The sequence below is a fragment of the Hyaena hyaena genome, unplaced genomic scaffold, assembly GCF_003009895.1.
Source record: "Hyaena hyaena isolate Hyena2069 unplaced genomic scaffold, ASM300989v1 scaffold_15, whole genome shotgun sequence".
In the NCBI taxonomy this organism is placed as follows: Eukaryota; Metazoa; Chordata; class Mammalia; order Carnivora; family Hyaenidae; genus Hyaena; species Hyaena hyaena.
In genome coordinates, this window is record NW_024080647.1 from 4,322,782 (window position 1) to 4,465,594 (window position 142,813).

Genomic DNA, 142,813 nt, shown 5'->3' on the forward strand with positions numbered 1-142,813 from the left:
GAGACCTGGGGTCAGGCCAAAGTGGAAGGAAATTGCCGTGTCCATCATGGTGCCATCACCCCTTCTTGCTCCAGCTACAGCCAGGCCAGCTGTGGCCCCTGATGGACAGCTCTGAATGGATGGTCAGCACCAAGAAGGCCCTGCATACAAGTAGGCCTGAGAACATTCTGCAGGAGCAGCCTTGAAGTCCTAGCACACCACCTAGTGGACAGGAAGGGTAGAGCGGCGACAGGTTTTTTGGGGGACAGAACCTGGCCCTCCTGTTGTCTTCTGACTTCACAGAAGGCCCAGGCAACAAACAGTTTACCCAAGTAAAATCTAGTTTATATAATCCTATGGGACATCCTGTGAGAAGCAAACTTCTCAGGAAGGGCTGTTTCCAGTACTCTGCCTCTCAGTGAGGATAGAAGGCTGGGGGCTCTGGGTTGCCCAGGGTAGTGAGCATCCAGTGTTTTAGTCGCCAGGAAGCAGGGCCCCCTTGTTTTCTCATCCAGGATCCAGAGAGCCTGTAACTGGCAGTGTCAGACATCCAGTGGGCACTGTCCCAGGCTTGTAGGCAGAAACACAGTAGAGCAGTTTTAGTCTGGTCCAACAGGACCCAGTACCTTTGGCAAAGGGCCTGAATGTTCAAAGTTCACTTTTGAAAGATAGAACCTAAAGCATTTTTGGTTTATGAAGGAATTTTTGTGTAAATTATTTGGGGTTGCCACCACAGCTTATACTGTAACACCATGGCTCAGATGCAGGATCAGGACAGGTTTCTTGGGATTCCATTGTTAGCACAGGGGGCCTCTATAGTTTTCTAACTCTGTTTACCTCAGGACTTCTGGCCCAAAGGAAGTCTCTCATGGACCCTCAGATAAGCAGGTAAAGGAAATGGCTCTGGTAGGAGGAAGGGGTGGGAAGGGGATTCTGAGCCCAGAATCCTGCTCTTGGCGATTCCAGGAGCTTGGATTAAGAACAACAGCTCTAGGGGCACCTGGGTGACATAGTCAGTTAAGCATCTGCTTTTGGCTCAGGTCATGATCTCATGGTTTGTGAGTTTGAGCCCCGCATTGGGCTCTGTGCTAACAGCTCTGCCTGGAGCCTGCTTCAGATTCTGTGTCTCCCTCTCTCTGCTCCTCCCCCACTTGTGCTCTGTCTCTCTCTCAAAAAGAATTTATATATTAAACAAAAAGAGCAACAGGGGCGCCCGGGTGGCTTAGTCGGTTAAATGTCCGACTTCAGCTCAGGTCATGATCTCACGGTTCGTGGATTCGAGCCCCACATCAGACTCTGCTGACGGCTCAGAGCCTGGAGCCTGCTTCTGATTCTGTGTCTCCCTCTTTCTCTGCCCCATCCCTGCTCACACTGTCTTTGTCTCTCTCAAAAATAAATAAACATTAAAAAAATTAAAAAAAAAAAAAAGAGCAACAACTCTAACCCAGCCTTAAGCCCCATTATGTGGATGGAGAGGCTGAGGTCAGAAAGAAGCTGTGAACTCCTCAAGACCAAGTGAGGAGTCGTAGCCCAGCTTCCTGACCCACTGGCTGGCTATGGATTTCACGATTTTGTTCCATGCTGCTTGTGTTGAACCACCTCCATTTGAACAAATTCTGCATTTCCAAATGCCTACTTCAGAAGCATTTTAATAAAAAGGGAGGGTTTTTTTTTTTATATAACAGAATATTAACTTGATTGCAGTTCATTCACTTTATCTGCTGACAACATGGGGCAGTGCTCTGGACCCCTACTAGCTCTCCGATTCTTGTGGGTCTGGAAGGAGAACCCATGGCATCTCTCTTTCTTTTAACTCAATTTCCACCTGGGCTGAATTTTGCTTTTCTGAGAGCAAAGTCTCTCTTAGCATGTTCACGTTGTTGTCCTCTCTGGCTCCGGCCTCAGCCAAGTCTTGGAGTTCTGTAGTTTGTATTTCCGGTTTGTTTTTCCTCAGTATCTTTTGATTTCTGAGAGGAGAGAAAACACTGTTGAATTAGGGTTCCTTGAGCTGGGGTACTGAGTGGCTGGGGCAAGATTAGGTCTCCCAAGTGGGTTAGCAGGGTGGAGGGGAAAATCCAGTGGGCAGCCAGTCTGGGAACTGTTGGGGGAGAAAACCAAGATAGTGTGACTTTCTTTTGGCAGAGAAACAGTTTATACTCACCAGTGCATTGTCTCCCCAGATCCTCACTGCCACCATGAGCTCAACTATTATTGCTACACAGTCCCCTTCAAGGTGAAATGTGGCTCAAAAAGGTCAAAGAAGCACATACCTTGGACCTGCATTTAAGTCTTCTGACTCTAGGTTCTGTGTTTTCTCCAACCCACACATTCTCTGTCCCAGGACTGCATCCTACTTAGTGCAGGTCTTGTTACCCCACACCCCATCCCCACCCTCATCCCATCCCATCCCCAGACAAACTACTTCAGGAAAATTCTTAACTGGTATTCCTGCTTCTAGGTTCTTGCTTTTCCAGACCAGCCCCCACACACCAGTCATGTTTCTAAAACCACAGGGTGCACACTTTAATGGCTCCTGACTGCCCATGTCCTTAACCTGGCATTCAAGATCCAGCCTTCCTTCCAGTAACTCCCCTAAATGTCATCTCCCCGAAGGTGGTTTTACTCAAGGTACCCCTAGACGTCCTGGCCATAGTAGAGAGACCGAGCTGTGGTGAGAGCTGACTGCCCACAGAATCTGCTTGGGCCACAGGCGGTGCAGCTCACTGTCTGCTGTTCCCCTGGATGGCCACTTTGCTCCTGAGTTGACCTTGCTGAGGGCAATGTCTCCTGACAGGATAAGGCAAGAAAGACAAGGCCACCTTTTTAGAAGCTACACCCCTTCAGTTCCTCTTAGGTTCTGCATCCAGACTAACCTTTCATGTCCCTATTCAAAGCTGTTCTCTGGCTCCCCAGTGCCCATGAGCTAGAACCTGAATTTCTTGGGTTGGCCCCCAGGACCCATACATTCTGGGCTCTGCCCCCCTCTTGTCCTCCCTCCACCCCCATCCCACTTCACATTCCAAAGCCACATGGCTGGGCCCTCCTCCTCCAGTACCTTAAGCTTGACGTCTGCCGTCCCTCAGTCTGGAAGGCTTCCTCAGCCCACCCTCCCTCTATCTCTTTGCGCTGAAGGCCCCAGATCCCAGCACTGCGCTCCCACTGCACCCTATATGTCCCACACTGAGCATCTGTCACTCTCAATTACACTTGTCCCCCAGCCAAACTGTAAATTCTATAAGGCAGGGACTGAATCCTTGCCTGTGACTGTGGCTCCCACTCACAGAACAGAGCTTGGCACAGAGCAGGGGCTCAGCTCTTACCTGCGGAATGACCAGTGAATGAGGCCACGATAGTTCATATGGACAAGTTCTCAATGTGAACAAAGGGCACTTGGCTTGTTTTTTTGTTTTTTGTTTTTTTTACTTTATAGCAGAAGTATGAAGAAAATTCATGCATGATATAAAATATAGCAAAGAAGGAAGAGCATACAAGTTAGGCCAACACCTCCTTGGATCCTCAATGACCTTATTCTGTACAATGGAAATAACTTGTGCCTGCCCTACCTTATAGGGCTGTCTTGAGGATCAAATGAGAGAATGTAAAGGTACTTTTTAAATTGTAAAACATGATATGGATATGAGGGAGGGATTCTCATTATTTTTGTTTGAAAGTTACTGATAGAGATGACTTGTGGGTATATAGTAATTGTTGAAAGAGAAATGAAGGAAGGAGGAAAGGAGGGAAGGAAGGAGGATAGATAAGTGAGCCAAGCATTTATTAAATCATTTCTAGAACCAGACACTGTGTCAGTCGCTTGGGGAAACGAGTCAGATGTGGCCTCTGTCCTCAGGGAGCTCTCAAAAGTCAGCCCTGGAAGTTTCTCATCCAGGGAATTTAGCAGAATTCCAGTGACTACCCCAGACCCTTTGTGTTAGAATCTCTCACTCACTTGTAGGAATGGCAGTGCTGGGATTTGAACCCAGGCCTATGTGACTCCAGAGCCAGAGATCCTGACCTATGATTGATGGCCAGGGACAGGGGCAGTAATCAGGGACAGTTGCTAACTTTTCAACAGCTCTGTGTTTTTAGTGGACCCCGAAAGCTGCATTTTGCTGTCCCAGAAGGTGGCTAGCCAAGTATGTGACCCCCTCCCTAGATTTCCCCACCCCGCAGAGACCACCCCCAGACCAGCTCCTCACCTGTTTGCCTGGATGCTCCTGCTCAGGAGGATGATGCTTATCACGACCACCACACCCACCAGGGCAAACATGGAATAATTCCAAGGAGACGCTAGGGAAGGACACACAGAACGGAGCCTTGAGGAGAGGCTGGGTGCCCCTCAGGCCCACCCACATTTGGGGCTTGGGCTCAGCCTCAGCCTCGGCTCACAGCACTAATCACGAACCCTGCTGTAGGCCAGGTGTTGTAGAGAGACCCCTCCCCTGCAGGGACTCAGTTGTTGGGGAGAGAGATTGGGAGGCACGATTTCTGCTTTACAGGAGCCCTAATCTAATGAGGGACAGCACTGCAGTTGGATAGTAGTGTGGAAAGGGGGGTGTGGGTGGAAATAAATTTCACACTCTTCAGAGTTGTGCCAGAGGGCTGTGCAAGGAGAGGAAGGAGAAGAGGCTGGGGGTGGGAAGGAAGGGGTGGCAGTGAAACTTTGTTCCACAAGTGCCCAAAGAGAGTACCTGAGGTGGCTAATCTGAATTTGGATAATAAGGTCTGTCCACATGGTGCCAAAAGAAGGCAGGGTCCAGCCTCAAAGCTATTGCATTAGCTGTTCCTCCTTCCTGGAATGTTCTTCCCACACATAATCTGCGTGGCTAATCATTTCATGTCCTGCAAGCCTTTATGCAAATGGCAGCATCTTAGTGAGGCCTTCCTTGACCATAGTACCTACGCTTCTATTCCCTTGCTGTGCTTAGTTTTTCTCCTTAGTATCACCAACATACTATGCATTTTAGTTGTGTGTCCGGTTTATTTTCTCTTTCATTAGAATGTATGCTCCATGAGGGCAGAGATGTTTGTGCTTTATTCACTGCTGTAACCCCAGTGCTGAGAGCAGTGCCTGCTGCACAGAAGGAACTTAATAAATACTTGTGAGTGATCAAATATATGAGTGAATGAATGACCGCACCCTGAGAAGAGGAGGGTGCAGTTGGGCCAAATCCCTCTGGGAATTAAGACCCCTCAGCCTCAGTCCCCACCTTGGAGGACATGTGCAGCCTGCAGGAGGAGGCTGTGTCAGCCAGAGTCCACTCTATGTTGAGGAGCAGACCCCCACCCCCCACCAGTCCCCTACCACTTACCATCTTCTACCCGAAAAAACCAAAGCATTTCTTCTAGCAGTTCCTGAGGCACCACGGTGCTAGCTTGGATGACCCCGTCACTGTGGTCCATGCCCTTGCTCACAGTTGGAATACGTTTCTGACAATGAAATAGGCCCCTTTGCTCCGCAGCTGCCTGCCTGGCCTTCTAGGTTCCAGCCCTTGAGCAAAGCCCTGAAGACCCCTGGAAACACAGCAGAGAGCATGACTGGATATCCAACCCCAGTTTGACCTCCCATACTGCCCTAACCCCGCTCTCCTCTGCGCAAAGTCAAGGGACTCGGGGCAGGCAGAGTCTGGAGAGGCAGAACCCAAAGAAGTGGGAGACACTCAAATCTTTATTAAGACTCATCAGGTGTGGAGAGGAGCCCTGACCTGGGAGTGAGGAGGATTGAGTCACTGGCAGGCTGTGGGATCCTTGTAGGGAACATTTTTCATCGTTGCCTGCCCAGTATCCTCATCCAACTTCTGTAGCCCAACACACTAGGTCACCCTGGTTCCTTCGCAAATGGTCCCACTTCTCACCATTGATGCCATGTGATAGTCTGTCACAGGCTCTTGTCTCCCCGCAAAGCCTGGGCCAATCAGTCTCTCTCCTGGAGACCTGAGACCCAGAGCTGAGAATAGGAGAAGGTGCCAGAGCAAGGTAGTCGCCAGCTCCTGCTACAGAGAGCTGGGCTCTCCTCTTCCTCCACCACCATTCCTAGGCCTGTCCGTCAGTCCTCCACAAACTTCTGATAACCTTTTTTTAATTTTTTGGGCGTGTTATCAGAATTGTTTTTCTGTCATTTGCAACAGAAGAACCTGAACTTATGCTCCCTGGATAAATCCCTTCCGCAATTTGAGCCTGTTTCCATCCTACAAAACAAAGCATATTAAGCTAACTGTTCACCAAACCTCAGTAGTCTCAAAACAGTCACACAACTGCACATATTCTTGTACTACCTGTGCTATTACAACTCATATAAAAATTTCTACTCTCCAGATTAAAATGAAAAGAAATAGGAGCAATTAACTTTGACAATATATTTTGTTTAATCCAACAAATCCCAAATAGTATCATTTCAATGTAATCAATATAAAAACGGCTGAGATATTTTACATTTTTTGTACCAGGTCTTTGCAACTGAGTGTCAATTTTACACTGATTGCATTTCTCAGTTCTGACTAGCCCCATTTCAAGTGCTCAGTGGCCACATGAGGCTACTGGATGACACAGCACAGGTCTGTGTCCAGGCCAGGGTTGGGCTGTGGCAGGTGACTCTCCCAGCTGTTCTGGGCTCCTGACAGGAGGACCTCAGGCCATGGGAAGTGAGCCTTGAGCTCAGAGCCAAGGAAATGGCCCTTCATCTGGCTCTGCCTCTGGTTACTTTACCCAGGCACATCCCTGGGTCCTCTGAAGAACCAAAAAGGAAATAACAAAAATAGAGGCAGAAATCAATGATATCAAGGGGGAAAATTGACAAGATGAACGAAACCAAAAACCTGTTTTTAAAATATATATTAATAAATAAATCTCTGGCAAGATTGATCCAGAAAAAGAGAAAAGATACAAATAGAACCAAAGCTAGACCCAAGATTTTAATATAGAAATGTGTTTTGAACAGGGGGCCACCTGGGTGACTCAGCTAGCTGGTTAAGCGTCCAACTCTTGATTTTGGCTCAGGTCATGATCTCACGGTTCGTGAGCTCAAGCCCTGTTTGGGAGTCTGCGCTGACAATGCAGAGCCTTCTTGGGATTCTCTCTCCTCCTTTCTTTGCCCCTCACCTGTTCTCTCACTCTCTCTCAAATAAAAATTTTTTAAAAATGTATTTGAACTAAATACTAATAAACTTGACAAAGTAGATGAAATGGATGAATTATGCATTATATTGCTATGGGTTATTTACTACTAGTTGCAAGTTTGTACCCTTAAATAATATAAAGCTTATCTCCATCCCCCCCACCCCCTGCCGCCCATATTCCCAGGCAACTACCATTTCACGTCATATTTTACAAGTTTGACTTTTAAAAAATTTTTTATTTTTATTTATTTTTAAAGTTATTTATTTTGAGAGGAAGAGAGAACATAAGCAAGTTGGGGCAGGGAGAGAAAGAGGGAGAGAGAAAATCCCAGGCAGAGTCCATGCCTAGCATGGAGTCCAACGCAGTACTCAATCTCATGAACTGTGAGATCATGACCTGAGCCAAAACCAAGAATCAGATGCTTAACTGATTGAGCCAGATAACTGACTGAGTCACCCAGGTGTCCCTGCCTTTTTTTTTTTTTTTTTTAATGATTCCACGTAAAAGTTATAGCATACAAGTTTCTAATGTCAAACTGTCCTTCCATTCCTGGTAGTAAGCTTCCTTGGTAATGATTTTCTTAATACATTGTTGAATTTGGGTAACTAATACTTTATTTAGGATTTTTGCATCTATTTTCATAAGTGAGTAGGCCTATCATCTTTTCTTCTTGCATGGTCCTTATCTAGTTTTGAAACCAGTGTTAAATGAACAGCTCCATTGGTGCTGTTTTCTTTGAGGGACAACTTATTTAAAATAAGTTTATTTTTCTCAGAGTTTCAAGTATCTTCCTTATCTAATTTTGACATTTTCTATTTTCGGTTAGAACTAATAGAAGCATTTAATAAAATTTCTGTATACGAGGTCAATAATATTTCACACAATATTAATGAAACTGGAAAAATTAAATAAAAATAAGATGTTATTCATAATAGCATCAAAGTCATAAAGCATCTGTATAAACTTTTCCAAGCATAGAAAAGAATTCTATGGAGAAAATTTTAAAAACTCTAAGACAAAAAAAGGATAGGTGGTCTGAATAAATGGAGAGACATCTATGATTTTGGATAGGATAAATATATTATAAAAAATGTCTATCAAAATGTGGGTGGCTCAGTCACTTGAGTGTCCACCTCTTGATTTTGGCTGAGGTCATGATCCAAGGGTCATGGGATGGATCCTGGCATCAAGCCCTGAGCTGAGTGTGGAGCCCATCTAAGATTCTCTTTCTCTCTCTCCCTCTGCCCCTCACCCCTGCTCATGTGCTCTGTCAATCTCTCTATAAAATAAAAAAAAAAAAATTTTAAATATGGTTTTGACACAAGACCCAATCACTGTACCAAGGAGTCAGAACAGAGATTTCATAGAGACCTATGTACACATGGGAACTGAATATACTAACCAGTAGGGAAAGGAGGAATTGTTTAGTGGATGGTGTCAGGGAAACTAGCTACTGTATGAAGAAAAGGAAGACTAGGTGCACATCTAACAAAGAGCAAACTGAAATAGACTCCAAAATTAAAGACCTAATTGAAAAGGAATACATATAAATTAATAGAAGCAAGGTAGGACTTCTTAAACAAAACCTTAAAAGCTCAAATCTTCAATAACAAAAAACTGATGAATTTGATTATATCAAAAATAAGATTATCTGTTCGATGAAGAATACCATCAATAAAGTAGCAAACACATTTCTAGTTGGGATAAGATACGATGCTTAAAATCAAGAAAAGACTGGTATCTAGAGTATACAAAGAATTCTTGCAAATTAACAAGAAAAAGATAGGAACCATAATAAAGGATATAAACAGGCAACTTACAAAATTGGAAACCCAAAAGGCTAGCAAGCATATGAAAAAAAATGATCAATCTGCTTGGTAAACAAAAGAATGAAAATTAAAACAAAAGTGAAATAGTACTTGATGTCTATTGGATGGACATAGTTTAAATGGTAGATAATGCTGTATGTTGGTAGAGTTCTGGGGCTATAGCCTTAGGCACGAACAGAGGGAGTGTAGACAGGCCGCCATCTAGAGAGCAAATCAGCCAAAGTAAGTGTACCTGACCCACGACACAGCAGTTCTGCTCCTGAGTATGTATGCATCCCAAAGAAGTTATCCCTAACAGGTAAGGGGGCATACCATACCATTTATGAAAATTCAAAATATATGCACACAAAACTACACATGTTTTATAAAAACACTTTTTAAAAAAGATACACATTACACATAATAGGATAGTTATCTCTGGGGGAAGAGGAAAAAGGAAGGAATGGAAATAAAGGTAACTGAAGAAGGAAAAGAGGAGAAGGGTTTTGAACAGGCCCACTGTGAAAACGTCATGGGGCTAAGAACAACAAACACAGAGAACAGGAGGTCTCCGAGGCAATCTCAAGCACCCCTTCTCCGATACGGTTTTCTGTAATAGCTCATAGACGCTCAGCCAGGAACATCCAAAAACAGCTGGATGGCAAACACCAAACAGAAAAAGCAAAGTACTAGTAAAAAGATTGACATCAGAGTTTTTTTTCCAACTCTAAATGCTCTGAGAAAAATAAAGAAGCATCTACAGATGTTGAGGGGAAATATTTTGACACAAATATAATACTGAGCTAAGTTTGGGGCACCTGCGTGGTTCAGTCAGTTCAGCTTCCAACTTTAGCTCAGGTCGTGAGCTCAAGGTTCATGGGTTCGAGTCCAGTGTCAGACTCTGTGCTGACAGCTCAGAACCTGGAGCCTGCTTCGGATTCTGTGTCTCCCTCTGTCTCTACCCCTCCCCTGCTTGTGCTCTGTCTCTCAAAAATAATAAACTTAAATATTTTTAAATACTGAGCTAAGTTTTTCATATATGAATGATCATTTGTGTGTTAAGATAGAGATGGAAGTCAAGGAGAAAGAAAGATCTTTTTTTTTTTTAATTAAAAAAATTTTTTTAAGTAGGCTCCATGCCCAGAGTGGAGCCCAACATGGGGCTCAAACTCACAACCCTAAGGTCAAGACCTGAGCTGAGATCAAGAGTCTGACACTTAACCAAGTGAGCCACCGAGGCACACCCAAGAAAGATCTTTTTCAGACTTTTCTGGACTTGGAGGCTTACTACCTACTTACTCATTACTTAGTGAATGTCCGTTGAATAAAGAAAAGACAAAGTTACAAGAATGGCTAATATATATGATTTGCTGTTCCAGCTCCAGCTGTCTGTCCAGAGCACTTACTAAGAAGGGGTGTGATTTTTCTATCCAGTCTCAGATGCAGGAGTGTCTGGATTAACTAGCAACATTGGCCATAGGCTCCTGTCACATATGCAGACCCCCCAGACCTACAGAGAAAAGAGTGTGAAGGTCAAGATAGCCAACACTTACTCTCTCTGGGGAAGTGGATGGGGCCTGGACACATGGGACATTCACTTTGAACATTTCTGTACTGTATACATTTCTCATGAGTACACACTACCTTCATGTAATTATATTTTTTTAATGTATGTATTTTTGTATGTATATTTTAAGTATGTTTTTGGTGTATTTGTGTGTATTTTTTTAGTGTTTATATATATTGTACGTTTTGAGACACCAGTTCCAATTTTGGATGTTTAATTAATGCAACTAATAAGATGTCAGTTCTTCCCAGCATGATCTATGGATTCAATGCAATACCAATCCAAGATCCCAGAAAGTTATTTTTATGAATACGGACAAACTGATTCTAAAGTTTATACAGAGGGGTAAGACCCAGAGTAGTCAACATAACATTGAAGGAGAAGAGCAACGTCAGAGGACTGATGTTACCCGACTTCAAGACTTACTGTAAAGCCACAGTGGACAAGACAGAGTGGTATTGGAACTAATCAGAGACGCGTACAAATCTGCACGTGGATGGATGTCCACAGTGGAATGTGTGTTTTAAATATGTACCATACTGTTACAATAAACGCATGCCAACAAACAAATGACACATATCACAAAAATGACAATGTGAATACAAGCCTAGAACTGAGAGCCAGCCCTCCCTGCTTGTGTTAGAAGCCACAGGAACACATTTCCTTCAGAGCGCTTTTCCAGTTTCCTTCTAGAGTAAGCATCATAATATACCTGCTTTTAAAAAATTATTAACTAAACTTCATGATTAATTTGGCTCTCATTTTTCTGTGAATGTCTTCTTTCCTATTCCAGGGTCCCATCCAGGATATCCCATTGCATTTAGTTGTCATGTCTCCTTAGGCCCCTCTGGGAGATTCCTGTCTTTTACACAGGGCTTAACTATCGGCCATGGGATGCTGATTCCCACCAAAGAGCCTGAGTCACCCATCCCCATGGGACGTTGAAGACACTCACCTGGGATCTGGCTTCCTGGGCCTGCCTCGATCTGCTGCTGGGAGCGGGGCTGCTGTGTGTGTCCTCCCCTTACCGGAGCCCTGGATGGTCTCTGCACCTGAGCTCCCTGCACAGCTGTCACCTGGGGGGCAGTGCTGCAGAGCCTGTGGCAGTGGGGCCCAGCTGGTAGCTCTGCCCTTAGCACACGCCCAGGCCTGGAACCTCCTTTGTCACTGCAAGGTGAATGACCTCTTGAATGAGTGGCCTTGGATGACAAACAGGCTCCACCCCGACTTTCATTATCTACAAGAGCAAGCAGCCCCATGCTTTCCTTCCTATATCTTGACCTCAAGTAAAGAGAAAACATCTGGACTGTCTTGCTAGCCCAGTCAATGGACTGGGGAAGACCCTCAGTCTGGGAATTCTGTCACTGCAGGGAGATATGTGGTATACCCACCCAAGGCCTCCATTTCCTGCTCTCATCAATATTTAACCACAGAGCAGGGAGCCAAGCCTGGCCTTTTATAGCCTGTGCTTTCTCACAGTGAAGGTCATGGCCTTGTGTAAATTCCCTACAAGAAGCTGTAAAATAAGACCTTTGGAGGGCTAGGGATTGGGGGAGACAAGGCAAGTGAGGCTGTGTGAGCGAACTCCACAGGCTAGGTTGAACACCATCAAGCAGGAAGGACTTGGTGAGGAAGCAGAGCAAGGCCAGATCCATTTGATTCTGATGGTCAGTGGGCTCTGGGCTTTCCTATCCACTGGCTCCTTACATCTCCAGCAATCTTTGGAGTTGGCTCAGCAAGGGGTTCTCATTTCACAAATGAGCAAACAAGCTGAGTAAGGTCAGGTGACAGGTCCAAGTTCCTTTCTGAGTTAATACTGGTAATGGTGTGGATGACGGCACAGTGCAGAGGAAAGGAGACCCACCAGGGAACCTAGTCCTACATGGAACTCCAGCTGCTCATCATTTTGTAACTCATTCATTCATTCAATAACTATTACTTGAGCACCTCCTGCATGGATACATGGTAAACGGGACAAGCAAAGACTCTGCTCTCCTGGAGCTCACTCTCCGGGGGGAGGGGGAGGGGGATGGATGGACAAGCAATAAAAAAGTAAGCAAAAACATTAGATAATTTCAGCTAGTGACAATTTATGTGAACAATTTAAACAACAAAGTGATATAGAGAGAAATGGGGTGGGGGATATGTGACTCCTGTATAACTATGCTAAAAACTGAATGCCAAGGACCATACAAAGATCTGGGACAGCAGGTACAAAAGCACTGAAGAAATAATAAATGTAACAAGTTTGAGAGGAAAAGGGGAGGAGGGAGTAAAGGAGCTGAGAGATAGTGATAAGGGGAAGTGACAGGAGATAAAGTTAGATAGAAGCAGATCACGCAGAGCCTTGTAAAACAGGATGGGTTTGGATGTGATGAGAAATCACTAGACAGGAAGTAACCTGGTCTGACTGACATTTATCTAAGATCACTTGGCCTGTTGGGTGGAGAATGGATTGTAAAAGAGCAAGAGAGAAGCTGGAAGGCCGTTGCATTCATCCAGGCAAGAGACAGTGGTGGTTTGGGTCAGGATGGTGACCACGGAAACAATAAGAAGTGCTCTGATTCAGGGTGCATTTTGAGGAGAAAGGCAGCTGACAGTTTTCATGAGAGAGGAGCTCAACACTAACTCTCTTAAGCGCTAAAGGAATTCAAAAGGAATTTATTGGCTCATATAACTGGGAAAGGCAGGGTGGAGCTGGCCTTAGGGAGAGCTGGAACCAAGAGCCTGAAGAGCCTTAGCTCTTTCTCTCTCCAGCTCTCTCCCTGCTTCTCTCTGGATATCAGGCTCATCATTCCCACAGGCTAGTCACCTCCAAGAACCTGGACTAGGCTGTAGGAAATCCAGGCTGTCATCCTTATATCTGGAGGGGAAGGGGTCCCTTTCCTCAGATCCTGTTTGAGAGTTCCTGGGAAAAGACTCTATTTGTCCTGGCCCGGATCACGTACCCATGTTTTGGATCAGTATTTATGGCCAGGAGGTGAGGTACCTTGGATGGCTCAAGTCTCATGCCCATCGCATAACCATGGCTGTAAGCTAGATAGCTACTCCGGTGTGGGTCCCTGGAGTGACTCCTTGACCCCGGTCTTCCACGATTCTCCCTGTCTGCCTTGGAGGAATGTCATGAGGGCCTTAGGAACTAGAGCATTGACAGAACTCAGAAGCCTTCTTGTGTCCGCTTCTAGTCACTCTCCTCCACCAAGGCAACCACTCTTCTGACTTCTAATACCATAGATTAGTTTGGTTTATTTTTACACTTTATATAAATTGAATCAATCAATATGCAATCTTTTGTGTTTGGCTTCTTTGGCTCAACATTATATTTGTGGTATTCATCCATGTTATTGTGTATAGTTGTGGTTCCTTCATTCTCATCTACATAGTATTCCGTTATGTGACTATGTCACAATATTTTTTATCTATGGATCTTGTTTTCATAAGAAAAACTCAACCCATCTACTTCTTTCCATCGTCTGGAACACAGATACAATGGTGAAAAGGACATCCAAGGACAGAAGTCATTATACTAAAACCCATGAGCCAAATTTGACCTGTGGCCTATTTCTGTAAATAAAATTTTATTGGAACATGGCCATGCCATTTGCTTACATAATGTCTATGGCTGCTTTCACACTACACTGGCACGATCAAGCCGTTGTGACAATGATTGTATGCCCTGCAAAGCCTAAATGTTTACTCTTTGGCCCCTTACACAGAGAAAGTTTGTGGACCCAGGCAACGAAATAAAGGAATATGGGTCCCTGAATGACCTCATGGAGCAGAGCAGCCTAACTGTCCTGGACCAACTGACTACCTTTGGAGTGTTCTATGCGAGAGAAGTAAACTTTGATATGATTCAAGGCACTGTGCTTGGGATCTTTCCATTACGAAAACCTAGCCAGTACTATAACTAATACATACATTATTTGTGGCTAATAACTGCTGAATACGTGAATACCATAGCCTCAGAAAAACTAAGTTCTAATCCTGTTCATCCTTGCTACAACCAGCCATGCACCCCTGAGCTAGTCGCGTGGACCTCTTTTTCTTATCAAACTATATAAGCTTCAAAATGAAGTAAAAAGGAAAGGTATTTTAGAAATTATTGTCAGGAAGAGCCAATTATGTGATGACAAAACCCAGGCACTTTAAACTCAGGAGATTTCCCCCTAGGCCCAACCAGTTAGCTTTTCTGTTTTAAAACAAAAACAAACAACAAAAAAGAGGGCCTCCTGGGTGGCTCAGTTGGTTGAGCATCTGACTCTTGATTTTGGCTCAGGTCATGATCTCACAGTTCATAGTTAGAGCCCCAAGTTCGGCTCTGCACTGAGTGTGGAGCCTGCCTGGAATTCTCTCTCTCTCTCTCTCTCTCTCTCTCTCTCTCTCTCTCTCTCTCTCTCTCAAATTAAAAAAAAGAGTTAAAAACACACCATGAAAAAGAACAATGGGTGGTGAAAATAGGAAAATACACACTGGACTGTCCAAGGTTTCGACCCCTCCACTCAGGGCATTTTAATCTCCGCCCAGAGTTAAGGTGCCATGTAGGGTTCTGCCCTGAACTCCAGGGTCTAAGGATAAGCATCTTCCTGCTCCTCAGCCTCCTGCCTCTCACACTGAAGATACAATGTCCACTAGGCTGACAGCCAGCAGAAGCATCATGGTGGTGGAGACTGCTCTGTATTTCCAGGTCAGCCTGTTCTGCTTCTGGAGTGGGCCATCTACCATCAGCTGATGCCAGGAAGGGCGAACAAGCCTTTGTTTTTACCTTCATTTTCACAAGCATCACTTATACTCAGAAGCCAATTGAATAATTAAGTTTGAACAACAATTCTGGAAAGTCCCCAGTAGCAGCACATTCTCTTATCAGTAAAGAAAACTTCATGGAAAATAAAATGAAATCTAGGGACGCCTGCGTGGTTCAGCTGGTTAAGCAACGGACTTCTGATTTTGGTTCAGGTCATGATCTCATAGTAGTGAGATTAAGCCCTGCTTTGGGCATTGAACCTACTTAGGATTCTCTATCCCTCTGACCCTCTCCCATTCACACACAAGCTCGCTCTCTCTCTCTCTCTCTCTCTCTCTCTCTCTCTCCCACTCTCTCTCTCTCTCAAAATAAAAATAAATAAGAAAGAAAGAAAGCAAAGGAAATCTCAAAGTAGTGATATAAGGAAATGACAACACACGGGAGCTGAGATAGATGGACAAGGATGAAATGTTCAAGAACTGGGAAAGAGGTTAAATTATGGTACCAACAGAACCACATATTTCTTCTAGGGGCCAATTTTTATATTAAACCTGGAGGAAGGAAACATAGTAGAATCAGTGGGGGCACTTTTTTTTTTGAAAAGGTAGGGCAATTAAGTCCAAAATTATTGGTGCTTAAGCACTGACATGATGCCTCCATCGGCAAGAAGGTGGTTGAGAAGAGAAATGGGTATCCAAAGGGAAGCCATCTTTATGCTGAAGTAAAATGATCTCAGAGAGCAAATCGTCTTTCAGCAGACCCATAACTTGCTGGAAGCATTTCAGGAACATTTGCAAAGTATTGGAAGTTTGGGCAGAGGCTGGTGTATAGCACTGGAACAAAGTATGTACTTTCTCCAAGAAAGGATTCTGCACCCACCACTTTCATCTTAGCTCAGCATTTGAAACTTTCTATGTCGCTGACCCTTCTTTATAATCCTCACTTCTCTGTCTTTGACCCTTTGCTCCTGGTTACAGTCTAACCGATTATCTCCTTCAGTTCCTGACTAAATCAAAGTCCAAGGGTAGAATAAAATCAGTCTCTCAGCCTTTCATTTTAATTATATGAGACATGTGAAGTTCCATTTGCAACTATGTGGATGGAACTAGAGGGTTTTATGCTAAGCGAAATTAATCAGAGAAAGACAAATATCATAGGACTTCGCTCATATGAGGACTTTAAGACACAGAACAGATGAACACAAGGGAAGGGAAGTAAAGATGGTATGGAAACAGGGAGGGGGACAAAACATAAAAAACTCTTAAAAATGGAGAACAAACAGAAGGTTCCTGGAGGGGTTGTGGGAGGGGGGATGGGCTACATGGGTAAGAGGCATTAAGGAATCTACTCCTGAAATCATTGTTGCACTATATGCTAACTAACGTGGATGTAAATTTAAAAAAAGAAGACATGTGAAGTTTAATCATTCATGTACACAGCCCTTTGAAGATGAATTGCTAAATAATGTGAGGAATGTCTAACCACTTGGTAAGAATAAATTGTGTATTAATCTGAATTTTGTTGCTATTAACTTTCACAAGCAAGTAGATATTCTTTCAGGGGAACTGCATAGCATACAGTTGACACCAGCATTAAAGGAAACACTGTTTTTTAATGCTTATTTATTTTTGAGAGAGAGAGAGAGAAAGAGTGAGTGCGTGCTCATGAGTAGGGGAGCAGCAGAAAGAGAAGCAGAGAGAATCCCAAGCAGGCTCTGCCTGTCGCAGTGCAGACCCAATGCAGGGCTCCAATTCATAAACCATGTATGAGATCATGACTTGAGCTGAGATCAAGAGTCAGGCGCTTAACTGACTGAGCCACCCACGTGCCCCAAAGAAAACACTTTTGACAATTTAGTTAGGACCATTTAAAGTTTTATTACAATTTTGCTATAAAGGAAAAGGCCTCTGGCACTACTAGTTTACAAATTCACCTTTGGTGAATGGTTAGATAATCATTGTTAGACTAGATTTTTTAAAAGAGAAGAAGAATGTTTGATAAAATGTCACTAAGATTCTTGACTGCTCTCAGTTGGGTGGGTGGGTGACTCATTTTCTAGAACAAGTCCTAACTGACTTAAATTTAGCAGAAAATTTTCTAGGCAATTTTTTTTAAACCAGGAATCATAATTTCTTTCCAGAAGGAAGTTGTGAATTAAATCATTAAAAAGAAAAAAGTTCTGTCCTCAACCAGGTTTGGGGCAATTTTTTTTTAATGCCTCTCGTTTTGGCTCAGATTATTTTTAATGGTCTGTCTTGGTCAAAAAAAGGGCTGTCTCTATGTTAATTATATTTCTTACCTAGTTGATCACTTTTTACATTTTTAAGAGTTTATTTATTTATTTTGAGAGAGAGAGAGCACAAGCAGGGGAGGGACAGAGAGAGGATCCTAAGCCGTTTCTGTGTTGTCAGGGCTGTGAGGTCATGACCTGAGCTGAAATCAAGAAGTCAGACATATAACTGACTGAGCCACCTGGGTACCCCTACATTTTTTAAAAATGGAGGCATATAGGCATGCAAAACATACACAATCATTGTTGCCAGAAGTATTCATGATTGCATTAATATTCCTTTCAACCAGCTTCCAAGAGTCGGACACTTAACCAACTGAGCCATCCAGGCAGCCCCTCTATGTGCCATGTTTTAATTTAGAGGTCCAGCAAGAGGCATCAATTAATGCACAAAGACCTTGCTGAATGGTGAGCCAAATTAGAGCCATAAGATTAGAAGAAGAAAAATAACTCTTCCCTGTAAATTTTATAAAGCCTTGGGGTAAGTTTCCATTCTTTCCATGGTGCCAGAAATGGTGTCTACTGACCTTATCAGTGTGCTTGCTCTGTGGCCAGAAACCAACCACCACCTAATTCACCTCACCAGGTTTGGTCATCAGTTTCCAAATCTCTTCTTCAGCTCCCTAAAGTTTGTCAGTGTTTCTGGCCTGCCCAGAAAAGGCCGCTTTTACTACCTGTAGGGTTATAATTCCATAAGCCATTTCCTTGGAGGGCTTTGTAGTGTCATTTGTATATTTGCAATGAAGAATCTCTTATCATTCTGCTTGCTTATCGTTGTTTGCAGATTTTATATTTCCAAAAGCTTCATGAAAGTTAATGAATTCTTTTAGTAGTCTATGTTTTGGAAAGTATGACAAAAAAATTTCTGTCATCTATGCAAAGGAAAAATAAAAAAGTATATTCACTACCTCACTGATCACTCATGGTCAGGTATGTGATCAGTGTACTAAGTTGTGTTATTAGTACTCAATTACATGTAAGTGTCCCAATTACTTAATTAATTGATATATGTATTACATGTGTATTTCAAACAAGTCTACTAAATATACCTCACTAAGTATACTAATATGCCTCATTACATATATATTTTAAATAAGTGTACTAAATAATGATAGGCACAATATTGTTTAGAGCTTTAAATTTTGGTTTAAAAAATAAAATTAGCCTTGTAAAGTATATCTTAAGACGCTTTTTACTGCATTAATTTTATTCTTGTAACTTGAATATGAGGGGAAAAGTACATTTCATACAGACAAGAGTACATGAAAACAACTTTTAAACAGTTTATTGATTTTTTTACATAGCGTAGCATGATTTTTTACATAGCATACAATTGATTGGTTACTTATATAACATACAATTCACTCACTTAAAGTGTACTTCAGGGGCACCTGCAGGGCTCAGTCAGTTAAGCTTCCACCTCTTTTAAAAAAATGTTTATTTATTAAAAAAATTTTTTAATGTTTTTATTCATTTTTGAGAGACAGAGTACTAGCAGGGGAGGAGCAGAGAGAGAGGGAGACACAATGTGAAGCAGGCCCCAGGCTGTGAGGTGTCAGCACAGAGCCCAAAGTGGGGTTGGAACTCGTGAACCATCAGATCGTGACCTGAGCTGAAGTTGGATGCTTAACCAGCTGAGCCAGCCAGGCGCCCCCAGCCTCTGGCTATTGATTTCAGCTCAGATCATGATCTCTGTTTGTGAGATCAAGCCCTGTGCTGTCAGCACGGAGCCTCCTTGGGGATTCTCTCTCTCTCTTTCTCATAATAAATAAACTTAAAAAAAAGAAAAGAAAGTGTACTTCGATGGCTTTTAGTATGTTCGTAGAGTCATGTAGCCATCACCAACAATAAATTTCAAAGCATTTTCATCCACCCCAAAAGGAACCTTGTGCTGAGTGGCAGGCACCCCTCATTTCTTTCTTTTTTTTTTTTTTTTAATGTTTTATTTATTTCTAGCAGAGAGAGAGACAGCGTGAGCAGGGGAGGGTCAGAGAGAGAGGGAGTCACAGACTGAAACAGGCTCCAGGCTCTGAGCTGGCAGTCAGCACAGAGCCCGACGCGGGGCTCGAACCCACGAACCGCGAGATCATGACCTAAGCGAAAGTCGGACGCTTAACCGACTAAGCCACCCAGGCGCCCCAGGCACCCCTCATTTCTACGAACACCTACCCCTGCCCTACTTTCTGTCTCTGTAGATTTCCCTGTTCTGGACATTTCACATAGATGGAATCTTACATTTATTGGGTCTTTGTGACTGGTTGTAAAATGCATTGTGCAGTCTCCAATTATTTGTATTGTCTCATGCTACTCCTTTTAATTAATTTTCTCCAGATAACCAAAAAATCATTTATTAATTATTTTAGATTAATATGCCTATGCTCTTAAAGTTAATTGATTATCTTGGAATTATTACTTAAATTGACATTAATAAATGAAGAGATGTTGGTATTAGATACACATGCAAAATATTACTCAGGTAATGCAAGTAAGGTAATTCTGTGGTTCCAGATGGTTTACAACATTGCCTGAGGTTTACATACTACACGAGTTACTATAATTAAATTTAATTGAGACCCCCATGGTTATATATACATAGTCTTATATTTTTAGGGTTAACAATTCTAATGGCCTGTAAAACAAGTATACAGTATAAGGAATTTGGAAATTTCAAATAATTAGGCTTATCAGAATATAAATCCAATCCTTACATGAGCTAAAATGGGTTTGGTTTTTTTTTGGCATTTTACTCATATTGTGACAAAATCAGAGTCTTTTTAAAAATTGGAGTCTACTGTACACACAGAATCCGGAAGTCTCAAAAGCATACCTTGATGAATTTTCACAACTGTGCAATCAGCCCCCAGACCAAGAAACGGAGTGTGACAAGCCACCTGGGAGCCCTCTTGTGTTCCCTTCCCGTCACTGCTACCAACCTCCCTACCAGGATAACAACTATCTTGATTCTAACACTGTGGATTCGTTTGTGTGTTTTGAACCTCATATAAGTGGAACCGCACAGAACAAAGCCTTTCGTGTCTGGCTTCTTTGCCTCAGTATTATGTTGGTGATATCTATCCACGTTGTTGCCCGTAGGGATAGCTGGCTCATCCTCAGGGCTGTACAGCATTCCAAATTTTGACAAGTCCATAAGTTATTTATCCATTTGACTGCTTCCAGTTTGGGGCTATTACGAAGAGTCAGCGATAGCATTTGTGAACTTGTCATTTGGTGAGCATGTGTACACGAGGAGTGGAATTGCTGGGTCACAGTATACACATATTTTCAACCTTAGTAGATACTGCCAAATGATCTCCCCGAGTTCTCCCACCAATAGTGTATGAGAATTCCAATTGTTCTACATAGGCGCCAAATTTTGGTATTATCTTTTTTGGGTTTTGGCCATTCTGACAGCCATGTGTTTATATCTCATTGTAGTTTTAATTTTCATTTCCTTGATGACTAATAGGCTTATTGGCCCTTTGGATATCCTCTTTTGTAGAATGTCTAGCTTTTTTCCCCACTGGGTTACCTGCCTTTTAAAATTGATTTATGGAAATTCTTTAATATTCTGAGTATAAGCCCTTTTCTAGATAGATGCAGTGGATTTCTTTTAAGCCATATTTAACACCTATTTAAAACACATTTAACTTGTCCAAGTACTTACCATAATCAAGAGTATTTTTTTTTAAGTAGAGCACAAGCGGGGGAAATGGACAGAGGGAAAGAGAGAGAATCTTAAGCAGGCTCCAGGCTCAGCACAGAGCCAAACATGAGGCTGGATCCTATAACCCTGAGATCATGACCTGAGCTGAAATCAAGAGTCAGATGCTTAACTGACTGAGCCATCCTGGTGCCTCACCATAATCAAGAGTATTAAGTGAAATTGTAATTTTACATAATCTGTTCTAATGTTTATCAGGTATTAATACAACTTTTAAAACGTTGGTTTAAAAGTCATATACAGAAAGATTTCTTTGGACTGGCCTAATATCTACTTGGGTATCTTTCATTTCCTATATTGTCTTAGTAATCAGACACCTTCTATTAACAAAAATTCCATTGTTCTCTTTTTCTTCCTTTTATTTTCCCAGCAGTTCCTGAGATCCTTATTTTAAATTTTTGTAAATGGTTACCAGTCTCTAGACCAGTCAAATTATGAATTCCATGAAATGTGAGAGGCATTACTATCTTGTCAATTCCTTACCGAGTGAGGCAAATGTACTTTATAAAAAAAGAAATACTCCTTCCTCTTGTTAATATTGTACAGCTCTTTACCTGGGGCAGGTGGTGGTGGGGGACCAAAGATTTTAAGATTTGATATCTTTGTGTCTATTTTGGTGTTTCCCTTGGTTTACTAGGTTATCTCTCCAGCAGCAAAGGAAAACTTCCTTATCCTTAGGCTGCTCCTTATTCCTGTAGTACCACATCTGTCTTCCTTTCCTGGGACTCTGATATTCATCAAATGTCATTTGACCTCTCCAATCCCTGTCCTCAAGGACACCCAGGCCTGTGGGCCCACGCTGCCTCTTAAGCTCTCCCCTGGGACGGAAAGACGCTCAGGCTCCTAGTGGGGGATAGTCTGTTGCATAGAACAGCCTCCTTACTATTTGTGTCATCATCTGTAAGAGGTGGGTGGGAAGGCCTATCCCTGTCTGTCCCCAGCAGGTGGCCCTGCAGCTCCAGTCCTGCTTTACCGAGCAGCTGGACAGCTTGAAGAGGGACATCTACTGAGACTAAAGAGGGCAGTAACAACACTGACAGCCAATCTAAGTGAAAAGCATGGGAGCTTGTGAATCAATTGTCCAAGTCTGAACTACAGGAAAGGTTGGTGAATTCCCCTCGTGGAATTCTAATGCAACCACAGGCAGGAAGTGGTAATGACGGAACTTCTCACTTAGGGGCTGGCATTACAAAAGGCTTCACCAGGCTGCACCCTGTGGTTGGGTTCCCAGATTCCTGTGTATGGTAGACCTTCTCCTGGTCACATGTGGCATGCTCCTCCCAGGCCACATTCAGGAATTCTTGTGGATTCAGGAATTGGCCATTTTACCAGAGTTCTGACCATTTTCCTCCTTATGCCCCTTCTCCATTTCTCCCAGAGCTATTGCTGTTCTGCTGTTCCTTCTTTTTGACTCTCAGTGCCAAATGGCTGATTACACACACACACACACACACAAAAAGAGAGAGAGAGAGAGAGAGAAATTTAATCTGTAACAGGCCTCCCTACTCCTCAGAAATCAGAAATCAGATATACATAGGGTGAAATGATGGGAAACAGGGAGAGGAGATGTTTCCTGCTTCCTCTCCAGATCCACTCTCTCACCCTCCAGACATTAAGGGCAATCCCACATTCTAGATTTCCACCAAACATCTCCACTTAATTGTCATCACTTCCATTCCAAAGCATTTGAAGCTGAACCGTCGTCACAGTTACCACTGGGCAGTCTTCCTGTTTGTCAATGACCCCGCTCTTGTCTTGTCACTCAGACTCAGAACATGTAGTAATTTCATTGATTCAGCATACATACATATTCTACTCATCAAGAGAGAGAACTTTCTGGAAACTGGAGCACCAGGGTAATATTATAGCCCAGTCCTCTTGGATGTGCTTTCTGGACATCTTAAGTTATTACCTAAAACTCCTTGCCAGTAGAGACTGGCATTCTCATCTTCTCTGTGTGCTTGATTGTAGCTCCAGCAATGGATTTTTTTCTGGGCTTGGAAGTGGACTTCCCCATACATTCCTAAGTTAGTACCATGAGTTTCAGAAATATTTCCATTTTTGCATCCTGGGAAAACTTCAGCCATTACAATCATATCATGTTCAGTTTTTTAAAAAGAAGTTTGCTGGAAGTCAAAAGACCATTCACTAAAGGGGCGCGTGGGTGGCTCATTCGGTTAAGAATCCAACTTCGGTTCAGGTCATGATCTGCTGGTTGATGGGTTTAAGCCCTACGTTGCACCAACAGCTCAGGGCCTGGAGCCTGCTTCTGATTCTGTGTCTCCCTCTCTCTCTCTGCCCTTCCCCAGCTCAAGCTCTCTCTCTCTCTCTCTCTTTTTTTCTCTCTCTCTCAAAAGTAAATAAATAAACTTAAAAAAAAAAAAAACCATCCACTAGAAAATAAGATGTCAATGGCAGGAGACAACCCTGTAGGGAAAAGAAACCAGACTGGCCTTAGCTCCGCAGACCGAGCAGTCTCTCTGTGGTCCGCAGAGGGCGCTGTGAGCAGCTCCTGCAACCCTAGAGAACAGGCCTAGCTGTGGAGACCGTGGACAGCAGAAAATTAATTGTAGCATAATGCAGGCTAGCTCAAGGAGAGAGACAACATAAACACAGAGTCACACATTAGAAGTGCCTCGGTGGCTCAGTCAGTTAAGCGCCCAACTCTTTATTTCAGCTCAGGTTACGATTTCACAGTTCATGGGTTTGAGCCCCACATCGGGCTCAGTGCTGACAGCATGGATCCTGCTTGGGATTCCCTCTCTCCCTCTCCCTCTCCCCCTCTCTCTCTCAAAATAAATAAATAAACTTTAAAAAAAAAAAGAGTCACATTTTAGGCAGCAGCCAGATTCTAGGGTGGAAACCCAAATGACTCTGTGGGTTGCATTTATAGGTCATGTTGTATGGAAAAAGACCATTTTTATATATTAGAATCATATTTTGCTTACTTGCAGAGGATACTGGAACAAAACTAGATTGAAGGAACAGAAGGTTTGGGGTCCCAGCTCACCCTCCTCATATATGATCAGGAGCAGAATCACTGGAAATACAGTCTCTCACTTCCTCTTTGCTTTTCTCTTTTCTATTCAACACACAGATGAATTTGTAAATGTTTAGTCATAATAAGACAACTTCCATCAATAATTTCAAACTGTGGTGAGAAGCAGTGGTTCCCTCAGAACATGAAGGAAGCACATGGAAAAGCACATTAAATCTGTGCAGGCAAGAGCTAGAGGCTTCTGGGAGGATATCTGAATGGTATTGAATAATGGATATCATTTAGAGAGGAAGTGATGTGAGGATGGCAGTCTAGAAAAAATAGCAATCCAAAGGTACCGAAGTAGAGATGTGCAGAACTCATAATTTAGGAAGAAGGACTGATACAGAGTCACTGGGTCTAAGACTGTGTGATGGGAAAAGGTGTTAAGAGTTAGATTAGGAAGGAATATAATCTCCATTCTATAGCCATATACAAGATGTGTGATCATACATGAGAAAGCCACTGTGTGGGCCTCCAGAATACCGAATCTAAGCATACAGAATACAGAATACAGGTCTTCTGGAGATAGCTTCCCTGCTTTTTTCCCCTGAGAATCTCCCCTATGGTATCCTTCTGTGTGGGAGGGAACTCAGGATAGGGGCAAGAGTGGGGCCTTGGATTGATTAGAATGTGAGCAAATAGCTGAGCCTCAGTTTCCTCAGATACAAAATGGGGACATTGACTTGCCTAGTACACAGGATTGTGATGAAGACCAAATGGTTAGGATCACAGGCTTTGACGAACTAGCTGTCAGGACCTTAGATAGGTAATTCTCTTAACTTCACTGAGCCTCGCCAGGCCTCAGCCATTGTCCTCCACTAGTGAGCCCCGCTCTCTATTCCCAGTTCCCCGAGAACAGCCGCCAGCGAGGACCACCAATGACAGAAAGAGGGAGAAGTGGGTCAGGCAGGTGACCAGGAATGGAGGCTGCAGATGGAGTGTTAAAACACACAGAGCCCACATTAAAAAAAAAAAGGGGGGGGGGCGCCTCGGTGGCTTAGTCGGTTAAGTGTCCGACTTTTCGCTTAGGTCATGATCTCGCGGTTCGTGGGTTCGAGCCCCGCGTCGGGCTCTGTGCTGACTGCCAGCTCAGAGCCTGGAGCCTGTTTCAGTCTGTGACTCCCTCTCTCTCTGACCCTCCCCTGCTCACGCTGTCACGCTGTCTCTCTCTCTCTCTCCTAGAAATAAATAAAAAACATTAAAAAAAAATTTTTTTAAACACACAGAGCCCGAAGAAGGGGAGTCATCAGCCATGCTGGGGACGGGAGCAGGGCATATTTACCTTGTATGCTTGATATGAAAATTTAACCGACAATATGGATATAAAGTGCTTAGCCAAAGCATGGCATACAATAAATACTCAGTAAATATTAATTATCATAATTACTTAATAAATGATATTGTAGTGTCTGAAAACACATGGTTTGTTCCCAAAAGCCGTCTTTTGGGAAGTTCCCAAAAGCCAGTCTTAAGACTAGCTAAATGGTGCAAACAAATGCAACAAAAATCACGGGGAAGTACCAGCCAGTAAATTCCTAGATGAGCTCCGACACAGGCAGGCCACGCCTCCAACCGTGCAGGCCACGCCCCCAGTCGCTAGCAAACCCCGCCCTTCAGCTCTCTTCCCCGGCCCCTCCCCTCTGGCCTAGCACGCGCCTTCTCTCCTTCCGTCGCGCCTGCGCAGGTTAGGCTGCCTCCGGAGGCTATGAGGGTTCTGGTGCGGCGCTGCTGGAGGTCACGGCCGGTGGGTGGAGGTCCGGACGTAAGGCCTACTCCCCAGTGCCGAGTGCTCGCCGGGCTCGGCGCGTCCTCTGGCGAGGAAGACGGCAGGGGCGTCCGAGTCCGCGAGAAGCCGCCCTGGCGGGTGCTCTTCTTCGGTACGGACCAGTTTGCCCGCGAGGCGCTGCGGGCGCTGCACGCCGCCAGGTACCGGGGCCGGGGCATGGGGGGCCCGGCTGCCGAAGCCGCTGCTGTCGAGCCACTGCGGCCGGTTTCGAGGGCTTGGACTCCTCGTCAGGGATAGCAGCGGCGCCGGAAGGCCGGGCCCAGACCTTGGTGTCTCAGGGAGCCCGGAAGGTGCACCGCTCCCGCCTGGTCCCTCCGGTCTACACTCCCGCTCCCGGCTCTGTCTATCCGTTCTCCTAGCGCAACCCGGCGTTCCACGGGGCCAAGCCCACGCTAGTCCTCAGCCACCTCACGGTCCACAGCCACCGCTCCCTTGCCCCATTTGTGTGTAGGGAAGCCGGAGCTCCGAGAGGTTAAGCGATTGCCCAGGATCATCAAATGAACTGGTCTGGCCTTGAAACGGGGTCTGACTTCCAAGTCCTCTCCTTTCCACTTCCTCCTTCTGCCTCCTATTCATCTAATTTGTACCCTCCAATCCTTTGGGCTTCTTTACCAGGCACAGGCATACCCGCGTCTCACTTCCCTGCGCCCCATCTCCTCCCTGTATACAACGGGACCCAGTTTTCTGGGGCCGAAATGAGGACAGAGTCCAAAACCGAACTATTTTCGACCGAATAAATTTATAAATCAGAACTCTTATACATTTAGTATTTCTAAAATTGAACAAATCTTATTTACTGGGGGAAAAAATTGAGGTCCATCCTGTTTTGAAAGTTCATGGTATATGTTTGCATGTATAGGAGGATTAGGAGGAAGTTAACGGAGGACCGTAGGGGAGAGAAGGGGAAAAATAGTTGGGGAGAGGGAGGGAGGCAAACCATGAGAAACTCTTGAATGCTGAGAACTGAGGGCTGATGGGAGTGGGGGGGGGGAGAGAAGTGATGGGCATGGAGGAGGGCACTTGTGGGGCACTCCTTTCTGTCTTCTCCACCAAATCTTCCCTGCAGATTTTTCACAGCAGCCCTCCTATGGACTCCCCCGTCAATCCCCTTGTATCATATCCCTCCCTCCAGCGCTCTGCCCTGGCACCCTGAAACACTCCCTTCACACATGTTCCCCTTGCACATCCTCCCTGATGTACTTTCTGCATGCTGCTTTCCCCAGATTGCCTCAGAATCTCACTGCTTTTGTGCTGACCTTTCTGCGATGTTTCACTTGGCCATTCCATTATCCCTGTGCTTTGTCACTATATACTCCTTTCCTTATTACTTCTCCATACCTGATGCAATACTTGCTAAATAATTAACCCCACCCCCAGGTACTGGAATACTATACAGCAGGTAAAAAGAAAGTAGTAAATGTATTGTTATGAAATGATGCCCATGTGTGTGTGTGTATAAAGTATTTATTGTTTGACTAACACATGGTTGTGGTACAAAATTCAAAAGGTTCAAAGGATATACAGTGAAAAGTCAGTTTCTTCTGCCTCTATCATTTCCCAGTTCCTCTCTTCAGAGACAGCTACTGTTTTCAGTTTTTTATTTTAGAAATGTTTGACAGATATACTAGCAAGTGTATATTTAACCCACTTTTTAAAAAGACTCGTATAATAGTATATATAGTGTTAGGAGGAAAAAACCAAAATGCAGAACAATAGGTATAATGTTCTAGCTGTGTAAAATGTACTGTATGTGTTTCTGTATGCACAGGAAATTTCTAGAACCAGGCTATCCAAACAGTAGCCACTAGCCACATGCAGCTCTTTAAAAATAATTTAAAATAAATACAAAATAAAACCTCAGTCTGTCAGTTGTACTAGCTTTAATCACTTACCCTTAAATGTTTTGTGAATTTAACCATAAAAATACTGTGGAGGTATGGGAGGTAGTTTAGCTTTGAGTCATTTTCTTAACATTTTCTTCCAATCTTTCTACTGTAGGGAAAACAAAGAGGAAGATTTAATCGAAAAATTGGAAGTGGTCACAGTGCCCTCCCCATCCCCAAAAGGACTGCCAGTGAAGCAATACGCTGTCCAGTCTCAGCTTCCCGTGTATGAGTGGCCAGATGTGGGATCTGGAGACTATGATGTTGGAGTGGTAGCTTCATTTGGCCGACTTTTGAGTGAGGCTCTTATTCTTAAATTTCCCTAGTAAGTTTTTTTAAGGAAATAAAGTATAGAGGCCTTGGTTTTTACATATGGGCCTGGTGTCTAAAGTGCAATGACTTGAATTCTAATTCTTCTGTCTTTAGTATTTTCTCTTAAGGTAAAAAAATTGTGTTTGTGTCACAAATAGCTGAAATATACGATGCTCTTGATCTGTGTGCTCTCATTCACCCTCATTTAAATTCCTAGTATATGGGGGCTCCTGGGTGGTTCAGTGGATTCAGCTTCTGACTTCAGCTGAGGTCATGATCTCACAGCTTATGAGTTTGAGCCCCCCATTGGGCTCTGCTCCTGTCAGCACACAGCCTGATTCCAGTCCTCTATCCCCCTCTCTGTGCCTCTTCTCTGCTTGCATCTCTCTCTCTCAAAAATAGATAAACATTAACAAGAATAATAAAATAAATTCCATGTATATGCTGACAGCTCCCAGATTTATCCCTCCAGTTCAGATTTCGCCTTGAACTCCAGGCCCCTGATGGACACTGCCTCCTCCCTAGTTCTGCTTGGTTGTCTGGTTGGCACCTTACACATAAGATGTCCTAAACTGCTTTCTTGAACTTGTGCCTCAAACCTGGTTCTCCCCAGATCTTCATCTCCGTAAATGGCAACTCCACTCTTCTAGTTGTTAAGACTCAAAACCTTTCTGTCATTCTTACTGCTTATCTCGCCCCACACATCCGGTCCATCCGGAAATGCTATTGGCTGTACCTTCAAATTCTATCTAGAATCTGACTGGCTCTCTCAACACTTTTACTGCTACTGATCTCATGGTCATTCTGCAGTAGCCCCCTAACTGGTGTCTATTCCTGTCCTTGGCCGTCTCAGTCTTTTACCAACCCAGCAGCTGAGCAGGGCAGAGGCAGAGGGAGAGAGAGAATCCTTAAGCAGTTTCCACATCTGTCGTAGAGCATGACCTGAGCCAAAATCAAGAGTTAGATGCTAACTGACTGAGCTACCCAGTCACCCCAAAGTGATCCTTTTAAAGCAGAAGTTGGATCATGTCACTCTACTCAAAATTCTCTGGTGTTTTCCCATCTCCGAAGAAGTCAAAGTCCTTATATGAGCCTGTATGGACCTACCTACTGGGTTTGGTCCCTTCCTGGCTGTTTTAGTGTTATTCCTCAGGTTTACTCCACTCCAGCCACACTGGCCTCTCTGCAATTTTTTAACTTGCCCAGCATTTACCTTCTTCAAGACCTCTATGCTTATGTTCCCTCTGCCTGGAATATGTTTGCATGTCTTATTCCCTCACCTCTTCATGTCTTACTGGTAAAATTTTCTGTGACTCCTATTAAAATTGTAGTCTCCCACCTAATACTCCTACCCCTTCTCTGCTTTATTTTTGCCCACAGCCCTTATAGAACCATCTGGCAACCTTTTTACACTTTTTTCTTTATTGCCTATCTCCCACCTTTGCATGTAAGCTCCCTGAGGGCAGAATTTTTTCTCCTTTGGTTCAATGTTGTTTATATCCCCAGCACTTAGAACCATGCCAGCACATGAACTGTGCTCAGTAAATATTTGTTGGATGAGTGAGACTGGTCTGAACAGAGCTTTGAATATAAGACTCTCGTCTCATAGACATACACTCCCAAGTGCATCTTCCTGCAGTGGAGACATCATTAAACTAAGACAACTTACTTAGTAGATGAGTTAAATTGCTCATCTATGGGTGATAGGTGTGTTAGTATAAAAAAATAGATCATTGGATGGGGATTCAAGAAGCTTGGTTTAGGCATTCTTTATGCACATTAAGTGAAACAAGGGTAATTATGAAACTAAACTATAAATATTCACATTGTCCATGAGATGCACAGTAGGGTTTGAGTGGTTCTTCTCATACAGTATAAAAGGTATTTTTTGCTCTTATTGAAAAGAAAAACTCCCAGGGGCACCTGGCTGGCTCAGTCGGTGGAGCATGTGATTCTTGGTCTTGGGGTTGTGAGTTCAAGCCCCAAGTTGAGTGTAGAGATGTCTTAAAAAATAAAATCTTTAAAAACTCCCAGACATCACAGACTGTTGTGGACCATCTTTGGAATAGTGAGTTTGTTCTTGTTCTGTTTTTAATTGAGTTTCATTGGCCTCTTATGGTAAGAGAGTAAACTTAATCTCTGGCTCCCTTTACCGATGGTATAAGACTAGATTTTTTTTTTTTTAATTTATTTATTGTTGAGAAAGAGGCACGAGAAGGGAAGGGGCAGAGAGAGAGAAGACAGAGAATCCCGAGCAGACTCTGCACTGTCAGTGGAGAGCCCAACACAGGGCTCAAACTCACAAATGGTGAGATCATGACCTGAGCTGAAATCAAGAGTCGGGCCCTTAACCAGCTGAGCCACCCAGGCATCCCAGGTGTAAGACTAGATCTAACTTAGTTTTTCAAGCTTTCTAGGGAAGTATAGTGATAAAAAGCAGCATATTTGTTTAGGGAGCAGGAACTAAATGGTAAAGCCCATTTGCACACTAATTTCTGCCTCTTTCTGACTCAGTGGCATTTTGAATGTCCATCCCAGTTGCCTCCCAAGGTGGCGTGGTCCAGCGCCTATAATCCATACCGTGCTTCATGGAGACACAGTTACTGGAGTGACAATTATGCAAATTAGACCTAAAAGGTAGAAGATATTTTCTTTTCTCTAGATTTTGTGATTTTGAATGTTGCTGTCAGTCTGTTTGGAGGGGACATGGAAGTGGATGAATGGATGGTGCTAATTCTTCTAACTCCAGATTGCCTTCCCTTTCTGTCTTTACCTGGTTTCTAACACAAACTATATGTGGTTTTGTATTACGAAGTATCTCTTTAAAGTCCTTGTGAAATGTTTGACTTATTAATTGAAAGAAATTATACCATTAACAAGTGAATTTCTTTAAAAGACGTTGTATAATTGAGAGGTGGATTTTTGTATATTAGTTGTTATGAATCTCGGTTCTCTTGGCCTGGGTTTCTGTGGTAAAAAATTTTTGGAACCTAGAGTAAGACTATATTGTATGCCAATGTGTAATATAATTGTCTTAAACATTTAATTTTTTAAAAATCATGCTATGGTTTAAGAAACAGGATTATATTAAGGTACTATCTGTTATCACCCAGTGTCCCCATAGAAAATAATTCAGAAGTTCACAAGAACAGCTGCATATCTGGGATTTGCTTTAACTAACTTCAGAAAAAGGGAGGGACAGATGAAACAAGTTGCAAAACTTTGATGATTCTAAAATCTGGGTGATGTTTTTTGGGGATTCAAGTGACTGTCCACTCTGGTTTTATGGATGTTTATAATTTTTTATAGTAAGAACTTTATTAAAGCTCTTAGAGTAGAAATTAGATTGAAATTAGAATTGAAATTAAATTGAAACTAGAATTAACAACCACAAAGTGAAATATTTAAAATCATATTTCTAATAAAGTTGGTAGCCAGTATTTACAGAGCTGGATGTAAAAATGTAAGACTATGGGAATGCAAATACACTTGTACCTACTTTTAATCACCAGTGATTATAATCCAGGCAAAATTCTTGTCCTTTGAGAAAGGAAATATAGGAAGAAATCATTATGAATTTAATTGTACTTACTTGGAAAATCAATTTTTTGTTCTATGCCTTCGTTGTATAAATAGAAACTTTTAAAATACTATTTATTACTAAAGGTGAAATTATTATTATAACTTTTAATGCTTTTATTATTTATTTTTGAGAGAGAGACAGAGTGTGAGCAGGGGAGGGGCAGAGAGAGAAGGAGTCACAGAATCCAAAGCAGGCTCCAGGCTCTGAGCTGTTAGCACAGAGCCCGAAGCAGGGTTCGAACCCACGAACAGTGAGATCACAACCTGAGCTGAGGGATGGACGCTTAACAGTGTCCTGAGCCACCCAGGAGCCCCAATGTGGAATTATTTGTAACTACAAATAAATCCCTCATGTGCACCTTCATACTTTTTGCCTTTGGGAAAACAGATTTAAAATCTAAGTACAGGTGAGATTTTGCTTCTTTCACACAGACATTTCTCTTTTGCTAATGGCTAACCATCAGATTCACAGCCATGGTTAAACTGTTCTTGTGGTGTGTAAATCATCATGTAGACAAACATACTGATCTTAAAAAGTAGTAATGTTATCATTTGCTTTTGCTTTTTGGTAGGTTTGATGTAGGCCCAATTCTCAAACAGGAAACCGTTCCTGTGCCACCTAAGAGCACCGCAAAGGAACTGGAGGCAGTGCTGTCAAGACTGGGTGCCAACATGGTATGGTTCTCCCACATCCCACTGCTTTCTGCTCTTTCAGCAGGTCTCCTGTTTATGATGAAAGAAACACTTCTGTGATGTGAAATTTTCAGCTTTTTTTCTTTTAATCGATTTCTATCCCTGGCTTCCTAAAATTTAGGTTGGCATTTCTCATGTAAGTCTTTGAGAAATTTATAGAGTAAGTGCTTAATAAAGGCTCTCAAATGAGACACATGCATTTCTGTGGTCCACCACACCACTTTTCAGTGAGGCCATTAGTCTTACCCTCATTCTTATCGACTCACCTGGCGCCCCCGTCAGGCTGGCCAGTGGACATTTCCTCAGTGACTGGGCCCTTCTGTGCCTGCGTGGCTGCCATCGCCTCTACGTACACTGGAGCCCTGCGGACCCATATATGAGCTCTTCAGCTTTGTATAGCTTGAGTCTGCATGTAGTAGGTCTGAGTGAATACTTAATGACCAAATTAATGATTTTCACCTGAACTAGTTAATTTTCTGTAGAGGATAGTTTTCCCCCATTTAGATGGTGCTTTCTAATCTAGGCGCTCGCCTCGGAAGTGTTTTTGTAATAGGGCTCTCATTTATTGAGCACTGGTTCATGTGCCAGGACTGTTCTAGAAACTCTGTGGAGCTTTTTTTTTTGAGGTAGCTGTTACTGTCACCTATTTTACAGATGATGATGTTGAAGGCCACACAAGTCCAAATAACTTTTCCACAATGACTCAGTAGTAGGTGGTGGAATCGGGATTTGAACCCAGAACTGTGTGACTCCAGAGTACATTCTCCTTCGTTGAGGCTCCACTGCCTTCCCTCCCTCAGGGTCAGAGTGTGAATTCTGGAGCACATGCTATCTTGACACCAGAGCGTGTAGAGCCAGGCAAAGCTCAGCGTTCTCTAAAAGCAAAACATTGCCCCGTACTGTGCTGAGAGCGACATCTACATTTGAACTCCACTGAGTAAACGTGTCATCACAGCTTAAGCCAGTTTATTGCCCTGCTACACAGCTCCTTCAAAACACCATGACCATGATAGTGTCATGGTACTAAATTATAATGTATTTCTGTTTTTTTCTTCTCATCTTGAATATGTTGCTCTCTCTCTTTTTTTTTTTTTTTAAGCTTATTTCAGTTTTGAAAAATTTGCCTGAGAGTTTGAGCAATGGAAGGCAGCAGCCAACTGAGGGAGTGACACATGGTGAGTGAGGGCTGCGGAGACCCTTCCACCCTCCCTGAGGTTTTGTCTGTCATGATAGCACCCAAACGCTCCAACTTCTTCACTTGCATTATTTCCCTTAATTTTGACTAACGGTTTAGTGCCCACTTGTATGTCCCTTTCCAAAAAATGGTTGGTATGGTTTCCCTTTCTCTCTTACCATGTAGCCTCCTGAAGGATTAGAAATTTTTTCCTACTTCTTCATATTGAAAAGTAGCAAACATAGAGAAGTTAAAAGATGGTGAATCCTGTTTTACCCAGCGTCAACAATTATTAATATTGTTAAAAATATTTCGCCATATTTTCTGTGTGCATGTGTGTGTGTGTGTGTATTTAGTACATATTTAAAATTTTTTTTAATGTTTATTTTGTTTTTGAGAGAGACAGTGTGAGTGGGGTAGGGGCAGAGAGAGGGAGACACAGGATCTGAAGCAGGTTCTAGGCTCTGAGCTGTCAGCACAGAGCCTAATGCAGGGCTTTGAAGTCGTGAACTGTGAGATCATGACCTGAGCTGAAGTCTGACTCTTAACTGACTGAGCCACCCATGTGTCCCTATTTAGTACATATTTTAAAATTTCCGCTTAATTCTGTTTGTGTGTATCTCTGTTTATTTAATATATATTTTTTTTATTTTTTTTAAGGTTTTATTTACTTCTGAGAGAGAGAGAGAGAGAGCAGGGGAGGGTCAAAGAGAGAGGGAGACACAGAATCCGAAGCAGGCTCCAGGCTCTGAGCTGGCTGTCAGCACAGAGCCTGACGTGGGGCTCAAACCCATGAACCATGAGATCATGACCTGAGCAGAAGTCAGACGCCCAACCGACTGAACCACCCAGGTGCCCCTATTTAGTATATATTTTTAAATTTCTGCTTAATCCTTTGGAAGTATGCATCATAACCTTTTAGCCCTAAATACTTTAGTATGCATCTCCTTTTTTTTTTTTTTTTTAATATTTTTATTTATTTCTAGGAGAGAGAGAGAGACAGCGTGAGCAGGGGAGGGTCAGAGAGAGANGAGCAGGGGAGGGTCAGAGAGAGAGGGAGACACAGACTCTGAAACAGGCTGCAGGCTCTGAGCCCAACGCGGGGCTCGAACCCACAAACCGCGAGATCATGACCTAAGCGAAAGTCGGACGCTTAACCGACTAAGCCACCCAGGCGCCCCAGTATGCATCTCTTAAGAGAAACGAACAGTTCCCTAAATAGCATCTAATACCCAATGCATATTTAAATGTTTCTAATTGTCTAAAAAGTTATTTTTTACATATATTTTTTCAAACTAATATCTGATTGTAATTAGTTGATATGTCTCTTTACTCTAGAGTAATTCCTCCACTATTTTTTTCCCTCCATGTCATTGACTTTTTGAAGAGACCAGGCTAGTCGTCTTTCCTTCCAGGGTTGCTTAATTTGTTTTTCTAGCCCTTAGATTTCTTGTGAATTGGAAGTTCTAAAGGCTTGAAGTTTTTGGAAAGAGTATTTCATAGATGATGTTGTTTTCCAATGATATTTGTTTCAGTTTAATTTTAATTTTAAGGATTCCCTTTTATTTTTATTTATGATATATTTCTTCAACATGTAAGACATTTACATGATTCAGAAGTCAAACTATTTAAAAGGATATACTCAGAGAAGTGTTGCCTCTGTCTACTCCAGTCTTTGGATGTCAGATCAGTGAGCCATAATACTAGGTTGTATCGAGGCTAGTGAGGTTATATTGGATCATTCGGTCGAATCCAGTACAAAGATTTGTTTCTCCCTTTGCAGTTGGCAGGTAATTTGTGGGGTAACGCTTTGGCACCAGCCAATATTCTGTTCTCTAACAACCTTTCATATAATAATTTTGGGATGGGTTGATGCTTCTTCGTTAAATGAATTATATCATTAGGGATTGCAAAGTGGTGATTTTCCAATTCCTTTTACTTTTAATATTTGGCATTATCCTATAAAGAAGAGCTTTTCCTCATTAACTCAAGATGAATTTTTATTCATCCAAAAATGGTAGGATCAGTGCTTGATTCTTTCTCTACCAATTTTTAGAGGAAGAAGTTGGTGCCATAATCACCTTTGATTATGGTAGCTAATCAGGTTGGGGTTTTTTTTTTGTTTTGTTTTTTATTTATTTCTGAGAGAGAGAGACACACACAGCATGAACAGGGGAGGGTGAGAGAGGGAGACACAGAATCCAAAACAGGCTCCAGGCTCTGAGTTAGCTGTCAGCACAGAGCCCGACGCAGCACAGGCCCGACCTGAGCCGAAGTCGGATGCTTAACCGACTGAGCCACACAGGCGCCCTGCAAATTAGTTTTTTAAATTATCATTTGATTTGTGGATTTTCACTTATTGTGTTTTATTATTAATTTATAATGTTTTGTGCTGCTCAAGTCATCCCAGATTTGGCCAGTGGGAGCCCCTTAAAGTTGGGTCCTGTATCCTTTATTTTATTTTTATTAAAAAAATTTTTTTAATGTTTATTTGTTTTTGAGAGAGAGAGAAAGGACAGAGCACAAGCGGGGGAGGGGCAGAGAGAGAGGCAGACACAGATTCCAAAGCAGGGTCCAGGCTCTGAGCTGTCAGCAGAGAGCCGGACACTAGGCTTGAACTTGCTAACTGTAAGATTATGACCTGAGCCGAAGTTAGATGCTTAACTGAAGTTAGATGCCTGAGCCATGCAAGCACCCCTGGTTCTGTATCCTTTTGACAACCCCAGCTAGTTTTTTAGTGGGACATTCCTTTTCTAGGATGTCCCAGGCTCACCTTGTGAATTCTGTGTCCCATGTTGGAATCAGCCAGCTCTCCCTTGTTCATTTTAGCAGGGGGTGATATTTAGAAACTGGTACAACTGCGGTTCGAGGTTAAGATGTCAGTAAACAAGGTGAGACATTATATATATATTTTTAATGTTTGTTTATTTTTGAAAGAGAGAGAGACAGACAGACAACATGAGCAGGGGAGGGGCAGAGAGAGACGGAAACACAGAATCTGAAATAGGCTCCAGGCTCTGAGCTGTCACCACTGTCACCACTGACGCAGGGCTCAAAGTCTCAACAGCTGGATCATGACCTGAGCTGAAGTCAGACACTTAACTGACTGAGCAACCCAGGGGCCCTCAGGAATTATGCTTTTTAAATAATTTTTGAGTTCATACTGTTACTGATTTAAATTTTAATTTCAGAATTTTTCTTATATTTTCTTTTAAACTGAGTATCTTTTCAAAAATTAACACTGACGTATTTATTTAATTGCTGGGCATAAAATAGTTTCAAAATTATAACACCAGTATGACTACAAACAGTGAAACTACTGAGTAATATTTCACATTTCTCTGCAGTTTTTTTTTGTCCATAAACTATATCGTGCTAAGAGCAGGCAATCAGAGTACTGTGTTCAAAACTTACAGAAGATAATTACTTTTTCCATTTGGTTTTGTTATCTAGTTTGATATATAGTTAAATTTATTTGCTTCAGTTTGTTTTCAATTTTCAGAGTTGCTTTTTTGCCTCTTTTTGATTAAATTTGATTTTTTGAATCATATAAAACATCTATAGGATTAAAAAATTTAAGCCATTTGAGAAATTAGAGAAGTTTCACTTCCATCCCTAGTTCCTCCTTCCGGTTTCCCTCCCTCTATGAGTAATTTTATGAGTTTCTGATTGAGCCTTCCAGTTGTTGCCTTTTATCAAAATAAGCAAAGCCATGTATTTTTTATTGATTTTTCCTCTTTTCTTTCACAAAAGGTGGCATAAAATATACACTCTTTTGTACCTCTGGGTTTTTGTTTTTGTTTTTTAACTTAGCAATGTACCCTGGAAACCCTTTCCTATCAGTAAGAAGAGATTTTCCTTGTTCCTTTTTATCTCACGTGTGTGGATAGATCATAATTTATTCAACAGATCCCCTATTGATGGACACTTTGGTTATTTCCAAACTTTTGCTATTTCAAATAATGCCATTATAGATAACTTGGGGCATATTTTACTTCCTAATCAAATAAATGAGAAGCATCTTGGAGTAGTTTTAGTTTACATTACTTAGGTTTAAGGACTAATTGCCTTTCTTTTTTCCGGGAAAGGACATTATATCTTTTGCCCTTTTTTCTATCACATTTTTGGTTTTTTTCTTCTTAGCTTTTAGGAGTACTTTACATAATAGATTTAAACAAATTTTTTAAATGTTTATTTAATTTTGAGAGAGAGACAGAGCACAGAGGAGGGGCAGAGAGAGCAAGAGACACAGAACCTGAAGCAGGCTCCAGGCTCCAAGCCGTCAGCACAGAGCCTGATGTGGGGCTTGAACTCAGGAACTGTGAGATCATGACTTAAGCCAAAGGTGGACTTCGCTTAACTGACTGAGTCACCCAGGTGCCCCTATAAAATAGATTTAAATAAATCTATATGATATATAGTACTCCTAGATATATTAACATTATAATATTGCATAGATATATATAAATTAGCATATAATTTATATTTGTTATAAATAGATCTAAAGTATTGTGATAAAAATTACAGATACTTTCAGTTTGTCATTTGTCTTTTGATTTATGACCTTTCTTTTTGTCCTACAAAAGGTTATTTTATTAAAAGCTTATTTTTATGTAGTCATATTTATCATTCTTTAATTGCTTCTGGATTTTGAGTCATTGTTAAAAGGGCTTTTTCTACTCCCATGTTATAAAGAGTTCCACCCATTTTTCTTCTAGTATTTGTATAATTGATTTATTTTTACTTTATATTATGAGAAGTTTCAAACATATTCAAAAATTGAGAAAATTATGTAAGTTTTCTTTATCTATCACTTAGCATCAATAGTTATCAATTCGTGGCCCTAGAACCTGATATTTATTCTTGCTGTTGGCTTTATCTTGTAGCCCCTAAGATTTCTGCTGGTACCAGCTGTATAAAATGGGAGGAACAAACTTCAGAGCAAATATTCAGACTGTATCGTGCCATTGGAAATATAGTAAGTTGGAAGTCAGGTTGCAGTTTTACTTAATTGTCTGTGTGTGTGTGTGTGTGTGTGTGTGTGCGCGCGCGCACACACACACACTGTAAATATTTTTATTTAGGGATGAATCTCAAACCAAAAAAACCTGAAATTCATTTTATTTTTAAAACTTTTTAAATTTTTGGTAAAATATACATAAATTTACCATTTGAACAATTTCTTTAAGTGTATAAATCAGTAGCATTTACATTCATATCATTGTGCAAACCATTGCCACTGTCAGTCCCCAGAACTTGTTCATCATTCCATACTGAAACTCGGTACCCACTGAACACTGATTCTGCCATCTCCCCTTCCCACAGTCTCTGGTAACCACTGTCCTACTTTCTGTGTCTTAGAACTTGCTTATTCTAGGTACCTCATATAAATGGAGTCATACAGTATTTGTCCTTTTGTGTCTGGCTTGTTTCACTTAGCATAATGTCTTCAAGGTTCATCCATGTTGTAGCATGTATCAGAATGTCATTCCTTTAAGTTTTTATATGGGCCTTAGAATTACAAAGCACTTTCGAGAATATATATATATATATACACACACATATATATATGTTGCAGTTTCCCATAACCAAACTTTATTACCAATTTCATGGATGAGGGGAATGATGACTGTCCTGTCACTAAATAATGAATCTAAATCTTCTCATTCCTAATCCAGTGCTTTTTCTAGTATGTCTTTCTGTCTGTAGCCAGCTTTTTACAACTGAATTCTTAAATCCTCAGTTTCTACAGATGGTACACAAGATGGAGTTATAACTTTAAATTGTTGACTTATTACATAACTCTTTATGTATATGTATAGTATTTATTAAATACTTATTAAAATACCTGGGGCGCCAGGATGCCTCAATTAGTGGTGTATTTGACTCTCATTCTTGGGGTTGTGAGTTCAAACCCCACATTGAGGGTGTAGAGATTACTTAAAATCTTTTTTAAAAAATAAAAATATTTATTAAAATACCTGAGTTAAATTCTCAGTTCTTTGAAAATTCACTGTTTTTCCCCCTCTTCATTTTGATAGCCTCTTGTGTTGTTTGAAATCTCGGCCTACCAAGTGTGGGATTTTTAATGGACTACCTGTTATTAATGTTGGTTCAAAAGGAGAGCTGTGTCACTGAATAGCTCTAGCATGCCAAGTTCTTCAGTGAGGATCACAACCTCACGTTGTGGGTATTTTCTGATTTTAAGTTGATGAAATTGAGGCTTGAAGTAGAGAATGGATGGTTATTTAATGTTGCACAAGGTCACATTTTTAGTTAGTGAGAGTCAGATTATGAACCGTATCTGTCTCACTGTAAACCTTGTACTTTCCCCATTGCAGCAGAATGGCATAGGGAAAGGACATGGACTTTAGAGCCAGACAGAGCTGACTTCCTTCTTGTCTCTGCCACTTCCTAGTTTGGTAGACTTGGGAAAGTAACTTAACCTCTGAGCTTTAGTTTGTTCATCTGAAAATTAGGGCTGATACAATGTATATGAAGCATCTAGTATAGTTTCTGGCAAAGAATAGGTACTCATTAAATGTTAACTGCTATTATTCATGCATTCATTAAACAAAATAGTTTTTGAAAGCCTACTATGTGTCAAGCATTGTTCTGGGTACTAGAGATACAGATGATGTGAGAAGATGGAAACAAATAAGAAAAATATCAGATGGTGTGATAAATTCTTTGATGAAAATTAAAACAAGATAATGTGATAGATTAACTGTAGGTTATTTTAGATTAGGTAGATGGAGAACGCATCTCTGAACTGACATTTAAGTTTCGATCTGAAAGACAGTAAGGAGCCAGTTATGCCAAAATCCGGAAAAGAGCATTCCAGGCAGAGGGAGCAGCTAGTATAAAACCTAAGGTAGCCTGACAAGATAAAGACCTCACAAGAAAAGAAAGCCACATGAATACAGTGGCTTCACAAAAAAAGACTTCACAAGAAAATAGGCTTCACAAGAATATAGACTTTATAAGAAAAGAAAACCACCTTATGAATATAGCAGCAAAGGTCCTCAGCAGAATTACCAAGCTAAATCAAACAACTTATAAAAAAGGATTATATTCCACGACCAAGTGGGATTTATCTGAGGAATGCAAGGTTGAATCAACATACAAAACTCAGTCCATTAATACACCATATTAATAGAATAAAGGGCATATAACTTACTCAATAGAGGCAGAAAAAGCATTTGACAAAATCCCACACCATTTCAGGATAAAAATATTCAACAAACTAAGAATAGAAGGGAACTTCCTCAACCTGACAAAAACCCACAGCTAACATATTTAATGGTGGAAGCCTGAAAGATTTCCCTCTAAGATCAGGAATGAAACAAAAATTTCCACTCTTACTACTTCTATTCAACATTGTACTGGAGGTTCTAACCAAGGCTATCAGGCAAGAAAAAAGAAAATATGGAATCAGACTGGAAAGGAATAACTAAAGCTCTATGTACAGATGACATGATGTTATATATAGAAAATCATAAAGAATCCACAAAAGAAACTTTTAGAGCTAATAAGCAGTAAAGAAGACCTAAGTAAATGGAGAGACCTTGTTGTTCATGGATTGGAAGACGTAATATTGTTAAGATGGCACTATTCCCCAATTGATCCACAGTTTCAACACAATTCCTATAAAAATCCCAGTTGATGTCTTTGCAGAAATTGACATGCTTATCCTAAAATTCATATGGGATCCCAAGAGACCCAGAATAGCCAAAAAAAATCTTGAACAAGAGGGACAGTGTTAAAGAACTCACCTTTCCTAATTTCATAACTTAGTACAAAGCTACAGTAATGAAGACAGTAGGGTACTGACATAAAAATAGACCTATTTCTCAATGGGACAGAATTGAGAGCCCAGAAATAAACCTTCACATTTATGGCTAATCGATTGTTGATAAGGGTACCACCATAATTTGGTAGGAAAAGAATAGTCTTTTTAAAAAAATTTTTTTAAATACTTATTTTGAGACAGAAAGTGCGAGCAGGGGAGGGGCAGAGAGAGAGAGGAAGAGAGCCCAGCAGGCTGTCTGCTGTCAGTGCAGAGCCTGATACGGCTCAAACTTGAGATCATGACCTGAGCTAAAACCAAGAGTCAGACACTTAACCAACTTATCCACCCAGGCATCCGGCAAAGAATAGTCTTTTTAACACATGGTACTCAGACAACTGGACATCCACATTCAAAAGAAATGAATTTGGATTCCTACCTCACACCATGTATAAAAATAAACTCCAAATGGATAAGAGACCTAAATATAAGAGCTGAAATTATAAGACTCTTAGAAGAAAACCTATGGGTAAATCTTCATGATCTCGAATTAGGCAATGGCTCTTAGATATGTTACCTAAAGCTTAAGTAACCAAACTAAAAATAGAGAAATTAGACTTTAAAATTAAAACCTATTGGGGCTTCAAAGAACACTATCAAGAATATGAAAAGACAGCTTATAGAGTGGAAGAAAATATTTGCAAATCACATATCTGATAATGGTCTAATATCAAGAATATATAAATATCTCTTACAACTCCACAACAAAAAGACAGACATCATGATTAGAAAATGGGCCAAGCATCTGAAAAGTTACTTCTTCCAAGAAGATCTGTAAATGGCCACTAAAACCATGAAAAGATGATCATTTTCATTAGTTGCTGTAAGAATGAAATCAAAACTGTACAGAGATTCCGCTTCATACCCACTAGTATTGCTATAATTAAAAAAACACAATAACAAGTGTTGACGTGAATAGGGAGAAATTGGGAACCTTCATAAATTATTCATAGGAATATAAATGGGTACGAATGCTATGGAAAATATTTGACGGTTCCTTAAAAAATTAAACACAGTTACATTACTATATAATGGCCCTTATCTTCTGTAATTCACCTTTCCTCTCTACTTAGAACAAGCTTGTGCTATAACAGAATGAGAACTTAGGAGCCAGGGGGTGAAATTTGATTCCTAGAGCTGCCATTTGCTAACCAGGAGCAAAACTCAAATATTTTCTGGATTTCTGCTTTTTTACCTCTAATATGGGGTTAATAACCATGTCCATAACTGCCAAGATCAAAGAAGATAAACCTTGTGAAGTAAATCCGAGCAAACATATGATTTTGACAGTAATGATGGTGGATACTGAAATGACTGTATTCTTACCATCCCTTTGCTTTCTGCAATCCTTTGATGATTAGGTGAAGATGACCTTAACCCTCCTCAAGAGGAAAAAGAATATCTTCTGAACAAGAACTATATGCCTAGCATGTTTATAACTCTCAGTAAACATATACCTTTTTTCAGTCAGCATGCTTCAAAAGTATTTTGAGTTCTTTGAAAGAAAAAAAGGTACACACATGAAAATTATTTCATAACTCTTACTGGAAGTGAGTGAAAGAAAAATAAGCCAGCAAATTTGAGAAGAGGATATTGTACCGGAGAGCCTCAGTCGGTTAAGTGTCTGACTGTTGATCTCAGCTTAGATATCGATCTCAGGGTTGTGAGATCAAGCCCCAAATTAGGCTCCACACTGGGCATGAAGCCTACTTAAAAAAAAATAAAATAAAAAATTGGGGCGCCTGGGTGGCTCAGTTGGTTGAGCGTCCAACTTTGGCTCGGGTCATGATCTCGCGCTTCGTGGGTTCAAGCCCTATGTTGGGCTCTGTGCTGACAGCTAGCTCAGAGCTTGGAGCCTGTTTCGGATTCTGTGTCTCCCTCTCTCTCTCTGACCCTCCCCCACTCATTTTCTGTCTCTCTCTGTCTCAAAAATAAATAAGCTATAAAAAAATTTTTTTTAATTAAAAAAAGAGGATATTGTACTAAGATATGTCACATTGAAGATCATGAACACCTATGAATCAAATGTATTTAATTCTTTGATGCAATGTTCAAATCTTTGCAACAACCTAATTCTTCAGAAAATTAAATGTCCTCTTTAGGGGATGTCATAAAAAAGAGCATTGAGCTGAGAATGAGAAAGCACAGATTCCGGTCCTTGGCTCTACTAACTGTGTCTAAACTTGGGAAAATAGCTGCATTTCTCTGGGCCTCACTTTCCTGATCTATGAAATGGAGTATTGAACTACAGTCTGAAAATCAATTTATTTACTTCAGAAATTTGAGAGAACTTATGTTCTGGTACGTGTTAATTTTTATGAGTCTAAAATCAAAATAAAACAAAAGTGGCATTTCACATTGTGGGGAAGGGTGAGATGGATTGTCCAGTAAATAGGTTTGGGACAATTGAACTAATTAGCCATTAGAGGAGGAAGCCCTCAAATCCTGCCTTTCAGAGTCAACATAAAATGTAGATGGATCAAGCATTTAAATGTAAAAGAGTAAAGCCACAAAGAACCGGGAAAAAAAGAACAGTTGAATAATTTTATAATATTAGTAATCTTAAAGTGTGGGTTAGCCCTTTTAAGTTTGACATGAACCACTGGAGTCATGAGAGAAAAGACTGGCTAATATTACTACATAAAGCTAAAAAATTTACACACAGAAAAAAAATTACTATACCCAAGATTAAATGTCCACACACTAGGAAAAAATTACAAAATCGTCGGGCTCTGTGCTGGCTGCCAGCTCAGAGCCTGGAGCCCGTTTCAGTCTGTGGCTCCCTCTCTCTCTGGCCCTACCCTGCTCACGCTGTCTCTCTCTCTCTCTGCTAAAAAAAAAAAAAAAGAGTAAGAAACTGAAAATAATTGAAATGTCCATCATAAAGGTTTTGGTTGCATAAATTATGGTATAATCATAAAATGTAATATTGTACAGCAGATAAAGAGTGAAATAGACATACATGCACTGATGAAAGTTGCCCAAGCTTATAGTTAAACAAAAAAGTCCCTTGTAAAACAGTACGTTTTTTAATTTATTGACTTTGAGAGAGAGAGCAAGCTGGGAAGGGGCAGGGAGAGAGAGAGAGAGAGAGAGAATCCAAAGCAGGCTCTACACTGCCAACATGGAGATCGTGACCGGAGCCGAAATCCAGAGTTGGACGCTTAACCAACTGAGCCACCCAGGCACCCCTAAACACTGATTTTTAAGAGTGTTTAAGGTCTTAAAATCTTGGAGACTGATGTGGAGGGACACACCTGGGTTCTGTTTTCTAAGGTTCAGAGACTTAGCTCCCAATTTCTCTGTAATTGGGAGAGAAGTCAGACCAAATTAATATAAAATAGTAGTTGAAAAGGGTTTGGGGTTGAGTGTATTCCTTTATCATACCTTCTTTAATTTTATTTGCAGATTCCGTTGCAGACACTCTGGATGGATAATACCATTAAACTTCTGGAACTGGTAGAAGTTAATAGTTCAATCCTCACTGGTACTAACTTTTGAATAGCTGATGTGGAAAATTTTCACATTTGAAAATATGTCTTTTACCACAGGTTACAGTTAGTAAAAATAAGGGTTCTTTTAGTTTGTGTCAGTTCCATAATGATTATAATTTATATTCATTTACTGTCTTACTCTTTGCAGTGTCCATTCACAAGTATTTTTTCCATTCAGTCATCATAAGAATGTGGGAAGTAGGCAAAGCAGTGTTACTATCCTATTTTAAGCTCTGATTCCTTATACTAAGGTTTTCAGGGAGTGCAAAATGCCTTGGTTAGTTTCATTCTGGTGAGTATCTTAATGAGAATCCTAGGCCAGGGTACAGCATTTTATGACACAGTCTGTTCGTTCTAAAGCCTATCAGTGCCCTCCAAATGTGGACTGAAGGAGTGTGAGTCACAGAGGGAGCTGGCCAAGCTCAGAAGGAGTCACAGTTCCCCAGGAATCTAAGAATTGGGACTTGTGTGGTCATGGTAGGAAGGGCCAGCTTAGATCCTAAGCTTCTTGTATACCTCTCCACTCGTAGCTAGTTATTTCCCCCAAATGGTCAAAACTTCTAAATTCAGCATTATGGCTCCATCATAAGTTTGGATTATAAAGTCAGGGCATCAGCAGGTATGCCCTCTCTAGTATTCGTACTGCCTCCTAGGATGCTCTTTTTTTTATTTTTCAGAAGCACCATGAAGTTACATAATTATTCTCTCCCCCCACCCCCATCTTTTAGATCCAAAATTAACAGGACAACCTGTTATTCCAGGATCAGTAATATATCACAAACAGTCACAAATACTGCTGGTTTGTTGCAAGGTACGTTTTCCTTTAGTTTTATATTGTACTTGTTTTACTGAGTTTAATCATTTTTAGTTAAGATTTCAATCAACTGTTAATCCATCAGATTGAGCAGTGGCTCAATCTGGGCAGTTTAATTTTTCTTAAGAAATAGTAGAGTCTTAGGGCGCCTGGGTGGCTCAGTTGGTTAAGCGTCTGACTTCGGCTCAGATCATGATCTCACGGTTCATGGATTTGAGCCCCGCATCGGGCTCTGTACTGACAGCTCAGAGCCTGGAGCCTATTTCGGAGTCTGTGTCTCCCTCTCTCTCTGACCCTCCCATGCTCATGTTGTCTCTCTCTCTCTCTCTCTCAGAAATAAATAAAAACATTTAAAAAAAATAGTCTCTAGTATAATTTTTTTTTAATGTTTTTATTTATTTCTAGGAGAGAGAGAGAGAGAGACAGCGTGAGCAGGGGAGGGTCAGAGAGAGAGGGAGTGACAGACTCTGAAACAGGCTCCAGGCTCTGAGCTGGCAGTCAGCACAGAGCCCGACGCAGGGTTCGAACCCACGAACCGTGAGATCATGACCTAAGCGAAAGTCGGACGGTTAACCTACTAAGCCACCCAGGCGCCCCTCTAGTATAATTTTTTTTAAGTGTTTTACCAAAGCACTATTACTCGAAGATTTAGTAACCTTAGTGCTTTCTTAAAAGAAATTTGTATATTCTCACTAATCCAATTTAATTAACAAGTTCTTGTTAATAACTAACAAGTCTTGGGGCACCTGGGTGGATCAGTTGGTTAAGTGACCAACTCTTGATTTCGGCTCAGGTCATGATCTCACAGCTTGTGAGTTTGAGCCCCACATTGGGCTCCGCATTGATGGTGCGGAGCCTACTTGGGACCCTCTCTCTGTCCCTCCTCTGTTCTCTCTCTCTCTCAAATAAATAAATAAACTTTAAAAAAAAAAAACAAAAATCAAGTCTTGTTTAACTAGCAAGTCATCTTGCTAATATGATTATCACAGAAGACAGACATACCAAAGTATGTAGTTAAACTACCACAGTGCTGGTATTCTACTTGTTTTTAGTGTTCAACAGTGGTTAAAGAGGAGATTTCTTAAGTATTTAAAATGACTTTAGGGGTACCTGGGTGGCTCAGTCAGTTGAGCATCTGACTTCAGCTCAGGTCATGATATCAGTGTTGGTGAGTTTGAGCCCCATGTCGGGGTGCGTCCAGACAGCTCACATCTCGGAGCCTGGAGCCTGCTTTGGATTCTGTGTATCCTTCTCTCTCTGCCCCTCCCCTGCTTGCTCTCTGTCTTTCTCTAAAAAATAAACAAACATTAAAAAATAAAATAAAATAAAATGACTTTAGAACCATTATTATTTAATGACAGTGGCCTGAGAGCTGTTGCACATTTCTTCCATTTCCTGGTATTTTCCTTCATATGGTGTTTATGTGCAATGCTTCATGCTCAAGAGGCTGTGTTTAAAATGTGTGATAAGAAAAAAAATAAAAAAATAAAATGTGTGATAAGGGTGCCTGAGTGGCTCAGTTGGTTGTGTCCAACTCTTGGTTTCTGTTCAGGTCATATTTCATGGTTTGTGAGTTCAAGACCCACATTGGGCTCTGCGCTGACAGCAGAGAACCTGCTTGGGATTCTCTCTCTCACCCTCTTTCTGCCCTCCGCCACTTGTGCTCTTTCTCTCTTTCTAAAAATAAACATACATACATACATAACTTATGAATGAAAGAGTGGTAGAATGATCTGACCTACACAGACTCTAGATACAGAGTTCCCACATCAGCCTCTTTTCATCTTTCTTCAACTTATTCTTGAACAATGTAGGGTGCATATGTTTGCTGTCCTGTCTGGGTCTTTATATATCTGTATTGCAAATCTCTAGTTTGCTCTCATAGAAGGTGGGGTTGTTTGAACATGTGAGTTTGAGTCCCACCAGTTATGTCACATTGGACAAATCACTCACCTCTGGGCATCAGTTTTCTCTTCTAAAATCAATTTCCTCTGAGGATGATATTGGATCTGCCTTTTAGAGAACTACTTTTAGAGCAGTTCTATTTTTATGACTAGTCATAATAAGATACATGGACAAACTCTAAAAACTGTAAAGTACTATGCAACTATAACATACTTCTTTATTCTGCTCCCTTTATGTTTAAATAGGTTTAATTTATATAGGTCTATACATTTGTTATCACTCAGCAATAAACTCAGAGTCAAAGAATCATGGTATGTTACTTAGTAAAGTGCTATCTGCAGCTAGGCATTTGGTAAGATTTGTAGGTTTGTCTGTTCTCATGATAAAAGTTCTATAAACTAAAATTTACTGTGAATTTTGCTACCGTGAATTTTGTCTAGTCACTGTCTTTTGCTCTTTAGGATGGCTGGATTGGTGTTCGATCGGTGATGCTCAAGAAAACACTAACAGCTACTGATTTCTACAATGGATACCTGCACCCCTGGTACCAGAAAGATTCCCAAGCTCACCCAAGCCAGTGCAGATTTCAGACTCTCAGACTGCCAACAAAGAAGCAGCAGGAAAACAAAATTGTTGCTATGCAACAGTGCATTAAGTAGTTAGGAAGTAGATGGACAAGAATCTACTACATATTTGTAATTTATTAAAAGCCTTCTTTACAGGGAATTATGTTGACTTTCAAAGATGATACTGTTAGAGGGAAAGAAGATTATTGTCAAAAGATGAATTACCTCACTTCCCATTTTTTGTTTAACAGTAATTAAAGACCCTTTTTTGAATAACCAAAAAAATCTTTAAATAAAATTTAATTAAAATAAAATTTTTATTTATAATGTGAAACTCAAGGAGATTTTATCTTTCCGTAAAAGCAAATGCAGCTGACGTGTGTGTGTGTGTGTGTGTATGCCCCCATTGATTATGCTATCATTTAAGCAGTATTTAATCTACATTTCTGATTTTCAACAAGCAGTAAAGTCAGCTCTTAAAAATTTATGTAACTTCTAGTTCCTACAACGTAGTAAACATATATAATATTTAATCATCTCTGTCACATGGTAGTATAAATTCATATTTAACATCTACGTTTTCTTAAAGTAGGAATATGCTAACATTTTTCAAGTTAATTGTGCAATAAAGGTTATTGAGCATCTAGTCTGTTGAAATTCATCTCTGTCTCCAAGAGAGTCAAGCACTTCTCGAATAGGAAAGCTACAGTAGCGAGCTGTTGAATTTTTAAAATCTTTACATATTTGCTTTTCCTGAAAATCTTCCATTCATTAACCCATCCATGTCACATTGACAGAGTGATCATATAATTGGTCATTTACATTAGACACATTCCTGAGTAAAGGAAGCACTTAGAATAATTACTTGTGGACAACAAGCATAAACCAGGACTCTCCCAGGCAAACCAGGTTGTATGGACGTATATTCTATTTACTGAACACTTACTGTGTTACCAGCCTTTATGCTGCTTGCTGGAGATTCAGAGATTAAATAATATTTGGAATCTTCAATCTACTGGGGGAGACAAACATGTAAGCAAATATAATACTGTTAGGAATGCCATAATGGAGGCATAATGGAAGCATTAAGTCTCTCTCGAGGGAGTCAGTGGAGGCTTTCTAGAAGAGGTAGAGCTGACCTGAGGTTCCAAATGATGATGAGTTCACCATACAGACTAAGGCATTCTAGCATGTGCGGAGGCACAGAGGCAGAAAAGAACATGATCTCATAGGGGGGTATGGAAATGTTCCTAACCGGATGGTGGGAACATGATAGCCTTTCATGATCATTCTCTAAACCATAAATTTATTATGCATGCTCTCCAGTGTATGAGTCAGTTATATATACTCACAGACATATATATCTAGTGGGGTATATGGAAGAGAAACAAATGACATGTTAAACATAGGATAAAGCACACTGTTTTGAAGAAACTGGAAGAACTGACATGAAAGGAAAAGGATGGATGGAGATGTGACTGGAAGAGTAAGTCAGGAGGGCCACTTCGCAGAGGGCTTTGAAAACCATGAGAATTTGGACCTCTGTCTTGCATGCAATAATCAAGGAGGTGACCAGATTTGCATTCTGGAAAGGTAACTTTGGTAGTGGGGTGGAAGGCAGAGTAGAGGTAAAACCTGTGGCAAGATCTCTTGGGAGGTTAGAAGTGTGAAGAACTGAGCTATAGCAGCAGTTACAAGGGAGAGGAAAAGGATTTACGAGATTTTTGCTTATAGAAGTGAGAATGTAGTTATAGTTCGGGTATTATATTGGGTGATGGAGAGTTTTGGCTCCAACACTGATTAGCTTTTTGGTCTCTAACAAGTCCCATAACATCACTTAACTTCAGTTTCCTCATATGTGAAATGAAGCTGAAGATTAAAAACAAAACAAAAAACCAAACCAAAACAGAAAAAAACACTACCCAAATAGTTTTGAGTCAAGGCCCAGCCCAGTCCAAAGATTTTACCTGCACAAAAAATACGGCCAAATGCTAAGTAGGGGGCTGTAGGTGAGGCTGTGTGAGCTGGAAAGGGAAGCTGGACATCATGATTGGCATAGTTGGTACACCATGAAATACCTTTCATACTAATGAAATCTTGAAGCGAGAGTGTAAGACACTTCTTACAGAGCCTATCCTAGGTCTGGAGGACAAACACCAAGTTTAGAAATGCCATCTGCAGTTGGCAGCCCATTTTGAAATGGTAAATGGTGAACATCCCAGATAGGCCTCAGGAAACTATATTTACAGTTTCATGCCCTCTATAAAAACCACAATCCAGTATGACTGAGTGGTGTTTCTCATCTAAGCCAGACTCACCTGGAGTGCCTGCTTAAAATGTAGATTCATGGGGCACCTGAGTGGCTCAGTACTTTAAGCGTCTGACTCTTGACCTTGACTCAGGTCATGATCTTATGGTTTGTGGGTTCAAGCCCCACATTGGGCTCTGTGATAACAACTCAGAATGCTTGGGATTTCCCCCCCGCCTTTCTCAAAAAAATAAAAATAAAATGTGGATTCCTGGGCCCAACTCCAGACCTTGAATCAGACTCTCTGGATATGGGGCTCTGCATTTTATCACACTCAACAAATAATTTTTATGCTAGAGTAGTAACAGCTTTAACTAGCTTATGAGGTGCACATGGAACTATGGGCTGACCCCTAGGTCCAGGGTCCTCCAGGGAAGGGTGGAACACAGCCTATTCTGTGCTCTGGCTGAAAGGATGGATTTGCGAAAACATTGCCTCCTTATGCAAGATGCTTTTGTTTTTGTTTTTTTTTTGACCTCTGAACTTTTTATTGGCCTCCTGCTCCCCCAAGTGTACCCCGCTTCTGCTGCTTCAGCGCCTCAGGACTTTGGTGTCATTGGTCTCAGACACCACTTTGCTATCCACGATCCTGTGGGTGGTGGTCTTCTGGATGGTTTGCAAGGAGTTGCTGGCATCCAGGGCGTCACCCAGACTGAAGTCCTCCCTGTCTTCCAGCAGGCGACGGTAGGTGGCGATCTCAGCCTCCAGCTTGACCTTGACATTGAGCAAAGCCTCGTACTCCTGGGCCTGCCGCTGCCCCTCTGTCCGGGTCTGGGCCAGCTCTGACTCTAGGTGCAGCAGGACCCCGTTAAGCTGCTCCATCTGCAACGCCTAGCGGGTCTCCACCTCCCTCAAGCTGTTCTCCAAGCTGGCCTTCAGGTTTCTCATGGAGTTCAGGTTGATCTCCAAGGACTGGGCCGTACATCTCAGCTCCGTGAGGGTCGTCTCAGCTGCTCCTATCTCAGCGGTCTGGGAGGTCACCACTGTGGTGCTTTCCTCAATCTTCTGGGACCAGTACTTGTCCAGCTCCTCTCGGTTCTTCGCCAGCTCGTCATACTGCGCCTGGGTGTCCGCCATGATCTTGCTGAGGTCCTGAGATTTGGGGGCATCCAACTCCACGGTCAACCCAGAGTTGGCGATTTGGTTTTGTAGACCCTTTACATCCTCCTCATGGTTCTTCTTCATGAAGAATAGCTCCTCCTTGAGAGCCTCGATCTCTGTCTCCAGCTGCAGCCGAGTGACATTGGTGTCATCAATGACCTTGCGGAGCCAGCCCATGGATGTCGCTCTCCACAGACTGGCGCATGGCCAACTCCGTCTCATACTTGACTCTGAAGTCGTCGGCAGCAAGACGGGGACTGTCAATCTGCAGAACGATGTGGGCATTGTCCACAGAATTTGCAAAGATCTGAGACCTCAGATCCTCGATGGTCTTGAAGTAATGCCCCCAGTCTCTGGCCTGGGGTCCCTTCTTCTCCAGGTGTTCCCGGATTTTGATCTCCAATCTCTGATTATCAGCCTCCAGGCTCCTCACCCTCTCCAGGTAGGAGGCCAGGCAGTCATTCAGGTCTTGCATGGTCTCCTTCTCGCCCTGGATGCCCCCTATGCCTGCCAGAGCCCCAGCCATCCCGGCAGCCATGCCCCTGAACCCCCAGCCTCCCTGGAAGCTAGAGGAGCGGGACACGGAGATCCGGGAGCCTGAGCCCCCAGCGCCTGCATAGACGCTGGCCATACTGCTGACCGGCTGGACCCGGTGGCTGGGCGACTGCACCGAGCCCATGGACCGGTAGTTGAGAAGGTGGAGTGGGTGGTGAAGCTCATGCTGTTCCAGGAGTAAGAGGAGAGGCCAGGACTCAGGCTCGGGCCACCTATGCAAGATGCTTCTGTTTGAGTTCTTGTCATTGCAGAAAAAAATCAGACTCAAAACAATTTACTTACTCATTACAAGTTGGGTGACCTTGGACAGTTACTTAAATTCTTTCAACTCTGATTTCTCAGTTTAAAACATGGGTAATACCTACCTTGCAGAATAGAAATACATATAGAATTTGCCCAGGGACGTGCCTGGCACATAGTAGGTACTCATTAAGTGCTAGCTATTACTGTCAGCACAGCCTAGTACTGCTATAATGCCTTCTTTGGGTCTGCAACAATATTTTCTCCTCTGGATGGCAGCAGTAGCTTGCTGAGATGCCTTTAGACCAACAGGAGGAAAAGAATTTTAGAGTGGGAAAGGTTCTATAATTTAGTAACTCAAAATTTCATTTAAGAGGGACACCTGGGTGGCTTAGGTGGTTGAGCATCCAGCTCTTAATTTCAGCTCGGGTCATGATCCCAGGGTCGTAGGATTGAGCCCCATGTCAGGCTCTGCACTGAGTGTGGAGCCTACTTAAAATTCTCTCTCTCTTCCTCTGCCCCTCTTCCCCACTCGCATGCTCTCTTTCTCTCTCTAAAACAAAACAAAGTAAAAATATTAAAAACATATAAAATAAAATCTCAGAATTGGAAAGAATTTAGAGATCAGTTCGTCTAACCTTGGGACTCATTTTACTGAGAAGGAAACCACACTAGAGAGAAGAAATGTCTTGCCCAAGAATAGAAATCAGGTTTCTTAACTCCCAGATGATAATGAATTATTAATTATAAGTAACTGTATATAACTTGTTTGCTATGACCTTTGTTCATTAGGGAGCAAGCTATAGAGAAGACATGTCAGCATTTTTCTTGGGCAGTTCCAGAATCCCCATCCTATGTCTGATCCCCATAATTCAGTGTGGTGTGTATCTGACACGGACTGGGTCTGGCGATAAGGAAACAGTATTCATTTTCAGTCTTGGATCTCAGCATAATTTGATATACAATGCTGACATATAATGTATCCCGGACAGCTTTAAAGGATGGTGTTCCAAGAACTGGTATTAGTATAAAAAACTAATTTGTTTCCTCTTTCACTTTTTCACACATCCATGGTTTCTGGGTAGAATAGAGGTAATTCACTCTGGTGGGTTAAGTGGATGAGGCATTCTAAGTGGAGGGAAAAGTATATAAACATCTAGAGGTTTGAGACCTCATTGGGTATTTGGGGCCCTTTGAGAGAGCCTGACCTTCTCTCGCCTGTGGACCTTGGACTTTAGTTTGAAGGCAGGAGGAAGCCATTAAAGGAAGAGCAGGGTTTAGGATATGAACATAGTTGCTTTTAATTATTATTCTTTTTTTCTTTGAGAGAGAGAGGGAGGAACAACATGAGTGGAGAAGGGGCAGAGAGAGAGAGGAAGAGAGAGGATTCCAAGCAGGCTCCAGGCTCCCCAACATGGGGCTCGATCTCACGATGTTGAGATCATGACCTGAGCCAAAATCAAGAGTCAGACACTTAACCAACTGAGTCACCCAGGTGCCCCTTAATTATTTTTAAATCACACAATAATATATGAATACATTCTTATATAATTTCAAACACTAAATCTAGGGATGCATGGGTGGCTCAGTCATTTAAGTGTCTAACTTGGGCTCAGGTCATGATCTCACGGTTCGTGGGTTCAAACCCCACATTGGGCTCTGCTGTCAATGCAGAGCCCACTTCAGATCCTCTGTCTCCCTCTATCTTTGCCCCCCCCCACTTGCTCTCTCTCTCTCTCTCTCTCTCAAAAATCAAAATGAAAATGAAAACAAATACTAAATCTAAAGCCAAAGTTCTTTCCCACCCTTCCATCCTCTGGTTTTCCTCAGAGGAAACATACACTATTCCATATGGTGTATATACATACATGCATAGGAAATACAGCTAGGATTATTTTGCACAAGTGTTTTAAAACAAATACTATCCTACCAAAAGATCAATTTGAAGGACAGAGCTTGGATTTGGACAATTCTGAGAACCAGCTGGCCATCTGTTTACTTTGCTGGTGTTCACAGAGTATTTTGTGAACATTCCAGTTTTTAAGTGAGATTCTCACACAGGAATTGGTGCTGTGGGAACCATCTGGAAGACCCCAACCATGACAGCTGCAAACGCTCAAAGCCATATCCACTGGGTCTGCCTACACTATGGCCTGCCCTGGGTCAAAAGTTTGCTCCCTGCAGTTGTGCAATTACAGGACAGCTGGAATTCACAGAGATTAAATGTTCTTTGTTCAGATTAGGGAATGGTTAATGTGCCTGCCATGTGTTATAGAACAACTGAATATCCAGACATGACCATGGGGTCCTTTTCTCAGGATAAAAAAACATTCATTACTTTGGGTTTGATATTTTACACTGTAACAAAAGTTCACAGGCAACAAAAAAATCTACATAACAAAATGGCCTTTCATTATCAACAGTCAAGTTAAAAATTATTATCAAACTAACAGAATAAACACCTCTAATTAGGCATATCCATAGCTTAAATCAATTAGGGCTTTACTAAAGTGAGGTCTGGGGGTGTGGGACATAAGGAATCCAGTGTTAGTGATACGTGTGGATAGATTTATTTATTCTCTCATTAACTCACTGGATATACATTTAGTACCTACTATGAGCCAAATCACGTACTAAGACACTGGTTAGTCTGTTCCTTTTGCCCTAAAGTTCACGGCCCACCTGGGGAGAAGTAAGTAATGTAATGAGTACTCATAGTGGTCTTTACATGCAACTGGTGGTTTGCCAATTATTACATTCATTAAACTATTCCAAAGTGTTGAAAAAGCCACAAGGTTAAAAATCTTCGATAGAAACATGCCCTATACACTTATGTGGTACTTATAATAAATGACCACTTGCTATGACTGACTAGAAATTCTGAAAATAGTGATGGGGTGGGGAGCCAGAGGCTAACAAGTTACCGGGCTCCTGGGGAATGCATCAAGATTTGTCGAAGTTCTAGACTAGGGCCCCAACACTCATGAGCAGGAAAGCAGAGGTCATGACTAAGGATGAAGTTTACTCAGATTCTCCCCTGACCTTAATCCCATAAATAGTTGCCTGGGTAAGGGCAAAAACCAAAGGCCTTTAAACAGGGTATAAGCTTTCCCTAAACAGATTAGGGCAGGCACTTTCAACAGGACCTTGTTGCAGGATCACAAAAAGACTTCAAACAAGATTTACATGTTATCCAACTTTATCATACATTCTTTCAGCAAACTGCAAACGTTTGTTTTACTGAGTAACCTCCGCCACATTTCGCTTAAGTAGAAAGTGTATAAATATATTAATATTCTCTATACTTTTAAAGGGAAGTGATGCAGGAGCTGGAGGCTTGATGGGAGAATGTCAGCACAAGTCTGCAAAGTGCTGTGAGGGGCGTCACAGCGGAGGACGACGGAGGGCGTCTATGGTTGTGCCAAGAGGAAAAAATCTTGCCAAGCAAAGAGAGTACACAGCGCTATTTACTAAAGCCAGTGACCCAGAGGGGGTCCCCTTAAAACTTCACGTGGCGGAGAGAAAATGGTCCGCACCTGCTTCACCTGCAGGCAGCAAACTGAAGGCAGGGCGAGATCCCAAGGGGGCAGGCGACCCCTTCTGCCACTCGCACAATCTCTCCCTCGGTGCCCACATCAAATGGGTGACTTAGAGCTGACCCAAAGGGAACTCGAACATCCTCCCCGCGCCCGCCACCACGTCCAGGGCGGACGCCGACTCCCAACCGGCAGGATGTACCGAGCCCGCTATGAGCCTCTCACCTCGGTCTCCATCCCGCCCTGTCGTCATGGTGACTGCCCGAGCCACGCAGCCCCGCCCCTTCCTCATGACGTGGCCCCGCCTCCTCCGAACCCGGAAGCGCGAGGCTCGCGCCCACTGTGCGAACCGTTCGGGAGGGGGGAGCGCGGCAGCTGAGGCTTGCCGGGCGGCGCGCCCCGCCTCTTGGAGGCCCGCCCTCCAGCTCGCCCCCACAACCCTGAGGGCCTGCGGGTACTGAGCGCTCCGGCAGTCGGTGACCCAGACTCAGCCGCCTCCCCGGCCCGTGCTCTACTGGAGGGAAGAGCCGCCTTGGAGAGGAGGCAAAGGGACGTGGGGGAGGCCACGGCAGGTGAGGGGTGGGAGAGGCCCTGGAAGCGGGGATGTGGGTGTGTGATGTGTATAGGTTTGCAGGTGGGTGTGTATGTACTGTGCGCGGCTGCCTCTGTCGGTATGACTTTGTTAGTGTGGCCCCTAGTGGGCCGGTCCATGTGATCATGCACGTGATCGCATGTCCATTTGTGTATGTGTGTCTGCCTATCTGTCTGAGGTCAAGTTTGACTTCCTGGGGTGGTCGCTATACCTGTGACCCTGCCTTTTTTGTGGCTTTCACCGGTGGGACTGGGAGAGGATGGGGTCTGTGTTTGGATCATCTGGGGGTGGGGGTGGGGGTGCGGGGCGCTTGACCTGGGCATACTGTTGTAATCTGGTCCTAGGGATACACTGCTGCAGCCCAGGAATATGTTTTTCGACTTTTAAGAACTCTGAGCAGAAGCTAGTTATTTTGGAGATTGCACCTCAGCCTGAAAGTGACAAATGTCTTTGTCATTGCTGAGTACCAGGTGTGAGACTTGTGAATGGGGGATGAGAAAAGTAGCAGGACTAGAGTGTTTTGCTTTTCCTCTTCTGGCTTTCCTGGGGAGTTACAAATTCTGCATTTATGCTGCTGCTTTGTCTCCTCGTACGATGTTCCAGCTCCAGTAATGATTCAAGAGACCGAGGAGTAACTTAATAGCTGTGTGCAAATTTCCAAGAGCTTTTATACCAAGACAGTGTAAGATGAGGTGTCACAGAAAAACTGTCAAGTAGGCAGCTTTTCCTCCCATGAGGTTTAGACAATAATGGAATAAATTCGTGAAGGAAAGAGGGATAAATGTTCCCCTAAAGAAATCTGAAGAAAGGATAGCTGTGTAGTGGTGTGGTGAGCTATTGAGACTTGCATTTAAAAAGCCAACTCCATCGCCTAGAGACTCTCAGGTTCTAATATTTAGTTACTGCTGGTCTGAATAATCACAGACCGTCCATATGTGGATCAACTACAGATTGAGATAAAGGATCCAAAAACCTCTTGACTAGTTAATCTGGTTATGTGGCTTAAACACTTTTAAAGATGATTTCATTGATTGTAAACTGGCAGCTTCTGTTGAATCCCTGAGGGGTAAGTGCATGTGATTGCTGATGCACACTCACAATTGGCAGTTTTATTGTCTAGCACCACAAAGGCCAGAGAGGACTGACTGTCCAAAGTACTCCCTGAGGAGGGATTTCTTTAGGCAAGATTAAGGCTGATCTCTGCAGCCCTTTTCCCACCAGCATGAACAGGTGCTTTTGTTTTTGTGAAGAATTGAATTGTGAGAGATCAAATCAGTCTTGAGCTCCTCCTCTGCATTCTTTCTTATTTAATACTGACCAGTCTGGTCACAATCTCAGTTAACCTTTTTTGCCATATATAGAATATTCCTCTTGTGACTTGGAAAATTATACCCCTTTAGTGAATGAAAGAGAGTCCGGAGAACAAACTTCTTTTCATACCACTCACAGCTGCTTTCTCTTTGCAGCAGTGAGCTTTTTCTTTTCTTTTAATCTTTTTTTTTTTTTTTAACTTAGTTGTCAGTTGGTCAGATGCAACATTTGGTATCTATCTTACCTTTCATGTACTGCCAAACTAGCACAAGTGTTAAAATCACTTGCCTCTACAGAAATTTCATCACAGTTGGGTGGAATCTCTCCATCCAGTGAGATTAGTTATAAAATGTTACACCGAGGTGGTTGTGAACAATACCGAGGACTGTGGTAAGGCACATCTTTTAACTTATTGCTGTGGGAAGAAGTGGATGTCAGTGAATGTGTGTGCCTGTGTATGATCTGTATGTCTGTGATAATTTGGTTTGTACTTTGCAGCCGATTCCAAAACTGAATTAATTTATCCCAAGTTTGGCAAATCAAGAAGCTAACTTTCTGACTTTAAGTAGCTTAGGTATTTTATAAACCTACAGAGTAGATTCCAATGGCTTAGATTTTTTTAAACATGTTAATATTCATTAAGGGAAAATGGATATGCAAAGAACAGTTTTCTTTATTCCAGGATGAATTATAACTACATCTGTGCACACCGGTTTCAGCATAAGACTGGCTAATGATATTCTTGGTACTTTTGAGAACAGCTTATGATTTTAACGAACTTTTCTAAAATTACCATCCTAGCCTTGAGAGAGCAGACCATTATTGCAATGTCAAGGTTGTAAATCAAGTTTAATAATGGATGTCTACATCTCTCATCTCCTTGGGGTTTAGGAGCCCCCCCAAGATTAGAGGTAACTGTTATGATTGCTGAGTTCCTGGTACTCCTGAGTCGGCAGATGTGGAGGGCCAAAAAGGAGTCCCCAGCTCCTGGCCAGTCCAGAGAACCCCACCCCATGACCAACCATTCAAAATAACAATTCAGAGTCAGCCCAGGAGTTAAGTCCAATGGTCTTGAATACATCCTAGCCCTATTAGGAAATCCAGACTTGCCCTGGTGGTAGAGGCCAGGATGTACAGCAAGTATTTGGATCCTTCCAAACCAGGGGGTGGAAGTTCCTCATTTGGCAATAAGAATCTGCAATAATTTCAGGTTCCTGTTATGACATAACACAGGAGGGGCAGCCTTTCCCTTGAAGATGCCCAGCCACTCCAAAGCTGTTCAATCCCTGGGTCAGAAGAGACTCTAGGATTGCCTGATCCAGTCTCCTTAGGACAGTCATCCATGTAGTCAACAGATAATGCCTGTTCTGTGCCAAGCACTGTTCTAGGCTTTGGAAATACAGTGGTGAAATAGTCATAGATGAGAAAACAAGCCCAAGGAAGGTCAGTGACTTTTCCAAGGTCACTATAAAAGCTTAAAATCACTAATCTCACAACAAAAGACTGCATATTTCTTCTAAAGACACATGTTTTGTTGCTTGCTGGTTATAGTGCCTGGCATTTAATCATAGATCTTTCAGAGAAGGGCGTATCACATTTAATCATATCGAGAACTGTATTAAGAATTAGATGTGAGGTTCTGAAGTTATGTTCCACTAGAGTTAGATTTATGGCATTTTGTGACTTGATCAGGAAGCAGGCTTCTGTTACCCCCTTTCTCTAGTATGGACTGTTCCCTGAAATTCTCTCATACATCTTTGTTAAAATGGATTCTTAAGCTAGTGTCAACACATAGGTGACGGTACTGCAGTTTGGAATCATTTACCTAGGACAGGCAGTCTGGTGTCAGAATACACTGTCCTGCCTCTGGTCCTAGCTCTGCAATAGCCATGAGATCGCTGGTAAGTCGTTTAAATTTTCTTGACCAGATTCTTCATCTGGAGGAACTAAGAAAGAGTAATTATCTCTCAGGGCCCCCTCCTGCTCTGTGACTATAGGATTTCACCAAATTGTTTTCTGTAGTTTAAGTATATACTGACAAGGTAAAATAGCCCATTTCCTTGGTTTTACTGTTTAAAGTATTGTTTTTATAGCTAGAGCAGACTCTACATTTGGTTCTAATGTAAACATGAATTCTTGACATGAAACATCACATGCTTTTATTTCAGGGTTAACCTCCATTTCAGCTAATCATGGGAGAGATTAAAGTCTCTCCTGATTATAACTGGTTTAGAAGTACAGTTCCCCTTAAAAAGGTATGTATGGTTTTACTACACCTCTTATTTGCAAAGTCTTGTATTGTTTTTGTTTGTGACTTAGATGTTATGCCTTAGCAGTGTTTGAGAGTAAAGGTTATTGCCAAATATCAGGAGTCTGGGTTGCAGGGCATAAAGTTCACCCCTTTTTTGTCAAGTGCAGTGAACTCTTGAGACACATTCGAGAGTAAAAGTGGGTATGATTATACTCATTTTATAATTGCTTTTGTGTATTCAAGCTAACAGGAAAATGTGTACTCCGTAGAGTTTAGTGGAAAGCTTGCAGCAAGAGCAACTATACACTAAGTGCAGTCAGATGCTATTATAAAGCCTTTTCCTGTTCCTCAGGTTTAAGATTTTCAGTGGGTCACATTATAGGTCCTCTGTAATGGTAGTCCTCTTCAGGAAACCTTATTTGCCCGGGATGTCCAAAAATCCTGAGAGTTCACAGTGAAGTTTGACTGTTGGCTTTGAGTCCCTAATTAATCCCAAATGTTTGGGGATCACACTGGACAAAAGCTAGTTAAGTCACAGAGTCACAGAGCAAGGTCTTTGCTGATCCCTTTGAAGGCGTATAAGATGAAAATCATCTATGTCTCTGTTACAGTCATTTTGTCAGGTAGGCATCTGTGGAAGTGCAGTGCAGGTTTGAATTAACAACAAAACTATGCTCCTTATAGAAATTTGAGATGCAGTCCTCCAGGTATAACCAGAGTATCTGCTAGACAATTGGCACTGTTGGAGGTCAGCAGATACCTTACTTAATTCTTCCAACAGTTTAACAAAGCTGGTAGTGATGTACCTCTTTCGCAGATGAGAAACCCAAGGTCCAGAGAAATTAACATGTTAAAGGTCCCTCAGCCTGGTAGAATCTGCATTAAAATCAAATTAATCTGGCTTCACAGTCAGAAGTACTTGACTGCTTACCAAAGAGAGCCACCCTTCCTTCTGCTCCCTGGGAAACTCCTGCCCATGCTAAATGTTAATTCATTCTTGCCGTCCCTCTACCTTGTCCCTTCCCCTCAGATAATTCATGTGCGCTCATCGTGATGGACTCACTTTCTTAGCAAGCTAATCACCAGACTCCAAACAACCCAAACTTCTGTAAATATTCTTAGAAGTAGTTATAGGGTCGTTTCATTGTGTGATTTTCTCCAGTTGTGAGATCAGTTTGGTCCACAAGTCATGATAAGTTTGCTTGAAATCTCATGGTGCTAGATTTTAAATTATCAAATAGATATTACATCTTCTGAGGGAATTCTGACAAAATTGCCATTCAGAGAACTCTGAGAAAATTGAAGTGATAAACAACTTTTAAGTATCTATGGCTTATATTCAGAACATACTATGTGAATTATATCTCAGTAAAGGGGGGAGAGAACATGCTATTTCTGTTATTTTTCTTCCAAATGAATTATTATTTCTAGAAAATTTCGGAGACCTAAATATTCTTATCTCATATGAATTCTGTTATTACAAGATTGGGATTTACTGTGTGCGCTGCCAAAAGCCATTAAGAGATTTTTACCACAACCATAGCCAATAAATAAAGAAAATAAAAAAAAATAAGAGCAAAATTGTGTGTGGCAAGATACAAAGGGCAGAACCATGAGTATGAGATATTACTGTCATCATCTGTGACCTGGGAAGTCTAAAAGGGAATTGTTAGGGTCCTCTGGATGTGCCTTGCCCCATTTGTCTGCTCCCAACGATGCCAATGATCCCAGTCAGTGTGTTACCATTTATAGTGACACCAGGGACCAGAAGATAGAGCCTGGAGGCCTTGAATTTTTTAGTGTAAAAGTAGGATAAATATTGATTTGCATTGGCAAAAGTTCAGGCAGTTTATGTACTCTTCCAAATACCACCAGAAAGTCAGCCACAGAAAACAAAAAGTAAACTATCATGCAGTGAATAATAGTAATATCTAACAGTCACTGTTTGCCAAACTCCGCCCCGAGCACATGATTGTCTCAGCTCACTTAATGCTCATCTTTTTTTCCTCTTGGGTTAAGAACCACTAATTCAAGAAGGTTTCTGATGCCCTTCCTCCTCCCAACCCGCTTTTCCCAAGAAAGCCAGTTTTTCCCTCTGCCCACTCCCTACACCTGACTGACTGGTTTGAAACATTCTTCCAGAACAGGGACACCTACAGCTTCTGTGTCCTTCCTCTTTTGCAAAAGTCCCCCCCTCAGAGATGTGGTGCAGATGAGGTTCCAGAACCATCTCCTGAGTAGTACCATCTCTCCCTAGTTTGTCCGTAGGGCCTGGAGTCTTTCCTCCCCTCTGGGCAGCGCTGGAGAATGACTCTGCAAATTGCCTCCTACCCACACACAAAGCCAGAAGTATGGGGAAGAAATAAGATGCTGATTACAGAGTTTACTGTTTAATGGTGAACAAAATAGGCTTTATATAATCATGGATAGGAAGGAAAATTAAAAACTGATTTTAAAAAGATCTTTATACTCTTTGGAAGAGTATAAGGCAATTCTGTACAGTATGTTAGCACCTAGAAGGAAAAAGAGACCCAAGCAGTTTATTATACATGCTGGTCTGGTGTGATTCCTAGGGTACCTTGTAACACCCAAGGCAGTGGCATTAAAAGTGTCACAGAAATTATAGTGTAAAGTAACAATATCAAACCAAGTCCATAAGGTTTTCCATTTTTTCTTACAACTTTCCCTCCAGATTATCGTGGATGATGATGATAGTAAAATATGGTCGCTGTATGATGCAGGCCCCAGAAATATCAGGTGTCCTCTGATATTTCTTCCCCCTGTCAGCGGAACTGCGGATGTATTTTTCCGGCAGATTTTGGCTTTGACTGGATGGGGTTACCGCGTTATAGCTGTAAGTATTATTGATTCAGTATTACAGTTCAAGTCCATATTTTGTGGGGTTTTTTGGTTTTGTTTTGTGTAGTTGGGTTTTTTTTTTGTATGTGGGTGCTTCTGTTCCTGATTATAGTAATGGGCATTTTTTTTTTTAGGTGAGCTAAGAGTGTTTTCCTTTTTTAAAATGTGAAATGAAGCCTTTGGAAGGAAGGCGATACAGTACATGGACATACAGAAATGCAGAGGGGACAGACTTCTGTTGAAACCTCTATGCCCAGCTTTTATATACATTCTCTTAAGTCTGAATGGTAGGAAGCATTGTCCTTGTTTATAGATGAGGAAACGGAGGTCTAGCCATTTTGGTGATTGTGGCGGGCCATGGCCACTAGGTGGTGGAAGTCTGAGTCTTCTGACTCCATTTCCACTTCTGGTTCATTACACCACTGCCTCCAGGGGAGCTGAATGTGCAGTATTATACGGCAGAGGGGTCTGTTGACATTCAGCTGACTGAAAGCTTGCTTTAATGTAAGTCTTTGACAGTTGGGATGGGGCTTATTAATTAGCCCATACTCTCAGTATTTACTTAAGTTTTTTGTTTCTGTTATTTTATCACTGAATTTAATCTAAATCTAGTTTCCCATTGATCATACTTGAATCTCTTCTGAAAGAACAGGGTAGGTGAGGAAGGCACTGTTGTTCACGATGCCTCGACTGTGTAACAACGGAGGCTGATCAGGGGCTCCTGGGTGGCTCAGTCGGTTGAGTGTACAATTCTTGATTTCTGCTCAGGTTTGTGAGATCGAGCCCCACACCAGGCTCTGCACTGACTGTGGAGCCTGGGTGGGATTCTCTCCCCCCCCTTCTCTCTTTGCCTCTCTCTTTCTCTCTCTCTCAATAATAAATAAATAAACTTTAAAAACAAAAAACAATGGAGGCTTCTTCTCAGGAAGGAGAAACTCTTGGGCTTTGGAGTTGGCACTGGTTTTAGGAGCTGGAATAGTAACATGTAAACGGGTCTCCCTGTGGGAGTATTATTTACTGTGTGAAAGAGAGAAAGTATGGACCAGAGCTCTTCTCTCGGAAGGTAACTAAAAATTCTACTAGGTTTACCACCCTTTAGGCCACGTGGAACAAATCCCGTTCTTCCTCCTGACAGCCCTTCTCGAGAAAACTAGTTTTTGTCAGCCTGCTGCCTTCCCCCAGGTCTTTTCTTCTCAGGAGAAATTCTCCACATTCTTTGGTCATTCCTCATATGACATGTTTTGAGTCTCTGCAACATAATCCTCCCTTGTTCTGGGTTTCCATAATTCCTCTTGGTGGACGGCATTTCAGGAAAGCGGGCTGGCAAGCACGCTTATCCCGGCCCTCCACAGCCTAAGACACCACAGTACCTTTCCTGGTGGCCACTGTCGATCAGTCAGAGAGAGGAAACTGAGCTGCCACAGGCATCTCTCCCAGTTCAGAGCAGTGTCTGAAGTGGACTGTGTGTTTTTTTGCTCCAAGCTGGCAGGTCACGATTGTTTTGCCTTCTGGTTAGATATTTCTTCTTGCCCCCAAGCTTCTTGATGTGGGGTTTCCTTATTTCATTAGCTAGATAATGAATCAAGAAAGGGCCAGGGGTGCCTGGCTGGCTCAGTTGATGGAGCATGCAACTCTTGATCTCAGGGTTGCAGGTTTGAGCCCCATATTGGGTATAGAGATTACTTAAAAATAAAAAAAGAAAAGAAAGAAAAGGCTAGTGGTGTCTTCAAAGTTTCTTTGTCCTTATGTGCCTAACCCCATGATGTTGTTTTATTTATGTATTTATTATTAAAACTTATTTATTTTTGAGAGAGAATCCCAAGCAGGCTCCACAGTCTCAGTGAGGAGCTGAACGAGGGGCTTGAACCCATGAACCATGAGATCATGACCATAGCCTGAACAGATGCTTAACAAACTGAGCCACTCAGGCAGCCCTACCTCATGAAGTTTTAAAACTTACCACATAATTGTTAGTATCTAGCAATTGAAAGGTACAGGTACTTTTGTCATTTATATTTTTATTGAGATAATTATAGGTTCGCCTGTAGTTGTCAGAAATGATACAGAGATATCCCTATTATAATTTGCCCAGTTCCTCTCAATGGTAACATTTTACAAAACTATAGTAGAATATCATAACCAGGGTATTGATATTAATACAATCCACCGATTTTATTCAGATTTCCAGTTTTACTTGTACTCAGTTATGTGTGTATATTGTATACAATTTTATCACTTGTCTTGGGTATAGATATTTTTTTGGGGGGTATAGATATTTTTAAATTAAAGGCTTCATAAAAGTATCTTTTTATAATATAATAGCTTTCTTTTCTTTTTGTGTGTGTGCGTGTTTGTTTATTTTTGAGAGAGAGAGACAGAGCACAAATGGGGGTGGGGGCAGAGAGAGAGGGAGACACAGAATCTAAAGAAGGCTCCAGGCTCCAACCTATCAGAGTAGAGCCTGACGCAGGGCTCTGTCCCCTGAACTGTGATATCATGCATGACCTGAGCCAAAGTCAGACACTTAACTGACTGAGCCATCCAGGCGCCCCATAATAGCTTTCTTTTCTATCATCTGACTCCAATTCTCAAATTATCTACTAGGGAGTGGCTGTTCTTCATTCTGTCAGAATAGTGAAATCTTACCCACAAATGAAATTTTTATTAGTAAAATAACAGAATTACATCAAATCTAAAATTATCCTGTTACATACATCATAGTATCAATTCCAGCAACTTGTTAATGACAAAATGAATCTAAGTACTTAAAACAACTAACTTGTCAGACAGGTTTTGCTTATTATGAAAGAGAGTGGAATTCTTTGGTGACAAGCTGGAGTCCCATAGAAAGGAGGTAGCGACTTGTATTTCTTTTTCTCCTCCACATCAGCTTTTATAGGCTACCTAAGGTCCAGCACCATACTTTTTCGGTCACAAATAAAAGTACAAGAAATCAGATATAATGCCTAAGTCAATTAAGAAAAGAGGAACAACTTATGTTTAATACTCCCTTCAAACAATGCTGCCAAGAAGAGAGGGAATTCTCCTTAGACAGGATTTTATTTCGAGTTCTCCAGAGCTATACTTTTAGAATTAAATTGGATTAAAGGGAAAACATTTTTTTACTTGGAAGGGTTCTGCTCTATTCACCCTTGAACCTTAGAGTTTCTTAGCTATTTGGAAAGGAAACAGGTGTGAACTGAAATTATTATTCACATAATATCTCTTATGTGCTATTCTTTTTTTAAATTGATCTGTTAGGGGGGCACCTGAGTGGCTCAGTTGGTTGAATGTCAGACTTCAGCTCGAGTCATGATCTGACGGTTCTGAATTCGAGCCCCACATCAGGCTTGCTGCTGTCAGTGTGGAGCCTGCTTCATATCCTCTGTCCCTCACTCTCTCTGCCCCTCCCCTGCTTACCCTCTCTCAAAAAATAAATAAAACATTGAAAAAAATAATAAAATAAATTGGTCTATTAGGTAAAGTGTGAATTTTACAGTTTAAGAGAAGGTGAGAGCTAATTTCACATAGTATGAATAAGGAGCAGAGCTTAAGCAAATAAATGCTATTATGCGAGTCCTAAATTTTGCATATATATATATATATATATATATTTAATTTTTAATGTTTATATATTTTTGAGAGAAGAGTGCAAGAGGGGTGGGACAGAAAGAGGGAGACACAGAATCTGAAGCAGATTCCAGGCTACGAGTTGTCAGCACAGTGCCTGACGTGGGGCTCAAACTCATAAGTCATGAGATCTTGACCTGAACTGAAGTCGAATGCTTAACTGACTGAGCCACCCAGGCACCCCTATATTTATTATTAATAATGTTATTATTTCAGTTGCAGTATCCAGTTTACTGGGACCATCTTGAATTCTGTGATGGATTCAGAAAACTTTTAGACCATTTACAACTGGATAAAGTGAGTACCCTAAAGCTGAATATGTACAGGTGATTTTAATGCAGCATTTACATTGTAAAGCCTGGTGTTATCTTTATTTTGTTCTTATGTGATACTTCTTTTGATATATAATTCACATACCATACAATTTGCCCTTTTAAAGTGTGTGAGTATGGTTTTTATTATATTCACAGATAGGTATGATATATATTTATATATAAACATAAATATATTTTGTATATAAATACATATGTAATATATCTAATATATTCACAGATAGGGTCAAGTTTAGGATATTTTATTTTCAACACAAAAAGAAACCCCATATTTATTAGCAGTGACTCCTCACCCTTTCTCCCCTAGCCCTGACAGCTTAATCTCCTTTCTGCCTGTGTAAATGTACCCATTCTGGGTATTTTAGATAACTGGAATCATGCAATATTCCTCTTTTCTAACTGACCTCTTTCACTTAGCATAACGTTTGCAAGGCCTGTCCATGTTGTAGCGTGTATCAGTACTCCATGCCTTTTTATTGTCAAATAACATCCCACCATATAGGTGTGCCCCATTTTATTTATCCATTCGTCCATTGATGCACATTTGGATTGTTGTCATTGTTTAGCTATTAGAAATAACACTGCTATGGGGCGCCTGGGTGGCTCAGTCGGTTAAACATGACTTCGGCTCAGGTCATGATCTCACAGTTTGTGAGTTTGAGCCCCACATCAGGCTCTGTGCTAACAGCTCAGAGCCTGGAACCTGCTTCAGATTCTGTGTCTTTGTCTCTCTGCCCCTCCTCCACTCACACTCTGTCTCTCTCTCTCTCTCAAAAATAAATAATGAAACATTAAAAAAAATAAATAACACTGCTGTGAACATTCGTGGATACATGAATGTGGACATGTGTTTCTGGTTCTCTTGAGTTTGTACCTGGAGGTAGAATTACCAAATCATAGTTTTCTTTTTTTTTTAATTTTTAAAAATATTTTTATTTATTTCTGAGAGAGAGAGAGAGACAGAGACAGCATGAGCAGGGGAGGGTCAGAGAGAGAGGGAGACACAGAATCTGAAACAGGCTCCCGGCTCTGAGCTGTCAGCACAGAGTCCAACACGGGGCTGGAACCCACTAACTGTGAGATCACGACCTGAGCCGAAGTCGGACGCTTGACCAACTGAGCCACCGAGGCGCACCCCAAATCATAGTTTTCTTAAACATAAATTACAAGTTGTTTCATTTTCTGGTATAATCTGTGGATAATATTTTCTTACCTTGTATTTGCATGCATGAATTGTTTTCTTGATGGGATGTGTAAGTTGTACTTATTAAATGCATTGTTTCCTAAATGTCTAACTGCTATTGATATTTTCATCTAAGGACTAGTGATGACATTTTATTCTGTGGTTGGTGAGAAGTAAAATAACTTTTTTTTGCGGGGGGTGGGGCAGATTTATGTTCCAGAGTGATCATTGTTGTAGTATCCTTCTTGTGTTTGTTTGCAATTAGGTTCACCTGTTTGGGGCTTCTTTGGGAGGCTTTCTGGCCCAGAAATTTGCTGAATACACACACACATCCCCCAGAGTCCATTCCCTCATCCTCTGCAATTCGTTCAGCGACACCTCCATCTTCAACCAAACTTGGACTGCAAACAGGTAAGAACGTGAACATTTGGCCAAAATTCTTAGGATTTTCATTCAGTGGAATCTCGAAAATGTTGGCTTTTGGGGTTTGTTGTTATTGTTGCGCTAAGCAAGTGGGGAGGGGTTGTATCTACCTCTGTCTTTTGAAACTGCCCTGGCTTTTAAAATTAGAAACAATCACCTTTGCCAAAGAAAAGAATGGAATGAGCTCTGAATTTAGCTATTTCTGTTACTCTGAATTATGAGTTAGCTTTGTTTAGTATACATTCCTGTGCTCCTAACAGTTCCTCTTCAGCTGCACATGTAACTAATATAGTGTCCTGTTTGTTCTTCTTACTATGTTGTTAAACAGTTCTATATATTGACTGACACCGTGTCTTTAGGCATCTGGCTTCCCCCAGTTTTTCATCATGTTCTACTGCAAATCTTTGTACAAATTGCTTTTTTCCTTCCCTTTCTGGGTTATCTCCTTGAAATGTCTTTCCAAAAACAGAGAGAATACATTTTGTCACATACCAGCACATGTTTTGCACATCATGACACTTTAGCATTAGTCTGCTTTGAGAAAGATGGAAATGGGGGCCTGCTTCGTGGGGCCACCCATGGGGCGCTTGTTTCCTCTGAGCCCTCCTTTTATTGAAGATTCCATTTTAGGGGCGCCTGGGTGCCTCAGTCGGTTGAGCATCTGACTCTTGATTTTGACTCAGGTCATGATCTCATAGTTCATAGGATTGAGTCCCATGTCAGGCTCCGCTCTGACAATGTGGATCCAGCTTGGGATTCTTTTTCTCTTCTTCTCCCTCTCCCCGCTGGGGAAAAAAAAGAAAAAGAAAGAAATGTTATTGAAGATAACATTTTATTTATTTATTTTTAATTTTTTTTCAATGTTCATTTTTTTGAGAGACAGAAAGAGACCGAGCACAAGCCTGGGAGGGGCAGAGAGAGGGAGACACAGAATCCAAGGCAGGCTCCAGGCTCTGAGCTGTCAGCACAGAGCCTGATTTGGGGCTCAAACCCACGAGCCTCAAGATGGTGACCTGAGCTGAAGTTGGACACTTAACCAACTGAGCCACCCAGGCACCCTGATAACATTTTAGGTAGTTTGATAAGTATCTAATAGTACCTTAAAGCTAACTTAATGTAATTTTTTTTTTCATTGCTAGCAAGACTAGACTCTACCCTAAAAGAAAAAGCCCTGTGAGTAAACATACCTGTATGATCAGGTTGATTTTCACAGAATGCTCTAGGTAAACATTGTTTTCATGATTTTCACATTTCTTTAAAATTACAGGTAGAGCATGAGACCCTTGATCTCTGGATCATGAGTTTGAGCCCCACATTGGGCAAATAGCTTACTTAAAAACAAACTGTACTCTGTTCTTCTTAAAAGCTTTTTCTGATGTTATCTCAGTAGTTTACTAAGCATTTGTACAAAAATTTCTTACATGCATTAGCTACAAATAGTTCACGTCCAGACAATGCACTAAAGCTCATTGATTATTTTTGATGATTTTTAATGTTGTTTTTACTGTCACAAGCCAAGACTGCCCCTACTTTGTTTGTGCCCGTGCATATGAGCTACATTTTGCCAAATATCTGAGTGCCTACTATGTGCCACCCGTTGAGGCTACAGGAGCAAGCAAAGCCAACAAGGTCTATGCCTGGCAGAGGGTACCTAGGCGACATCGCCTTGAGAAAATAAGGAAACCCTACGGGTGGGATGGAGAAAGGTAACAGAAAGAGGGCCAACTGGCCTTGTGAGGGAGGCTCAACTTCCAACAAGCCAGTCCACTGAGAACATGTGTCAGAAGGTGGTCTGCACCTTTTATAAGTTATTTTCACCATAGGTTTAGAGAAAGTAGTGTTTACTCTATAGAATGGCTCTCAACACTTCTAATTAATGGAATAAATATCAACTAAAAATCACATACAGAAATCCATAGATTGAATTGCCTTGAATTAGCCCAATTGGATCTACTAGTAACAAACTTTGGAGGTATAACAGCTCTTTCATTTTGCTATTTAGAAATATCAATCAATCAAAACATGATATAAACCTGAAGGTTGAAGTCTCAGTTTTTCCATTTTCTAAAGGAAATAGTTTAGCCATTGGAAATAAGGCCAAATAGTAAATAATAATAATAATGATGATAAATACACAGAATTATCAAAATGTCTACCTTGTGTAAAGATACTTGAAATACCACCTATAATTATTCTAAATCTTCAAATAAAACTTTAATCATATTAAACCATAACTCTTTGAGAGCTCAGGAGAATGTATATAAAAACAAGATTCTTTAAAACTAGTTCTTTGGAAGAAGAGACAGGTCTTTTTTTCTCAAGATCCCAAGAACCTGGCTAATAAAAAGTCTCAATATTGAATAAATATTTGCTACTTTTGTGTAATCTTGCAAACTTAAATTATCAGGTCCTTGTTTTACAGCTTTTGGCTGATGCCATCATTTATGCTCAAAAAAATAGTTCTTGGAAACTTTTCATCTGGCCCAGTGGACCCTATGATGGCTGATGCTATTGATTTCATGGTGGACAGGGTAAGGATCATGGTATTGGGGTGGGGACACCTTGTACTAGGAATTTTCGTGTCTCCTTGGTTCCTGACGACATATCTGTCACATTTAGTATTTATTAGAGATGTTTGCTAGACAGTCTTCCATGTTAACTTTAACTCACCCATACAGATATGAATGTTGGTAAGTAATTCATCAGAATCACTTGGGGGGAGCTTTTAAAAATACAGATTCCAGGGGCACCTGACTGGCTCAGTCAGGATAGCATGGAACTCTTGCTCTAGGGGTCATGAGTTCGAGCCCCACGTTGGGCATGGAGCCTACTTAAAAAAAAAAAAAATGCAGATTCTAAGGCCTCTCTGGCCCATTGAACTGGAATCCCTGGGTGTGGGATCTAGGAACCTATATTTTTACTCTGTTCCCCCTCTTTCTCCTTGAGGTGAGTCTAAAGTAGCAGGCTTGCATTTTAGGGACTACAGGGCTAGTGACATCTGTCTGTCACTTTTGAGTTCTAGGAAGTGGCTTGCTGCCCACAGGCGCCTGGTTGAAGAAGCAGTTCAGGTTGAGGGCTATGGATGCCAGGTTCCCAGAATAGAAAAATGCCACCACGTGGGAGGCCCAGTGGATGGTCTTGCAGATACATTGTATTTCCTCTTTGGTGATCTTTCTGGACACACGATACCACCTTTGTAAGCACAAAGATTATCTGTGGACTTAATAAAAATGTTAGAAACAAAATTAATTCAAAAACTGTGTGTGTTTTATCCTACAGCTGGAAAGTTTGGGTCAGAGTGAACTGGCTTCAAGATTAACCCTGAATTGTCAAAATTCTTATGTGGAACCTCATAAAATTCGGGACATCCCTGTAACCATTATGGATGTAAGCTTCCTTTTAAGTCAAATAGATGCTTTACCCTTTTAAATGTATATATATCAAAATCCTCATAAGTATTTTCTAATTGTTCAGTGTGCCTCTTCAAATGCTGCCTTGGATTTTTCTTTTATACCCTTCTCCCACCCACTTTTTCAGTTCTAAAACAATTAGTGTATTGTTTATCCTTTTTTTTCCCTGATAGGAAAAACACCATTAAAGTAGGAATAAACATAAGCAAACATGAGAGTCCTTACCCATTCTGATACAGTTTTACTATTTTCACCAACAGATACTGTACTTTAGATATTACACATCCATGAAGCAAAGAAAAGTTGCCTCGTGGGGGCAGAGAATCAAGAATTCCATAAAATCAAATTAGCACAAAAGCTTGCTGCTTTTGTGCTCTAGTTGTGATAAAATATATGTAACAAAATCTACCATTTTAACAATTTTTAAGTGTATAGTTCAGTGGCATTAAGTATATTTACAGTGTTGTGTGACTGTCACCATCGTCCACTTTCAGAACTTTCATCATCCCAAACTGAAGCTCTGAACCTATTAAACACTAGTTCACCATCCACCCCCCCCTTCCAGACCCTGGGACCCAACATTATGCTTTCTGTCTCTATGTATTTGACTATTCTATGTACCTCACATAAGGTACATAGACTATAAAGAATCACATAATATGGGTACTTCTGTGTCTGGCTGAATTTACTTAACAGAATGTCTTCAAGGTTTATTCATCTCGTAGGTGTATTAAATGCTGAATAATATTCTCTTGTACACATATACCACATTTTGTTTATCCAGCCATCTGTTGATGGACATTTGGGTTATTCTCCATCTTGGCTATTGTAAATAATGCTGCTGTGAGCATTGGTGTACAGATATCTGTTTGAGTACCTACTTTCACATCTTTTGGGTATAGACAGAAGTGGAATTGCTGAGCCATATGTAATTCTGTGTTCACCTTTTTGGGAAACCGTGATATCATCTTCCACAGTGGTTGTACCATTTTACATTCCCACCAGCAGCGCACAAGGGTTTGAATTGTTCCACATCCTCCCCAACACTCGTTATTTTCTGTTTTTTGATAATGGCGATTTTAATGGATGGGAAGTGGTATTTAATTGTGGTTTGGGCTTATTTTTTAAAATCATATAACTATTTTGCCTCACAAATTGATTTATTCCTAAATTCAGATGACATATTTTTAAGAATTGATTTTTGTCCAGAAATTATCCATTACAAGCATGTAAATAATAACTTTTCATTCTTCACTGTAATCTCTACATTCCAACATTGACCATGACACAGAGAGAACGTTTCAGTACTGTTGGTAAAATATTCAGTACTCACAGTACATTTGCTCCGTTTGCCCATCTTTCAAAGCTGAGCTCATGTACCCAAAGCTTGGGTCACTAAAAACCGTGTATAAGCTTTAGGCAAGTTGGAGATGTTTTGTGTGTGTGTGTGTGTGTGTGTGTGTGTGTGTGTACGCGTGTATACGCTTCATTAAAAAAATTACTTTTTGAAAACTTGTTTGAATGTGTGTGTGTAAACATAAGTTTATTTTGGCAGTAAAAGATGTCTAGAATCATACACTCCATATTGCATGGTGGTTCCCTCAGGAAAGGATCTGGACTTTTTCTTATACTCATAAACTTTTGGTGTGTGTGTGTGTGTTTTTTTCCCACTGAGCATATGCTACTTACGTAACTGTTTTTAAGTAGTAATAAAATGTAAAAGTTCTTTTGGGATTTCAGTGATCTTTTTGAAATTAACTGGCATTTTCAATAATGATTGTTCACTATTAATATTCTTTTAATTCAGTTAACTCTGTTTGAAAAAATTCATGGTAGACTTTTCCCCCAAAGAATGCAACGACAAAATCTGTAGCTTATGTTAGAGATAGAAGTCACCAGGGACCAGTAGGAGGAGATGGCCCAGGCTGGCCAGGGTTCAGCAGTGTCTCTTCACAAGAAAGAAGTGCTTTGGGAAGCACTTTCCATGATATGGAAAGAACATATTAAAATACCAGCAGGTTTCAGCCTTGTGTTTTTTTTTAAAAGGTATTTGACCAGAGTGCACTTTCAACCGAAGCTAAGGAAGAAATGTACAAACTGTATCCTAATGCCCGGAGGGCTCACCTTAAAACAGGAGGCAATTTCCCATACCTGTGCCGAAGTGCAGAGGTGAATCTTTATGTACAGGTAAGTCCCAGCTTGGAAGCCAGGGCACTTTGAACCCTCGGTGTACAGTTTGAAACACAAAACTGTTTTTTTTTTTTTTTGATGGTGGAATGAAAGAACTATAGAATTCTCTGTAGAAATGAGACATTTGTGGGGCATCTGGGTGGCTCAGTCGGTTTAAGCGTCTGACTTCAGCTCAGGTCATGATCTCACAGTTCGTGGGTTCGAGCCCCGCGTTGGGCTCTGTGCTGACAGCTCAGAGCCTGGACCCTGTTTCAGATTCTGTGTCTCCCTTTCTCTCTGCCCCTCCCCTGCTCACACTGTCTCTCTCTCTCTCTCTCTCTCTCTCTCTCTCTCTCTCTCAGAAATAAGTAAAACATTTAAAAAAAATCTTTTTAAAAGGAATGAGACATTTGCTGATAAAGTGGTTTACATTAATAATTTATAGCAGACTTCAAGCAGGTATATTAGAGACAGTCAGGTAACTCTCTACCTACCATCTCTTTTCTAAGAATAGCAGGACTATATCCACACACCCAGAAGTAGCCATTTGGTATGATGTGACCTTGCCTTCTGGGTACAATGAATTCAATCAGAACAGGATACCAGATTCATGAAGCAACTTCCTGATCCATTTTTAATGCATTAAAAAACACACACACAAAAACTAACAAAAATTGCCACTTTGCCCTCTACCTTAACTGGATATATATATTTTTTAATGTTTGATTTATTTCTGAGAGAGAGAGACACACACAGCATGAGCAAAAGAGGGTCAGAGAGAGAGGGAGATACAGAATCTGAAGCAGGCTCCAGGCTCTGAGCTAGCTGTCAGCACAGAACCCAACGCGGGGCTTGAACCCATGAACTGTGAGATCATGACCTGAGTCGAAGTCAGACACTTAACCAACTGAACCACCCACGTGCCCCATAAATGGATCTTGAAATAACAGTGAGAGGTGCGTGGGTGGCTCAGTTGGCTAATCTTCCAACTTGGGCTTAGGTCATGATCTCATGGTTTGTGGGTTCAAACCCTGCATCAGGCTCTGTGCTAACAGCTTGGAGCCTCGAGCCTGTTTCACATTCTGTGTCTCTCTCTCTCTCTGCCCCTCCCCAGCTTGTGCTCTGTCTCTCTCAAAAACAAATGTTTTATTTATTTATTTATTTTCATTTTTGTTTATTTTTGAGAGAGAGAGAGACAGAGCATGAGCTGGGGAGGACCAGAGAGAAAGGGAGACCCAGAATCTGAAGCAGGCTCCAGGCTCTGAGCTGCCAGCACAGAGCCTGACGTGGGGCTCCAACTCACAAACTGCGAGATCACGACCTGAGCTGAAGTCAGACACTGACTTGGACACTTAACTGACTGAGCCACCCAGGTGCCCCTAAATTAAGATTTTTTAAAAATTAAAAATAGCAGTGAGAAATTACTGCTTTGGCAATTTGGCAAGAAGTATCAAGAATTTCAAAGAACAGTCACATCCTTTGGTCCTGTCATCTACTTGTGGCAATGGATCCTAAGTAGAAGACCCTAAATTCAGAAAAACTCGATGCCTAGAACCCTTCATCATAATATTATTGCGAACAGCAGAGGACTCATAAACTTACTGAGTCACAGCAGCAAGACAGGAGGGTAAACAACTACTTACAGAGCAGTGTGCCACCATTTAAGATGTTGATGAAATTTATAGGAACTTGGGAGAGACCTGTTACATATTAAATAAGGAGCAAAGATCCCAAATTGTAGGTTTTTAAAAAAAATGTTTATTTCTTTTGAGAGACAGAGTGAGAGGAGGAGGGGCAGAGAGACAGGAAGAAAGAATCCCAGGCAGGCCTGCACTGTCAGAACAACCCAACGTGGAGCTTGAACTCAGAAACTGCGAGACCATGACTCAGGGCAAAATCGAGAGTCAGACGCCTAACTGACTGAGCCACCCAGGCGTCCCTCAAATTGTGGTTTTTAAAAATACTTCTTTGACTTTTCTGTGTTTTCCAGTTTTTCCCTTATTAGTACGTATTACTCTGTAATTTTAGAAGCATAAAATATTTATATGCCATAGTGACATTTAAAAGAATGATTCTGTGTTTCTACAGATACATTTGCTGCAATTCCATGGAACCAAATATGCGGCCATTGACCCTTCGATGGTCAGCGCTGAGGAACTCGAGGTGCAGAAAGGCAGCCTCAGCGTCAGTCAGGAGGAGCAGTAGTTGTGGTGTTGGCTGTTAATGCTGTGTGATCCAGAGAGTTCTCGTACAATCATGGCGTCAGTGCCCACCCGGTGGCCTCTCCATCTGGCTGTCAGGTTCACCGGTTATCACTGTGTTTGGAAGTAGGACTGATTGTCGTCTTTGTGACAGGCGGCAGCTCTTCTAAGCCAGTGTAACTGTTCCCTCTTCGGTTTTTTTAGCTTTCAAATTTGGGGAAGTACTTTTGAAGACTCCCATTTTAAGAATTGTGAAAATTTTGCTACCAAAAGTCATCACCACTGTGTTCTTAAGCGAATATTAATTTCTGAGGTTTGGGATTTTGTTTTTTTTTGTTTTTTTTCTTTTATTTCCTCCTTTCTTTCTTTTTATGTTATTTGCTGTAAATGCTGCACATACAGATTGTGTATCAGAAGGACTTCGGTTATTTTTATGCTTTCTTGGTTATCAAGTGCCAAGCTGTCACCCCACCGTGTGCTCTCCTGCAACATCAACTACTTCTAATTTCCAGTTACACAGAATCATTTTCAGTTTTATCTGTTGCCTTTCTAGCCATTATAGTTATTTGGAATAAAAATTCAATTTCACTGAATGGCTTTGGTGATTATTGTAGCTGCCCAGCTGGGCTACATAGGTGTAGGACTTTCTGAGAAACAGAGCGTGGTGGTGGTGGCCAATTCCATGTGACATTAGGTAAGTTACATAATCTCTCTAAAGTGCAGTTTGCTCATTGTAAAGTAACAGCAGGTCTCACTTACTGAGGTGTTACCATGTGCCAGGTACTTTTCATACCTTTTTTCCCCCTCAATGGGAATGTCTCTTAAATCTCTTTTAAATTTTTTTTTTAAGTAGGCTCCATGCCTAACATGGGGTTTGAACTCATGACCCCGAGATCAAGAGCTGCATGCGCTACCTACTGAGCCAGCCAGGTGCCCCAAATCTCTCTTAAACTGTATATTTTTCTTTCTTGCCATTAATTTATTGAAGAAACAGGCTCATTTGCTCTATAGAATCCCCACGATCTAGATTTGGCTGATTGCAGCCTCATGGTGTCCTTTAACTTGTTTCTGTGTCCCTGGTATTTCCCATAAACTTGTACATACATCTAGAATTCAGACTCAAATTCAGTCTTTTTGGCCGGAACGTTTCATAGGCAAGGCTGTGTGCTTCTCTTTATGTCACATCAGGAGGCACATAACATCCGATGGTTTCTCAGTGGTTAAGATTGCTGGGTGGGTTCAGACATTGTCAGCTGGATCCAGTCATTGGGAAATTCCACTGATGGTTTAGCTGCCCCAGCTGATCACAGCACAGATGCGTTTTCATTAGAGGGTGCAGAACAGTGAAGATAACTCTAAATTTTGTCATTCCATTTATTAACTAGAGTTCTCTGATTAAAAACAACAACAAAAATCTACCCCTCATCAACGATTTGGTTTCTCTGAGGTACAACTGAGACAAGAAAAGCATCATTGATGCTTCTTTCCCTTTAAGTTTTCAGAATATTGAGTTAGCCATCCTGTTTCTGACTTAATCCCCACCACCACCCTGATTAAACTGATTTTACACGTGAGGTCATGGGCACTGGGAAGAGCCAAGAGACTTGCTCAGCATCACACAGGAAAGGGCAGAGCGGGGATATTAACTTGGGTCTGACCATCCCTAAAACCAGCGATCTTTCCACATAGGCCAGTGTCTGCTCTGACTGTCTTGTGACTCGAGAACCGTCCTGAGTTATGGGAAGCACCTGGGAAACCATGAGGGTAGAGCTTAATGTTTTTAACTGTTAGCATCTGAGGCTACTTCCCAACCAACAGGAGCTCCTGTGGGCAGAGCCAGGCCACACATGGTCAGCAGCCCCTTCCTCTCCTGGCACAGCAATGAACTGTGAGACTGCCCTCTGCTTTCTTTTCACATTCTCCCCATGGGAGCCATTTTTCCCTAACAGCTTTAACTACTCCCTGGTTCTATGTCCTGAGGAATGCCATTTCCAGTCCCGACGGATTTTGAGCTGGCCTTGAATGCCTGTACAGCCCGGTCCATCAGGCCAGCCCTCTACAAGCACACCAGACTCTACCTGGCAAAAGCCACACCCATGACCCCCTGCCCAAATCTGCCCCTTTGCTCTAAACCCATCACGCCAACTCCCAGCATCACTGTTCCCCAGATGCCCCAGCTAGAAACAGCCATCTTGGACCCCAACTCCAACCCCATGTCTCAAGCTGAAGCAGATACCAAGATGAAACTTTGGGAGCAAGATAGTTATTTAGGGTCAAAGAGAAGAGGTTGTGAAGGGAAGTGGGTTGGGCAGAGAAGAAACTGAGCTGTGAATGAGGCCTCCCCAAGCACCGGCTGACCACATAGAGGGCTCTGGAGCTAGGAGTGCCCATTGGAATAGTCTCATCAGGGGCTAAAATAGCCGGGCCCTCCTGCCTTTCCAGCTCTTCTCTCCTCTTTCCATGCTTCCTGTGTTCCAACCACACCATCCCCCAGATAGATAACATCACACCTCCATGCCATTGTGCAGACTGTATTTTTTATTGGAATGTGCTTTCCCCACTTCTGCCATCTCTATGAGCTTCTCAGACCCTCCTCTCCTTTCCCTTCCCCTTCTCCTTCCTCTTTCCCTTTATCTTCCCCTTTCTCCTCCCCAAGGAAAAACAAATCCCATAGTTCTCTGTACACACCCGATACATGATAGTACATTATTGTTGTCCCAGCCCCTCCACCCCCCACATCACAAGCTTCCAGAAGGCAGGAATCATGGCTACTTGGCTCTGCAGCCTGGCTCCCAGCAGTCTGCCCGGCATGGAACACACTCAGTAAATACGGACTGGTGGTAGTGAGTTGAGTGGTGTGGTTACACAGAGCCAGTCCACAACAGCTTGTCTGACTTGAAATTTTGCCATACTTCTCCCAAACAAAAGAAACATATTGAACGTAAAAGATATATTTCAACATTTCAATTTTATTTTCTTGAAGAACTCGCTTTTTTGTCTCAAAAGAAAAAAATCCATTTCACAAAATTCATCCAGATAAATCGTCTAAGTCCTATGTGGTACAAAATACATTTCCTAAATGGAATAAATAGAAGAGAAGGTTTTTCCCCCTCCACACAGAACTTGAAAAGGAAGGGCATAGAGGCCACATGCTGCACTGGGGGTCCAAATCCAGCTGTGACTGTGTGGCCTCAGTCTTACAAGTGACTGTGTATAAAACAGGTTGGTGTCAAAGCCTCTTTTTCTTTCTTTTCATAAGTTCCAGGTATTTTTAAAAAATTGTTAATATGTTTTATTTTTAAAAATAGTTACAAATAAAACCTAAACAGGGGTGCCTGGGTGGCTCAGTCAGTTAAGTTTCCAACTTTGGCTCAGGTCTTGCTCTCATGGTTTGTGGGCTCGAGCCTCGCGTCAGGCTCCGTGCTGACAGCTGAGAGCCTGAAGCCTACTTCAGATTCTGTGTCGTCTTCTCTCTTTGCCCTCCCTCACTCACACTCTGTCTCTCAAAAATGAATAAATGTCAAAAATAAAAATAAAAACCTGAACATATAACAGATTTTCCATACACCCCCTTGCATGGCAGTGTCTGCCATATTAACTTGCATCGGTCTTGGTATAATGTTTGCAGGTTTATCTGTAGGATAAATCCCTCCACATGGGATCGCTGGGTCAAAGGGCAAGTGCATTTGTAATCTTGGTAGATGTAATGCTAGCTGCCTTTCACAGCATTGTTCCACGGTGTGCTCCCACTGGCCATGTGTGACAGTTGAAGCCCCTTTCAGCTCTAACAATTTTTATTCTATATCTCCCTCCTGAGACTTAGGCCCAGTGGATACCTCTGTGGGGAGTTTTTCTAAGATGTGGCCCCTGGGGCACCTGGGTGGCTCAGTCGATTAAGCATCCAACTCTTGATCTCAGCTCAGGTCTTGAAGTCACGAGTTCAGGCTCTGTGCTGAAGGTGTGGAGCCTGCTTGGAATCCTGTAACTCCCTCTCTTCTGCTCCTCCCGCCCTTGTGCATGAGCACCTCTCTGTTTCTCAAAATAAATAAAGTTAAAATTAAAAAAAAAAAAGAATGACAACTTAATGCAAGGTGTGATCCTGGATTGGATCCTGGTCCAGAAGAAGGACATGAGTGGCTCAACTAACAAAACTAGAATAGGTCTGAAGGTGAGTTAGTGGTATCAGTGTTAATTTCCTGGTTTTGAACATTATACTGTGATTATGTAAGATGATAATATTTGGGGAAGCTGTATTGTAAAGTGTATTCAGAAATTCTTTATACTGTTTCTGCAATGTTTTTGTAAGTCTGAAATGGTTTCAAAATAAAAATTTTAAATTATTTATTCTAGGGGTGCCTGGGTGGCTTAGTCCACTAAGCATCCAACTCTTGATTTCAGCTCAGATCATAATCCCACAGTCATAGAATTGAGTCCCGCATGGGGCTCTGCACTAAGTATGGAACCCGGTTGGGATTTTCTCTTTCCTTCTCTCTCTGCCTCTCTCCCATGTGTGCTCCCCCTCTCAAAAAAATAATTAAAAATTTTTAAATTAAATTTCTAAACAAAAGGGGAAAAAAGAATGTGCACCTCTTGGAACTGTCAAAGCACACAAATAAGCTTGTGAACAGAAACACTGTGGAGTAAGCACAGCATTCATTAAAAGCCAATGAATGAGTCAAAGGAAGTCAATTTTGTAAGTGACAGTTGGAGCCCTTCTGCCAGGCTGGGGAGACAGGGATGCTGGGTTTGGCACCTGACCTCAACTCTGAGCTTCAGTGTCCTCTCTGAAAAGATGGCCCTTGCATCTCAGGGGACTGCTGTGAAGCTCCAAGAGCTGCAAAGGACTGCACCTGTGGGAAGGGGTTACCTGCAAAACCTGAACTGGCCCCAAGCCTTGTGAAAGAGATTACAAACAGAGCCTGCTAGTCCGGCACGGCTGGGTGTTTTAGTACAAGCAGCTGGAGGTCTATTAACAGTGATTTTGTAAAAGCCCTTAAATGGTGGTCCTCTTCCGCTCAGTGGCGCCCCTTCTGAGTCTCCATGCCCCTGAAGGTCTGGTCCCTCCAGCTACATGGCCGTACACCTCCTGGGGGCAGCCGGGGCAGCATTTGCTTTCTTTCTGATGCTTTCTGCAAGACAGAAGAATCCTACTGCTTCATGTTGCCTAAGCTCTGCCTCACAGAGCTGCTTTTAAACATGTTTGAATTGCCTGCCAGAATTTGTGTTTAAAAAAATAGAGCAATAATATTTAAGACTGTTTTGGAAAAAGAAAAAAGTCATCCCTAGTTCCTCCACTCTAAAGTGACTGTTTCCCTACTTTGTCTGCAGCAGCTGTGAGATGCTACAAAGGGGGACTTTCCTTTTTGCTGTGAGATCCTTTTTCCTCTCAGTAACATGCTACCCATGTTTTTACTGTTGGTACGTGATGAACCTAGCCTTCATTACTATTGGTGACTGCCTACTACCCTGTCCTGTGGTGGCCCCGTAATGCACCATGCCAGGGACGTGTATTATAGTATTTAAGGTTCTTTCATCATGAGCTGATTTGGTTTTTAATGAGGGATTAGTACCGAACCTTTTATCTTGCTTGCCTGATGATTCCATGGGGTGCCCTGAGTCTCAAACTAGGCTTTTGGAACTGACAGACTCAAAAGGTTGTGATGGCCTCAGATGTTTTGTTTATTTGACCAGCTCTGACTGGTTCAACTCACATTAAGCTAGTTCTGTCCTACATATGTTACTGCTTGTGAAAAAAGAAGTCTATAGGCTGTTCCAGCCTTATTTCAAACTAGGAAAAAAAAAAGTACAGAGGGCCAGAGAATAGATCATAACATTAGTGGCTTTGGGGCTGTAAAGGTGCCAGCATCATCTGAGCCAACACCCTCATGGGCACAGATGGGGAAATGGGGGCCAGGAGGTACTGTGGTTTGTTCAGGGCTCTACCTGAATTCCAGCAGACAAGGCTAGGACCAGGAATCTGGAAGGTTCAGAACCAGCCCCACAGCATTATGGTCTGGGCAGAGCTTCGGGGGCCCTGTCACATTCCAGGGTGGGCCATGTAGCTCTGACTCTGGGGCCCAGTGTTGCCCTGAGCAGAGGACACTCTTACCAGCCAGGTCCCTCCTGCCAATGGTCACGAGGCCCTCAAACAGTGCTTTGCTGGGGTTCTCACCGGCTGTGGCCACACCATGCAGCCAGATAAGCAGCATCCGGTGGCCGTGCTCTTGGTAGCTCTTGATGCCTGAGGACCATAAGGAGAGAAAGAGAAGGAGCCAACCAAGCCTGTCTGAACAGGTATCTGTGGTGCACATGCCCAGATGGGAAAGAGCCAAGAGGCCCTTCTCCAAGCTCCGGTGGAGCTCAGCCCAGAGATGGGAGAGGAGGGAAGAGACAGCCTCAGATGGGGTGACGTTAGAGGTTTTGTGTCGGGGACTCTAGAACGTCCCCAGCCCCAGGCTTTCTCCTGAGCATCCACCATGCATCCTGTTGGTGTTGCTCTGAAAAGAGAAAGAATTGGCACTCATTGTTGTGATTCCATGATGCCCATGACTGTTCCCTTCATCTCTGGCTGCTCCTCCGTGCCTTGCACGCTAGCGGCCCTATTTTACAGATGACAAAGCCGGCTTAGTGAGAGACACAGGTGGCCGTGTTCTCTCCCCTGCACCAGTGGTTCTTGGCAAAACTGCTCATTGGAAACCCCTGGGAAGTCTTAGAAAACAGTGACACCTGGGTTCGATTAACCTCCCGAGAGTTTCCAACCTACTTGGGTCTGGGTGCAGTCTGGGCACTGAGCGGTGTTATGTCCAATGTATAGCCACATTTGAAAATAACTGCCTGTGCTCTTCAGTGCGGGAGGAGGGCATTCACTTGTTACTAAAGTCTGTGACTAGGTGTGCTCTCCCAGCTGGGGACACACGTGCTTGGGCACAGCCTTCGGGGCCAAGTTAGTCCATTCAGTCCATCCTCTAATTTTCTGCCCCCCTCTGGGCCCTTAGCAAGCACTTCCTCATGATGCCGTCTTGGTGTAGTTGTTTCATTTGACCCGTTTATTCACTCTTCCTTGCTCCGGCCCCATAATTTACAGTGCTCCTTTATCATCTATGAAAGTTCTTTCTTACCTGTCATAGAGATTGCTTTTGGACTCCCGGCTCTATTTCACTAATTGGTGTGAGTATTTTTATGTCAGGTATCACTCTATGCTAATTATTTGAGCTTTATGAAAGGTTGAGTCTGGTTGGATTAAACCTTCTTCACTTCCCCCCCAAAATATTTATTTAAATATTCCCTCTTTATTCTCTCAAGTGAACTCTAGACTCCTTTAGTAAAGTTTCAAAAACTTCCTATTTTGATTTGATTAAAAGTGAATCAAATTTGGGGGCACCTGGGTGGCTCAGTCAGTTAAGCGTCTGATTTTGGCTCAGGTCATGATCTCACAGTTCGTGAGTTTGAAACCTGCTCTCTGCTGTCAGAGCAGAGTCTGCTTTGGATATTGTCTCCCTCTCTCACTCTCTGCCCCTCCTTCACTCACACTTGCTCTCTCTACTCTCCTCTCTCAAAAATAAACAAGCATAGGGGGGCCTGGGTGGTTCTGTTGGTTAAGCGTCTGACTCTTGATTTAGGCTCAGGTCATGATATCACGGTTTGTGAGTTCAAGCCCCGTATCAGGCTCTGTGCTGATAGTGCAGAGCCTGTTGGGATTTCCTCTCCCTTCTCTCTCTCTTCCCCTACCCGGCTTGCTATCTCTCTCAAAATAAATAAACCTAATATAAAACTTTTTTAATAAAAAATAAACAAAAATACTTAATCAAATTTTTAATCAAGTTTGGGAAAATTAATGTCTTCATGATACTTTTTCTAGCCAAGAATACAGAATGTCATTCCATTTACCCAAATCTTTTTAATAGTTGAACTATCCTGTGTGTGAATGATGGGTATCAGCTAATTCACAATGAATGTAAAGTTTTATTGTTTTACTCCTATGCCATTCATATTTCTTTTTAGAAATCCTATTGTAAATGGAGTATCTTTTCAAAAATACTGCTATATATTTTCCCACTTACTGATGGTACATAGGAATACCATGGTGTTTGTATATTTTATATAGTTAGCTACTTCACTGAATTTTAAGCTTTTCAGTTGATTCTTCTGGAATTCTTATGTATAGGATTATAGCACCTGAAGTTAGGAAATCTCTCTTCCTTTATAATATTTTCAGTCCTTATTTCTGTTTCTGTTTTCTCCCTTAGTACCAGGACCAACATTTCCAAGTAGAAGTTAATTAATAGTGGCAAGAGCTGATCCTCTCCTTTCTATAGGGAGTGCCGTTAGTTTGTGTGAATGATGGGTATCAGCTAATTCACGAAGACTGTGAAGTTCACAGGTCAATGGGGAGGGATAGGCAGAGGGCCCAGCCTGAGCAAAGGCCTGGAAGGATGGAGGAGCACACAGGATGTGGCAATGGCACGTGGCTTCCGCGGCTGGGATGCAGGTAGCACAGGCTTCCACCTCCCCCTCCACCCTATGCGCCCCCCCCATGCAGAAAACTGAACACACCAGTGCCCCCACCCTTCCACCCACTGGTTGCTCTGGGGTGGGGAGAGGCAGGGTGGTACCTGTCCACTGCTGCTCAATGGCATGGACATGGGCCTCGGTGAACTCCCAGCAATAGGCGAGCTTCTTCCACTCTTGAGGCCGCAGGTGCCTGGAAGCCAGTCGCCATAGCATAGAGTGGAATTGCTGTGTTTCCTGCCGATGGTCCTGCTTAAAGGTCAAGCTCCTCCCAGAGGGATCTCTGGGGTCCCTGCACAAGACGTGATCCTGTGGGGCAAATCCCAAAAGTACAGCTGCCACCTTGGGGGGAAATCCCTGCCAGGCTCTCCCTCCGGAGCCTGGAGAGGGTACTGGCATCATCACAGGCCTGGGTTTTCTGGTTTCTCACTCTATGCCTTGCTTTGACCTCTGGAACCCCAGCTGTTCACATTGTTCCTCTATCCAGAACTCCTTTTCTCACCTCCCTGTCCCTCAACCCCATTGTCACAGTCAAGAGACCATTTACATGCTACCTCTTCCAGGAAGCCTTCCCAGTTCCTCTCTTTTCCCTGTGTTCTCACAGCACAAGTGCCAGCAGAAGGACTCAGCAGCTGTGCCTAACACCAGTCAAGCCAAGGAGCAGGCACTAACTAGATTTGCGGAATTCCAACAAGTAGTGAAGGGCGGGGTTACAGAATTCTTTCTGTGCAAAGGAGGTGATAAAATGAGAAATTATAAAAATTATGTGATGGCATCAGTTAAACCCACAAAAGCCTAAGTAAGCCCCTCTAAAGTATGTAAATACAGAGTTCCAGTTGTTAAAAAGCTCAGGTGAGTTCTGGCGTCTGCAGCTACAAATCTTACATCCTGGTCAACAATGTCTGACCAGTCACCTGTGACACGGCGACCGGGGAGACTAACTCTCACGTGAGGTAGTTCCTCAGAGCAGTGTTCTCAGCCACATCTGTACATTGGGATCATCTGGGAGCTCTACCAACTACTGATGCTTGGTCCCCACACCAGAGATTCTGATTAAATGGGCCTGAGGGTGAGGGGGGGAGGGGGGTTGTGATTCTAACTGCCCCGCCACTTTAGTGTTGAAAACTTTTAAAGTCTGAGGTTTTAGAATTAAGCACAGAGATGAATCAGTTCATCACATCCTTGGTATCAATATTCTAGGGTTACACTGAGACATGACCTGTGGTACGTAAAGGGGCTGTAATGTTTCTGAGAATCTAGCATGTCCATGAAAGAGAATATCGTATGATTCCTATTGAAATATATCATTAACTAATTGATTTTGGAATAGTGTTTTTTTTTTAATTTGAGTGGTATAAGTTTACTCAGTTTGCAAACCATATGGAAATGTTTAAGATATTTGAGACTATTTATAGGTTGAATTTACTGGATATACTAGGACAATTTAAGAATTTAGGAAGCATTAAAGATACTTTTTAAAATCTACTAAACTTATTCACTCAGCTTAAAATGTTTAAGATAATTTAATTAACTAAGTTTAAACATGGGTCCAAACATTAATCAAAAGGCTTCCCTGAAAGTGGAAATTCCTAAAATTCATAAAATATAGTATTGTATAAGTGGAATAAGATTTATAAAATGACTTCAAAAGTTAAAAGAAAACTAGGTTTTAAAATTTGTAGTAAATTTAGTATTAATTCTTAAAACTGAAGTAAATGCAAAATTTATCTTCTGTATACAAAAACAACTTTCAAAGACATCAAAAAACTCCCCACTCCAGCCCCATTTGCTGAGGACTGGAACAGCATGGCCTTACACTTGATACTCTTCTTCCCCAATTTTTCAGCAGATATCACTAATCAATCCCAGCACACTCTCCTCCTGGGCTCAGAAAGTTGCCTGAATAGAACACACCAAATTCCAATCACCTGAAGATGGCAGTTAGCTGAAACCAACTTGCCGTCTCTTTATTCACGCATGCCGGCATGCACACATGCCAGCGTGCACACATGCATCCATCACCCAGGAGCTGTAACATTGTCCAGTAATATCTCCACACTGGCATGGACCTCGGTCTGCCTTGTTTCAGTGTGGTTTTGGTGCTCACTCATCTCCAGATGCTCACAAACAACCCCAGTGTTAGGTAAGGTAGGGATTATCACCTCCTCGGAAACTGAGGCTGGCCCTGAATTGCTCAGGGCTGGAGTTCAAAGCCAGCGCCGCCTAGAACCAAGCCCACACACTCCCTTTGGAACATGGAGAGACCAAGCACAGGGTCTCAGTACCTTCTCCCATTTGTAGAGGCGATCAGCTTTTATGATCATGTCCACCAGGTTAATGTGGTTGCTGCGGGCGGCCACTGCCAGGGCAGTTTTCCCTTGCTGCAAGTAAGAAGTAAGAATGGAAGCCAGAGTTGCTATAGGTGGGGTGTAGGGTACCCTCTAGAACTGACTGCAAACATCCCTGCCCAAAGAAAGCAGTTTCCAGGAGTCTACATGGGAGAGCAGAAAAGTTTTCTGGGCACAAGGAGGGATTGAATGAGGCAATAATAATAATTCCAGCAACCACCTCTTGTTTCTTTAGAATTTAGTGAGTCTTAGAGCTTATGAAACTCAGCCTGCACAACTCCTCAACATTATCTTTGAAACAGCAATTACCTGCCCCACTTCTCAGATGAAACCAGAGCCTAGAGAAGGGGACAGGGTTCATTAGGTCACGCTTGCCCTCCCCACCTCATGCTCCCGACCTCCCACACAGGGCTGGCCTCCATCATTCTGGGAACCTGCAGGGAGATGGCCAGCTGCCCTAGGTCCCAGCTCAAAGCAGGGAGCCCCTCCCAGATCCAGCCTCAGGGCCCATTTCTGCCCCCAACTCTTCCCCACACCATACTGGGCCACAGGTGCAAGCCCTGTCTCGTCATGAGCCCGTGACATTCTCGGCCTCAGACCAAATCTTCAGCTGGTCTGAAACCTCCAGCCACCTGAGGAAGTAGCCAGCCCAGAGGCACGAAGAGCCAGGTAGCTTTCTCACCCCTGTCCTACATGTAGGGGGCTGTGGGACCGTGCTCCTCTACTCCCTCTCCCCCTCCCCACCAGGCGACTCAAGGAGCTCAGAGTCTGAAGGGCCATGAAACAGAAGAAGACCGCATCACAGTTCTAGACCAGGAGAAGGGCAGGCCGAGTCCTGAGGGACCTCAGAGGAGGAAGGGGAATGTGATGGAGCGGCAGGAAGGCTTCCCAGAGGAGGCTGCATTTGAGCCAATATATAAAGGATGGAAAGCCTCGAATAGTCTGAGAGCAGGAGGCATTTTTAACAGGGTCTCTGGCAAAGAGGGAGCCCTGAAAGCTTGAAAGGGAGGCTGGTTGGGAGTAGAGGTACCTTATCTCTCAGGTTTAAGTTAACCCCCGCGACGAGGAGCATCTCTGCTATGTCCGGCCTGGCGTGTTCAGCAGCAAGGTGGAGGGGTGTCTGCTGCCTCTGGAGAAGCCAAAGGAACAGGGGAGTAGAAAAGCATGTCCGAGTGGCCCAAGGCTCCAAGACAGGACAGTTACAAGGTTAGTACACTCTTATCTGGGCCTTAAAAAGTTTCTCTAAGAAGCTATGGGAGAGGGTAAGCTGGGTTTAGTCATAAACCTAATACCAGAGAAAACTTGATAAAAACAAAAAAGCAGAAAGAACAAAGGAAAAACTACCACCTGTTGGCTCACTGAGTCCATCTCTGTAGTGATCCTAATTCATTTCATCTAGTCTTTAATGCAGAATGCTCTTGGTTTACTGATTTTACATGAGATCATCCCATATATACATTTTGCATCCATTTTTCTACCTAACATAACATTTCCACATATTATAAACTCTGACAACACTGTTTTTAACAGCTCCACAGTCGTCTACATCTATACCGTGACCTACCTGACCACTTCTCTTTCTCTTTTATTAAATATTTGGGCCATTTTCATGTTGAAGATTGATAAGCAATGCTGCAATAAATATCTTTGAGTATGAGCTTTTATTATATTTTTTGAAGCTCAATTCAGTGAAGTGCAAATACTAATTTTGAAGGTATATGATCTATCCTGCAAAGCTGCTTTCCACCACTAGGGGCTGTACTTGCTGGCACTGAGGACTAGATGGTCAGGGCGAGGGTTGTGGGGATAGGGAATCAAAAGGGTTCCTGACTGAGCACAACTTCAGGACTCAGGGGCTTCTTGTTACACAAGACTGCCCCACTCATCCCCATCCTGGGAATCTTCCTGAAGGGAAAAGAAAATTATTGAAAGTAAATGGTTGAATCTAAGAAGATGTTTACTGCGGTGTTACACAGACCATGGCAATAGCCTAGAAACCACCGAAATGTTCAAAGTAGAGGAATGGTTGATAAAATGGTGTTCCCTTCAACAAATATTCAAACATATTTTTACAAGCTCGAAAAGTTGGGGTGTCTGGGTGGCTCAGTCGGTTGAGCAGCCGGCTTCAGTTCAAGTCATGATCTCACAGTTTGTGGGTTGGAGCCCTGCGTCAGGCTCTGTGCTGGAGCCTGCTTCAGATTCTGTATCTCCCTCTCTCTCTCTGACCCTCCCCTGCTCACGCTGCCTCTCTCTCTCAGAAATAAATAAAAACATTTTAAAAAGTTGGAAAAGTTAATCCCTCAACTCTGGGCCATGCTAGGAGATTATAGCCAAGCCCTGCCGACCTGGGAGGGTGCCCAAAGGCTTCCTGGGGCTCAGATGGTTTCTGCAACCACTTACATTGTCAGTGGCATCCAGGTCACTGCCCGCATCAATGAGGAGCTGGACCAAGGCAGGGAAGTTGTGCCTCACAGCGAGGTGCATAGGTGAGGCGCCCTGCTGGGGGAGGAGACACATGAATCAATTGATGGGTCCTTCCCAAGACTGTCCAGCATAGCTTGGTGCTGAGGGATGGAAGAAGGGAGGGGTTTATAGATATATAGTGTTTCTAGGTTTGTCCCTTCTTGTTCCTCAGAGGACATGTGTGGCTCGAGGAATCTATAACCCTCAAGGCTGAATCCCTGGAGCCCAAAACTGCTCCTCAAAGAGGGTGGGAACCTGAAGACCCAAGTTTGAGACCTTGCTATGCCAGGAACTCACTATGGAACTGTGGGCAAGTCATTTCCCTTCTCTGCTCCTCTTCATCTAGCAAGTAATGCTTGCTGAGTTCCCCTCTAGCAACAACACTTAAAATTCTCTAATATCTCATTGAATCCACACACGAACCTGGGAAGTTTATATAGGAATGGTGTTATTAGTATTTTCCACTTACAGGTGGGAACACCAACGTTCAGAAGATGTAAATGACGTGCTGAATCACTAATAGGAACCTTGTGTTCCTGGAGTTTCTCCCCTCAACACCCAGGTAGGTGCCTGATTACTGTTTATGCACAGAAGGAAGGAAGGAATGAGAGAGCCAGCCAAGACTAGAATAGAGACCTCACTCAAAAGCAACACACATCCAAGGCCTCACTCAAGGCTGGAAGACTCCATCAGTGGTCCCCTCTGCTGCCTGACCACATGACAAAGTGGAGATACTGCAACAGCATCCTTCCCTCTAGGTGATTATAGCGACACATAGTGGATGAGTACAAAGCCACAAAATCGATGGTGAAAAAACAGGCTCACATTTTAAGTATAAGAAGATTACAGAATAGAGTACACACACACACACACACACACACACACACACACACAAAATGTCCACTACCAATGTCTATTAGTAGTTTAGGCCAGAAAATTTTAAAAAGGTTTACTGGTATTGGAAAAGAATATATAAACTATACAATTATTTATGCGCAGTGTGATTGTATATATAGACAGGTAAAAAAAAAAAAAAAGCTATTACCCCCTAAAAAAGCCCCTAGTAAAATTAAAAGTCATAGAGCATTCCTGTATTGAATGCCTACAAGAAATGACATAATTTAAAAAAAATATTCACAACAGTCAGAAAATATCAAGTATTTACGTCGCGTATAATTGGAAATGGACATATCAAAGGCAAACTAAAATCTATATAACATCACGGAAGGATAGAAAAGAAGGCCTAAAGAAATGGCAAGGCTTCATGCTCCTAGTGAAAAAATATTACAGAGGCTCCTGGGCGGCTCAGTCAGTTAAATGTCTAACTTCAGCTCAGGCCATGATCTCACAGTTTGTGAGTTTGAGCCCCGCATTGGGCTCTGTGCTGACAGCTCAGAGCCTGGAGCCTGCTTTGGATTCTGTTTCTCCCCTCTTTCTGCCCCTCCCCTGCTCATGCTCTGTCTCTCGAAAATAACATTGAAAACAAATTCTAAAAAATATATAAAGATGACCTTTTTCTCTTATATTATTTATAAGCTTAATGTAATCCCAAACCCAAATTTCAATAAGTACCAAAAGGTATCCTGAAACACACCTAGAAAAATATTTAAACCCAGGTAAAAACTACCATAAGAATTTCAACAATGTCCTCAGATCACTGCCAGATAACAGAAATTAAAATGAGGCCCAAAAAGGGTCTGCTGTGACAGTGAATGGGCAGAGACTAGAAACGGGCTTAAATGCACAACTCAGGTGAGCATGAAAATTTGTCAGAACTACAGGCTTTCCAGGAAGCAGGAGGCTATGGAGATAAAATAACCAAATACACTGGATATAGCCTCGGTTGTCCTGGAAACCCATCTGAGGCAATGTGGTCAGAAAGGGGAGTAGAAAGAGAGTAAGTATGGCTTTTGGTTGTTTTACATTTTGTTTCTAAAAACCAAAAGAACCAAAAAGTACACAGATATCTAGTGAAAAGCTTTCTTCTACCCTCATTCACTTACCTGCTCATACTCCCTTCTCCTAAACCCCATCTGTAACCTTGATCCCTGCTTTTATGTGTATCTTTCCAGAGATTTTTTTTTTAAAGAAGCAGAACTTTCTGTTTTTATTTTGAAATAATTATAGATTTTCATGCAGTTAAGAAATAATACAGAGAGCTCTAGGGTATCCTTCATCCACGTGCCCCCAGTGGGAAAACACTTTGGCTATTCAGGGTCTTTTGTGGTCCCACACAAATTTTGGGATTATTTGTTCTGGTTCTGTAAAAAATACTGTCAGTATTTTGATAGGGATTGCATTAAATCTGTAGATTGCTTTGGGTAATATGGACATCTTAACAATATTTGTTCTTCCAACCCATGAGCATGGAATTCCATTTCTTTGCATTGTCTTGAATTTCTTTCATCAGTGTTTTATACCTTTCAGAGTACAGATCTTTCATCTCCTTGATTAAGTTGGTTTCTAGATATTTTACTGTTTTTAGTGCAATTGTAGATGGGATTTTTTTCTTAGTTTCACTTTCTGATGTTTCATTATTAGTGTGTAGGAATGCAAAGGATTTCTGCACGTTGATTTTATATCTTGTGACTTTAACGAATTCATTTATCAACTCTAGTAGTTTTTTTTGCTGGAGTCTTTTGGGTTTTCTATATGTAGTATCATGTCATCTGCAGATAATGAGGGTTTTACTTCTTCCTCACCAATTTGGATGCCTTTTATTTCTTTATGTTGCCTAATTGCTAGGGCTAGGACTTCAGTACTAAGTTGAATAAAAGTGAGAACGGATATCCTTGTCTTGTTCCTGACCTTAGTGGAAAAGCTCTATTTTTCACCATTCAGTATGATGTTGGCTGTGGGTTCTTTATATAAAGCCTTTTATTATGTTGAGATATGTTCCCTCTAGACCTACTTGGCAGAGGGTTTTTATCATGAATGGATCTTGTACTTTGTCAAATGCTTTTTCTGCGTCTACTGAAATGATCATATGGTTTTTATCCTTTCTCTTATTGATGTGATATGGGATTGTTTTCCTAATTTCACCCTGCTGTTTCATTATGAGTGTACAGGCATGCAACAGACTTCTGTACATTGATTTTGTATCCTTAAGTTGAATTTTTTAATTGAAAAAAAAATACTTTAAATTTCAGCTGGGGAAAAAAACTTTTGAGAATTAAAAGGATAAAAAATTATACTAAGAGACAAGGATAATTAAGGGAGACTAGCTTTATATGGCTTTAAAATATAAGGCAATAATAATTAAAATACGGTACCAGCTCAAGACTAAATATACACCTTGCCGAAAGAGAATCACTTGCCCAGATACAAAGCCTATCATATATCAAAATGCAAATATGTGATAAAGGAAAGAATGAAAAAGCACTAAGAATGTTAGAATTATTTAATAAATTCACTTGACACAGAAGGATTAAAAAATTGGAGGGGAAATCTATAGAGTACCACACCATATAAAAAATACATTTTAGGAGAATTAAAGAGTTAAACACCAAAAATCAAATCATAACTAGAAGGTGCTGAGTCCTGCTTCTTAAGCTGGTGAGCTCAAGCCCCGATTTGGGTGAGCCCCACTTCTTTCTCTCTCTCTACCACTCACGGAATTCTCTCTCTCTCCAGCCTTGCTCACTTGCACCCTCTCTCTCAAAAAAAAATTTTTTTTCATAAAATCATTATTTACCCTGAAAAAGTTAGAAACAACTTAAATACCAAACAGGAGGAACTGTTAAGTGTGCTGTGATCACTGAACTACACTTAGCATTAAAAATGGTTGCTAGAAAAACTAGTAACATTTGATACCTGAGCTGGATAGTCTCCACTGGACTGGAATCAAAATTCTGATATCTTAATGGGTAGAAACAAATAAGCATCCCCATTTCCAGAATTCTCCCTTAGCCCAGCTTATTTCTAGATGGAGGTGCTACCACACATATGAGGAAAACTGGAAGGGAATAAGGAAAAGTCATTGCTTCACTAGGGTGCTGGGATTAGGGATCTCTATATTCTGAAGAATTGTGTTATATTGCTTTTATAGTAATTTTAAACATCGTGTTCTTTCAACTAGAAGATGACCTCTTTCTAATCTAAACAACAGATAGTTCCTCATTTATATAATGGGAATAATAAGATAGATAAAGAAACAAAGGCCCAGGGAGATCAAAGCAACTTGTCTAAGGTCATTCAGTGAATGGCAGTGGCAGGCCTCAAAGCCAGGTTGTCTAAAAAAGTCCATGTCTTACCCACAAGGATATCCTGTCCCCTGTGAGTATAGCACATGACATAACTGGAAAAAATGAACAGCCAATAGGCTACATCTGTACTCTGAAAGATCATCACTAAATTCCAATGGATAAATGAGTGGAGAACTCAAGCAGATATTTCACTTGGGAGGAAATGCAGCTTGGTCCTAACCGTGTTCTAGCTAGGAGCTTATCTGGCCTACCCTGTGCGTCCAGGCCCCCCAGTCCTGGCCTCCATCCCAACCCCAAGGGCCTAAAGTGCCCATCTCTGCCTGCTGTGCTTCACCAGTGAGATCATGGAGACTTTGCAGCGGGGACCCCTCCTCAACCCAAGCCCCCACACTTACACAATCAGCTATGTTGGTGTGGACTCCTGCACAGATGAGGGCCCGGGCCACATCCTCAGAGCCACCAAGGGCTGCGTAGTGGAGGCAGCTCTGCTTTTTCTAGAGGGAAACAAGCATCAGTGCAATGTCCAGTGCAATGTCTAGTGGGGCCTTGGGATCCATTATTGTATTTGTGTCTCACCACCGTGGGACTATTACCCCATTAAACCCAGAAGCTGGAGAAATCAATGCCTTGCCCAGGCCTGGTGACTAGTAAGAGGAGCTCACTGTGGTCTGAGCTTTTCCATGCCTCCTTTCACAAACTTCAGAATGTACATCAAAGAGGAGAACAAGTAAGATTTGCCAGTGCAGAGTAAACCCCAGCTGGTGCGCACTGCCCTGCTGGAGCCGGCCTCAGCATGCCCAGTGCTAGGGCTTCACCTTGATGGGCCTTCTAAGTGCTCTTCAATCAGAGCGCAACCCTGACCAAACGATGCGAGATACCCCTCTACTCCACCGGGCAGACACCTCTAGGTGGTCAACTGTTGCAGACTGTCCAGACTGTTCCCCAGGATTTTTCCTTTCAAAGACCGGACAATATGGGGCAAAGTGGGATGAGCTGGTCACCCTGCCAAAGTCCTGTAGGAGCTGAGTGCACAGGGTGAATGGGAACCAGTCCACTTCCCAATGGGAAATATCACTTTGGGTTATCCCCCTCCTCAGAGAGCCTGCGAGGGCTGGAGGTGACCAAATAGAATGTGCCCTCTGCCATGCTGGAGAATGGCCAAGGCTGGAGTACAAGGCCCAGTGCAGTGGGAAGAGCCAGCCCTGCCAATGACCACCGGCTGGACACGACCTCTCCAGTCTCTCAGCTCCTACACTGCTACTGCTGAGGAAATAGCCTTGATATTTCACTTCTTTTGCTCCCTCCTAGTACTGAGCACTGTGCTGGGCACAGAGAAGGGGAAACTGACCAAAGAGCATCAGGCAGATGGAAGGACATAGTTGGGTGCCCTGGGGCAGCTATTTTCCCTCTCTGGGTGGGCCTTGGTGTTACCCCAACACCCTGGGGCAGAGGGTGCTACCTGTTAGGGAAGTTCTGCAAATTAAGTGTTTTGTGACTTTTAAGCATTATTCACATTCAGGGGAGTTTAACATTGATATCATTATTAAATTTACATTTGCCACTTTGCTACTTATTTTCTATATGTCTCCTGTCTTCTTTGTTCTTCTGTTTCTCCTTCACTGCCTTCTTTTGTATTCAACAGTTTTAGAATATTAATTCTTCTGCTTTTTAAACTATTTTTGCTATTCTATTTTATTATTATTATTATTATTATTGCCTTATTATTGAAATTTAGAACAAATAGAGAATTCCAGATCCTGAAGCCATTCAGTCAGCCAAGAAAGATTATTTGTCATTGATCTAAAAATAAAAAGCAAAAACAACACAAAACAAAAACGCCAACTCCCTACCTAAAGAAAGACCACAGCCCCCCTTTCCAGGGCACAGAGGAGAAATTCCAATGGCTGACTTAAGAAGGACAGTAGTGAGAGAAGAGGCCTCTCCCAGGCTCCAGCTCTGCGGGCTGGTGTGGCCTCTGCACACACAGGGCAAATCTTCCAGGCCATGAGCTCTGGAGTGAGGGGAATAGGCTTTTCAGACTCAGCTTTGTTTCTTACCAGCCTGTGACCTGCAAAAGTCACTGAATCTCTCTAAAGCGTCAGTTTCTTCATAGGTAAACCAGAGAAAATTTTTCCCAAGTAACAGTTATAAAGGGGACTCGTGAACTACCAAATACCCAGCAATAAGAAGACACCAACAGGTGTTGGGCTTCTAAGACATGGCAGGCACCATGAGGGGTATTTACTCCTCAGTAGCAATGTAGAAAAGTAACTACCTAGCATCCCCATTTTACTGTTGGGAAATGAGGCTCAGAGAATGTAAGTAACTTGCGCACTGTCACAGAGCTCAGTAGTGGAGAAGCCACACTACACCCTGTGCCTGGCACCTCAGGGCTTCTATTCACACATGGTTAGGATTAGGGCCCAGGCTCAGTAGCCAAGGACAGACATCAGTCCTGGGGTCTGAGTCCTCACCAACCTGGGTGAGGGCGTTGACGCTGCTCCCAGCCTCAAGGAGCAGCTGCACACAGTCGGGGTGGATGCCTTCAACCGCTGCATGTAGGGCAGTCAGACCTTCCTGAAACACATGGTCAGAGGTATGAGGATGGCAGGGAGGCTGAGGCCAGACCCTGAGATGAGAAGGCCCCACTTGCACCACAGCTCCAGGGCTCCTGAAGCTCTCCAGCGCCGTGCTACTGAGGACAATAACCTGGCTTATTGCTTGTGGTTCCCTGAGCCCCATACCTGATTTTCTCACCTTGAGGAGCATGTGATATATTCACTCCTACCTCCACACCCCTGCTCATGTTCTTATCCTCCAGGCTGCCTTACCCCCTGCCCTCTGTCTATTCCCTCTTACTCCAGGAAGCCTCTAGTGGGGGAAAATCAGGCTGCACCACAGGCTGTGGTTTCCTCGAAAGCAGGGAGCAGGCAAGCGTCATGCATCTCTGCATCTTCTGGGTGGTGACTCACTGCATTCTGCTCCTCCAGGTCCAGCCTGATGTCCACGAGTCGCCGCAACACAGTCAGGTGGCCATGGCTAGCAGCCAGGTGAAGAGCTGTATTCCCCTCCTGCAGGCAGAAGGGCTCCTGAGGGACCAGTAGAATCAGAGGCCCTTGAAGGCCCTGGGGACCTGCTGGAACCACCCTCATTTTATAGATATGGAAGCTGAGTTCCAAAGAGGGAAGTGACTTATCTAGGGTCACAGAGCAAGTCTATAACAAACTGCAGCCCTGAACACTGGGCCAGTATCTCCCTGCCCCTGAGATGTGTGCCTCCAACTACAACCAGGGGCACTTACAAGGCCAAGTCCTGGTTTTTCCTTACATGTACGTCAAGGCAGACACATTACTTGGAAAAAAAAAAAAACCCAACAACCCTACTTTCCATGCTCCTGTCTAAAGCCCCTCCCTCCTAGGTCCATCTCCTCCCCTGCTCAAGGCCAAGGCTCTCCTCTGCACTCAAGCTGTGCTCAAGCAGCCAGCCACATGGTCCAGTTCAAGATGCGAGCTTCTCACCGAATAGTGTGGCCACACTGACCACACTATTTAAAACCGTAGCTCCCACCCCCTGTCCTCCTGATCCCCTGATCCTGCTCGACTCTTCTTTCCCTCTTCTCTCAGAGCACTGATAACATAACACACTCTATAATTTTCTTCTATACATTGTTTATTGTTTATTGTCTGACTCTTCCTGCTAGAACATAAATACCTCAAAGGCAGGGATTTCTGCCTACTTTGTTCCCCAGTGTTTGGGGCCTGGGGCAGGTGGCAGACGTTCAGTAAAATATTTGTTCAGTGAGTAATTACTGTGATGGAAAGAATGACATGTATCTCCCGGAACTTGAGAGCCACAGAGCTGGTACTTGTCTCACACTTGAGAAGTCTAAAGGTGACAGCAACAGAGCCAAGCAAGGTGGTGCCATTGGGTGGGGCAAAGGACCCCCAACTTCTTTGTATCAGAATTGGCTCCTGTCAAGGGTAGTTGGGTGGGGTTGTCCTTTTTAAAAAAAGTTTTAAAAATATTTGTTTATTTTTGAGGGAGAGAGAGCAAGTGAACGGGGGAGTGGGGGAGGGGCAGAGAGAGAGAAAGAAAGAGACACAGAATCCAAAGCAGGCTCTAGGCTGTCAGCACAGAGTCCAACACGGGTCATCAACCCACCGACTGTGAGATCATGATCTGAGCCAAACTCAGATGCTTAACCAACTAAGCCACTCAGGTGCCCCTGGTGGAGTTGTCCTTAAAAGGATCTTTCTGCGCAGGGCAAGTGGATGGCAAAAGGGCCCCAGCAAGGAGAAGAGCTGGAAGGGGTCAGCCAGAGAAGAAGTATGTCCTTAAGGAAGAACCACAGATGGAGGACCAGAGCAGTGGCCCCTGAGGGAACCCATAATGGCATCAGAAGGGACAATCCAGCTTTAGCCATTCATCACACCTATAAGGGCTCTGGGACATATCTAGCTCTACCAGTCCTGGGGGCTTCTAGCTCAAGGTCTTCTCCTCAGCCCTGACCTGCCTCAGCACCTTCCTGAGGAAGGAATCAAGATATTCACGTTAGGCACAGAACTCTTTTTGAAAAATAAACTTTTTTTTTTTAATGTTTTATTTATTTTTGAGAGAGAGAGAGACAGAGTGCGAGCTGACAGGGGCAGAGAGAGAGAGAGGGCCTCCGAAGTAGGCTCGAGGCTCTGAGCTATCAGCACAGAGCCCAATGGTGGGCTTGAACTCAAGAACCATAAGATCATGACCTGAGCTGAAGTCAGACGCTTGACCAACTTAGCCACCCTGGAGCCCAGAGGCACAGGACTCTTAAGGGCCCAATGAGGGTGTGAACATATACCGATGCCAGAGGGGTACTTAAAACAGATATAGATATGCTTTCCCTCATGATAAGTCCACACATACATAAAACAACTATCACTATCCTGTGGACTGCAAGATGAAACATTTAAATTTCTTCTATGATCATTACCATATTGTATTAATAATAAAAGTTAAGTTTAAGACACCCTCTCAACAACAACGAAATATCCCCTGGACGGCTCGGTTTGCTCCTTTCTCACTTTCTCCACAGAGGTGCGCACAGCTGCCTGGCTGCCACAAGCAAGGACCAGGCTGTGGGAAGGCGGCTGCGAAGTCTGTGTTCAAAGCGACACTAAGGAAGCGGTGAACTGTGGGGGGCCAACATGTGTTCCCCCCCACACACACCCGTAGCAGGACTGTGGAGAGTTTTGTCCTCCTTCTGGGTTATAAATACCCACCTCTTTGAAGGTGCAGGTGGCACAGACCCCTAACAGAGCACTCAGCACTCTATCTGAGCAGGGCAGGGGGCTCAGAGGCAGGGGAGCTGGGCAGAAGGAGGCCATGGCTTCGGGCCCAGTCCTCTCCTGTCCTCCTGTGAGGATGCCCAGCCTCTCCATCTCTGGCAAGTCTTGTCAGCAGCTCTTCCATGATCACAGTGGAACTAATCGCTCTCTCTGGGCTCTCAAAGCCTCCCTATCACAATGCTTGTGGTGTGCCCTGTGTTGCTGGCGAGGGGGGAGGGGGGCGGGGGGGGGGCAGAGCCGTTTTCTCACAGATCTACCGTTAGCAGGCCCTGGGGTCCTAGCAGGAGTCAGACATTCAGTGGCCCAGAGCCTTGAAAAGCTTACTATGCCTCCTCATGAAAAAAAATTCAAAATAAAAACACTTTTCGGCTGAAAATACAAAACATAACAGGGGTATGCAATTTTAAAGCTTTCTAGAATTTTCTATGGCGAGATTTCCATGGTAAGCTCACCAAAGCTGGGCTTTGCTTGGTTTCCAGTTTTGGTGCTCCTGTCTTCCTGGCACCTTGAGCACAATCATGTTTTTGCCTCCTGGGCAGATGAGTCCTGCAGGGGCTGTTCTTTACTCCCATCTGTACTCCCAGTTCCTGGCCCACAGCCTAGTCCAGAGCATGACCTGCTCAGCCCATGTTTCCAGAATGAAGGAAATCAGCCTGATCTGATTCTCAGGACCAAAAGGATGAGTGTGGACAGCTGGATTTGGCGCAGACCCCAAGGGCTTAGTGCCCCGTGAGGCAACTTGAAGAGAGGGAGCAGCCCAGGGTTGGGCATCAGGTTACTAATTCCAAACCCAGCTCAACCTTTGTCTTGCTGTGTGACCTTGGCTAAAGCATCCCCTTCTCTGGACCTTAGTTCCCACATCTATAAAATGAGAATGTTGAATTGGGGTTTAATGAAGAATGCTTCCAGTTCTAAGACCCTGTGGTGAATTTGTCTGTGAGCTCTCCATCACTAACTTATAAACAGAACTCCTTTATCCTGGCCAAGCACATTAATCAGAAGATTAATAATGAAGTCTGTCCTAGGGCACCTGGGTGGCTCAGTCAGTTAAGCATCCAACTCTTGATTTCAGTTCAGGTCATGATCTCATGGTTCATGTGTTGAAGCCCTGTGTTGACAGTGAGGGGCCTGCTTGGGATTGTCTCTCTCCCTCTCTCTCTCCCCCTCCCCAGCTTGCACACATTCACGTGCGTGATCTCTCACGCTCTCTCTCAAATAAATAAACTGAAAAAAAAAAAAAAAAAGAAGAAGTGGGCACAGGTAAGTGGCCAGTGCCACATTGGTCAGGAGTCCAGAGCCTGGACCTCCCTGGGACCCAGTTACGGTACCTTGTCTTTCACGCTGTGCTCACAGCCAGAGCCCACTAGGAAGTCCAGAGCGTCCAGCTGCCCATGTTCAGCAGCCCGGTGAAACGCAGTCCTTCCCAGCTGACGGGGGAGGGTAAGAAAGTGACCCTTCTGCACCCTGCAGTGGGCACACCCACCCTGGCCACCTAGCCAACCACTCTGGGCTTTCAGGGGCCTCTCCTGACCCAGAAACTCTCCCCTCCCCTCACCCTACATGTTTTCCAGGGAAAGCCCAGACTGAACTTTCCATTAAGATCCCACTGTGTGGGGTTCCTCTCCCACTGAAATCCTTCTGTGGCTCCCTGCTGTCTACTGAATAAAGGACAGATTTCCTAGGCTTGAAGTCAGTGGAGATTTCCATGAGGGGCTCCCAACAAGCCCCCTGGCTCTCCTTCCCCAAATCCCAAACCATCTGAACTCACACGCAAAGGGCCCTTCTCCACTTTTAAAGCTTTAGCAATGCTTTCCTCTCTCTTTATAAAACCTCCCTGCTTTCCAATCTTACCAACAAAATCCAGTTCATTCACCAAATGACACCTCCTCCAGGAAGCAGAAAGCAGTGGCTCCCGTATCTAATCTACCTAATTAGTCCTTATCAGAACCTCTCTGAGGGAACTGACCATGTTTCCCCTGTATCTGACTCATTTGTGTCCTAATGCCCCTGCTAGACCCACAGTTCCCTGAGGCAGGGTCCAGTCTACAATACCCATAGCTCAAAGGATGTACTCAAGGAATGGGCAGGATTGGTACCAGGAGCCCCAAACTCAACAGGAAGGACAAACAAGACCTTGAGGCCACTCTCACCTTGTCAACTTGGTCCAGAGGCACATCCTCCAGGTCTTCCAATATGAACTCCAGCACTGGCACGTGGCCTTTTTGGGCTGCACAGTGTAGTAAGGTCAGGCCGTCCTGGAAACAAGCCCAGGGTGGTCCCTCCAGTCTATGGAGGGGCCCTTGCTCACCCACTGGCTGTCTCCCAAATGGTGAATGTTTGCAACCTAGAACACAGCCTTACCATGGAAACAACACAATATGTAAATGGGGAAAACCACAAGTGCCCACTCAGCCTCACAAGGCCTGGTAGGAATTGGGATGCCAGAGTTCAAATCCCAGCTCCAGCATTTATCAGCAATGCAGCCTGGTCTTGACCAGGTTATCTGTACCTCTAAGAGCCTCCATTTTCTCATAGGTCAAATCAGGATAATAACCCCTGACTGCCTCAGTGGGTGGCTGAGGGAGTTGGACAGCATCCTCAACAGCAAGTTTTTTTAGATGCTGAAAAATAATTCAGGATATAAGGTGAGGTTTTTAGCACTAACAGCCCCCACAATACTACCCCCCACAGGACGTTGTTATAAGGTTCTAGCATCTGCTTACCTTGATACAGCCCCAGATGAAGAAGGAGGTGACTAAGTGCTCAGTGTCTGTCTCTAGGTGGTAACTTCCTAACCTTCTGGGAAGGAGTGAGAGCTGATAGGGTCTGCAAGGACTAGGAGGTGTTAAAAAGGAGAAAATAAACCCAAAATGGAGTTACCTGTCCTAAGGGCCACCCATCACCAAACCCAGACTTAATACCTAACCTAACTGCAGTTTCAGCATCTCGCAGATAAGTCATCTTAGCCAGTCAGTCTGGATCTTCCTGGTCAACAATAGGGAGGAAATCTACCTGACAGGGGCACCTGGGTGGCTCAGTCAGGTAACTGTCTCATAGTTCATGAGTTGGAGCCCCTGCATTGGGCTCTGCACTGACAATGCAGAGCCTGCTTGGGACTCTCTCCTTCCCTCTCTCTGTCACTCCTCCACTTTCCAAGTAAATAAATAAACTCAAAAAAAAACAAAAAACCACCTGATAGACCACCCCCACTGTCCCCTAAAGGAAGGTGATCTTGCCTAAAAGAATCCACTCTTTGCTAGAATAACTTCCTTGCCCCACTTCCTTTTGCCTATAGAAGTCTTTCATTTTATACAGCTCCCTGGAGCTCCTTTCTCTTTGCTAGATGGGATGTTGCCCAATTCATGAATCATTGAATAAAGCCAATTAGATCTTTAAATTTACTCACTTGAATTTTTTTCTTTAATAGAGAGTAGTGGCCACGGTGGGAAAAGGTGTAAGCAGAAAGATGGTCTCTTGGCTCCAGAAGCAATATTTAAGTGAGGGAGGTTTGCAAATATTGTTTATAGCCCAGAGCTTCTACCAAGGCTTTGCATTATAGCTAGATTGTTTGGAGGACTGTTTTTCAAATAGATTGCAACCATCGATGGATCGTAAAAATCAATAGAATGATGTTGTACATCTTGACAGTAATTTGGATTACACTGAAGTGAAATTTGTCAAATCCCAGTGAAAATAAACTTAAGATTTATGTATTTCGTTTTAAGTAAAGAAAGTGAATTCTAGTGAATGTTATGCATACGGAAGTATTTAGAGGGAAGTACAGTGATGTCTGTAATTGATTTTGGAATGCTTCCAAAATTTATAAAGAAGTCTAAAAACTTATCGATGAGATATTAAACAACCCAATTAAAAAGTCATTTGGACACAAAGAAGATATATAGTGCAAAGAAGCACATGAAAAAATATCTAACATCATTAGTCATCATTGATATGCAAATTAAAACCACAAAGCATTTCTGACAATAGAGTTTGGAAAGGAAAAAATGCTAATATTCCAGTGGAGAAACCCGGTTGACACCACTTTAACCACGTGATCAAGAGTGAAATTATGGTTTATAATAAGAAATATATATTTGGGCTTCCTCCTGCTTCTGGCATAGAGCCCCTAAAACCTTTGGAATTTTCTAAGTGTACAGAGAGGTTAAAATGTCTATTGCTATGTTTGGTGACACAGAGAAGCCTCAAGATAACCTGAAGATTGAAGAGTTGGGGGCCTGATTGCCTGGAGAACCAACTTGATTAGAGGGTTAGATCTTTCAGCCCTACCCCCTGACCCCCAGGGATGGGAGAGAGGCTGGAGGTTGAGTCAATAACCAATGGCCAAGGATTTAATCTATCCTGTCTATGAAATGAAGCCTCCATAAAAACAGGAAAGGACAGGGTTTAGAGAACTTCCAGGTTGGTGAACTCAAGAACACATCCACGTACCAGGTCCCACACGCCACAAGGACAAAAGTTCCTTTGTTCAGGACCTCACCCTATGTATCTCTTCATCTGGCTATTGATTTGTATCCTTTAATATCCTTTGCAATAAATTTACGATCTAGTGAGTAAACTAGTTTCCTAGTTCTGTGAGTGGCTCTAGCAAATTAATCAAACCTAAGGAGTGGGTGGTAGGAACCTCTGATTTATAGCTAATCGGTCAGAAACCCAGATAACAGTGGACTTGGGATTGGCTTCTGAAATGGGAGTCGTCTTGGGGGTCTAAGCCCTTAACTAGTGGAATCTGACACTATCTTTAGGCAGATAGTATTGGAATTGAGTTAAGTTTGTGGGATGCCCAGTCAGTGTCCATGGAGAATTGACTTAATTGCTTGGTGGTGTAGAAAAAAGCACACACATTGGAATTGGTGTCAGATTTGGATCAAGGTAACATCACTAGTGACAGACCACGTTGGTATTGATAAAGTTAATTCTTATATTGAGGCCTACAAAACGGAGGCTGCCCCAGTGACCTGGCCCGGGTCACAAATCTAAATCTACCTCAGCCTGCACTTACAGGAAACCTAACGTACACCAACGACAACCTAACATACACTCAGCTATACTAGCTCCCCTGACCCTTGAAAGCAGGACCCACTAGTCTCACAAGGAAATCCCCTAGCAGCCAATCCTGCCATTTCTGTGTTGCTGCTCCTGGGGCTCTATAACATTTGCTCTTGCCCAAAATCTCTCCAGAAGAGTGTTCAATTGCTGTGAAGAGCTGTACTCCCCCAATCCAGGGACTGTTTTCTTTTGAATAAAGGACATCAAACTCACTACCAACCTGTCTTTTGGGGGCACCTGGCTCGCTCAGTTTATAGACCATGTGAGTCTTGATCTTGGGGTTAGGAGTTCGAGCCCCACACTTGGCAGAGAGTTTATTTAAATGAATTGTTTTTGTTTTGTCACTGGATGGTATCATATGCCCCCGATAGGAGGCAATGAAGGGCATGTAACCTCTGTGATTTTCTTCCCCAAATTCCATAGCCCAAATCTAATCATGAGGAAAATATCAGACAAACCCAAATTAAAGGATATGCTACATAATACCTAACCAGTGCTATTCTAAAGTGTCAAGGTCATGAAAAACAAGGAAAGACTGAGAAATTGTCACAAGATTGGAGGAGACTAAGGAGACGAGATGATTAAATACTTTGTAGGACATTAGCAGAAAAACTGCTGACATTTTACTATAGCCTATAGTTTAGTAAAGGTCTAGAGATCGCCAGTGCCTGGCAAAGTAGAGCCAGGTAAACAGAAGGGGGAAAGAAAACTCCAGGGCCAAACGGAGTGTGGAGCAGTCATAGCCTGGCAAAGGCTCCTCTACAGGTGAGCTAAGTACCTCCAGGGAGGTCCTTGAACAAGGAATAGAAAGGTAGTCGGTGGGACTGCTTGCGAAGATGGACACAACTATTCCTCACACCTTTGGAAACACCCAAAGCAATGGGATTGTGTACTTTTCTCATTAAGGGGGAGAATCCAATATTCTCTATCCTCTGGATCCAGGCTGGTCTTGCAATGGGCTTTGAGCAATAGAATATGGTGGAAGTGGTATCATGTGACTTCCCAGCCTTGGCCTCAAAAGACCATGCCACTTCCACTCTTGCATTCACTCCTCATTGCAACAAATGCTAAACCTTTAAATAGAAGTCTGTGAAAAAAAAAGTCCCCTTTTTTTCCCACCCTGAGTTCTAAGAATCCCCAGATTGAGAACCTCTGGCTGACAACATTTGGTCCAGAAGTGTTTGTATTTTCATAAGATCCACTGACCCCCTAAAAGGTGAGATGCCAGTGCAGAGACCCCTGGCCCTCTGACTCGCTGGGGCCCTGCTCCCTCATACCACAGAGCACACCAATGAGCAGCGAGGGACTGCCAGATTCCCTAATGTGCCAGGCACTGAGCCAGGTACTTTACACATAGCACTGAGCTTCTCCCTCAGCTCAGAGGTGGGTACTAGCATCCCCATTTCTGCAGTGTGAAAACTGAGGCTCAGGATGCTGAAGTCATTTGCCCAAGATCCAGGGTTTGGTAACTGGAACTTGGCTCCTTCCACCCCATCATGCCACAAGGGAGGCAGGGCCCAGCGGAAGAGGGGAGGAGGCCCCTACCTCTCTCTCATTAAATCTTCCTAACCACCCTCTGAGGGTGTTACTTTGACTCCTCTTGTGTGAATAAAGAGGCTGCCCAGAGGGCTAGGGACTGTTCCAACATGGCAGAGTGGTAAAGAGTCAGGGGGCACTAGAGGAAAGAGGCTTTTGATGCTGATAGAAGAGCCACCCCAGCAACTTGTCCCAGCCCCAGTGGAAACAGCAAGCATCCCAGCTTCACAGGGCTGAGCTCAGCTGGGATTTCCGGAAGGTTCTCAGAAGGCAAAGGCAAGCTGGGGTGGCAGAGCCACCGGGGGAGGAGGAGGGGGCAGAGGTGGGGGCAGACCTGGGCAGCAGAGGCAGGGGCACAGAGGCGGCAGAGACTCTGGGAGCAAGGGGGCTGCCATGTGAGGCCTTACCTTGTTCTTGCAGTGGATCTTAGCCCCAGAGTTGACCAAGATCTGCAGGATCTGTAAGTGGCCGAACCAGGCAGACAGGAGAAGCGAGTTCATACCAAACTGGGGGAGAGGACATGGGGAGGCGGTAAGAAGAATGTGAGCAGGTGTGGCTGTGCCACCTGGGCCCATGTCTGCACTGAAAATCATACAACCATAAGGGACTATAAACCCAGAATGGGGAGCACCAAGCTTTAGGAATATAAAAACCATGGCATTTTTTTAAAAAAACAGAGGCTGAGACACTACTGAAACTTGTGTTTTTGCTAAATAAAATTTAAAAATAAAGCAGCTACCATCTATTCTTCCCATCAAGTAACAAAGAAGGAACATTTTAGGGGCGCCTGGGTGGCTCGGTCAGGTGAGCATCCAACTTGAGATCAGGTTATGATCTCACAATTCATGAGTTCGGGGCCCACACTGGGCTTGCTGCTGTCAGCACGGAGCCTGGTTTGGATCCTCTGTTCTCCTATCTGCCCTTCCTCCCCCACCTCAAAAATGAATAAACATTTTTAAAAGTTCTTTTAAAAAAAAGCAGGAACATTTTAATGCAAAAAATTGGGGAGAAACTAATTAGAGAATATGCTCTTTCTAAATACAGCTTCATGAAAAACACACTACATTGTTCTTCTTTTCTGATTTGCTAGGACTAATAAAGACCTCACCCTGGACTGGTGTTTGAGAACCAACTGTTGGAATCTCCTACAGGATGTCCTCCAGGCAGATAGCTTAAGCCAGCAGGCACCTCACTGCCTCACAAAGACATCCACTGCACCGACAAACACTGCTCACTGTTGGAAAGTCCCTCTCTCCACTGTACTAAAGTCTGAATCCCTGTGCCTTCCACCCAACCAGCTCTTTGGAGCAACTGAGACTATGTCTGGGTCCTTTTTTGATGGCGGCTCAGCACCTGTTGGCAGGATGTTCTTCCCCAACATCTGTGAAGTGCTCCAGGATCATTGGAGCCCCTTCACTGACCTCTGCCCTATGGGGTTATGCACAAGACCCAGCACAGGTAGAATATCAGTAATTGTGGGCTGGCTGGCTGAGAGAGAGAATGTATACTCACAGGGCAGAGTCCTTGGGGGGGGGGGCGCATAGGAACCTGGGAATTGAAAGGATCAAGCCTCAGACCTGGGGGAAGAAAGTCATGAGAGCCAGAGCCTCCCGTCACTGGGAACCCCAGAGATACTTCTGGGTCCTAGTTGCAAGAACTGTTCAGGACAGAGCCCTATGGCATATCCCTAGAGACCTTCCCCCCAACAGCAGGATTTCCCTTTCTCATCTCCTCCACCCTTCTGTTACTAAATTAGGCATACCCATCAGCTTTCTTAGTTTTCAAAATATATTTATTACTATTTGCAAAGAAAGTAGAGAAGATTTATAAAAGCACTCTCTCTTACTCTTCTTCCCCATACCTTCTTTTCTCACTCATTCCCTCTAGGAAGAAATAACAGAGCACAGTGGTGATAGTTGGGGGGGACTTTGCAGGCAAAGGCCTGTTGCATGACATTCCAGTATTTTATTGGGAAACTCAAACTAAGATATTCTCCTTTTAGAGTCGGCTCTAAAATGAGGCCTAAGCAAATGCAGAGAGGAGATGGGGCAGGAGCAGGGAAGTAGGTGTTGCTGCCCCACCCCCCTGCCCCAGTTTGAAATCAAGCACCCCCTCGTGCTGGGGCCTGGGAGCAGAGAGAGGCCAGGGCAAAGAAAAGTATTTCTGTAAAAGATAAATCTCTGCAGGGAGGTTTATAATGCCTTAAAATTTATGTATGTATTTATTGGGGCGCCTGGGTGGCTTAGTCGGCTAAGCGTCTGACTTTCTCTAAGGTCATGATCTCGCAGTTCGTGGGTTTGAGCCCCGTGTCGGGCTCTGTGCTGACTGCCAGCTCAGAGCCTGGAGCCTATTTCAGAGTCTGTATCTCCCTCTCTCTCTGACCCTCCCCTGCTCACGCTGTCTCTCTCTCTCTCTCTCTCTCCCCTAGAAATAAATAAAAATATTTTTAAAAAATTTATGTATGTATTTATTTACTACATTTATTTATTTATTTTGTGAGAGACAAGGAGAATGTGAGTGGAGGAGGGGCAAAGAGAGAGGGAGAGAATCTCAAGCAAGCTCTAACATCGTAAGCACGGAACCCAACACAGGGCTCAAACTCACAAACTGTGAGATCATAACCTGAGCTGAAATCAAGAGTCAGAGGCTGAGACTAAGGTACCCAAGCACCCCTAATTCTTTTTTATTTTAGAGTGTGAGAGAGAGAGTAAGCGGGGGAGAGGGGCACAGGGAGAGAAAGTGAGAATCTTAAGCAGTCTCCACACTCAGCTTGGAGCCCGACATGGGGCTTGATCCCACAGCCCTGGGATTATGACCTGAGCCTAAATCAAGAGCTGGATGCTCAGGGGTACCTGGTGGCTCAGTTGGTTGAGCGTCCGACTTCGGCTCAAGTCACGATCTCTTCGTTCCTGAGTTCAAGCCCTGCATTGGGCTCTGTGCTGACAGCTCAGAGCCTGGAACCTGCTTCAGATTCTATGTCTCCCTCTCTCTCTTCCCATCCCCCACTCACACTCTGACTCTGTCTCTCTGTCTCAAAAAAAAAATTAAAAAAATTTTTTAAAAATGCATTAAGAATTGGACATTCAACCCACTAAGCTACCCAGATTCCCCTAAGTTTAGATTCTTAAATGTATCCCTGCCAAATGTCATTGTCAGACCCAGCCCCTTCCTCAAACCTATAGACATGATTTAGGAGAGCCTGTTCTCCAGTGCTCTCTCTCAGCAATGTGCTGCCTGTCAACTTGTTAGGGACACTGTTAGTCTTCATTCCAGTCTCTGGTTAAAGTGTTGGCCAGAGCAGAGTCCTGTGGCAAATCAGGAGAGACCTACCTCCTGATTATTTTGCTAACAAGTCCTTTATCAATCCACCCAATTATTTGTTCTACAGCCCTATCTCTCCCTGTTCACATGGTATCATGAGGGATGGAAAAGGCTCTCTGAGAACTAAAAAGCTCTTAAAAATGGAGAGGTCTTTATGGCTGTCGAGGGGAAAACTGGGTTCAGTGTGGTGTCACTGGCCCCTGAAGACTGAGTCCCTGTCCACCTTGCACCTGTGGATTTGTGAATCAGAGGCAACTTCCACAGTGACTGCTGGCTCACAGATCTAGAGAGAGCTCTGGTGCTCCTTCCTCCTATTCCCCCCAAGACAGGCAAACAGACAGACGCGTGCACACAGAGGCGCCTATAGGAGGGGTCCCCTACCGCATCCTCATCGTCCACAGCAACCTCGTGTTCCAGGAGCAGCCGCACAGCTTGCTCGTGCCCCGCACCCGCAGCCCAGTGCAGGGGTACCCTGCCCACCTGCCCAGAGGGAGAGAAGAGCTGTGAGGCACCGGCTGCCTGCCTGGCCTACCTCCCACCCCCTCCCCACCTCCTTAGCTGCAGTTCAGCTGGTCTGCGGGGTGCAAGGGCCTTTGCTGGCTCTGGTGACAAGTGGGCAGGACCCCAGCCCCACTCGGGCCCCCTCCTCCTCCTCCACATGGTAGCAGCTGAAATGAACATAGTCAAACACAAGGACTAGACCCATCTGTCCCCCACCTAAAACTGCACAGCTTCCCAGTGCTTTGGGGACAAACTCCTAACCCTGGGCCCCGTGAGGCCCTGCCTGCCACGGCTTAGAAATGCCACACTAGGGGGGGCACCTGGGTGGCTCAGTCAGTTAAGCGTCTGACTTCAGCTCAGGTCATGATCTCACAGTTTGTGGGTTCGAGACCTACAACGGGCTCTGTGCTGACAGCTAGCTCAGAGCCTGGGGCCTGTTTCGGATTCTGTATCTCTCTCTCTCTGACCCTCCCCTGCTTGCACTGTCTCTCTCTGACTCTCAAAAAAATAAAATGCCAAACTACTCCCCATGGCCTGTCTTCGTTCCTGCTGCTCCCTCTGCTGGACAGCCACCGGTCAGAGGATTATTGTCCTAGTCCCTGAGGGCCCCTGACTACCTGGATTCTGTCCCCTCCTTCCTTCAGAACTGGCTGAAGGGGCGTGGTCTCCCACCCCTTTGTCAGACTACCTGGAAGTTCATCATGGTCTTTGGCCTCAGCACATCTGAGCAGGACTGGGGGAATCGCCCTTCCTCTAGCTCATGACCTGCAGTTTTTAGCTTATAAAGGGACAACAAACGGAAACACTAATTTACTGTGTGGTTTTCCCTCCTCAGGGCTTCTGCCCACACTGTCCCTTCTTCCTGTTTTCACCCTGGCTCCTGCAAAAATGCCACTTCCTCAAGAAGCCTTCCCTGATTGCTACAGGTAGGATGGGCCCCCTCAGACCCCCACATCTCTCAACTTATCACAGCAGGAATGAACTGTTCATGAGACACACTGTTTAATGTCTGTTCTCCCCACCCAGACTATCAGCTCTGAAAGGACAGGGACCCCATCCGCACAGGTTCTGCTCTGTCCCCAGCACCTAGCACAATGCCGGCACAGAGTAAGCCCTTCAGAAACACTGATGGATTGAATGAATAAATGAGCAAATGAATGAATCTGGCATTAGCGTCCTAGCATTCTACAAGTCCATGCTTCCTTGTGTTTATCTAGGAGTTAAGACTGAGGCTCCAATTATCAATAAAATGTTGTGTGACCTGAGGTGACTTGCTACCCGTCTATGCCTGCCTTGATCTAAAAATAGGACTAATCCTTCCTGCTCTCCTCACCTCTCCAGGGGTGAGTGATGACCACCAGGAAATAGGTGGATGAGTCCACCAGACATCCCTGAGAATTCCTGTTACTATTACTGAGCCCCAGGCAGGCCCTGAAGACTCAGGTCACACCCATATCCTGTCACCCCAGACAAAGCAGCCTCTGCTGCAGGCAGCAGTCCTACATCCAACCCTTTCAGACTCTGCTGACCTCCCACCCAGGCTGGCATCCCCTTAAGACAAGCCCGGCAGCCAGAAGCCCCAAGGTAAGGAGAAGCTATCCTGAGTGGCATCCAGGCCTATCCCCAGTGCTCCCCATCAGAAGGAATGGCTTTTCTCTGTCTCCTCCCTGAGCAGGGCTATAGATGACCCCATCGGCAGCATTCCCTAAGGACTGATCAGTGGGCTAGGTCTGCCTCCCTGTCTGGTCTTTGAGCCCCAGAGGGCCTGCCTGGACCCACAGCAGTTTTACACACTCAGTGGGCGTTCAGAGATCTCAACTAAATTGCTTCCTCACACATGCTCAGCCTCTCTCGGTCTGGCCTTTCATGGTCTTGAATTCCTGGACTTCTGACTATAGACATCATTCCATCTTTCTCCCTCCAGGCTTCTGGGGCTATCTGTCTGTCTGTCAGTCTCTGACTCCTGACTGTCAACCCCTGCCCTCCTGACTCTAACCTTTGTTCCTTGTGTGTGCCTTTCAGATGGGGGTAGAGATTGAGCGCGTGAGCTCTCAAATTGCCCAAGCCTGGCTAGGAAATCCAACCCTGACTTTAGAGAGGCCTCCGGGACCTTGAGACAAGGTAGACACTCAGCTTCCCCCACGTTCACATATGCAAAGGCTCCTCCTGCCTCAGGCTCCTGGAACTGTCTCTCCGTGTGGAGGTGTCCCACGGCAGGCACTACCCCCATCCAGCCACCCCGATTTGGAAGAGCCCCTTTACGAACATGGTTTCTGGCCCTGACGTTGACTTTTCTCTCGATCAGTTCCTTCATCCTCCCGATGTTGTTTCGACGCGCGGCTTCATGGAGCTGCCTCTCCAGAGGAAGCACTAGGGGCAGAAAAGGGGATGTAGAATGAGGGGAAGAGCGCCCCTCCCCCATACGAAGGAGAGGTAAACAGCTCCTCCCTGGCCCTGAACGTGTCCCAGACAGAGGGTCTTCCAGCTGGGAATGGTGGCAGGGATGCCTTTGCCCCCCTTTCAAGGGACTTCCCCAGAAAAACTGCTTTTCTTCACTAACTCACCCCATGTCCATGTGACCAGGACTCAGCCAAACCCTAAAGATGGGACAGCACAGCAAGACCATCCACAGGAGCCGGGTGTGTGCCTGTCATGGCTCAGAGGTGTCCCATCATCCAGTTTTGACAACCCTAAGAGCAGCTTTTGAGGAAGGGAATGGAATACATTCCCACTGGAGTTGATGACTACCTTTCCCTGGCTTTATCCAGTGAAGCAGGCAGCCAGGATTTACTGAGCCACCTACTTCATCAGGCTGGGGCAAGGCCAGAGGCCTATCACCTGGCTTCTCTGTCCTTGTCCCTCCATCTCTTCTCTCTTCATCCCCAGTCCGAACCAGCTGTCGCCTCCCCATTGTGGGGCCCACTCTGATTTGCCTTCTTTCAGGGCTCCTCTTGCCTCAATGCTGCACCATTATCTCAGACTGGAGGCAGCCTCAGAGCTCCCCCTGCTGGCCTCCTGCCATTGGCAGCAGTGGGCTGGGCTCAGAGGGGTGGTGGCCAAGCCAGGAGCACCGGTCCAGGGCTCATCTGGACCCCACACTGCTGTCATCCTGACTGGTCTTGTTCTGTGAGGATATCTGGTGTCCCTGGCTGGACGGCAAGCTCCTTGGCGGCCCTGGCCACATCTGACCCTTGCTGATACACCTCCAGCTTACGGCAGGCCCAAAGCTGGGCATAAGGAAGAACTCATGAGATTCTGCTTCTATGAGTGACACAAAAATCCTCAGACTACTAGATGCCTGTCTCACCTCCAGAAAGGTTTAGACACTCTAGCACAAGGCACAAATACTTGCTGGGCCTTTTGCACAATCATAACAGGGCAGGTAATCTGTGGTTTGACTGCTACCAAACGCACATCCTACATGTTTGATCCAATGTGAATGTCCAGATGCAGCCCATTGGTGTATCCAGGGACAGGTGGCCAGTGACTTGTCAGAGAAAGCTGGGATGCACTGAGGTGACAGACAGGCCTGCCATCAATTTGCTTTCCAGATAGGGGTCTTGTGCTTCCCGGGGCCTCATAGATACAACCTAGGGACCTCGGAGCTGCTGCCCTAGGGCAATCACATGGCCCTAGGTTCAGCTTTGGCTGAGTCACTTCCCAGCCATGTGACTGGCTGTGCCTCAATTATCCTGTGCCTCAGTTTCCCTCATTTGCAAAATGGGGAATGTGTGCCACCCTGTAGGGTTATTGTAATGATTAGATATAAGATATGAAAAGCCCCTAGCATGGTATCTGGCAAATAGTGCCATCATCATCATCATCACTATTATCCCTCCAAGGCAAAGGGTCAGAGAATAAATTCTGGTGGCCAAAGACATGGAGGTGGTAGTGCCTCCTTCACTCAGGGCCCTCTAAGCCTGTGAAATCCCAACCAAAGAGAGCACCTTCCCTACCCATTTCCCTGCATTTTTTTTTCTCGATAACACCCCTCACCACAGATATATGCCATACTTACATATTGATGAGGTCTATTGTCTGATGAGGTCTAATGTTCCCCCATTATAAGCCCATGGCAGGGGAGATTATTGTCTGATTTGTTAACTGCTGAATCCCCAAATTCAGGCCCTGGAACATTTGTTGAATGAATGAGTGACATACAAATCATGAAATCTCTTCAGAGGCATTAGAACCATAAGATGCTGTTGCAATTAAGACTCATTATGGGGCACCTGGGTGGCTCAGTCGGTTAAGCATCTGACTTGGGCTCAGGTCATGATCTCACAGTTTGTGGGTTCAAGCCCCACATCGGGCTCTGTGCTGACAGCTAGTTCAGAGCCTGGAGCCTGTTTCGGATTCTGTGTCTCCTCTCTCTGATCCTCCCTTGCTCATGCTGTCTCTCTCTCCCTCAGAAATAAATAAAACATTAAAAAAAAAAAAAAAAGACTCATCAGTCCCCTAGAAAGTCAAACCACAAGCTCAAGTAAATGGCAGGAAAGAGGCTTTGAGGGGGAGTCAGCTTCAGGTCAATATTGCAGGGGAGTGGGGAAAACACCATCTTCCCAGTGCGGTCTCCACTGCTAGCTCCACCCTTTCCCACCCCAAAGGGGATGCCTTTCTTACAGGTGAGGAGAGGGCTCTTCTGGAAGAACCCTTCTCAGATATCAAACACCTCCAAAAGCACTGAGTCCCGAGCTTTTGTTTCCTTAACCTCTTGGCTGAACAATACCACGATCCAGGTTCAGGCAAAGAGCTGGCACTTCAAGTGAGAGTTTATGGAAACTGGACCATAGTACCTACTCTGCTACTTTCTAGTAGCAGGTTCCTCAGGCTAGCCATGTGCCCCTCTGAGGCCTCAGTTTCTCCAGTTGTAAAACTGCAGGAGGGTGAAGAAAGTTATCTGTAGAAATCCCTTCCAGCTCCGACTCCCTTTCTCTTAGTGAAAGCCTACAGGTGGCTTTTAGTGGCCTGTTTGTATCAGCAAACAGCGAAGAGTCCTAATGGGAGCAAGCAGACCCTGCATGGCGCCAGTGAAATCAAGCCTTATCTCTTCTCTTCCATCCGCTCCAACCCATGTATCCTCTTTCTGGCCACATCAACTGTACCCTGGCCTAGGAGACCTTCCCCATGATGTATCCTCTGCCCAGAATTCCCTCCCACACTCCCTAATGCTCCATTGCTGCATATTCTTTAACGGCTGGCTCAAGGGATCTTCTGACCCAGGCAGAACCCTGCACCCTTTGAAACAGCACCTTTACAGAGCCTCTTAACCCAGTGTGAGAACATTGGCACAATCTTTCTCTCCCCCTCCCCGTCCCAGGGAGTGCCGCCAAAGCCTCCCAGGCTGGCTGATGCCCACATGAATGCTGCTGCCCGGGCCAGAGACCCGGGCACATTCCTTGAGGAAGACTCTCAGGAGCCCTCATCCCACCCGCCGCACACCACGGCTCCCCTCCCGTGGGTTTCAGTTTCCCTGTCTGCTATGGTCTTCATTCCGCAACCAATCTCAACATTCTGGCACAGCTGGGGCCTTCGGCATTTCTGCCACTTAAAGGCTGTGTGACCTTGGGTAACTTATTTAATCACCCTGGGCCTCAGCTTCTCTTCTGCAAAATGGCAATAACAATATGCCTTACCCACAGGGCCTCTGTGAAGATCAAATGGCATGCCTGTCCTGGCTTCTCCCGGCACACAAAGTAAGTACTCGATAAAGGATCACATAACCATCTTCTTTCTAGCTAATGTCTCCGCCGCAGCAGCTCCCTGCTCTCAAGACCGATGGCGCCGCCACGTCCCAGACGCGCAAAGTCCCCCCACCCCCCACCCTCTCACGCCCCGGTGCGCGTTCCTCCGGGCGCCACAAAGAAGCCCACGACCGAGGTGGCCACGAGGACAGCGCCAATCGCAGGCTTGGTCGCTCCCCGCGGGGGCTCGGGGATCCTTTGGGCTCTGCCCGCCCCCGGACCCTGCGGCGCAGCGGGACTCACGGCCGTCGCTCTCCCACGCCGGGGGCTCCTCCATGCCGCCGCCCGGCAGCTTGGCTGCGCGCTTCTGCCCCACCGCCCGCCGCGCGTTCTCATGCGCGCGGCGCCGCGAGCCGAGGGGAGGGGGCGCTGTGTTGGGGTCCAAGGGCAGGGGTTCCCAGAAGCGCCAGGGTGCCCGTGGCAGCCGCTTCTCCAGACCCCTCGGTCTCGCCGGGGCCCTTAAGCATGATGTGGGCGCAGCTGCACATCACCTACCCCCACCCCCATCCCCGACCAGGCTGCAGGTGCCTCCTGGAGCTTCTTCGACTTGCTCGTGGCTCCGCGCCTTTCACCTCCAAGACTGGGGGGCCGGGGCCACTCTGGGCTCTGCAGGTCCCCGTGGACCGGGCTCCTACAGGAGCTGTCCCAGCCACCGGGCCCGGACATTCGCGCAAGGCCTCCAGGCAGCCCCATCCTCAAGACTCCGGAGCCTGCTCAGCCACCCCGAGAAGCTAAAAGACTCCAAGAGCTTAGGTAGGCATTTAAGGAACAGACACCCCAGCAAACCTGTAACCATATGAAGAGACGGTCAGATTTATTTGTGATCAGAAAAATACAAGTTAAAATGACAACGAAATAGAACACCGATTAGACTGGCAAAATTAGAAAGGTAGAAAATGCCTTATGTTGGTAGGGAATGAGGAGCTGTGACAGCCAGGTGGACTGCTGGTGGGAGTAGTCTGGGGCAGCCATTCTGGAAAACAGTCTGACGGTAATGAGGGAAACTAAACACAGAGAACTTTGACCCTAAAGTGCAGCTTTTTCTCTTACAGTCTCAGAAAAGGACATGTAAAAGGGTGTACTTTGCTGCGTTACTGTTTTGGGGTTGCTGGGAGTTGGAAGTGACCTGAGGGTCAGTGCCGAGGGAGTGGATGGGTAAAATGTGGTAGTGTGCAACCAGAGGGGCCAGTGTGGGGCCTCCGGATTGGGTGGGGGCTGGAGGCACAGGCCATGAAAGAATTCAGTCAAGGCAGAACAAAAGAGATAGAAGTTTGTTGGATACACTGCAAGGGGGGAGCAGGGGGCAGGACAGCAAAGGAGAGATTGCAGCAAGGTGGTGGGGCAGGGACGGGTATAGTTATAGGGTGGAGTGAGGGAGTATGGGGATATATGGAATTTTCCCTTTTTTGGTAATTGTGCCTGGTTGTATACAAGTAGCTCAGTGGTCAGTTACTATTTCGAAGTGGGTCACTTAATGAGCCTGTTTGCATTCAGCCTGGTGGTCAGTGTGAGTCCTTTTGCCTTGCTCAGGTTTCCATTGCTCAAGCCTTTTACCTAAAAGTGCCCTCTGCAACCAGGTGTATTCACAGCCATGGGGATTCAAGCACCCAGTGCTAAGCTGAAAAAGTAGAACAACCCAGTAAGACCCATAACACAGTACCAATAAATGCATGCACACAAGACAACACAGATTGAAAAGGCACAAACCAAAAAAATCCACATTAAACATTAGAATGGGTTGCATGTCAAATCTGTGGGGGCTGTCTATGTCTTCTCTTCATTGCCTTTTTGGCTTTAAAGCATTTATAGCCCCTTTAGATTTAGGGATAGTGGAGTCCCAGACATCTCTACCCCAAGGCAAATAGCTGTTAGCAGTTCTGGGATCAGAGAAGGAAGAATAGTTTTTAGTCATTAGTGTAATTCAGGAAGGCTTCTTGGAGGAGGAAGCATTGTGGATGGGTTTTGAAAAATAACGTAATGAAAATAGCTAATAATTAATGAGCCTCAAGCTAAGCACTTTGTGTGGATTATCTCATTTTGTCTCCCAAACCACCTTATATGAAATGGGCATCACCATTTTATAGAGGAGAAACTGAAGCGCAAGAGGGTAAATAACTCTCCCTACTTCACATGGGTAAGTGCTGAAGCCAGGGTGGTCTGATTCAAGAGCCAGAGCAGGAGCATCTGGCAGGTGGAGAGGACTCTGATGTAGTCAAAGCACAGACAGCAGGCAGTCTTGCTAAGCCCTGGCCTTCCAGATGGATACAGAGGTGCCAGGGAGCAGTTGGCTGGCATAACTGCCCACCTGTCATCTATGATATCCACTGCCCTGGGCCAGCAGAAAGAAGGGGCTGCTGCTTTCTATATCTCAAACAAGGATGCTCGTATCTTGAGATCCACAGTGGTGAATGAAGGGCACAGGAAACCAGTCAGAACTTCAATTTTACATGATGCCTGGGAGGAGGTAGAAAAGTTTCATTTTTATTAAAACAACCATGACTGGGCGGCTCAGTTGGTAAAGTGTCTGACGTTGACTCAGGTCATGATCTCACATTTCATGAGTTTAAGCCCTGCATCCGGCTCTCTGCTATCAGTGCAGAGCCATCTTCTTCTGTCCCGAGCTCTCTCTACCCCTCCCCCACTGGTGTGTGTGCACAGGCGAGTGTGCTTTCTCTCTCAAAACTAAATAAATAAACATTAAAAAAATTTTTAAACAACCAAGGTTATATGAGCAAGAGAATAAGATGCAAAATCCAGGGCCACTTTGGACAAGGGCCCCAGAGTCTTGGCTCTATCTTTGGGGATTTTTGGAGGCAGATATTTGGGGGAACTAAACCGTGGCTCTGCCTTTTTCCTGTCCCTGAAGGTATGCAGAGTCCATTTTCACTCAGCTTCTCCAGCCTTCAACCTAACCCCCCACCCCTCCACCCTCACTCCCTCACTCACTCTGGTGACCCCTAGGTCATTCTCAAAGAAGACAGTACCCAATCACACACACACACACACACACACACACACACACACACACCCGCTGCCTCCATCCCTTTAGCATTAGGGACTGCGGGGTCAGGGGACAAAAGGTAAACCAGAGACAGTCACAGTTGACAGGGATGGAGAGAGATTCTGAGAACACAGTTGCTGGGGCTGGAGGTAGGGCATGTGGGATGGCTCCAGGACCTGTGAGAGTGTGTGTGACAGAACGACATGATTGACCTTAACACTGACTAGAAATAACGAGGAAATATCAAAGCGAAGAAACACAGATGGAAAACTTGGTTTGACTGTGGGAAAATAATGTCAGTGATAGTCCTTTATGAGCTCTACATATTGTTTTAGCCTATTTGTAGCTTAGTAATGACGCACATCGTTTCAAATATCTTTTTTTTTTTTTTTTCAATCCTCATGGAACGGAAGCACAGTGATGCAAAAGCACATGGCTCCAGCGGTCGCAAACAGACCAGTTCTGGCCACTGGCTGCTGACAAAATCCAAAGGCAGAGGGACGAGCAGTGGTGGAACCAGAAAAATACTTGTAGGATTGTATAAGGAAAATGTAAGACAAAGATCGGTGGGTACGTGCAGGTGGGCAGTACAGGTCAGGTCCATCATTGTCCTGGGGTCAGTCAGGCTAGCTTCAAGGCAGTCCCTGTTGCTTGAGGGTGTAGTTTTGGTTCACAGGATGCTTTGCCTGAAGAGTGTTTTGCCTGAGTTAAGAGATAAACTGGAAAGAAGAACTTAATCAACAAATCAATCAATCAAGAATAGATGGAATCCAAGGGAGGTAGCTGAAGTCCTCTTTCACTGGGGGAGGAAGAAAACAATTAAACTTGCTACAGTTCCTTCAGTACAATGAAATTTTCTCTGCCCTGCCTCAGGAGCTTTGCACTTGCCATTTCTTTTTACTTGGAACACTTCTTCCCCATTCCTTTTCCATGACTAGCTCTTTGTAATTTTTTGGCTGGCCTAAGTGTCAATTTCCCAATGTTAGTTGTGCCACCACTACCCTCACTGTCCCTCTCATAGCAGCCTTTTCCTCTAGGACACAGCTACAATTTGTAATTCTGTGACACACAAATAACACTGGGATGGGGTGCCTGGGTGGTGCAATCAATTAAGCATCTGACTTCAGTCAGTTGATGATCTCACAGCTCATGAGTTGAAGCCCTTCCTTGGGCTCTGTGCTGACAGCTCAGAGCCTGGAGCCTGTTTTGGATTCTGTCTCCCTCTCTCTCTGCCCCTCCCCCATTCAGGCTCAGTCTGTTTCTCAAAAATAAATAAAAAACATCAAAACAAAACAAAGCACACTGGGTCTACCTGCTCAGAGCTCACTGCCCTGTCATTTCATGCTCAAAAGAGACAATAGTCTGGTCCAAAGCATTGAAAAATAATACAAGTCATTATTTTTAAAGTGGCAGGGAATTCAGGACAGTTCAGACTATTAAAAAGAAAACCACAGGTCCAAGACAGTGTCACTTATGCTAGGCCAAGTTTGGCCAAGCTCACTAAACCAGAGCTTAATACCTAAGTGCAGTTTTGACCTCCCCCAGAAACATAGTCTTAACTGGTCAGCCAGGAATTTTCTGGTCAGCACCAGCTAGGTAATCTGTCACAGGGTTCCTCTCCTCGCCTGGAACAATCCTTTCTTTTCTTTTGCTAATAATTCCTTGTCCCACCCTCCTTCCTATAAAAACCTTCCCTTTTGTACCACTCCTCAGGAGCTCCCCTCTATGTGCTAGATGAGCTACTGTCTGATTCTTGAATAATTTAATAAAGTCAATTAGATCTTAAAATTTACTCAGTTGATTTTTCATTAAAAAAATTTTCTTTTAACATTTATTCATTTTTTTTCTGAGAGAGAAAGAGAGAGAGAGAGGGAGAGAGAGACAGCATGAGCAGGGGAGGGTCAGAGAGAGGGGGAGACACAGTATCAGAAGCAGGCTACAGGCTCTGAGCTGTCAGCACAGAGCCCGAGGCAGGGCTCGAACCCACAAACCGTGAGGTCATGACCTGAACCGAAGTCAGATGTTTAATCGACTGGGCCACCCAGGCGCCCCGATTTTTCATTTTTTTAATAAGACACAGACAAACTTCCTGAAAGCCATATTTCAGTATCTCTTTCCCCAAAGGTCTACTGATTCCAGTGGGGCCCCCATTTCTCTCAAATCTCTGCTTCTTTTCTAATCAGACTCTGTTTGTAATGCCCAAATGTTCACTGCACAGCCTGATTTTTCATATAGAATAATTTTGTCTGCTCACCCTTCCTGCCACTGGGATTTCCTCCATCACCCCAGCAGCCCGATGGAGTGTCCACAGCAGCCAGTCACCTCCTTCAGAGGCTGTAAAGACTTATCGTTTAATACTTTCAAACATGCCGTGTGAATATTTGTCTACTTGCTTGTTATTTACCCTCCCCTTTTTTTAAGTAAACTCTACACCTTAAGTGGGGCTCCACTGACTGAGCAAGCCAGATGCCCCCTCCCCTACTTCTTTAAATACTTCTAGTCACCATTACATCACAGGGAGAAAGAGAAGGGCCATGAGAGGCTCAGTAGAAGGCAAGTCTTAACAGCGCATGACTCCCCTAGTTGATGGAGCCCTGACATGTAGGTTTGAAGTTCTAAGTGCCCCAAGCAACATTCAGAAAGAGTCCAGAGACTCCTAGATTTTACTCCTCACTCTGACCTTACTGGGTTTGGGGGCTGCTCCATTTGGGGGTCTGTGGCCATAAGACTTCTCTCAGTCCCAAAGAACTGCTCAGAGTGGTTCCTGGGCGCCAGAGGTCTGAGCTGTGAGGCCTTCAGCTGAGACAAAAAGATCAAGACAAAGAGAAGATATTTTTCTCTTCATGTTTTACTTAGAAAAATTTCAAGCCTACAGAAGAGTTGAAGGAATAGTACCATGAGGCACCTGGGTGGTTCAGTGGGTTGAGCATCCGACTTCGGCTCAGGTCATGATCTCACGGTTCGTGGGTTTGGGCTCTGTGCTGGCAGCCAGCTCAGAGCCTGGAGCCTGTTTTGGATTCTGTGTCTCCCTCTCTCTCTGACCCTCCCCTGCTCTCTCTCTCTCTCTCTCAGAAATAAAAACAATTTAAAAAATTTTTAAAAAGGAATAGAACCACATATTAATATTTTGACATATTTGCCTTATCTAAGAGACAGGAGTTTTGTAAACAAAAAAAGAAAACCCAAACAAACAAAAATTTACTACAGAAAATTTCAAATATACATGAAAGTAGAGAGAATGATATAATGATCCTCATATACCTACTATCCAGATTTAGCTGTTAACAATTCTAACTAACTTCCTCCTCTCTCCTGCATTATTTTGAATTTTTTTAACATTTATTTATTTTTGAGAGACAGAGGGAAACAGAGCATGAGCAGGGGAGGTCAGGGAGACACAGATTCCGAAGCAGTCTCCAGGCTCTGAGCTGTCAGCACAGAGCCAGATGCAGGGCTCGAACTCGCGAATGGTGAGATCATGACCTGAGCCGAAGTTGGACACTTGACTGACTGAGCTGCCCAGGTGCCCTCCCCTGCATTATTTTGAAGCAAATTCATATTCAACCATATTCAATGTGTTTTATCCACTGAAATTATGTTCCTTATTGATGCTCAAATTATGTCCTCTTTGGTCATCTGGCACCTAAACCTATTTACTTCAACCACAGTCAGCTTCCCTGATTCTGGTATGACAAGATTCCAGATTCATCTAGCACATTCCTCACACGAGACCTAGAATGAGCCTTTTCTCTAAGGAGTCTTGGGTCCTTTAATGGGAAAGATGTTTAGAGACCACAGTCTGGGCTCTAGGGATGGTCACTGCTACTGGGTTGGTCTTATTTCTAGGACCTTTTAGTGGATAGAGCTAGGAAATTTCATTTGTTTCCTGATAAAATGCATCATTCTCATTCCTGATGAAATGCATTCATACTCATGACTGAATATGAGCTCAAATTCAAGACAACAGGGTCTTACCTAACATTATCAAAATTACATCTGTATTTTCTTTCTCCCATGTTGGAAGTCCCACTTCTTGGTGACTCCAACATAATTCCTCACTCACTTTACCCATAAAGTACTCACAACTGTCTGAGAATAACAATTCCAGCATAGAAAACAACAACAGGATTCCTAAAAAATGTTTAAATATTTTTAAAAGTTTGTCTTGTTGGGGCACCTGGTAGAGCATGCCACTCTTGGTCTTGAGGTTGTGAGTTTGAGCCCCATGGTGAGTGTAGAGATGACTTACAAATTAAAAAAAAATGTAAAAGTTTGTCTTGTCATTTGGATATATCCCACTATATATATAGTTTCAAAGTCGAGTCTGTGAAGGTTGTCATGGTCAGTTGCCATAGACCAGCAGCTTCCAGCTGTTTCTTGCTCTCCTTCATTCACGTCTAGCTTTCCTTCCCACCTGATGACCCTACTGACCACAGTGGCCCCAGGCCACCACAGATGCTCAGAAGCAGACCCAGAGGCATCCTCTGTTGAGGAAAGAACTTCCTAGAGACCTCCCTACAGCTGCCGCTGAAACCATTTGGGCAGCTGGACATGCTTGGTTTCTCAGCTTGACTTGCTAGTGACTCCTCTGATTCCCCAACTTCCCTTGGAGTCACTGTCTTTGCCAGTTCCTTCCACAACTGTGCAAAGCAAATTACTATAAGAAAGCCCCCATCCTAAAAAGAGAGAGAGAGAGAGAGAGAAAGGAAAGCCCATATCCTGTAACCTCAGAGTGATTCTGCTCTCCAACTGAATCCTGACGGACTACAGAAAACTTTTTTTATTGTTGTTGCTTACCCTTATATTGTTTAGTTCAATCATATATATGTATATGCAATAGCACATAGACATATATTTTTCTCCCTTTCCTACAATAGCATGCTATATACAATTGTCTCACCTTACCTTTTTTTGAACAGCTTTATTGAGATATAAGACAGCATACAAGTCACCCATTTAAGTGTTCAATCCAATGGGTTTTAGTATTGTTCAGAGTTGTATTATCATCACCATTCAATTTTAGAACATTTTCATCACTCAAAAAAAGAAATCCCGTACCTTTTAGCTCTTGCTATCCCACCTTTGCCACTGCCACCACGGCCCCTGGCAACTGCTAGCCTACTTTCTGTCTCTACAGATTTGCCTACTGTGGACACCCACATTTCTTTATTCATAGAACCCACCAGGGCGATCTCTCTGCAGTGGTGTGTCGCAATCTTCCTCATTCTTTTTGCAGCCTCAGAGTGTGGCTTTGTTGTGTGGCTTAGTCAACCAGTCCCTGCTGATGAACACGTGTCCTATTTGCGATCTTTGCTATTACAGTAGTTATAAATCAATAACCTCATGCGTGTATCATTTGGCATTTATTTTTACCAGTGCATCTATGGGATCTATTCTTAGAAGTGGGGTTGCTATGTTAAAGGGTAAATGCACATGTGATTTTGCTAGCAATTGCCAAATCCCCTCCACGGAATCTGTACTATTTTGCATTCCATCAGCAATGTATGAGAATGCCTGTTTCCTCACAGCTTTCCCAACAGAACATGTTGTCAAACTCAGATTTTTGCCAAGCTGATAGGTAAAAAATGGTAACTCTGTGTAATTTTAATCTGTGTTTCTGTCATTATGAGGAAAGTTGGTTATCTTGTCTATGTTTAAGAACCATTTTCATTTTTTTTTCTGAGAACAATCTGTTCTTTTTTTAAAAAAATTATTTTAACGTTTATTTATTTTTGAGAGAGACAGAGTGTGAGCAGGGAAAGGGCACAGAGAGAGGAAGACACAGTATCCAAGGCAGGCTCCAGGCTCTGAGCTGTCAGCACAGAGCCCAGCTTGGAGCTCGAACCCACAAACTGTGAGATCATGATCTAAGTTGGAGTCAGACACCCAACCGACTGAACCACGCAGGCACCCCAAGAACAATCTGTTCTTATTTCTAGCTCATTTTCTTTATGATTGTTGCCCTTTTGTTAAAAGAATTTTAAAACAATTTTTACTTCTTGTCTTATTAATGAGGTAATGTTTGTGCATTATCAAAGAAAATTTAAAGTATCAACAAGAAAAACTATACCCACATGTCATATGCCCAAACATGACACTAAGAATCACTTGCTATATATTATGCTAGCCCCTTTCTTTCTCCTTCTTTTCTTTCCTTTCTTTTCTTTCTTTCTTTCTTTCTTTCTTTCTTTCTTTCTTTCTTTCTTTCTTTCTTTCTTTTTTCTGAGTATAGTTTAGTTGACACACAATGTTACATTAGTTTCAGATGTACATCATAATTGGACAAGTTTAGAGAAGTTTATTTTTTAATAAAAAGGATTTTTTAATGTTTATTTATTTTTGAGAGAGAGAGAAAGCACATGAGTGGGGAAGGGGCAGAGAGAGAGGGAGACACAGAATCCAGAGCAGGCTCCAGGCTCTGAGCTGTCAGCACAGAGCCTCATGTGAACACACGAACTGCGAGATCATGACCTGAGCTGAAGTCAGACACTTAACCGACTGAGCCATCGAAGTCAGATGCTTAACTGACTGAGCCATCCAGGCACCCCTAGACACATTTATAAGTTATGCTATGCTCGCCATAAGTGTTGCAACCATAGCTACCTCCATTCCAACAAAAGAAAGAAGATACGCACAGGCGCGCGCGCGCACACACACACACACACACACACACGCATGCATGCATACGCATTGGCAAAATATTTACTGGTCATGTGGCAGCATGTAGAAGCCAGAGGCTGCACCGGTCTCACTGCTTAGAGCATCAGCCTTGTTAGGGGAAAGAAGCCTGGGATGCCTGGAGAAGGGACAGAAGAGTGATGGCAGACGGTTCTGACCAAGTAGGGTCAGGAGTGCCCAGTGGGCAGCTCCTGGAGAGGTGCCAGTACTGAGTGGGTAGTTTGAGTATTGCTCTCCCAGAAAGGAAGGGCAGGGTGAGGCAGTACAAGGCTAGAACTGGGCTCCAGTGCTGTTCTGCAGTGCCCATCCATGTGACCCTGGAAAAGTCTCCCCCGTCTCTTCATACGGAAATAGACCTGGATGGTCTTTTAGTTCCCTGCTCATGCAAGCATTATACTAAGATGGGATGAATAATTCATTAGAAGAAGAAAGCATTGATTAATGACCCAAAGGAAGACAGGGCTGTTTTATTTTTCAGGCTCCTGGGCAGCCCCTCAACTTACAAACCTTGGACCCCACCCACACTTCCCAACATTTGTGTACCCCTGTCTTCCTGAGGCTAGTCCCAGCTCTGCCTCTCTCTAGCTGTGGACCTTGGGCAAATCACTACATCTCAATTTCTTCCCTCGGTTTCTTCATCTGGATAATACTTTTTCATAGGGTCATTTCAATCATTTCAAACTGCCTAAAGCAGTCCCCGACACAAAGTGAGTAACTCATTATCGTGGTAATTATTATCTCCCTGCTTTCTACCTGCCACTTCATCACACTGAATCATCCTGACAATTCTGTGAGACAAGAACTAGTAGATCTAAGCTCCATTTTACAGACAAGGCAAGTAAAGTTCAGAGAGGTTAATGACTCGCCCAGGGACACACTGTGAACAGGCGAGTTGAGCGCGGAATCCACGCGTGCCTCTACCCGAAGGCCGACTCCGGCCCACAGGGCACTGCAGCCCCCAAGCGAGGCCAAGAACGTCTCTTCGGTCTGCGTTCCCAGGGGCGCCCCGACTCTAGGGGGCGCTGTCTTGCGGGGGAGGTAAGCGTTTTTGCAGGCAGGTACTCGGGTGCGGAGGAGCCCGACTGAGAAGCACGCGAAGGACGCACGCGTCGCCTCTCCAGCTGCGCAGCTTGCAGTCGCTGTGGTCTGCACGCGGGACACCCAGAGCCGTCCAAGAGCTGCCGGCGGTATATACTTTCATTCCGTCAGATGTGCGCACCCTAATGGGTCCCCGCCGCGGCCACGAGCGTGACGGAAGCCAGGGGAGCGTGAGGAGGGAGCTGCCGGGGATTACGGGCGGTAGTGCGGTTGTCGAACCTGAAGTTGGCTGGGTTCGCCCGCCAAGGAGGACGCTCCGCGCAGAAGCGGGGCCTCGCCCGCCGGCTTTCCCCAGAATCGAAGTGCTGGTCCTCGAACAAGTACCCAAGTACGCACTTGGCCCTTGGGGGCGGGGTGAAAGGGGGCAGAGTTGCAGGGCCATAAGGACCGTCGGTGAATTGCCTGTTTAATTCCCACTCCCCTAACGTACCCCTTCGCGAACGGCCTCTCAAGAGAGCTTCAGGCCTTCGTTAACCTGGGCGAAAGGATACAGATGCAATGACGTTGTTCACATAGGAAGTTCGGCAATTGACTGTGGCTCCTCCCAGAGTAATGTGCGTTTAAAACACTGCAGCATGGAGTAAATGCTTACCCAGAAGAACTTGTACAGGCCCAGTTTCCGAGAGGTCTTCCCTGGAGGAGGGCCCGGACGATTTGGTGTTGCGTGCTGGCAAGTGAGGCAGCAGCGCGGTGTGATACGGGGTGCAGGGTGGGACAGCGTGGCACCTGGACACAAGGGGTCTGCGTCTCGGCCTCTGTAAGAAGGTCACCCAACCACGGGCAGTGTTCAGGAGCAGTGCTTACGGCCAAGAGCCCTGCCTGCCCGGCCAGCATGGCTCAGAGTTGGGGCAGGAGAGGCTGGGGTTTGTGGAATGATAGGAGAAGCACAGCGAAAAGAGCGGAAAAGGAAAGTTTAGAACTCAGAGGCTGGAGCTGGGCAAGACTTTCATTCTCCAGGCCTCAGTTTCCTTATCTGGAAGATGAAGATAATAATACTACCTAATGCTAAGGGCTACTGTGAGCATTCAATGAGTCTGTGCTCTAGAAAATGCTCTGTAACCAGTGCAAAGGCTAGGTAGGAAACTTCTTCCATGGAGGCCTCCCTGATTGCCTCAGGCCCTGAATGCTGCTCTTTCTTGGGGGCTCCCACAGTGCATGGTCCAAACTTCCATACCAGCCCCATAGCCTTGTTGGGGTGACTGTTTATTTTACAGCTACCACCCTCTCACTATACCGCTTTTACCCCCCGCCCACATCCCTGCCGGACTGAATTTCTCAAGGCACACACGGTGGCTGATTCATCCCTGAACTAATTCAAAAATAAGGCCAGATGATACTTTGCAAAATGATACTAAAGTTCATATAAAAAAAAAAGTACAGAGAGACAGCAGAGTTGTGAAAACAAATGCAGTGGGGATGGGGGATGGGACCAGATATTGAGACAATTTGAAAGAGAGCTATCAGGATTTTTTTTAAGTGTACATATACTTTATGCTCTACAACTCCATTTTGAAGAATCTCCGCCACACAAATACTAGCAGTGATAGGGCCAAGATAAATGGGCAAAGGCATTTGCTGCAGTATTGTTTGTAACTGCAGGAAAGAACTGGAAATAACCCACGAGTCCACCAGTAGGGGTTGGTGATCATTTTATAATATATGTAAATCAAACCATTACACTGTCTGCCTTAAACTTATACAGTGATATGTCAATTAATTCTCAGTAAATCTGGAAAAAAAATAGAGGATGGTCAAATAAATGGAGTTGCAGCCACACAGTGCAATACTGAGCAGTTGTTAAAAAGAAATGAATGGATCTGTAAGTGCTGAGGTAGGAAGAATGTCTAAGAGACAGCAAGAAACAGAACAGGAAGTATAGTCTGTGTCCATTTCTTTAAAAACATTCTCCCACCACTGCCTTCAAGTTGTCACATCTCCCTCGCCCATCTCAGGATGGCAGTCTGGCAGATCCTTTGCATTGTGGTCCCTTAAGGACATTAAAAGTCAGGTCCAACCCAGTTTAAATTCAAGCTCTTTGCATCTTCAGAGTACATACAGCACCGATCCATCCTGGGCTTATCATTTCCACACATTTCCCACAACAGCCCTCTGAAATAGGTACTATGAGTACCATCCTCAATTTACAGATAAAGAAATTATAGGATAGGTAGATTAAACAATTTTCCCAAAGTCACACAGATCACAGATTGCAAACCAGTGTTTACAGTTTCAGAATCTGTGCCCTTAACCACTCTGTTATGTTACTCTAGGCTCATTGGCCACAAATGAGCCAACCTTTTCTTGGTTCAGGCTTTCCATAGGTATGGTGTATATCATTAAGTAGATATACCAGCCTTTCCTCTAATGAGGACAGATTGATTTTTTCCAGTCTGGTCTTATCTATCACAAACATTGCGGCAATGAACTTCCTTGGTCAGGTACTTTTGTGCTCTTATGCAAACATTTTGGTAGGTTAGATTCATAGAAGTGACATTGCCAGGTCAAGGGTAAATTTAAATTTGGATAGCTGTTGTAGATACCTATTGCTGTATGACAAACCACCCCCAAACTCAATGCTTAATACCACCATTTTATTTTATTCATAATTTTGTAGGTGAGGAATTCAGGAAGGGCTCAACTGGACGGTTTCTATTTGTTTCTGTGCCATGCTGGCTTCATCACTCAGGACGAAGTCTCAGTGCTTGTTGACTTCTCTCTCCAAGTGATGTCATACCCTCCAGGGCTCCCCCACATGGTTTGGGCTTCTCACAGCATGGTGATGTCAGGCCATTGCAGTTCAGGTAAGAGGCAGGACATGGAACCTGCTGGGAAAATTAAGGGATATGCTTCAAACTAAAACAGTATCACTTTTGCTACATTTTATTGGTCAGAGAACTTACAGACCAGCCCAATTCAAGGGAAGGGGACACTGACCCCATCTCTTTATTGGCAAAGTGTCAAAGAATTTGTGCCCATCTTTACTCCACCATGGTAGCTATTCCCAAATTGCCCTCTCAAATGCTGGTCAGTTTACATTCCCACAGTGTTTGGGTCTGTCTTGCCGTCACCAATACTATACATTGTAAAACATTTCTCTGGTGCTAATCTGGCAGTTGAAAATGGCATTTCACTGTTATTTGTTATGTTTCTTTTATTATGCGTGAAGGTGGGCATCTTTTCATGTATTTATTGTTCATCTGAAATGTTTCTTCCCTTGTGAATTGCCCATTTTAAAATTTGGGTACCCTTTTTTCATATTAATTTCTAAAATGTGTATACTGAGGAAATTAGTTCTTTAGTCAACACTATATTACGAATAGTTTTCCCAGTGTGCAGCCTTTTAACTTTGTTTTTTGATAATTTTCTGCATTTGGGTTTCTAAATTATTTTTACATGTTCAAATGGTCAGTCTTTTATTTTGAGATTTCTGGGTTTTGTGTGGTGTGTTCCTTTCCTTTTTCAGAGTTTTTCTGCTCATTTCAAATGTTTATTTTTCCAGAGGAAGATTAATATCATTTTCTGAGTTTCCTTCCCCCATCTTGTTGGTATTTGGATTGAAATGACTTTCAGTTGATAAACCCCTTAGAGAAAATGCACAACTTTACAGTTGGAGGGCAGGGCTGGTCGTCACCTTGTTTTGAGTCTTCTTTTCTGTAGGAGATTGAGGCGTATTGAGGGAGTGACAGTGCCATCTCAGGAATGCCCCAGTACCCTGGGCACCTCAGGAGAGGGAGCCCAAGAGCCCAGTAAGGGCAGCCCTGGGGTCAGGCAGGCCCTGCTCCCTGGGAACCCAAGGCTTGGCCAAGGGAGGCTTAGAATAAAACCCTAAACTACAACTCTGGACCTCCATGCAGGGTGAGTTCAGGCCTCATTAAAGGAAACATTCCTTCGAGGCCCAGGAGAGGGGCCAGATGTTTCCTCAAAGAGCTGATTCATGAGGTAGGAGATTTCACAGAGCGGTGCCTTGTTGAAGAAACCAAGTGGTAAAGCCTTTGCCAAGGACAATCCTACTGGTCTCCACATACCAGCCTTGGGGAGAGGCAGGGAACTTCTCCGGGAACCACTGGTACACGTGGCTGCTCTGAACCCAGGCTTTCAGGCTTGCCTTCCCAGCCCTACTGGGCTCCACTGGCCTCTCTCCAATCCCTGAGCCTCAGACAGCAGCATCCACCCCCTCCTTACCCAGGCAGGGGCCCAAAGGCTTTCCCAGAGGCACCCAAGGAGACTGGGTGGGCACTCATTTATTCAGGGATCATTTGTTGAGTGCCTGCTGTGAGCCAGTTCATGTTCTTAGGATGCAGTAGACCAAAATCCCTGCCGCTGTGGAGCTTACACACATAAAATAACTATGGCAAAATGTAAAATGTCAGGAGATAAGTGCCATGGAAGACAATAGGGTAAGAGGCCTTGGGGTTTGGGGTGGGAGCAGCAGAGAAGGCAGTCAGTGTTGCTGAGGAACATCCATTTGTCCTACAGCCTGGTCCACAGTGGGGAACCCATGCAGAAAAGCCAAGAAGAAGACAAAAGTGCTCACTTCCTTGACTCCCTCCCTGCAGGGTCTCAGCTCCTGTCAGGTGGGCCTCTCCCACATTGCTCTCCTTCCTATTTTCAGCAGCTGCTTCCTTCCCTCACCCTCAAGCCTGGGAGTAGTAAGGTGCCCCATGCTCCTGGGCCTGGGCATTGCACTCTCCCTTGGGGTTTCCTTACATCCACTTACATCTTTGTGAATAGTCATCAAATAATCCTAATTTGAGTTCTATATTCTGCAGGAACACCGGGAAATACAGTGGCATTTGAGCAGGCTGGAAGGCAGGGAGGTGGTTTGCCATGGGGAAGAGTGTTCTGGGCAGAAGGAACTGTCAGTGCAAAGGCCTGGAAAGGGGGCATGTCTGAACGTTTTGAAGAAATGCAAGAAGCCAGGGTGGCTGGAGCAGAGGGAAGGGGAGAGGAGTGGGACATGGTATCAAAGAGGTGTGTGTTGGGAGGAAGAGCCATTGGAGGCCCTGACAGAAGTGACACTGATCTTTAACACTATCATTCTGGCTGCGGGGGGAAAACCAACTGTGAGAGTTCAAGGGTAGAAACAGGGAGGCCAGTGAAGGGGCTGTTGCAGTATCCCCAGTGGCTCAGATGGCAGCAGGGAAGGAAGGAACGAGTCCCCAGGATTTGCTAAAGGGTTGGATGTGGGGTGCGAGAGAAAGGAGGCAAGGATGCTTCAAGGTTTCTGGCCTGTTGGATTTAGCAGGGCTGCTAGGTTTCTTGTGGTTTTCCTGCGTCCACCCTGCCTGCGCCTTCACACCCCATCCCTCCTGGTGCCGCAGACCCATCTCTTCTCTGAGAGGCCTGCCAGCCGTTGTCACAGGAGGGGTCCTTGAACAAGTCGCAGCCCCCTCTACTTGGGACCATCTCTCTGCTAGTCCTTGGTCCAGCATTAGGAATGGATTCTGCCCCTGGGGCACTGGGAACAGAGGCTAAGCCAGATCCCAAGAGGCAGCCCCAGTGAGTTGACTGTTGCCACTTCAGTGACCTGCTTTATGAGATATTCCCAGATCCACGCTCTTCAGCCTGGGCCCTGTGGGTCAGCCAGACACAATATGACCTGCTTCTTCTTCCATCACTGTCTTGGCTGGCTTCCCCTCAGGCTCCAAGTCTCTGTGGGGCCATCTGAGGCCACAAGTGAAGAGCCTGCCCATGGCTGGCCCAACCCTTCCTCAGGGACTTGGTGAGCCTTGGCCCCTCCTGCTGGACATGGTCTTTCAGAATTCCGGTTTGGAGGGCCTCCTCCCACAGCATCCTGTAGGGTCACTTGGCGAGGCTCTCCCTGCCCCAGCCACTGGATACCAGCTGAGTGCCTCCTGGGCCAGCTAGGCCTGGCCTCCATTGATAACAGAACTACCATCTAGACTTCCCCTGAGGCGGCGCCATGCTGAGCTCTCCTCAGGCCTGTCCACCCAAGTCCACTGGGGTGCATGCAGCACAGAGGGCTGGTTATAAGAGTGGGTTCTGGGGTCCGTACTGTGCCACTCATCTGCATATGAGCTTGGACAGTCACCTAACTCCAAGCCTCCATTTCCTCAGCTGACCTCCTGGTGCCCCTCCCACATTGGAGACACTCATAAGCACTTTCTGAATAAGTCACTGAATGCAATATGATTAACACAGTGTTTGACCCATAGTGCATATTCAATAAAAGTTAGCTATTTAAATCATCCCCATCTCCAGATGAAGAAACTGAGGCTCAGAGAGGAATGGAACTTATGCAAGGTCACAAGGCTGGGAAATAGTGGAACCAGTTTCCCCTGTCCCCTGACCCATCAGTCTACCCACCACCCCTGCATTTGTCCCCTGCCTCTATGAGGCCAGCAGAGGGCAGGTGTCAGCGCACGAGGAGGGAAATGGAGAAGCCAGACGCTTAAACTCTGCGAATCCCTAGGGAAGGGAAGACACCTGTCATCATGTGAGATAGAAAGGTGAATTAAACAGTCTCGGCTCACAAGGGGCTGCCCAGTCTGGAGCTGGGAGTCACAGAGCTCCAGGAGCGGCATCCTTCCCTACAGAGAGGATCCAGGAAACCTCCAGGGAGATGTGACACCTGAGTTTCTAGGACACAGTTTGCTCATTGAAGCACACAGGTCATAAGAAATGGTGACTACACAATCTGAATTTTTTTAAGACTGTCCAGGTTTTAACCATTCTATCCCATTGGTGGATAAAGTGCCCCAAAGAATCCAATATGGTGGCACCCAAAAGACCTCTCACTATCAGGTCACAAAATTCCAAGTTCCTTCACATATCTTCAGCTTAACTTGGGGAAATACACACAGATGCTACTTGTCCCAGCTTCATGGGTGTGTGTATGTCCACACAGACACTTACACCAGCCAAAGCTAAGGGTCATCCTCTCTGGAGTCATTAAGTGACTCATTGGCTTGGGTAAGCACCCACTCCCCACTCCAGCAATGATCCTAACCCCAGTGCTTGGCACTGTAATATCTAGAGGGGCTATTTGAATCTTCAGAGAAAACAGACTCTTGCCTTGCATACTTCTTGTCAGGATGAGAGGCAAGGCATGGCATAGGCATCACAAGGTTGTGGCTAGAGTGTCTCTGAGCGGAACTGCTGCCCAGATACAGCGGTTTTGCTCCCTCGGCACAGCTTTGCAACCTTAGCATTTTGCTGCAGACCTGCCTTTCACATGGACTCCTGCCAGGACTTTTGGTTTCAGTTTCTGAGAGTCGTAACAAGTCCTGCCCGTTCCCTCTGCTGCCCCTCACACTGTCCTTCCTCTTCCTCTGTCTCTGCCCTTCCCTCCCTCTCCCTCCCTGGTCAGAAATGGCCCCCTGGTCCCTGGCTCTGTGGGGGAAGGATAAGGAAAAGAGGGGAGGGGATAGAGAAGTGAAGAGAATTACCAGAGACCTCACTCCATTTCCAAGGCCACTCATGATAGTGCAGACTGTGCACTGTACAACTCTAGGGGGCGCAGTCCCCTCAGTGCCACCAAAGTTTGCATTATTAGCAAAAGTTTCAGGAAGATCACAGTAAAGTATCCTGAGAAGAGGCATTTTTTTTCCTGAATTGTCTGAGGTGCTTCAAGTGGGATGAAGGGGCCAAGTGGGTTTTGGCTCTGATTGGAAGCCCCATGCTGTCCCCTGTTGCACAACCCTCTATTCCAAGCCCTTGCATTCTAACCCACTTGTCCCTCACTCCTCAACTTCTCAGCTGGACTAGAGCTCCAGTGAGAGACTGGTTAAGAATAGGCTGGCCAATCACCTCTAGGGCAATTCATGACACCTCAAACAGGTGTTTTCCTTTCTAGGCCTCACTTTCCCCATCTGTAATATGTATAGTGGACAAAATGATCACTAAGGGGCCCTCCAGATTGAGTTTGTGCTGAGGGTGCCTAGGAAGCAAATAAGTTATAGTTGAATTCAGCGGCAAGGTCTCTTTTACCCTGAAGGAAGGAAGTGGTTGTTCCTGTGATGGCAAGCAGGGCACAGGAGGATTCTTTTGTTGTGGAATGATGGTGGGAGTCCCATGAAGTCACCCAGAGAGGCTGTGTGACCTGGGCAGGTCCCCTAAAGTCTCTAAACCTCAGTTTCCTCCCCCACTGAAGTGGGGGTGTTAATACTCACCTTGAAAGTATCTCTGTGGAATAAAGGGAATACTGTGTGCAGCCACGCTGGCACAGAGAAGGTGCTCAGAGGGTAGAGGAGAGGCCCCCTGCAAGACTCAAAGAGCCAAGCCCTAGAGCCCAACTCAGGCTGGGCCTTTGGAGCACAGCAGAACCATCAGGCCTGGCCACTGTCTGAGCTCATGCTCCAGGGCAGGAAACCTACCTAGTTTCCTTTGGGCCTGACAGGCCACCCCCTATCACTCCCCTCACTGTGGACTACCCCACCCCCTGTTTGCATGACTGCACTTCCAGCAGTAGCCTAGGGACTGCATAGCTCTGCAGGAACCCCGGAAGGCCCAAACCCTTTAGCCTGACAATCAAGCCCCACACTCTGCCCTACCACTCCTGCTGTTCTCTGGCGACATTGAGTCACCTGACACCCCAAACAAGCCAGGCATTGTCACACCTCCGTGCCTTTGCCATGCTCTATCCCTTCTGTGTCACATGCCCTGCCTTCTCTCCTCTCCCTGCCTCACAAGAGAGCTAAATCCCACTTATTGTTTAGAGGCCAGCTCAAATGTCACCTTCTCTGGGAAGCCTTTCCCTGTCCTTCCAGTAAAGAAAATAATCACCCTTCCTGTTGGCTCCATCAACTCAGGGCTTACAGTGAAGAGTGCTGTGGGGCTGAGTCAGTCATGTCCCCCTCAGGCCTCAGTGCCTTGACCTATGAAATGGAGGCAAATCACCTGTTTTTCCGGGGGACGGTGTTCAAAGACTTCAATAAAAGGGGAAACATGAAGCCCCTGAGCATAGTGTGGGCATGCAGTCCATGCCCAGTAAACCCTAGCTGAATCTTTGATTCCAGCCAGCCAACACTGCAGGGAGCAGGAAGGGTGGATCAGGCATCCTTTCCATCCATTTATTCCAGCTCTTTTCAATGGATCCTCAGGTTCCCACCCCCAAACACTGCCAGCCCACTGCTCATTGGAGACCAACAATGATTGACAGCCTACAAATGCAATGATTGAGGTAGTCTTTCCTGGAGCAAGTGGGCCACTCCACTCCCCTTTTTGGAGCCTCTCTCTGAGGAAGGCAGAGGCAAGGAGTAATTTTGGGAAGATAGGTCTGATTTTCATGGGCAGCCTTGTGACAGCCTGTGCAGCCTGACCACCCCACTGATGACTCAGGTCTACTCTCCACCCTTCCCCTTCAGGAAGAGGCCATGTCATAATCGCAATTGTGCTACCTAAAAATAGCTTTACTTCACAGACACTACATGATCACCAGGCCTTTCCACTCAGTGAAGAGGAAGGACATTTCCCCAATGCATTCCCCCTCAGCCCCTCCTCAGAAGTGGATCTGCTGGGGTGGAGTCTTAACACTTCTCTGCAGATGGCTTCAGCAACTGCTTCCTCCCCTGTTTTGGCGTAGAAGGCATTTTGCTGCTTTGCAATCAGCTTCTCACAGGTTCTTATTTGTCCTTTATGCCAAAGATACAGGGCAGAGCAGCAGAAGTTATTGTGCCCATTTTGCAGATGCAGAAACCCAGACCAAGAGAAGGGAGGTGACTTGCCCAAGATCACACAGTGAGCTGGTTGTAGAGGTGAGGTGTTGGCACCTGACTCCTCCTGCAGTGTTCTTTCTCCTGTAGCATGTATTTCCTCCTTGGAAAATGCTGTAGTCGTAGCCAAGGCAAAAAAGAGAAAGGGGAGGAGAGAAAGGTTGGACAGAGTATAGATTTGAAGACCAAGACATTCATGCAACAAACATTTATCAAGCTCCTACTATGTACCAGGCACCACACTGGACACTAGAGATTTAGCAAGAAGAAAAAAGTCCACTCCCTGCCCCCATGGAGCTTTGCAATTAAATGGAATGAGAATTAACTTTTATTGGGCATTTTTTAAAAATTTATTTATTTTTAGAGAGAACGAGCACACCTGTGTGCTCACACATGCTTGAGAATGAGCAGGGGAGGGGCAGAGAGAGGGAGAGAGAGAATCCCAAGCAGGCTCCTTGGGCTCCATCTCACTGTGAGAATGTGGCCAGAGTCAAAATTGAGAGTTGGACACATAACCAACCGAGCCACCCAGACGCCCCTGGCATGTTCTTTATACCAGATGCTTTACAAAGCACTTTTACATGGAATATTAACTTAATTCTCGCCAGCATCCCCATAAGGTACCATATTGGACATTTTCATTTGTGTTGGCCACCCAGCACCTGAAATCCTTTCCTATGTGTGGGAGTATTCTTCCATTAAGAGGAAGAGCCCATCTTCCACTACTGAGACCATGAATGCCAGATACTCCATTTCCTAGCCTCCCATGCAGCTTGAGGCTGGGCGTGTGATCAACCTTGGCCAATTAGCACAACCACTCCAAACTCTGTGTTGAGGCAGTAACTGTACTGATTCATTGTGGCAGTCATTTAAGGACAACAGGAGCCCCATCTGGCTTCCAGAGGCACCAACAGCCATTCATAGGGACAGAGTCTCTCATTCACTGCTGGTAGAGCCAATGTCTGTGTCCCTCCTGCTCTGCGGAGAGATTGAACATTGGAGCCAGTGGAGAAAGGAGAAAATTCTGCCCTGCCTGCAGGTGGGGATTCCTGCTGCTTTGCCCCAGAGGAAGTGGGTAGATGGGTAGAACCGAGAAATGGCAGGGGGTCTGGGGTGATGGTGAGACTTTCTCTACAGCCTTCCAGCCTGAGCCCAGTGGCATAGGCTAGGGTTGATTTGGGCACTGGGTGGTTTCAGAAAACTCCATCTTGTGGCTGCATAATCATCTGTGCCTGAATCCCAGGAGAGCTCCTGTCTGTTGTCAGGCTGTCTCTTTTCTCCCAGGCACCCTCCTCTCCATCCTACTGATCCAGGCCTGGTTCTAGCCCCATGACGTCTGCTTGGACACCTGTAGCAGCTTCTCAGTCCCCCTGCCTCAGCTTTGCGTCCTTGCATCCTCTCACTACTGTCCTTCATCCTAGAGTCAGGGTGAACCTCTGGGACACAGACTAATGGAGTCACACCTTTCCTTAAGCACTTTCCAGGATATCCTCACCCACAAATTCCATGCCTGGCACTCAAGGCCCTTAAACCCCCATGATTTTGCACGTCCAGCCCTGTCCCAGAGCTCTGGCCCCACTCCTTTGTCCAGTCTCCCCTACTCCATTGCCACTGTGCCTTGCCTTGCGCCTCACACTTTCTTGCACTGCCTTTGCTTGTGCTCTTCCCTCTGCTAGGAATGCCCTTCCCCATCCCTTCTACTCTTCTTTCTAATAAAGTCTCATTCATTCTTTCAAAAAATTTTTTAAATGTTTATTTATTTTGAGTTAGAGAGAGCACGAGGTGGGTAAGGGACAAAGAGAGAGGGAGAGAGAATACCAAGGAAGTTCTGCACTGCCAATGCAAAGCCCAGTGCAGAGCTCAAACCACAACTTCTGAACTGTGAGATCATGACCTGAGCCAAAACCAAGAGACAGTTGTTTAACTGACTGAGCCACCCAGATGCCCCAAAATCCTTAAAGTAGCTTCGAATGCCAACTCATCCATGAAGTTCCTTCAACCCCACCTACACTAGTACTATTATTGATTCCTTTATTTTGTCGTTGAGAGTTTCTGTGGTATTTTATAGGTACACAAGTTTGCCATTGCCTGGATCAGGTACTTTGTTATGAGGAAAATTTGCTTATGGGACCAAGAACATGGGCTCTTGATCAGATAGACCCAGGTTCAAATCTAGACTTTGCATTTACATGCTGGGCCATTGTGAGCAAGTCAGTTAACCTTTTCGATGCCTCATTTCTTTTCTTTTCTTTTTTTTTAAGTTTATTTATGTATTTTGAGAGAGAGTGCACATGTGAACGTACCTATGCATGAGTGGGAGAGGGCCAGAGAGCAAAGGAAAGAGAAAGAATCCCAAGCAGACTCTGCACAGAGCCCGACACAGTGCCCAAACCCATGAACCATGAGATCGTGACCTGAGCCGAAATCAAGTTGGAAGCTTAACTGACTGAGCCACCCAGGCACCACTCCAATGCACCATTTCTCCAGCATCATTGGGCCCCTATGACAAATTGGTGGTTTCCCTGTCAGTCTGCCATGTGAACCACAAGCAGCCCCTCTAGGCCTAGGATTGTCTGGGGCATGAGGGCCTTTGCTACCCACTGAAGCTCTGCCTGGTCTTCATGTCTCAGCTCTTCCCCTCTCAAATCTACTTTCCACTATGGAAGCATGAGGCAGGTCAGAGGGGACAAGATTGTAGCCTCCAGTTTGGCATCTCGTGGCACCCAGGAAGAGGTGCATAGGTGTGTCCCATCTGTGTGCCTAAATGCTGATGAGTATGAGCAGGTGGCTCTGTGTATATGCAGCTATGTACAAATTTGGGGGTGTGTGTGAGTGTGTCTATGTGGGGGCACGTGTGCTTGTCTGTGTGTATGTGTGTAGCTGCTGTGGTTGTCAACTCAGAGCAAAAAAGCCCACACTTCCTGTTAAGAATCAGTTAGAGCATTTTTATAGAAGCCCCACATCTCCCTGGAAGTGTCATCAGAGTTGGGGGAAGAGAGGTGGGAAGGCAGGGCGGGAGGATGGGAGCAGAGGGCAGGACTCCTAGGTTCTTGTCCCATTCTGCTGCCAAGTCATTGCATGACCCTAAACAAATCACTGTCCCTCTCTGGGCCTCAGTTTCCCTTTCTGTAAAAGGACAGGGGATTAGACTGGGTGATCTCTGAACTCTCCTACTCCCTCATTTTTGGAGACACAGATTAGTATCCAGAAGAGTATACTCTTCAGAGGGAGACACCACTCACAATCCAGATATCCCACCAACTGTATCCCTCATTCAGTTGACCTAACCCTTCTCAGGCCCTCTTTGGAAACACCTAAACTCTTCCTTGTGGTTTTATAGGGGAGGGGATAGGAAGGAAGTTTCCACTGGGAAGGGCTTGGTGGCAGCCAGTCTCCCACCCTCATCAGTAACTTCCTCTCCGCCCCCATCCCCACCCTGCCCTGCTCCCTCCCAGTTCCCACATCCTCAACCAGAAGAGAAACAAATTAGTTCCTCAGTAGGAAAAGGCAAGGAGTCCCTGCCACTTCCACCCACCCCGTCCTCAGTGGGTGAGAATACACAGGGAAGAGTCTAGTTTCACAGTCAAAGCTAGCCCCCTCATTTTACAGATGAGAAAACTCATAGGACAGAGAGGGCCAATGACTTGCCAAGACACACAGTTGAGATGGTGGCAGTGCCAGAATTGAGCCCAACTTCCCACAGGCTTGTGCATACCACCAGACTGCCCCTCCATGAAGAAGGCTCCCTAGCTAATTCTCATTTCCACTGAGGGTAGAACATAAGAACAGGAACTGACATTGCAGCACGGTGACGTGGAGTAAATGCCAGGAAGCACTTATCTACCTAGGATCTGTAGACTTGGACAGGAACACCTCCTCCCAGACGTGTCTTTAGAGTAGGATACACTGGAATGCGGTAGCTCCTTGTGGTCAGGAAGATGGCTGGAGAGACCAGGTTTCCTGCTTAAGTTATCTCGCAGGGAAGGGGGCAAGATTTCAGGAGGAGGAAGAAAGCTACTTTGGTTAAGCCCCATGTTCAGTACTCACACCTATGCCCATGACAGCTCTAGGAGACAGGATTCCTATTTTATGGATGAGGAAGCTCTAGGAGACAGGATTCCTATTTTATGGATGAGGAAACTGAAGCTCAGAGAGGTTAAGTGAGTTTCCCAGGGTCACACAGCCAAAAAGTACACCTGATCCTTGCACAACTTAGAGGTTAGGGGTGCTGACCATCCTCTCACAGTTGAAAATCCAAGTATAACTTGATTCCCCCGAAACTTAACTACTGATAGTGTATTGTTGATCTGAAGCCTTACTGATACCATAAATAGTTGATTAACATGTATTTGGTAGTTTTTTGTTTGTTTAGGTTTTTTTTTATTAACATGTATTTTGTATGTTGTATGTATTATATACTGTAGTCTATTATAAGCTAGATGAAAGAAAATGTTGTTAAGAAAATCAGAAGAGGGGTGCCTGGGTGGCTCAGTCAGTTAACTGTCTGACTCTTGATTTCGGCTCAGGTCATGAACTCACAGTTTGTATGTTTGAGCCCCACATCGGGCTCTGCGCTGGCAGCATGCAGCCTGTTTAGGATTCTCTCTTTCTCCTCTTCTCTCTCTGCCCTTCTCCACTTGCACGGTCTCTGTCTCTCAAAATAAATAAATAAATTTTTGTAATTAAAAAAAAAGAAAGAGAAAATACACTTATAGTGCTATACTGTGTAAAACAAAAAATCTGCATGGAAGCAGACCTGCATAGTTCAAACCCAGGTTGTTCAAGGGTCATCTATTGTAGGACCTATGTGGTACGACCCCAAAATCTTTGTTCTTTCCACTAAATGACTTCCCAAAATATGGACCACAAGATGAATTTTAAAACATGGCCCATTAGATGAGTTTAGGTAATAGGTGTGTGAACTCTTTTTTTTTTTCTTTTAATAATACATTGATCCAAATGTAGGGGCACCTGGGTGGCTCAGTCGGTTGAGCGAACGACTTCGGCTCAGGTCATGATCTCACGGTTCGTGGGTTCGAGCCCCGTGTTGGGCTCTGTGCTGACAGCTCAGGGCCTGGAGCCTGCTTCGGATTCTGTGTCTCCCTCTCTCTGTGGCCCTCCCCCTTCATGCTCTGTCTCTGTCTCTGTTAAGAATATATATTTAAAAAATGTAAATCAGTAAAGATATATCAGCTCATCAAACTCAAGATTTCACAGATATTACTGCTTAGAAATAGGCTGAAAAAATGTTTTGTTTATCTTTTGATGCCCTTCACCCATTTCTCCCATCCCCCTAACCCCCACATCTGGCAACCACCAATGTGTTTTCTGTTTCTATGAGCTTGGGGCTTGGGGTTGTTTTTGTTTTGTATTTTTTTAGATTCCACGTGTAAGAGAAGTCATATGGTATTTACCTTTCTCTGTCTGACTTACTGCACTTAGCATAATGCCCTTGAGATCTATCCATGTTGTTGCAAATGGCAAGATCTCATCCTTTTCTTTTCCAGCTTGACAAGCAATGGTTTATTAAAGGGCCTTACAGACAGAAGTGTGTCTTAGATGGCAGCAAGATGAGCAGATCCCCACTGAGTTCATTCCTTTTTGTGGATGAATAATATTCTGTTGTATTCATATACCCCAATTTCTTTATCCATTCATCCATCAAAGGACATGCAGGTTGTTTTCATCTTGGCTATTGTAAATAATACTACAGTGAGTATGGGAGTGCAGATATCTTTTCAAATCAGTGTGGTTTTTTTCTTCAGATAAATACCCAGAAGTGGAACTGCTGGATCATAGGGTAGTTCTATTTTCAATTTTTTGAGGAACCACCCTACTGTTTTCCATAGTGGCTGTACCAATTTACATTCCCACCAAGAGTGCACAAAGATTCCCTTTTCTCCACATCCTCATCAACACTTGGTATTTCTTGTCTTTTTGATACTAACCATTCTGACAGGTGTGAGGTAGTATCTCATTGTAGTTCTCATTTGCATTTCCCTCATGGTTAGTGCTGTTGAGCATCTTTTCCATGTACCAGTTGGCCATCTGAATGTCTTATTTGGAAATATATATATTCAGATATTTTGCCCATTTTTCCATCACATTATTTGGGGGTTATTTTTGCTATTGAGTTGTTTGAGTTCTATTTATTTATTTATTTATTTATTTAAATATTTTATTTATTTCTGAGAGAGAGAGAGAGAGAGAGAGTGCATGAGCAAGGGAGGATCAGAGAAAGAGGGAGATACAGAAACTGAAGCAGGCTCCAGCCTCTGAGCTAGCTGTCAGCCCGATGCAGGGCTTGAACCCACGAAGTGTGAGATCATGACCTGAGCCAAAGTCGGACGCTTAACCGACTGAGCCACCCAGGTGCCCCTGTGAGTTCTTTATATACTTTATTTATTTATTTATTTATTTATTTAATGATTACTTTTCTGAGAGAGAGAGAGAGAGAGCGAGCTTGTGCACAAGAACGGGGTAGGGACAGAGAGAGGGAGTCAGAGGATCTGAACCAGGCTCTGCACTGACAGCACAGAGCCCACCAGTACAGGGTTCAAACTCACCAATTGTGAGATCATGACCTGAGCTGAAGTTGGACACTTAACCAACTAAGCCACCCAGGCACCCCATATATTTTAGATACTAATCCCTTATCATAAATTATTGGCAAATATTTTCTCCTATTCAGGGCTTTGCCTTTTTATGTTGTTGATGGTTTCTTTTGCTGTGCAGACGGTTTTCAGTTAGATGTAGTCCTCCTTGTTTATTTTTCCTTTTGTAACTTTCAGTGTCAGATTCAAAACACCATCACCAAGACCTATGTCAAGGGGTCTGCCTCCTATGTTTTCTTTTTTTAAATCTTTTTAAATGTTTACTTTTGAGAGAGACAGCGTGAGTGGGGTAGGACAGAAAGAGAGA

General features: G+C 44.0%; 5 protein-coding genes and 1 pseudogene across 6 annotated transcripts in view; 3 read left to right on the plus strand and 3 right to left on the minus strand.

The window, feature by feature from the left end:
- RASL12 (RAS like family 12) overlaps positions 1 to 861 on the plus strand; it is a 13,039-nt gene extending 12,178 nt beyond the window's left edge. The window contains exon 5 of the mRNA XM_039220148.1: positions 1 to 861. This exon is cut by the window's left edge and continues 654 nt beyond it. The gene's annotated coding sequence lies outside the window, so the exon portion shown is untranslated.
- A 555-nt stretch (positions 862 to 1,416) lies between these two features.
- On the minus strand, positions 1,417 to 5,382 carry SLC51B (solute carrier family 51 subunit beta). Its single transcript, XM_039220155.1, has 3 exons — positions 5,292 to 5,382; positions 4,179 to 4,269; positions 1,417 to 1,928 (listed from the first exon to the last, which is right to left on the minus strand). The coding sequence occupies exons 1-3, from the start codon at positions 5,380 to 5,382 to the stop codon at positions 1,733 to 1,735; spliced, it is 378 nt and encodes a 125-aa protein (XP_039076086.1). The 3' UTR covers positions 1,417 to 1,732.
- Positions 5,383 to 25,936: 20,554 nt separating this feature from the next.
- On the plus strand, positions 25,937 to 48,632 carry MTFMT (mitochondrial methionyl-tRNA formyltransferase). Its single transcript, XM_039219876.1, has 9 exons — positions 25,937 to 26,191; positions 28,050 to 28,259; positions 30,761 to 30,883; positions 32,401 to 32,503; positions 33,621 to 33,696; positions 38,582 to 38,673; positions 44,953 to 45,031; positions 45,767 to 45,849; positions 48,219 to 48,632. The coding sequence occupies exons 1-9, from the start codon at positions 25,971 to 25,973 to the stop codon at positions 48,414 to 48,416; spliced, it is 1,185 nt and encodes a 394-aa protein (XP_039075807.1). The 5' UTR covers positions 25,937 to 25,970; the 3' UTR covers positions 48,417 to 48,632.
- A 2,497-nt stretch (positions 48,633 to 51,129) lies between these two features.
- LOC120221813 lies at positions 51,130 to 52,467 on the minus strand (annotated as a pseudogene).
- A 3,910-nt stretch (positions 52,468 to 56,377) lies between these two features.
- Positions 56,378 to 77,017, plus strand: SPG21 (SPG21 abhydrolase domain containing, maspardin). 2 transcript variants are annotated; one of them, XM_039219326.1, is made up of 9 exons: positions 56,378 to 56,635; positions 60,135 to 60,221; positions 62,910 to 63,071; positions 66,923 to 67,003; positions 68,487 to 68,632; positions 71,067 to 71,175; positions 71,924 to 72,031; positions 74,101 to 74,241; positions 76,312 to 77,017. In XM_039219326.1, the coding sequence occupies exons 2-9, from the start codon at positions 60,159 to 60,161 to the stop codon at positions 76,426 to 76,428; spliced, it is 927 nt and encodes a 308-aa protein (XP_039075257.1). In that variant the 5' UTR covers positions 56,378 to 56,635; positions 60,135 to 60,158; the 3' UTR covers positions 76,429 to 77,017. The 2 variants fall into 2 exon arrangements, with proteins under 2 accessions (XP_039075257.1, XP_039075266.1); XM_039219335.1 differs by lacking the exon at positions 60,135 to 60,221 and adding an exon at positions 62,475 to 62,613.
- A 4,562-nt stretch (positions 77,018 to 81,579) lies between these two features.
- ANKDD1A (ankyrin repeat and death domain containing 1A) lies at positions 81,580 to 115,423 on the minus strand. The gene is made up of 14 exons (XM_039218610.1): positions 115,334 to 115,423; positions 111,964 to 112,067; positions 109,578 to 109,676; positions 106,283 to 106,381; positions 101,423 to 101,527; positions 100,601 to 100,699; positions 96,921 to 97,019; positions 96,427 to 96,525; positions 94,344 to 94,442; positions 89,681 to 89,779; positions 88,311 to 88,409; positions 87,218 to 87,313; positions 85,037 to 85,241; positions 81,580 to 82,665 (listed from the first exon to the last, which is right to left on the minus strand). The coding sequence occupies exons 1-14, from the start codon at positions 115,362 to 115,364 to the stop codon at positions 82,388 to 82,390; spliced, it is 1,611 nt and encodes a 536-aa protein (XP_039074541.1). The 5' UTR covers positions 115,365 to 115,423; the 3' UTR covers positions 81,580 to 82,387.
- Positions 115,424 to 142,813: the final 27,390 nt, after the last annotated feature.

Coding starts and splice junctions, on each gene's coding strand:
- SLC51B (XM_039220155.1), bottom strand. CDS start 5,382: ATGGACCACAGTGACGGGGTCATCCAAGCTAGCACCGTGGTGCCTCAG. Junction 4,270..5,291: donor GTTTTTTCGGGTAGAAGATG/GTAAGTGGTAGG, acceptor GTCCTTCCCTAG/CGTCTCCTTGGAATTATTCC. Junction 1,929..4,178: donor AGGAGCATCCAGGCAAACAG/GTGAGGAGCTGG, acceptor AAAGATACTGAG/GAAAAACAAACCGGAAATAC.
- MTFMT (XM_039219876.1), top strand. CDS start 25,971: ATGAGGGTTCTGGTGCGGCGCTGCTGGAGGTCACGGCCGGTGGGTGGA. Junction 28,260..30,760: donor CTTATTCTTAAATTTCCCTA/GTAAGTTTTTTT, acceptor TTTCTGACTCAG/TGGCATTTTGAATGTCCATC. Junction 38,674..44,952: donor ATCGTGCCATTGGAAATATA/GTAAGTTGGAAG, acceptor TTTTATTTGCAG/ATTCCGTTGCAGACACTCTG.
- SPG21 (XM_039219326.1), top strand. CDS start 60,159: ATGGGAGAGATTAAAGTCTCTCCTGATTATAACTGGTTTAGAAGTACA. Junction 67,004..68,486: donor ACCATTTACAACTGGATAAA/GTGAGTACCCTA, acceptor GTTTGCAATTAG/GTTCACCTGTTTGGGGCTTC. Junction 72,032..74,100: donor TCCCTGTAACCATTATGGAT/GTAAGCTTCCTT, acceptor TTTTTTTAAAAG/GTATTTGACCAGAGTGCACT.
- ANKDD1A (XM_039218610.1), bottom strand. CDS start 115,364: ATGCCATTTGATCTTCACAGAGGCCCTGTGG. Junction 101,528..106,282: donor AGATCCACTGCAAGAACAAG/GTAAGGCCTCAC, acceptor GCTTGTTTCCAG/GACGGCCTGACCTTACTACA. Junction 100,700..101,422: donor CTCTGGACCAAGTTGACAAG/GTGAGAGTGGCC, acceptor CTCCCCCGTCAG/CTGGGAAGGACTGCGTTTCA.